The 144179-nt window shown below is 42.5% G+C and overlaps 2 protein-coding genes across 2 annotated transcripts; one reads left to right on the top strand and one right to left on the bottom strand.

The window, feature by feature from the left end:
• Positions 1-28379: 28379 nt before the first annotated feature.
• Positions 28380-125478, top strand: igfbp1a (insulin-like growth factor binding protein 1a). Its single transcript, XM_080209205.1, has 4 exons — positions 28380-28874; positions 105300-105487; positions 114152-114280; positions 122817-125478. The coding sequence occupies exons 1-4, from the start codon at positions 28526-28528 to the stop codon at positions 122967-122969; spliced, it is 819 nt and encodes a 272-aa protein (XP_080065331.1). The 5' UTR covers positions 28380-28525; the 3' UTR covers positions 122970-125478.
• Positions 125479-125483: 5 nt separating this feature from the next.
• On the bottom strand, positions 125484-130590 carry igfbp3 (insulin-like growth factor binding protein 3). Its single transcript, XM_080209212.1, has 4 exons — positions 129898-130590; positions 128580-128797; positions 128014-128133; positions 125484-126197 (listed from the first exon to the last, which is right to left on the bottom strand). Exons 1-4 carry the CDS (start codon positions 130235-130237, stop codon positions 126078-126080), a joined length of 798 nt encoding a protein of 265 aa, XP_080065338.1. The 5' UTR covers positions 130238-130590; the 3' UTR covers positions 125484-126077.
• Positions 130591-144179: the final 13589 nt, after the last annotated feature.

Here is a 144179-nt window from a genome sequence, read left to right as displayed (position 1 = left end):
TTTCTCTCAGTCAATTCCCCACAAGTTTTAACTAGCAGACTGCAGCCCTCACTTAATTATATTGATAGGGAAAGAGCGGAAGTGTTAACTTGCCCTCAGTTATATTCTAACTCTCACAGTTAACATTTCTTATTGCTAGCATGTCAATCAATACCTATGTTTAAGAAGCTTGAAGATGTCTTTTTTTGCAAGATGTAGTCTAGCAACTGATTAATGATCTTGTAAATTGATTTATATAGCAGTGAAGATTGTTAACTTCAAAGTGGAATTGCCATATCCTGTGAGCTGCAAGCCGAATGGTGGTAAAATATTAGAAACTGAAGTACAGCCAAAACATATTGAAGACGTCTCTGGGAGTCTGGAAGATTTACCAGTTAATTAACTACAGAAATGCTTGGGTGTCATGGAGCCAAAATACACAGGGTCACATGCCTTAAAGGTTAGCCAAGTAACTTGCACATGTATGTTAAAACTTCAGAGAGGGAAAATGTAGCATAAGAACAAGTGTTCTGGCGTGGACCAACAGAGCGCTAGGATCTGGTGGAAGCCTGGTGAGTAAAATGGAGCATCTGTAGGGATATTGACCCTCCAAGGTCATGTGACAACCTCTGCTTCCTCTGGATCTCGATTTTCCATGCAACAAAAACAAATATAACGGCAATGTAAACATATAAAGTTTGCAGTTAAATGGGTGGCTATAAATACCTGTCAATTTATAACTAAATAGTGCATTGGTGCCAGTTTCAATCGTACATCTGGATTGAACTTGTTCTTTATTAGCTCAGGAGATTGCAGATAGTTTATGTTTAACATATGAACTGATTACCCTGAGGGACACTGGTTATTTTAACTCTTTCTTCAGCAGAATTTGAACAAGTCTTCCATTAGATTGAAAGACAGTTAGAGATCATGTAAACCTTTCTGTTACAATCTGTGGTGATAGCAGTTAACTTTGAGAATTGCAAGCCTTATTCAATGTAGAAATGTTAGCAAATAAGGAACTGAATTTACCAGTGTTCTAAGGATAGGCTGAGTGGTCAGGGCTGCTGTTAAATGGCAAGATGGTGGGAATCTTCTGCTGACATGCTATCTTGCCATCAGGGGGATTTACCCAGAAGTGACTGAACCACTCAAGGGGCCAATGAAGGGTCGCTTCCTACCAACATTGTCATTTTACCACTGCAATGACAAAGTCCAGCCAATGGAATCAGGAAAGACCATTTTGATTTGATTTGATTTGATTTATTATTGTCACATGTATTTTATACAGTGAAAAGTATTGTTTCTTGCGCGCTGTACTGACATAGAGAAGGAAAGAAGAGGGTACAGAATGTAGTGTGACAGTTATAGCTTGGGCATTGAGAAAGATCAACTTAATAGAATTAGATCTGTTTAGAAGTCAAATGGCAGTAGGGAAAATGCTATTCTTGAGACAGTTGGTGCATGATCTCAAACTTTTGTATCTTTTTCCCAACGGAGTAAGATGGAAGAGAGTATGTCCGAGGTGCATAGGGTCCTTGATTATGCTGGCTGCTTTTCTGAGGCAGTGGGAAATGTAGACAGTTAATGGATGGGATGCTGATTTGCATGTTGGACTGGGATTTGTTCAGAACTCTTTGTAATTTCTTGCAGTCTTAGAGGAAGGACCTTCTCAAGCTGTGATACAACCAGAAAGAATGCTTTCTATGGTGCATCTGGAAAAGTTGGTGAGAGTCATAGTGAACATGCCAAATTTCCTTAGCCTTCTGAGAAAGTAAAGGTGTTGGTGGGCTTTCTTAACAATAGCATCAGCGTGAGGGAACCAGGACAGGTTGTTGGTGATCTGGATACCTAGAAACTTGAAGCTCTCAACCACTTCCACTTCATTCCTGTTGATGTAGACAGGGACATGTCCTCCACTATGCTTCCTGAAGTTGATGACTATCTCCTTCATTTTGTTGACATTGAGGGAGAGATTATTATCATCGTAGCAGTTCACCAGATTCTCTATCTCTTTCCTATACTCTGTCTCATCAGTGATTGAGATCCAACAGACTACGGTAGGGTCATCAGCAATACTGAAAATTGAGTTGGAAGAGAATTTGGCCACACAGTCATAGGTGTATAAGGGGAATAGTAAGGGGCTGAGGACACAGCCTTGTGGGGCATCAGTGTTGAGGATGATCATGGAAGGGGTGTTGTTGCCTATTTTTACTGATTGCTATCTGTGGGTTAGGACGTCTAGGCTCCAATTACACAGGGAGGAGCTGAGCCCCAGGCCACATAGTTTAGAGATGAGTTTTAGAGATGAGTTTTAGAGGAAGGCTCAGCTGTAGTAAATAAATAGCAGCCTGACATATGTGTCTTTGTTATACAGATGTTCCAGGGTTGAGTGTAGGGCCAGGGAGGTCGCGTCTGATGTGGACTTGTTGTGGCGATAGGTGAACTGTAGTGGATCCAGGCAATCTGCGAGACCAGGATTGATTCGTGCCATGACTACCTTTTAAAACACTTCATAATGATGGTTGTCAGAGCCACCGGATGATTATCATTAAGGCACATTGTCTTGCTTTTCTTTGGTACCAGGACTTGGGCTACAGCAAAACCTATTCTTTGCAAAGCATTTCTCAGGTATCTATTTAGTTTTACATCCTACGAGATTGATCTTTGCTTATTTTTTGGCATCATGTTTGTACACACTGGTATGCTGAGGATTCATTATGTTTACTGAACATTTAGTCATCTCTACCTGTTCATTATAGCCCCAATCATCATCGCTAATAGGTATTTATTCAGGTATTTTGCAACATACTAGTTAATATGTTTGCCGTTCTTTACCTTCAAACTTCTGAAAACATTTTACAAATTAAGTAGCGAGCCCCTTTTAGGGATGAAGTTTTGGGGGATTATGTGACTCAGCGCGTACATCCTGGGGCTGAGGACAGACTTTTCAAACCAGTCTGAGACTGGAGCCGAAATAGTGAGTAGCACATTTCTTGCACAATGTACATAAGTAAGAACATAAGAAATAGGAGCAGGAGTAGGCCATCTAGCCCTTTGAGCCTGCCCCACCATTCAATAAGATCATGGCTGATCTGAAGTGGATCAGTTCCACTTTCCCATTTTCTCCCCATAATCCTTAATTCCCCTGTCTATCAAAAACCTATCTACCCGTGACTTAAATATATTTAGCGAGGTAGCCTCCACCACTTCAACGGGCAGAGAATTCCATAGATTCACCACCCTTTGAGTGAAGAAGTTCCTCTTCAACTCTGATCTAAGCTGCCCCCCCCCCTTATCTTGGGGATGTGTCCTCTAGTCCTGCTATCCTTTCTAAGCAGGAAGAATCTCTCTACCTCTACTCTCTATCTCTACCCTATTCATCCCCTTCATTATCTTATATGTCTCTATAAGATCTCCCCTCATCCTTCTAAACTCCAACAAGTACAGACCCAGTCTATTTAGTCTCTCCAACCCCCTCATCTCCGGTATCAGCCTAGTGAACCTCCTCTGCACTCCCTCCAAGGCCAATATATCCTTCCGCAAGTGCGGCAACCAGAACTGCACAAATACTCCAGCTGCGGCCTCACCAGTACCCTGTACAGTTGCAGCAAGACCTCACTACTTTTATATTCTATCCCCCTCACTATAAAAGCCAACATTGTTTGTTTGTTCCAATAAATAGGCTGTTTAGTTCCTACACTTGGCGGTCACTAATCCTTTGAGATGTCATCATGACAAATATCAGAAGTCCTACAAGAATATAAAAATTGGAGGAGAAAACAAAACAAAATAACAGCAGAAAACACCTTCCAAAACTCAAATGTACAGTGTTTGTTATTACAAGGAAATGCTTGGGGGGCCTTGGCTGTAGTCTTAGTCCCAAGCTATTTGAACATGATAGTATCAGATACAAAGCATAGTGCAGTGACTGACCAAAATATAGGAATATAAAATAGTAAATTCAAAATAGCACCAATTCAACAATCTTTCAATAAATTTGTTAAGCACTCCTCTTTATTCCTAGTCACATACATCAGAGCCTATCCACAAAAGCAAATTATGCCCTTAACAGTAAAGTGGAGTAGATGGAACAAAACTCTGTTGATTATAACTTGTACCAAGTGCAAGCCATCACCCCTGTGTTCGCTGTCCTGCATTGGCTTCCATCTTGGCAAAGCTTCTAATTTTAAATTATTATCCTGATTTTTGAATCCCCCTGCTGTCTTAGGGAGAGCTTTAGACCAGCTCCCTGTGTTCTTTAAATTCCGTCTTCCTTACGAGGTATTTTTGCTCCTCTCTTTCAGGATATAATCTCCAATTTTTCTCGACAGCTGTTTTAATTCAGCCTGGAAGCCTCTTGTTCTTCTTCCTCCAATGAGTTGTCAAACAACTGGATTCCAGCTCAGACTGCTCTGAGGGCTATTTTTAAAAAGCATTCAGAAAATTACATGGGTACAATGGGTATAGAGGATATGGGCCAAATGCGGGCAATTGGGATTAGCTTAGGTGTTTTAAAAAAAAGGGTGGCATGGGACAAGTTGGGCCAAAGGGCCTGTTTCCATGCTGTAAACCTCTATGACTCTGTGACTGCTCACCTCTTCAATATTCAATCACCTCATCCGAGACGGTGTCCTATGCTATTTTCCAGTCTGCAGCACACAATCTATACTCAGACACAATTCTAGCTCCCCAGCTGTGCTGCAGCCAATGAGCACTGCCCTCCTTCTTCAGCTTCACAGAGCTGACATTGCCCCTGACTGCACCAAGCTAATGACAGCCACTGCTCTTGGGCTTTACTGAGCCCCAGCTCCAAATGGCACTGATCCGATACTGTTCTTCAGCCTCACGCTCATGCATCTGCTCTGAGACTCCTGCTGCTACACTCCCAAGAATTCTTGAGCCAGACTTATCTTGTTGCACGTGCTCATTTTCACACCCTGATTACTGTTATGAAATTGGGTATCAATGTGAAAATGTGACACATGCAGCGCTTCCAGTTACTTCAATGCTGCCCTATGGCATCCCATGCTGGGAATGGTGTTAGTGTGGATGTGCTATGTGCACGTCAGTGGCTCCAGCAGGTATCTAATACTGATGGAAACCAGCCACTCTGGCTAATTGGTACAGGTTTTCTTAACTTTGACCATGCATGTGGTTAATTAGTCCCTATTTAACAACCGTGGTCTACATGAAGAAACTTGTGGTAACTTTACATCAAAAGACATCCAGTCACTAACTTGCTTTTAATTTACTTCTGCTTAGGGGGGTATTCCTGGAAGTATTGTGGCTTGTTTTTGGAGGTCTGTTGATGAGCTAATACAATTATTCAGGGGCTCAGAGGAATTAGTCACCAAATCTGCAAGAAATCTGGGGGTTAAAGCTGCCATGCCTTTGTGTCTGCAATAACAATCAAGAAATGGTTGTTATTGCAGCCACAAAGGTTGTAGAGAGAGGAAGTTCTGTGAACAGGGAGGGGGAGAAAGCTCTCCATATTAGAACCCACCTACTTTTCATGAGCATTTCTGTGTCTCCATCTCAACACAGAACAGTGTCTGAGCTAACTCAGATTCAACAAGGAAGTGACCACTGAACTGTTTCACCTCTTTCAAAAGAACTTGCAGCCTCACCCCAGGATGCAAATGGTGCTGCCGGCCAGCAGAAAGTTCACAATCACATTAAACTTCTACATGACTGAATTATTCCAAGTCAACTTGGACAATTTTTCCAACATCTCCCAGTACATCATCCATTTCTGTATCTAGTAGGTAACAGAGGCCATTTATGCAAAGGAGAGACAATTATACTGTATTCTTTTTGTGCACAGAGAAGCTGGAGGACAGGTTACATGGATTTACCAGGGTGGCAGGATTCCAAATCTTGAAGAGAACCATCAATGGCACACACATTAAAAATAAGTACAGGAACAGCAAAGGGTTTCCACTCTATTAGCAGGTAGTTGATGTGTGACCATGCATAAACCATGATGCTGCTGAATGCCCTCTATCCTGCTAACAGCCACAATGCTTTCACCTCAGGCAATCTGCTGTCTCTACCAGCTTTGGGCCTCTAAGGAGATCCAATGGTGGCTATGAGACAGAGGCTACTCCCTCTACACCTGACTAATGAATCCCCCTTTGTCATCTGACCATGTGAGGACAACTAGTGTAAACAATAGTGCCACAATAAACGTCATAGAGCAGAGTATCAGCATGCTAAAATACTACTTCCAGTGCTTGAACCATTTGAGTGAACTGTCCATTACATGCTGGATCATTTCTCCAAATTAGGGGTGTTTTGCTGCATCCTTCACAACATTGCCATTATGAAGCTGTAGCTAATGACACTAAACATTCTGAGGCCACTTCAGAAGGAAGACAACGCAGAAACAGGCTCTGGAACTGCTGCCTGAGAAAATCTCTTCATCACCATGGTTTCCCCATTTCCCACATTACCATCCATATGGATGGTCCATCGCAAAGTGTCTTTGGCCAGAATCCCGCAATAAAGGCCACTTTCTGTAGCATCTTTATCCAATGAAAAATGATTTATTCAAAACAAAAATAAGCAATCACCCTTGGGATTCTCTTCTTGCCTGTCTTGCTTCACTATGCTAGTAATCGCCTAGAGTCCTACCCCAAAGGTTGCAGCATAACTATTGAAAAGTTATTGGCTTTCAGTGGAGGTGACTGCGGATGGATTTGGAGGACAACTTCGAGAAGGCCTGGCTTCATCCAACCCATCTGCATGGGCTGCAATATTTTGACTAGGCTAGCTGAAATGTAACAGCAATGACATTGTCAGAGTGGCAGCAGTGGGACTATCCATGCTGCCATTCTGAGAAAGGACTGCAGGTATGTGCCCCACTGGACCACTGCTGCTTCCATAGGGCAGCACTTCAACAATCCTAGTAATCTGTTGGAGGGGAGATTGCTGAACTGCTGTGAGGGACTGCAAATCTCTTTGAACATTGGGATCCACAATCATGATTGCAGCGGTAGAGCCTTCAGGGCAGTAAGCCTGAATTGTATGATCTGTCTGAACTTCCACTGCAACGCTGAGTCATTAGGTGGGTTTTCACTCATAGAGCAGTAAAAGCTGAGACAGCAGCCACCAGACTTGATTCTACAAGTGTTGCCATGGAGTCAGCCCACCATCTCCATAGTGGAAAGTATAAACTCCAAGCTTTGATCATTGCTCCCTACCCCAATGAAACTGGGCTCCTCCATGCTGCTTGATTGTTTGAAAGAATATCTGACAGGTCTGTCAAGGCTCCAACTCTTCCAGAAGCCTTGGTCTGATCACATATTTTTCAAGGAATGCGTGGAAATTTATCAATAATTGTGTGTTTTAGAGAGGCTATCAGCATATATCAGCAGTATTCTGCTGAAGCAAACTGGTGACTCCCCTTATCCTCTGAGGATTTGTAAGGTTTTATCTCTGCTTTTCTCAAAAGACTTTTTGATGAATTGGAGATTGGATTTCCAAAGATATATTTCAGGAAAGCTTCACGTTTAAAAACATTAACGACTTTCTTTTAATAATGAATCTCTCTCAGTTTGTGACGGTTAATTGAACTCCGATTACCGAGTCTGCGGTTTCTTTGATCCACATTTAGCCCTGTACTTTATTTATCAAAAATCTTGGTTTTCGGGTGGTCTTCTAGTTAATCTGCAATATCTTTCATATCCTCTCTATGAGTGGATAATTGGCAACATGAATCACCATACAAGTGAAGTAACAAGACTTCTCCCTGAAAAAAAAAGATGCACCAAATTACCAGAAATGTACATTTATTACTATCTTCATTGTGCCCTCCTACCATTAGTTCATAACACAATGATGACCCATTGTGCCGAGACCTATTTTAGTCATAAATTCAACCATCTATTCCGATGTAATGTTATTTCAATGTTAAATGTTGATGAGTTGTGTAGCTGGGAGTATATTCATGGATCCTAGAGAACTGAAGTGACTAAGTTCGCTGATAACAGTATTCTTGAAGGACCAGCTTTTAATCACATCACTCGTACATCTAATGCTTACATAGATAAGACTAGAAACTCTCTCTTGTGCTGGTTTGGGAAACGATTACATTGTTGTTGGTGTGTCAAGATAAGTAATAACATTTGCATCAACTCCCTCCAATCCATTGATCATCTGTATGACAGCAGGTTAGAAAGTGCTAATTATTGTCTGAAAGCATTGCTCCTTAGGCCATATTATGAAAGTTATTGTTACTGTGACTCTGGAATTAACAACAATTACAGTCAACCGCGTCTTCCTCACATTTTGCCATACCTCCTGTACTGTATTGCAGATAAAAATTTTGCATTCCTTCAATGCTTCCGCCAACTGCACCACATGACTGATACCATCTTCACTGTTGTATATGTGATCTATGCTACTGCGTCATAGATCTTTAGAAGGCTTGGCCAAGAAATCTTGGCACTAAGCTCCTCAATCTAAAACAGCCATTCCTGCTCTTTCTAGGATAGATTTGACGCCTTCTTTATCTAGTTGCTGCTGTTAATTTGTGCTCAGTGATTCATTTAATGAAAGTTCCTTGGTTTCAATATTTTTTCTGAATATCTGGGCTGCTGCTGGAGTAAATGAGGTACCATATTAGAGAGTGGACCAGGTGAAGTGTTTCATTGCATTCAGTAGGTTGCCCATCAGATGCTTTTTGTTCAGTACAAGTGAAAGACGCAAAATTTTCAGAAGGTGCACTCTGACACATGAATTCAATGATACAACTAACCAAAAGGCTGAGTTTGATGTAAAATGTTGGACATGGGTCTTATTAAGGTATTTATCGCCTTAGGTAGTTCAACTTAGGTAGAAAGCAATGACTGGGGGGTAAATGGGGTGTTTTTCTGGCTGACGATCAGTGACTAATGGTGTGCCTCAGGGATCAGTGTTGGGACCGCAATTGCTTACGATTTACCTAGATGATTTGGCGTTGAGGACCAAATGTAGCGTGTCAAAATTCGCATTTGACACTAAGATGGGTGGAAAAGCAAACTATGCAGAGGACGTTGAAAGTCTGCAAAGGGATATAGGTAATCTAAGTGAGCGAGCGAGGGTCTAGCAGATGGAGTACAGTGTTGGTAAATGTGAGGTCATCCATTTTGGTAGGAATAACAGCAAAATGGACTATTATTTAAATGGTAAAAAATTACAGCACACTGCTGTGCAGAGGGACCTGGGTACCCTTGTGTAGGAATCTTAAGGGGTTGGTTTGCAGGTGCAGCAGGTAATTAAGAAGGCAAAGGGAATTTTGTCCTTCATTGCTAGAGGGATGGAGTTTAAAGGCAGCAAGGTTATGTTGCAACTATGTAAGGTGCTGGTGAGCCACACCTGGAGTACTGTTTTGGTGTCCTTGCTTGAGAAAGGATATACTGGCACTAAAGGGGGTACAGAGGAGATTCACTAGGTTGATTCCGGAGTTGAGACGGTTGACTTATGAGGAGAGATTGAGTAGACTGGGGCTATACTCATTGGAATTCAGAACAAAGAGGGGAGATCTTATAGAAACATATAAGACTATGAAGGGATCAGATAAGATAGAAGCAGGGAAGTTGTTTCCACTGGCAGGTAAAACTAGAACTAGGGGGCATAGCCTCAGAAAAAGGGGAAGCAGATTTAGGACTGAGTTGAGGAGCAACTTCTTCACACAAAGGGTTGTGAATCTGTGGAATTCCCTGCCCAGTGAAGCAGTTGACACTACTTCATTGAATGTTTTTAAGGCAAGGATAGATACATTTTTAAACAATAAAGGAATTAAGGGTTATGGTGAGCGAGCGGGTAAGTAGACCTGAATGCTCAAAAAGATCAGCCATGATCTTATTGAATGGCAGAGCAGCTCCGGGGCCAGATGGCCTACTCCTGTTCCTAGTTCTTATGTTCTTATGTTATATACCTGAGTAAAATAAAGGTCCAAGCTAGGAGTTTGCTCCTACACATGGTTTTGTCCAACAGTGCGACTCTGAGGTGCAAGCCATGTGTTCTCTTATATTTACTGAGTGGGAGGTTTTGTACCCAATCCCACTTTAACCCTTTATGAGCCAGACCCTTGTACTCTCCCTCCCTCAAATCTTTATTCCAATCTATGTACCAATTGCCCCCACTTTACTCCATGTATTTACAATATTACCAGTACACCTTCTCTCCCCTCACTCACTGAGTTTATATGTTCAGGCCACCTGAAGGCCTTATTATCCTTCCATATCTTGACTCTGTCAGAGGAGTGGTAGGTTTGTTGCCGCAGGTAAACTTTGTTGAATCGGAAATTGTTCTGCGTGTCTTTTCATCCTCTTTTACCATTCCACGACATTGAATTTCTCTTTGTTGATTCTCCATTTGTAGTGATGGATAGTGGTTGGCTTATATGGTCTTTATGGAATGGACGTACTCTGGACTAATCTCTATAGTGCTTTTTTCTCTTCTTCCTTTGTGAGATTGCCATGACCCATGCTGGGATGGAAGCTGGCCCTTCCTGTTGTGAGGCTGTGACTTGGTAGTAAGTTCACCTTTGCGTTTAGCTATATGGTGGGCTTTGTCAATAGATGGTTGCTACTCAGTTCCTGCATTGTTTATGGCACTATCATACTGGATGGGGATTGCTTCAAACAGATTGGGATTTTAGGATCGGCGTAAAGCAAGTGAGAAAATCCCCCAGGATATTTTAACTGCCCATCTGTCCTATTCTGACTTTCAAGGAACATTAATCTCAATATTCCACACTGTTAGAGTCATTGAGCATTGTTTTATGGGCTTCAAAGTTATGAGGTGAATCTGCACACGGATTGCCATTTCTTTTTCGCATTTGGACATGAACGGCAATGCACCTGAACTCCAAAACCTGACATAGCTGAAATTTTACCGTCCCACTCCCCACAAGAATTGGAGCAGGCGAAGGGCGGAGCACAGGAAGGTTCATCGACCTCAAGTGGGATTTTAAGGTTTTGGGACCAAATAAGGCCATAAATTCCCACCCAATGTCTGTGTTTAGTCAATGTGGTTTTTAAAAAGCTGAATTTTAAAGCAAAGTACCCCAGATGCAGAAAATTTGAAACAAAAACTGAAAATGCTGGAATTACCCAGCAAGTCTGGCAGCATCTGTGGAGAATGAATTGAAATTACTGGGCTGGAATTTACCGATAAGTCTGAAGTCACTTACAGATTGCAGGACAACACAGGCAGGACTCGCATGTTATGTGCCCAAATAGAGTCCAGTTTGGATGTGCTCAGCCAAGAGCTGTCCAGATTTGTGATGATTTGCTTCATGCTCCACAATCTGGTGATTGCCATTACTGCCAGCGACAGTACCAGAGGGTCAAATTCAGGGTCCACAAGAGGAGGGAGAACGGGAAGAGGACGAGGAGAAAGTAAAAGAGGGGCGGAGGAGGAGATGGCAAAGAAAGAGAGTGGGAGGGGAGGAGAAGGCAGAGGAGGAAGCAGAGGAGGGAGATGAGGGGGATAGGCAGAAGTTTCCAGATAGACTGGCTGCTCCTGGGAGAGATGCCCCACACCATCTCATTGAAGAGAAGTTTAGAGAGACATTCACTACTATCAGACTCTACAGTACCATTGCCACAATGTCCCATCTATGAACTGGGATCCATCAACCAGTCTATCAACTGCACTCCATCTTTTCAACTCATCCCTTATGAAGATCGCAATTAAAAGAAACACTGATTCCACCACTACCCAAGTATTATCATCACTCATTATCTACATCAAAAACAAACAGGAGTAGAATTATACAACAGATAGCATTTACAAATATTAAACTATTCACCCTGCTGCTTAACCCTTAGTGGCTATCTATAAGTGCCCTTGTGTAATCTTGTACTTATATGAAGTGCAAGCCCATTGATAGCAGTATTGGAGATGGATAGCTGCTGACAATCTAAAGGTGCAATTCAATTATCTTCCTGGGTTCCATTGTTAGGTACTGACAAGAACTGGCCTCCCTAATCACTTGTTCTCAACCTCTCCTAAGGGTGGTCCATGAGGCCCTTCTATGGAACCACGGTGTCTCTCCTGCTGTCCAACTTCATCATGACAGCCTTCAACATTACATTCATGACTCCTGAGCCCTCCCTCATGCTCTTGTCTTCTGTTTTCCTTGTTTAGAATTGCAGCAGCAATAGTATTCGGCGAGAACTTGTTGTCATTTAATTTCCCTTTAGGGGCAACAGACTACCTTTAAGAACATAAAACTGCCTGCATCATGTGTTATCAGCACAGCTACTCATAGAATCCTACAGTGCAGAAGGAGGCCATTCAGCCCATTGAGTCTGCATCACAATCCCACCCAGGCCCTATCCCCATAACCCCAGGCATTTATCCTAGCTACTTCCCTTGACACTAAGGGGCAATTTAGCATGACTGATCCACCTAACCTGCTCTCAGTCCCCTTTTGAACATAGAGCTTGCTGGCAGCACAAGGTCATTCAGTCTGATGTTACTATCAGATAAATGAGATGACAGCACCAAATTTACATGCTACCTTCCTCAACAGGAAATGAAACGGGCAAGTTATACATCATACCCCCACTCCTGAGAGATCGGGCAAGCTAATGTTTAGTCCTAGCAGCTTGAGAATTGAGGTGCGGATTCAGCATGTTTCCATGAAGCAGAATATGTGTGCTCCTTGCTGCCACTTCCTCTAAAGATGTTAAATTCTCTGGTTGCCACACAGCATGTGATTTGCGATCTCTTAGGGGTCAAGAGAGAGGAAGCACAGGTTTTTAGGTGCTGCTTTGGGGATCCTTGTGGAAGATGCCTGGGGGAGAGAGATGTCCCATACCCTCACTGTGGAAGGACGACAAGTCATATTCCTGCCACTTTCTCCTGCAACAGCTGTTGTTGCTTTACCTGGCCTCATATCCTCCTCCCAATCCTAGCTCAGATCAAACCGGACCCCTAGCAAGTTTCCCATGAACAAGCACTTCCTTCCCCATGTTGAGTTCTATAAAGTATCCGATGATGTGGAGTACCACAGTACTCACTCTTTTAGGTCAAATCCTCAGAGAACTTGCAGAACATGTTGCTCGATTGTTGGTGAAATTTTGATAAGGTGTCCCAAAAAGTCTTTGAATATGAATTAGTGCTCTTCACAGCTCCCACAACAATGATCAAGAAGTGGTAAATGTGTCAACAAAGAAAGAACAAAGAACAGTACAGCACAGGAACAGGCCTTTCGGCCCAGCAAGTTTGCACTGATCACGTTTTCCTATCTAGACTGCCCATCTGTATCCCTTTAAGCCCTGCCTGTTCATGTGTCTCTCCAGATAAATCTTAAATGTTGCTAATGCCTCAACCACCTTATTTGGCAGTGCATTCCAGGCCCTCACAATCCTTTGTGTAAAAAACTTGCCCCGCACATCTCTAAAAGTGTCCCTTTAAATAATGTTTAAAGTTGACAGCAGCACTATCTTTGTTCCAAAACAGTTTTAGGTGAGGACATTAGGTCAAGTGCTCACCATCAAAATGCCATATAGCCTGTTTAATGAGCAGTAACGTGCAACTTAAGTGGAAATCAGCCGTTTAATGAGTTTAAGTGTGGCTGTTCCTGGTATAGGTTTCAGCTACTTTGCCAAGATAGGATCTTGTGCTAAGTTTAGGTGAAGCAGCATTCAACATAAGGTTTCATTTTGACCACCTCAAAGGCTTTGGGTGAGATTCTCTGGCCTCCCAGCCTTGTGTTGCCCGCCAGTGGGAGGTGACACGTAGTTTGCTTGCGGTGGGATTTTCTGGTGCCGCCGCTATCAATGGGAATTCCCAGTGATGTCATCCCATACCGCAGGAAACCCACGGGCGGAAGTACGCTGCCAGTGGGATCAGAAAATCCCACTGGCTTGAACGGTCAGAAAATTCCAGCCTATTCATTTAGTGCCTAATGTGTTTGGCAGAAGTCACCCCCAGGGCCCCCCTTCATGTTAGCTAAACTGTTTACGTGCTCAGTTGATTTCACTGTTCCCATAGAACCCCTACTTTGCAGAATGTGAGGTTATGAAAGTTAAAGCAAGCCTGCACCGACTCTGCAGTAGAGCATCTTATCCAGGCCTTGGTGCTGCCTTACAGATTCGTCTAGTCAAGTCCTAAGTACGTGCTGGGTAGGTGCATTGGCCGTGCTAAATTCTCCCTCAGTGTACCTGAACGCATGCCAGAGTGTGGTGATGAGGGGATTTTTCACTGTAACTTCATTGCAGTTTAATGTAAGCCTACTTGTGACACTAATAAATAAACTTTAAACTCATTCGGGCTGATTTTCCTGGCCTCCCCTTGTCCGGTGTGGGACAGGTAGAGAAGTACAGATAGTCTTCAACTTGTTAGGAGACTGCAGGAACAAAGCAGCACTTACCTCATGTCTGTTCTTGCCTTGCAGACAGGCTCTTTCAAACCTAGACACACCACTGCCTGGGCCTGTGGCTATACAGGAATTAAGCAAGAGTCAGCATATGTTACATTCAATGTGCTGTACACAAAATTGCTATAAATGGAGTATAGGGAGCATCCACACATCCAAATTAGTATTCGGGTGAAATGCCCACCTGTTTGATGTCAATGTAAAAGATCCCATGGCACTGTTTGAGGAAGAGCAGTGGAGTTCATCTCTTGTCTGTACCAATGTTTATCATTCACATCATTTAAAAAATTATCTGGCTGTTTATTTCATTGTTGTTTGTAGGACATTGCTGTGATTAAATTGACTATTACATTTCCTACAAAACAGCGATTACTTCATTTCTGAAGTATTTCATCGGTTGTGAAACGCTTTGGAACAAGCTGAGATCATGTAAGGCACTACATAAATGCAATTCCTTTTATTCCTCTTAAAGGTGCAAACTAAGATCTGACAATGTCATCAGGAACAAATCACAACTTTAAAACTGGCACGAGCAGGGAAACCACTTTGATAAAAGACAGCTTGAAGGGATTACTGGACTTTCAATAGCTGCAATCAAAGATAAAGAAATGCAGATGATTTCAAGTGTCCTTTCAGTGTTCTACTGACAACACTTTAAAAACACTTAAAGGGTTTTGGCACATCCTGAGGTTATGAAAGGTGCTATATGAATGAAAGTCTGTTTTTCTTTAAACAATCATAGAATCATAGATTCAATGCGATATATTTGAATGTTAAGTATATAGGATCCCTTACAGATGAGGTAGACCAGAGGACTTTAAAAGAGCATTTGTATTTTAATCTGTGTACAGTTACAGAGTTTAAGATACTTGATTGGTATAGAGTCTCTTTTGAGTGTGAATTATTTATTTTTCTTTTGTGAGAAAAATGAATGATTTTGCAGTGTTTCTCTTGGACAGTTGGAGGATGTGCTGTTTTGTTCATTGTAATGCACAATCTAGTATTTTGTTGCCACAGTGGAACAGCGTGTAATTGATGTGTCGTTTTCATATCCTGAAATTCATTAAAAGTACATTGTTTTTAAATAGACCCTGAAGTCAATTAGAAGATATTTGTCTGTGCTCAGCAGTAATTCTTCAGGTTGACAGACACTATTATCTTCCTGACTTACTCCTGAAGTCTGAGGAAACAACCACAAATGTTGGGGGCGATCTTACCAGAGTTTGGCAGAGTGTTGGTTCTGGCGAGTAAAACGAAATGAATTGCACAGATGGTTCCAGTATAATTTCTGACCATGTTTTGAGCCTCATTGACGAAGCTTTTTACGGTCACGAAAGCCATGCTGCACCCATGGTGCCCTCCCTATGATTCACCCGTTATGGCTCGTCTTAATCACTCCAATCACTGCGGAGCTCCATACAAACAATTCCCCAGCACTTGTTCCACAGTGACTATGGGTGATGGCAGCCAGGAAGCCTGTACTGCACTTCTCAGAGGCAGCCCTGACCAGATTTCTCAATGCAATGCAGCAGAGGCAAGATGCACTCTACCCCCAATCCAGGAGAAGGCCTTCCAACAAGGTTACCACCCCCACCTGGAATTCAGTGGGAGCCCTGGTAAGTGAAATCTTGCTGCAAAAGAGAACGGGCCAGCAGTGCCGCAAGAAAATGAGTGGTCTTCTGCCTTCAGCCAGGGGATGTGAGCTTCAAGCAGTCTTACTGGACCCCCTTACATAGTCCTCACACTTCTACCATCACCTCTGACCCAGACGCTTCAGCCTTTGCCAACAACTGTAAGGAGGCCCTCCTCCCCCTCTCCCAATCACCATTTTCCAACCACTCACTGCCATGTTCTTCACACTCCAGCTCCCACACAAGACACATGCCTGCCACACCTCATCACCATCTTAAATGTCAATACTGCCTCCTGAACTCTCCCTATCTGTGTCATTGCAGGATAACTCAATCACAACAAGCATGAACAAGCACATTCAGCAGGACTAATGCTGGAGACCAGAGCCGTCAGGCCAATTGAGGAGAGAGCTGGCCGGGGTGGAGGAAGACCATGCCTGCGCTGATGGAGAAGTAGGAGCAGCAGACAAACGTGAGAATTGCCAAGACATGCTGTCATTCCTCAAGTCTCAAGTGAGTAATTGATGTTTGCTCCTTTATCCCCCTTAATGCATTAATGGCATCTCCTTCTCTCACAGGCAAAGTAGCTGAACAGGTCAGATCATCCTTGCAGTCTCTGGATCCATTGGACACAAGCAATTCTGAGGGTGACTTCTCGGACCCCATTGTTGAAGGTGTATCAGCTGTGATCCGCACCCGGCACCTCGGTAGGATCACTAAGCAGACAGGCTCATGATTCACTCACTGATGAGCATCTTACAGCTAAAGATCCAGAGACAGGGATGTTCCAGGGAACTGGCACTCAGAGGAATGCCAGAGACCAGGACTCTGCTGAGCCCCTTGCCAATGCTGTGCCTGTGGGTACGGTCATCCAGAACTGATGGAGCTGAAAAGGCAGAGTCGCGAACATTAGCAGTGGATGATAGCATCCTTATCAAATGCAAAACTGATGGAGGGCTCCCATCATCTGGTGCCTAAGAAGATGGTGCCATCACATCTAATGAAGTGAGGGTGGGGTCCACAGTGGATGCACGACCTGCAGTCTGTGTTGGGTGTTGGGAGATGTCTGCACCATCATTCAGCTCATGACCTCCCTGTCTAAGGGCGTCAACTGCATGTTGCAGACACTGTTGGGAATCCATGAATGGTTGTGCCAGTGGACAGTGGGGCTTTTAGGCCTCATTCCAGATGTCCCCTATTCCCTGGAGGACCACTGGGTCCATCGGGAACCTGAAGGATGAGGATTGTCTGGCGCACAGCCCAGGGCCTCCACTCAGGAGACCCTGGAGGTGTCCAGCCTATCTGAGTCCTCCCTTCCTGTGAGCAACACATCTCCAGCCTCACACACCATTGAGGGCAACACTGTAATATCTGTGCTGCCTGAAAACAGGCCAGAGTCCTCAAGGTCCAGGCCCCACAAGGGAAGCCCGCCAAAATCATCTCAGGCAGGGTGTGGAAATCAGCAGGCATCCTTGACCTCAGCTGCAGATTCCGGGGAAGCAATGGGAGAGTGAGGAAGAGTAAGAAGTGATAGGAACCTAGTTGGGACAGGTGAAAGTAAGCACAAGTGTACAGAGGTCATCACTGTATATAGTAACAAATAATAAATCACTCCATTCACTCACAGAGCCTCCACCTGTCATTTCATGCCACCAAGCTCAGCAGACTCACACATGTACCCAGCCCTTCATTCCTGTGGAGTGTGAGAATGGCTGTGCCATGTCTCTCCCACACTGAGGACAGAGCGAAGAAGCCCTGTCGCAGGCCACCCCATACTCTCCGCACCCCACAACCCCTTTCAAAACTATAATCAATCCAGTTCTATGTGTGGATCAGTACCCATTACCTTTGATTGAGTATTGATTGCCCTGCTGGCAAAATCTACTTATCGCAGACCTATCTACAAATAAATGTTGCAGCTGAATCTTAATACCTACTCACCATTGTAATACATAAAGGCCAATTCTGCTGTAAGAGATTACTTTTTGGGATAACATTAGCAACCATTTTATTCCAATGGTCAATGAATCAGATTGTAAGCGGTATACAGGGGGTACAATGTTGCCGGGACAACATATTGCTTCATGGTGCCAACAAGCAGGAACACTTATGTGACCTAGAAGCCACATTGAAGCACCTTCAGTCGCATCAGAAAGATAAGTGTGACTTCTTTCAAACATCAATACTGTAGTTAGGCCATGTGATCGCTAGAGTTCATTGACAGACTGGAAATTATCCCATGACAGGAAAGTTACTGGAAATGGTGTTAAAAGGGAAGATAGTGAGAAAGAATCCCAAATTAAAGCCATATGTCACCAGAAAATTCAATTTGTCAGTACAGGGTGGACGTCTGTTGTGAGGGACAAGGGTAATAATTCCTCTAAATCTGTGACAAGAAGTGTTGGAACAATTTCATGAAGAACAACCAGATATAGTTTGAATGAAATAAATTGCGAGGAGGTCTTTGTGGTGACCTGGATTAGATGGCTAGATCGAGGAAAAAGCAGAACTGTGCCAATCAGGTATGCAGTTAAGTAATGCACTGCTGTTGTCCCCATTGCATGATGTGTTGTCAGACTTCTTACTGTGTCTCCATTGCATCCATGGGAGTGGCCTTAAATGTCTTGGCAACATCCACGCGTTGACTTTGTAGGTGCATACATTTGGCGCATTTTCATATTTGTCATAGAGGCACACTCAAAATGGCCAGAAGTTGTTCTAATATACTCAACAACTGCAGAACAAACCATTTAAAAGCTCAATGAGCGTTTTGCCAAATTTGGGAAACCAGAACAAATTGTGAGTGTGAATGAATCATATTTCACGGCTCAGGAGTTTGAAGACTCTCTAAAGATGAGTGGAATCCAATACATAACATCAGCACCATACCAACCATCTACAAATGGATTATCTGAAAGGTTTGTCTAGCCTTTGAACTATTCACTGAAAGCCTCCAAGGACCAAAGTTCATTAAATCTTCAGCTTTACTATTACTCAAGAAAATGTTGAGAATACTCTTACCACAGGAGATGTCAACAATAGTAGATCACAATCAGCAATCATAAATCTTAAAAAGAGAAGGTAATTCCAAAAGACGCTTGTTTCGATAAGGGGGGTTAAGTTTCGGCATGCAGTTACTCCACCAGCAAAAAGTAGGTTCCTGTAATTGTATTGTTTCAAACTGGTCCTATCTCCTATACAGTATAAACTTAAGATGAATTAGTGTGGAAACGGCATGCAGATCAGTTCTTGGCTACATGTGTCAATGTGCCAGTAGTGAGTATGCCAGAACTGCCTTAGGATGAACCACCATGCATACCATCAGATACTGTGATTGATTTTGGTTCAATTATCAGAAACCGAGATTGTCAAAGTATCCCTTGCTGCTACTAGGCTTCCTTCTACAAAAGAGACTGTTACTCCTTCCAGGGTAGAGACATCTCTTTCCACTGCCAGGGAACTTTCCTAGGGGAAGGCTTGGAAGTGGATAGGCTGCCCGCTCCACGGACCGATAGTTAAGGCCAAAATTAGGGAAAATTTTGCTAGCGGTGGAAACGTGTGTGAGAGAATTAGTGATGTTGTCCCTTGTGTTGCTAATGTGTAATACCCTTGTGGACTGGTATCCTTTGAATGTCTGATGACCTTCTGAGAGTGTGAGTAGAGAGCGAAGAGCAAGTTGACTTACCCTGGTGGAGTGGCTGAGATGATTGGTTCTCTTCTTGCACTGGAGAGTAGTCTACTTCTGTGGCCTGCAGAGGCTGACCACACTAATGGCTTTTGCCCAAGTCTGGGTGGTAAGTTTGGTGAATCTTCGAATCCCATCACAGGGTAAAGGTCTGGTCCTCAAATGCCAGGAGAAGTGTCACCAGTACATTGTAGCTGAACTTTGGGGCATAGGACATGTTTCTCCTCAGAGCCATCACTCCCACAACAAGTCCTTAGTTGCAGATAGTGAATGTGTGCGCTGGTAGCTTTGAAATATGGTACCCAGAACGATGATCCAATAAGCTAACAGCAGGATGGATGAATTCCAGCCCGTCCCACCACAGGGTACAATGTGTTACTTATTTTTGCATACATAATTAGGTGAAAAGTGGATGATCTGGTGCAGCAACTTGCCATGCCAGCCAGCATGAATCATGTCAACTTTACCACCAGCCACCACACTTAGTCACTAGAGTGGAAAGTTCCATCCATGTTAGTTTCCAGCCTGGAGGAATTAACCCTATTACTCGGCAGATATACACAGTGTTCAGAACTTTCGCTGCAGTTTTACAGTAACTCCCTCCCTCCCATACTATAATGTCCCCTCCTACTACTACATTTCTTCCCAACTTAAATGAGTGCATCATGTGCCAGGGTCAGTTTGTTTATCTTCCCTACAGTCCTGGAGTTCACCCATCTGAGCTGCAGGAACATTGAACTTATTGGATAGGTACAAGAGCTGAAACTCCTTCATTGCTAACTTGTGGGTTTCCATGCCTGTCTCACTTAGTTATACTCACCTTCCCAGTCCATGGATAAAATCTGAAGTACCTAGCCTAAGTGGTATGACTGCCTCCTGGAAAAATGTGCCAGGTAATTTATCCTCTCTCTGATGCGTCTACAGCTCTGACTGCAGCTCTGAGCTGAAGAAGTTGCTAGAGTTACTGTGAAGAGATTCAGGGCCATGCTCAGCTCCACAACATCTGTCAGTTGTGTCTTTGCACTCTCCTGAGGTTGCAGATGTGGAAGAGTTCTGTGAGCCCATGCCTCTGCGCTTGCCTTGGAGAGGGATGAGAAATGTTCCTAGAATACCCTAGTGAAGAATCCTACTGTGGATACCAGGAAGCAGACTCCATAGCCGTCAGTATACAGCCTGTTCTTTGTTTCCACAGCTCCATCCCCATCTCATGCTGTAGCATAAGAGAAACTGTAATTATCACACTCTTAAAAAGTGGTCTGATGAGAAATCTCACAATCACACCCATTGCCTTCTCTAAACGCAGCAGGAGATCCTTCAGACTTCATCATTTCAAATAACCCAGCACTTCAACAAAATCAAACAGAACTTGCAAAAAATAATCAGCAACTCAGCGAGTCATTGATAAATAGCATTGTAAGTAGGTGCTTTCTGTTACTGAATATATTTTCAACTGTGTTAGGATGACGAGAGGGCTGTATTTGAAGAGGTGAAGTTAAAAATGGCAGCATCACATACTGGCTGACATAAAGATCTGCCACTCTACATACTTCCATTACACACTCCAAACGACATGAACGTCTTTGTCAAGATAACAATTAGTTCAGGCCAGAAGTGTGTCATGACTGCCCCATTGTGCTGAAACTTTGAGCACAAGGAGCACTTTTTTTTCTATTTGAAAGCTAAAAGTCTCAAACTTGACTCCAACCTGCCTCCCATCTGCCTATTTTCAGATTTAACAGGCACTCAACCTGCTCCCAGAACAAATGTTTTTCATGTAAATATTGCAATAAGGCTGCAGCCTCAGATTTCACTTGCTTTGTCATTTTAACCCTGGTCAGGCGGATTTGCAAGAGTATTGGTAAACCCACCAGCTAAAGGAGAGTTGGTGGGGGGGGGAAATTGTGGGCAAGGACAGCTTTGGGGAGAAGGTAAATGCTTCCCTCCAATCCTGTGTCCCCAAGATTTCCACTCCCTACAGACCTCCCACCCACATTCACCACTTTACCCCATGGGGACGTAAATTGGATACTGATTCCCTACCACTTCCCATATTATCATTAATTCCCACAAACAGATTATCAGTTGCTGCATCTCTTGCAAGTGCGCCCATCCAATTGGAATCAGACTGGCTTACAGTTAGGTATCCTGTCAAAGAAAATCTAGTAAGAAGTCTCACAACACCAGGTTAAAATCCAACAGGCTTATTTGGTAGCAAAAGCCACTAGTTTTAGGGGTGTTGCTCCTTCGTCAGGTGAGTGGAATTTCAGTTCACAAATGGGGCATATAAAGACACAAACTCAATTTACAAAATAATGGTTGGAATGTGAGTCTTTACAGGTGATCAAGTCTTAAAGGTACAGACAATGTGAGTGGAGAGAGGGTTAACTCAGGTGAAAGAGATGGGATACATCCTAGGATACTTTGGGAGGCAAGGGATGAGATTACAGAGCCTGTAGCTTTGATCTTTGGGTCCTCACTGTCCATGGGAATTATGCCAGAGGGACTGGAGAGTGACAAAAGTTGTTCCTCTCTTCAAGAAAGGAAATAGGAATGACCCTGGTAATTATAGGCCAGTTAGTCTTCCTTCGGTAGTCGGTAAGTTAATAGAAAAGGTCCTGAGGGATAGGATTTATGACAATTTGTAAAGATGCAGCTTCATCTGGGATAGTCAGCACAAATTTGAATGAATTCTTTGAGAAGGTAACTAAGTGCATGGGTGAAGGTAGAGCAGTTGATGTCGTATACATGGATTTTGGTAAAGCGTTTAATAAGGTTCCCCATGGTAGGCTCATGAAGAGAGTAAGGAGGTGTGGGATAGAAGGAAATTTGGCTGATTGGATAAGTAACTGGTTATCTCATAGAAGATAGAGGGTGGTGGTGGACGGAAAATTTTCAGACTGGAGGCTAGTCACCAGCGGTGTACTGCAGGGGTCAGTGCTGGGTCCTCTGCTATTTGTGATTTTTATCAATGACTTGTAAAAGTGAGCTGAAGGGTAGGTTTGTAAATTTGCTGATGACACCAAGATTAGTGGAGTAGTGGATGAGGTGGAGAACTCCTGTAGGCTGCAAAGAGCTGGGCCAAAAAGTGGCAGATCGAGTTTAACCCTGATAAGTGCGAGGTGATTCATTTTGGTAGGACAAACTTGAATGTGGATTACAGGGTCAATGGCAGAGTTCTGAGGAATGTGGAGGAACTGAGAAATCTTGGGGTTCATATTCACAGTTCTCTGAAGGTTGCCAGTCAAGCGGATAGAACTGTGAAGAAGGCTTATAGTGTGTTAGTGTTTATTAACAGGGGGTTTGAGTTTAAGAGCTGTGGGGTTATGCTGCAACTATACAGGACCTTGGTGAGACCACATTTGGAATATTGTGCGCAGTTCAGATCACCTCACTATAAGAAGGACGTGAAAGCATTGCAGACAGTGCTGAGGAGATTTACCAGGATGCTGCCTGGTTTGAATGGTAGGCCTTATGAGGAAAGGTTGAGGGAGCTGGGGCTTTTCTCTTTAGCGTGGAAGAGGATGAGAGGCGACTTAATAGAAGTTTATAAGATGATGAGGGGGATAGATAGCGCGGACATTTAGATACTATTTCCTCCAGTGGATGTAGCTGTTATCAGGGGGCAAAACTATAAGGTTCATGGTGGGAGATATAGGAGGGATGTCCGAGGTAGATTCTTTACACAGAGAGTTGTTGGGGTGTGGAATGCACCGCCTGCTGTGATAGTGGAGTCAGACACTTTAGGAACCTTCAAGCGATTTATTGGATAGGCACATGGAGCATATCAGAATTATAGGAATTGGGATAGCTTGATCTTGGGTTCAGACATAGCTTGGCACAACATCAAGGGCTGAAGGGCCTGTACTGTGCTATGGTGTTCTATGTCCTATTTCTACAAGTCCCCAGGACCTGATGTAGTATATCCCAGGACGTTATGGGAGACTAGGAAGGAAATTGCAGGTCCCCTATCTGAGATATTTGAATAATCGATAATCATGGGTGAGGTGCCTGAAGATTAGAGAGTGGCAAATGTTGTGCCTTTGTTTAAAAAGTGCTGCAGGGAAAAGCCTGGGAACTACAGGCCAATGAGCCTCACATCTGTGGTGGGTAAATTGTTGGAAGGTATTTTGAGGAAAGGATCTACAATCAGCGTGGCTTTGTGAGTGGAAAATCATATCTCATAAATTTAATTGAGTTTTTTGAAGGGGTAACCAAGAAAGTAGATGAGGACAGTGTAGTTGATCTTGTCTACATTGACTTTAGCAAGGTCTTTAACAAGGTACTGCATGGCAGGTTGTTGCATAACGTTAAATCTCATAGGATCCAGGGTGAGGTATCTAAATGGATACAAAATTGGCTTCTTGACAGAAGCCAGAGGGTGGTTGTAGAGGGTTGTTTTTCAAACTGGAGGCCTGTGACCAGTGATGTGCCTCAGGAATCAGTGCTGGGCCCACTGTTATTTGTCATTTATATTAATGATTTGGATTAGAATATAGGGGGCATGGATAGTAAGTTTGCAGGTGATACCAAGATTGGTGGTGTAGTGGACTGTGAAGAAAGTTATCTCCAATTGCAATGGGATCTTGATCAATTGCGCCAGTGGGCTGATGAATGGCAGATGGAGTTTAATTTAGACAAATGCGAGGTGGTGCATTTTGGTAGATTGAACGAGGGCAGGACTTACTCAGTTAATGGTAGGGCGCTGGAGAGAGTTATAGGAAAAAGAGATCTCAGGGTACATGTTCATAGCTCCTTGAAAGTGGAGTCACAGGTAGACGGAATGGTGAAGAAGGCATTCGGCATGCTTGGTTTCATCGGACAGAATGCTGAATACAGGAGCTGGGGCGTCTTGTTGAAGTTGTACAAGACATTGGTAAAGCCAAAATTGGAATACTATGAGCAATTCTGATCTCCCTATTATAGAAAGGACATTACTAAACTAGAAAGAGTGCAGAAAAGATTTACTAGGATGCTATCGGAACTTGATGGATTGAGTTATAAGGAGACGCTGAATGGACTGGGACCTTTTATCTTGAGCGTAGGAGGCTGAGGGGTGACCTTATAGAGGTCTATAAAATAATGAGGGGCATAGACAAGGTAGATAGTCAATATCTTTTCCCAAAGGTAGGGGAGTCTAAAACTAGAGGGCATAGGTTTAACGTGAGAGGGGAGAGGTACAAAAGCACCCAGAGGGACAATTTTTTCACACAGAGAGTGGTGAGTGTCTGGAACAAGCTGCTAGAAATAGTAGTAAAGGTGAGTACAATTTTATCTTTTAAAAAGCATTTAGATAGTTACATGGGTATGATGGGTGTCGAGGGATATGGGCTAAATGTGGGCAATTGGGATTAGCTTAGAGATTTTGAAAAAAAGGGTGGCATGGACAAGTTGGGCCGAAGGGCTTGACCCTATGACTCTACAGCACAGGAACAGGCCCTTTGGCTCTCCAAGCTGCACCGACCATGATGCCCAACTTCACTAAAACCTCCTACCCTTCTAGGGACTGTATCTCTATTCCCATCCTATTCAAATATTTGTCAAGATACCCCTTAAATGTCACTATCATACCTGCTTCCATGACCTTCCCCGGCAGCGAGTTCCAGGCACCCACTATCCTTTGTGTAAAAAACTTGCTTTGTACATCTTCTTTAAAACTTGCAGCTTACACCTCAAATCTATGCCCCTAGTAATTTCCTGACAGAAATTCTTCCCTCCCTGCCCACATATCTCAGGAGAACTCCTATCAAGATTGAGGTTTCTTCTGAATGTAAACAATTATTTTTGGTAAACTAACCTTGGACATAGGCTTTATAAATCTTTCACTCTCTTGTTGTACTTACAAACCCTACAGTGCAGAAAGAAGCCCTTCGGCCCATTGAGTCTACACCGAACACAATCCCACCCAGGCCCTACCCCCATATATTATACCCACTAATCCCTCTAACCTACACATCCCCGGACACAAAGGGGCAATTTCTTAGCAAGGCCAATCAACCTAACCCGCACATCTTTGGACTGTGGGAGGAAACCGGAGCACCCGGAGGAAACACACGCAGACACAAGGAGAACATGCAAACTCCACACAGACAGTGACCCGAGCTGGGAATCGAACCCAGTACCCTGGAGCTGTGAAGCAACAGTGCTAACTGAGCTACCGTGCCGCCCGTGCGCTCACAGATTCTCCATGATGATGTATGATAAGTTCTCACTGGCAATAAAGGAGGGAATATCCTTTTCCTTAATTTGTAACCACAGAAAATAATCCAAATTGTAGTTTGCAGCACTAAACACAAGATAGCATCTGCATGATTTACAGGAAATACAGTATCAGTGATAAGAATAAATGAATGGGCAAAACAAGGGCACAATGGGGTTCAATATGGCTAAGTATGAGTCATCCACTTTGAAATAAATGGAGTTTAATTGGTTTTCTAAGTGGTGAAAAACTAGGAACAATACTGTTTTACATGAGCTACCAGTCTTCAGAAGTTAGCATCACACTACCGCTAAAATTCATATACAGTATGATATATAGTATAGGATTATGGTGAGCGGGCGAGTAAATGGAGCTGAGTCTACAAAAAGATCAACTATAATCTTATTGAATGGCAGAGCAGGTTTGAGGGGCCACATGGCCTACTCCTGCTCCTAGTTCACACATTCTTATGTTCTTATATTATTCATTTTGTGTCAGCGCATTTGCACTGGAAGCTGCACATATTAATATGCAGGGCCTTATTCTTTGCAGATAGAATGAATCTGTATGTACATCTGTTTCAACTAAACAAGCAAGTGACAGCTATTCATTGACTCATTCCTCAGAGCAATGCCTTGACTAATCAGTGCCAAAATGCCTGGTTTAAATTTAAAACAATGCTTGGCAGTTAACTGTCAGTCGCCAAGCACTTGTGCGTTGCCCATGGCAATCCTAGTCCACTTGCCAATCAATCAGTGTCCTCTTCATATACAGAATAAATCATTGTTTTCCCCTTTATGTTTGTATTCTGGCAAAGTGTCTTTATGACTGCAAGACAAAAAGCTTCAACATGTGTCTTTTTTCAGCAATACTCAAGTTCTGGATTACCAAACATGTATTTATGAGATCAGGTTGCAAAAATTGATTTGTTTTCCATTTAAAATAGAAGACTGAATGGTAATCTGATTGAGGTGTTCAAATATTAAAAGGATTTGATAGGATAATGATAGGGCAGCATGATGGCACAGTAGTTAGCACTGCTGCCTCACAGTGCAAGAGACTCGGATTCAATTCCAGTTTTGAGTGACAGTGTGGAGTTTACATGTTCTCCTGGCTTGTGTGTGGGTTTCCTCTGGGTACTCTGGTTTCCTCCCACAATCTAAAGTTGTGCAGGTCAGGTGGATTGGTCATGCTAAATTGCCCCTTAGTATCCTAGATGTTAGGTTAGGGGAATGATGGGATAAATACATAGGGTTACGGGGATAGGCCCTATGAAATGGTGGACAAATCAGGAACAAGAGGACATAATCTTACAATTAGAGCTAGGCCATGCAGGCATACAATCAGAAACAATTTTTCATGGAAGGAGTGATGGAGGCTACCTCGCTAAATATATTTAAGACGCGGGTTGATAGGTTTTTGGTAGGCAAGGGAATTAAGGGTTATGGGGAGACAGTGGGAAAGTGGAACTGAGCCACTTCAGATCAGCCATGATTTTATTGAATGGCGGGGCAGGCTCGAAGGGCTAGATGGCCTACTCCTGCTCCTATTTCTTATGTTCTTATGTTAGAACTCTCTCTGCAGGTGATAAGAAAACTGAAACTCTTAAGAGTGAGTAGATAGATATCTGTCGCATAAAGCTATCGAGGGATAAAGAGTAAAGATGACAAGATGGAGTTGAGGTGCAGAACAATATGATCCAATTAAGTGATGGAGTAGGCTAAAGGGGCTGAATGGCCTACCCTCGTCCCTTTTGAATCCATGTCAAACTATTGAAAGTGCTTACCCCATAATGACCACATTGTAAAACCTTACTGCCAAACATGAGGGGTGGAGTGACATTTGTTTAAATTCAATAAAAATATATGGACATGAAATATATAACAGCATCCAATGTGAATACAAACATGTTAATTCTGAGTGCTGTTTTATTTAGGCAGAAAGGCTGTGCCTGGTTCTGTTCAATATCAAAACTGAAAACAACAAACAAGGAGACCTTCCAGCAACACTCTTGATCCTTAAAGACCTTGATTCCAAACAAAATGTTGCCATAGTTGTCTTTTTCAAACATCAGCACAGCATTTTAATCCAGCTAAGTGATCCAATGATTTCTGTCTTGCAAAAATGTTTTGCTACACAACTGAAGTCAGCTGCCAGCAATTGGATATCTAATTGAAATTTGAAATCTATTACATCTACTTCAATGCTTTTCGATCGTTTTTATTTCAGTTTTCTTTTTCAAAAATGAAAACATTATAGAGATCAAAGGTGTGTTAGTGTTCCGTGTCACTGTTGCTGTACTGTGAAGTACAAGGAGAGTAGATTTATTGCTGGAAAAGTAATGAAGTTATCACTGTATATCCATCTGCTTCTTGGGATAAATAGAATGTCAAGTCACGACTATGTTGTTTTGGCTCCAACCCAATTCTTCAAGTTCCTACTGGTACAACTATGTATTTAAGACCCAGCGAAAGTATTTTTCCACTTCATGCTGTACGATTACACCCACATGTAAGGAATAGCTAATCAGAGTCCCGACCGGAATTTATCACTAACTAGTCTAACCATTGTATAAATAATCCTGACTGCCCTCAGTGAGACTAGGTATTGTGAGTACGCTCCTTTTCTCCATCTGGCTTACTTACTGTGTTTCGATGTGTCTTTTAATGTACTGGAGCGTTCTGCTTGCGCTGCTTTCACCAATGATGCTGAAGGCATCTGGGCCGATCCGCTGCTTGCCCTGCACCGAAGACAGATTGGCGCATTGCCCACCCGTGGATAGTACGTGCACAGAGGAGGTGGTGAGGGAGCCCGGCTGTGGCTGCTGTCGGGTGTGCGCACTGTCTCGTGGCCAGCCGTGCGGGGTGTACACGGCACGTTGTGGCGCGGGGCTCCGCTGTTTTCCCCAGCTCGAAGAATCCAAACCTTTGGAGACACTCATGCAGGGACGGGGCATTTGCATGGAGCTATCTGAGGTTGAAAGGATTCAAGCATTACAAGCAGGTAACCTAGACAAATGCATGTACAATATGGTGATGGAATGGACCAACCTAATACGAAATAATTGATTTGTTCTTAGTAATATCACAATACACTGGTAATACTGCAGTAACAATGATTATTAAAATAAATGGAGATAATGTACAGTTGCTGGTTAAATTAGACTTTAATAACACTTAAAAATGCACTGTTTGTTTGCCTATCTGAAATTCCGACAAAAGAAGAAATTGCATAGGAAGTGAATATAGCTTCATGTCCTGGCCAATATTTATCCCTAAATTAGCACCTCAAAAGCATATTAACCTGCCATTGTCACGTTGTTGTCTGTGATAGATAGCTGTGCACAAATGAGCTGCCACATTTCCTACATTACACAGAGACTATACTTCAAAAGCATTTCATTGGCCGTAAAGCACTGTGAAATGTCTGGTGATCAGCAAAGGTGCTATATAAGTACAAGTCTTTCTCTCTATAAAGCCTTTGGTAAAATGTTACAACTCTGAGATGATCATAAATCATAAAAGCTGAAAGAAGTGTTGCGAACATCCTTTAGTGTCTGAAGCTTTGATCTTGCCGATGTGTGACCGCAGGAGTGTTTAGCTTACAGATTATTTGTTCCTGATGACAATACATCTTCAAATGCACACTTCATTTGCTGAATTCAAGGGAAATGATCAGAAACACACATTTAAGAAACAGAACTATAGCAGGGGGATAGTGTACTCAATTCTGCTGCATGCAATACAGAACTTATAGAATTTTATAACTGGTTAAAAAAAAACCACAAGGAAGGAATATTTTAGTTTCATTTAAACATCATAAGTATGTTAAAGTGGAGCTAAAAAGCACATGATCTTGTTCATTGCTCACAGTAACTATATAAAGCTTGAGTGTCTCACATTTCTGAGTTATCTGATCTTTACCCCCGCAGGTAGTGAAATCAGTATCATACTTGTCATCGTTTATGTACACTTGTAGAGTTCACTCATACAGTTCTCTCTCTGTGCAGACTGTGGCACAAAGAATGTTTCATGGAACTGTGCCATAAAGTCATAAGCTGCACACTAAATAAAAGAAAGAAAAGCAGACATTTTTGTTTAATATATTTTAAAATTATGATCTCTGGGCAAGCCAAATTAGAGCCAGATGCTTTTCAAAAGTTTGTTTATAGTCAGAAAAGATTAGCACAGTGTTTCTGTTCATATTAAATCCTGTTATGGTATTATCCATTCCTCATCTCACCCCATGTACACACACATACACACACACAGCTGGAACAACATGGCATTCACCGGCATTTAATGGAACTTCAGAATTTAAGATGAAAGATGCTGATGCATACAGAGATATAAGGACCTCCCGACTCATGAGGATTTCCAAGCCCTTTTTTCACTCCTGTGAAAAATGATTAGGACTCACTTGAGTATTTAAGAGTCGTAGATCTGTCTCACTTGTGAAATAACTTGAGAGAGGACATATGATTCAAGGTTTTCAGACAGCCAGAAAATTAGACAAATGTTAAGACATGTTTGAATATATCAACTCACGTAAGTTGAGTAAGATTTTGAAATGAGCAGTCTACAATTACAGTGATGTAGAATTTGGAAATGAATTGTTTCAAAAGGGATTAAAACAGGTTTATTGCTAAACAAAGGTGCAGGCAGCTATAAGCTTCAATCTAAGGTCAGCCAATCTAAAATGAACAGGAAATGAAAGAACCGTTGGAGTCTGCCCACTGAACGGCGATAATGAACCATACAGACAGGAAAGTCCCAGTTGTCATCCCATGTTGTACTGTATTAGCTGATAATGCCAATTGAGTGAAACGGAATATAGGATGTAATTCTCCCAAAAAGTAACAAAGTGTCAGGTTCAGTCAGAAAACTGATGTTTTCTCTCCAGGGAAACAGGTAGGTCTTCCGACGAGATCTTCCCACACTTTGCCATTTTTTTTGGAGGGGCTTGTATTTTGCACCATCATTGTGAGATGTGGGCCCGAAGCACACTAGTCAGCCCGGCTTCACAGAGATCTGAGAGATTTACTGAGAATATGACCGTTTTAGCGGGTCATATTGAGATAAAGCGTATGGGATCATAAATGGAGGTATCAACCACAAAACGAGGGAAGTTATGATGAACCTTTATAAAGCTCTGGTTAGGCCATGACTAGAGTGTCTTGTTCAGTTCTGATCACTGCACCTTAGGAAGGATGCAATTATCCTTGAGAGGGTACAGAGGAGATTTACCACAGTGGTTCGAAGGATGAGGGAATTTGGCTACAAGATTAGACTGGAGAAGCTGGGTCTGTTCTCTTTGGAGCAAAGGAGATTAAGGGGACTCTTGGTAGAGACGTACAAGACTATGATAATATAAGAACATAAGAAATAGGAGCAGGAGTAGGCCAACTAGCCCTTCGAACCTGCCCCGCCATTCAATAAGATCATGGCTGATCTGTCGTGGCTCAGTTCCACATTCCTGCCCTCTCCCCATAACCCTTAATCCCCTCTCTCATCAAAAACCCATCAACCCGCGTCTTAAAAATATTTAGCGAGGCAGCCTCCACCACTTCAACGGGCAGAGAATTCCAGAGATTCACCACCCTTTGAGTGAAGAAGTTCCTCCTCAACTCTGTTTTAAACCGCCCCCCCCCCTTTATCTTGAGGCTATGCCCCCTAGTCCTACTATCCTTTCTGAGCAGGAAGAGTCTCTCCACCTCTATCCTATCCATCCCATTCATCATCTTATACGTCTCAATGAGATCTCCCCTCATTCTTCTAAACTCTAACGAGTACAAGCCTAATCTATTCAGCCTCTCCTCATAGCTCAACCCCCTCAACTCCGGCATCAGCCTAGTAAACCTCCTCTGCACTCCCTCCAAGGCTAAAATATCCTTGCGTAAGTACGGCGCCCAAAACTGCACACAGTACTCCAGCTGCGGCCTCACCAATGCCCTATACAGCTGCAGCAAGACCTCCCTACTTTTATATTCAATCCCCCTCGCTATGAAGGCCAGCATCCCATTCGCCTTCCTGACCACCTGCTGCACCTGCAAGCTGGGTTTTTGCGACTCATGCACAAGGACCCCGATGATAAAGAAAAGCTGCTCCCATTAGCTGATCCTACAAGAAGGGTGGCATGGTGGCACAGTGGTTAGCACTTCTGCCTCACAGCGCCAGGGACCCGTGTTTGAAATCCAGCCTCGGGTTTCTGTGAGGAATTTGCACGTTTTCCTCATGTCTGCGTGGGTTTCCTCCAGGTGCTCCAGTTTCCTCCCACACACCAAAGATGTGAGGGTTAGATTGATTGGCTGTGCTAAATTACCCCTTAGTGTCAGTGGGACTAAGAGGGTAAATATGTGGGGTTGTGGAGATAGGACCTGGGTGGGATTGTTGATGGTGCAGGCTCAATGGACCAAATGGCCTCCTTCTGCATTGTAGATTCTATGAGTGGATATATATTTAAGGGTTTGGGAAGGAGATATGGGTCGATGTGAAGATGAACATTTAATACAGCCAGAAGGTGTAATGACTTGTAATGACTTGGAAACTCTGTGCCAACAAAGCTTGTGATCAATCAGCTCCCACCAGTTTCAGAACATGGAAGTAACCTAGGCAATGTTGACTTTCCAGCTATTTCTGTATGTTGGACAAGAAATGTTATGGTCATCCTCATAGCCTGGAAACATCAAAGATCTACTAATACAATGAACAAACCTATTCTAGTAACAGATCCAAGTATGTCTTTTTAATTAGGTTTGTGTATAATATCTTACATTTCACTGTCCCCTTTTAACTAAGCTAGTAAGTCTGAATTCTTTTGTTTGCTATAAGTGACATGTAATTGTTAAGCAGTCATGCTATGGAATGGATTTTCATGGATCAAGAAGAGTGGGAACGGAGGTGGGTAGGTGTGTAGATTTGTCTGCTAGTCAGCATGCCAGTTTGTCACGACCATCCTACCAACAAAAGCCACTTTTTGGAAGGGGATCTGATTTATCATTGTCACATGTATTAATATAGAGTGAAAAGTATTGTTTCTTGCAAGCTATAGAGCCAAAGCATGTCGTTCATAGAGAAGGAAAGGAGAGAGTACAGACATAGCTAAGGTGTCGAGAAAGATGAATCTAGTGTGAGGTAGGTCCATTCAAAAGTCTGATGACAATGGGGAAGAAGCTGACCTTGAGTTGGTTGGTTAGTGACCTCAGACTTTTGTATCTTTTTCACGACATTGGTTCAGCTGGCTGTCCATATGCTGGTTAGCAGGCCAATTTTAGGCTGTGGATCAGAGTCCAACTGGAATTTTCTAGTTGGCCTGCAGGTTCCCCTGCACTATCAGCTGCACACTTAATGACTGGTAGCCTCCCAGTAATAGACCGTGGTAACCCAACCTGCCTGCCCCCTCCACCTACCTAGCCTCAGCTGCAGCTCAAAACACAAATCCCTGCCCCAAGTGTCAGTTATGCTATTAACAGTTCTGCAGTCATCACTGACACTCAGTTTCTTCTTGTAACACATTTGTACTGATTGTAGCTCCCTTGTGCTTGTTTAATGTTTTGATAGGTCTGTGGTTGATTTGCGTCTCTAGCTGAGCCAGATTTTGTGCAGCAGCTATGCATTATAGAAACATCCAAATCACCATGATTTGGTTGGTTCCTATCAGTTTATTAGCCTATTTTTTGTATTTTTTTTCACATTAAGGGTTCGCTTATCAGGCATTCTCTATTGCTAATTTCAGTTATGAAAGTTCATTGCGGGGTGACTCTCCCAAAAAAATTCTAAATGTCGAATTCACATAACAACTGGAGTAAATGCCATTGGTTATTCAGCTGGAGTTTAAAAATGAAGCTCCCACACTCAGTGAATTGCAGAGTTCCTTTCCATGATTCAGATTAAAATGCTGTGGCTGGGGCCTATCAGAGGCTGGCAGCATAGTGCTGAGTAGGCCACTGTGCACAGGCCAATCTGTCAATGCTGAGATCGGCACATTCCCAATGGATGCTTTCTGCCCCCCTTCCGATTGCTGCGACCCCCAATCACTGCCTCCCATCCCACCCCCATGGCCTAATCGCTTGCCCCCCAAACATGCCTGGGACAGCCCTCAACCACCCCAGCAGGCTGACCTCCCCATCCCCACGGGGCAGCACAGTGGCACAGTGGTTAGCAATTCTGCCTCACAGCGCCAGGGACCCGGTTTCAATTCCAGCCTTGGATAACTATCTGTGTGGAATCTTCCCGTGTCTACGTGGAATTCCTCCACGTGCTCCGGTTTCCTCCCACAGTCCAAAGATGTGCAGGTGAAGTAAATTTGCCATGATAAATTGCTCCTTAGTGTCAGGGAGATTAGCAGGGTAAATACATGGGCCTACAGGGATAAGGGTGGGATTGTTGTTGGTGCAGGCTCGATGTGCCAAGTGGCCGCTTTCTGCATTGTAGGGATTCTATGATTTTATAATCCACCCCCCCACAGCCATGATCTCCCAATCCATCCTTTCCACCAACAGCCCCGACTCTCCCCCCCAATATCCCAAAACTCCCCCTGCAGAAAGACGCACCCTCACAATCCCGACCTCCCCACAGCTCCGACCCAACCCCAACCACTGGCCTCCCTCCCTCTGTCACTCAGACAGTGGGGAAAGGCTAGATTTCATTCTGGGCTGCTAGTGCTATTTAAATATATCTAAATTAGAAGCTGCATACATTATGCAGCTCCACATCAGAAATCCGGTGCTGGGAGATGGGCGGATGCCGAGCACGAATCGCATAAATCAACCACTGTCAACTCTCCTGGCCCACTGCGCTAAAAATGCAGCATAACAGGATAGGAGAATCACCACCCCCATATTTCTTTAACCAAAACGTAAGATTTTCCTAATTTAACTTGAGCAGTTATTTCTTTTAACTTTTTGCATTTTAATGGGGTTTAATGCAAAAATTATAGCCAAGCACAGAATTACATATCCTAGAATTGTTATATTACAGGGAGAGACCATTTAGTCTGTCATGTCTTAGCCAGCTCGCCTTTGGAGAAATTTATGAGCGCCATTGTCCCCCAACCTTCTCACCGTAGCCCTGTACATTCTTCTTTTTCAGATAACAGTCCAATTTCCTCTTGATTGCCTACTGAATCACTCTGTTGTTAACTCAGATAGATTCAACTATGTTTATAGAACTGGTTGTGTGAGCAGGTCTACTGATATTGTACAATAAAATGCATGGTCTGCCTAAGACCTCACAGCTGCCTGGATTTGCTCTATTGCCATGTGTGAGACAATTAATCTGAGCTTTACAAAGTAGGTTGCCCAATGTTTCTAGTCAGTAAAAACAAGTTTTCCATCCTCTGCAGGATGTCAATAACCTGATCAGAGCTTGTCTTCAACAGAGTCATTTTTGATTGACTGTGCAGAAACACGCCTGGCCAGATTTGTCATGTGATATTTTCTGCTGTGGTTCATTGAAGGATTTAAGTTTGAAGTACGCATTAAAGTGACTTTCAAAATAATTCACACGTGCCTTATGACAACAATGTCGTCACAAATGCTGTGTATTTTCCAGTAAGCTGTACAATTTGTACCAAAACATGAACCCCGGAGCTCAACTCTTCTCCCTCACCTTCCAACCTAACAACATTTGGAAGTCTCGATGACTTTTTTTTAAGTGTAGTCACTTATAATGTAGAATAGTGCAGCAGCCTCTTTATGCACATTAAGTTCCCAAACACAGCTAACAAAATCATCTGTTTCTTGGTGATTTTGTTGAGGAAAGAAGTATTGATCGTGCCAACAAGTGAACCTAAATCAGCTACAACAGCAGAAAAACAGAAAACTCAAGTGCTATGATGAGATGAGACCGACAATTGACTACAGGAATTGAATTTTGTGGAAGTAGGCATAAACTTGTTTTCTTAAAAAATTGTGGATTTTAACAAAAAATAACCAAAATGGTTTAAGATACCTTTGCAGGCTTTGTTGCACATATAAAAATAGACTTACGATAATGTGGATTATAACTTTTCATTCCCACCCAACTCTGGTCTTTGTTGAACTTGTCAGTGTACTTATACCCGCTTTGGAAATCTATATTTAGTTGTGAATACTGAAATCAGTGGAATGAAATCTGATGATAATGGGTGTCAATATGCTATTGCCTAGCTTGCATTGCTTCCCAAAACTGATTTCACACCTTTCAACACAAGGCTGATTTTGCAGACTAGTCACATGTAATTAAAACATCCTCTGTACCGCCTAAGGAAGGTCTGCTAATGAAATGCAGTAGTTATGGCAATCAAATTTATTTATTCAGCATTAATGCTTTACTTATAGTTTGATTTTTGGGGCTAGTGCTGTGAATCTGGGGTCAGTTACAAATTAAAATGTGCCTACTTTTGATAAAGTACTACCACAGAGCCCCATGTGAGGTGGGTGATGTGACTGTAACGTATGAACTCTATCCTGACTGAAGGTAGCCAATGCTCAGCTCTTGTTTTTTTGACGAGTACATTAATCCATGGGATTCCATAAATTCTTCCAGCCGTAAGAGTTGTGGGTATTGTTCATAAAGAAAGCTGTTAGAGAGTTGAAGTGTGGCTGTCAGGTGTATGTTTACAAAATGCTTCCTGAGAAAGGGTTAATTGATCATTCCTTTTAGTTCAAACCCAGAAATCAACATAGTTCTGAGTTAATCATCACCCTATCTTGTCTACCTCAGTTAGCTATTTAACCAAACTTTTCCAAGTTTTGATGTCCCTCAGAATACAAAATGGCTCTTTTATTCACTCCCCGCCCACTGCCCCCACTCCACCCCCACCTCTCCAGTCTTACAGTTTCCATATTTCCTGTGGCCAAGTCGGCAGACATGAGGTCTCCTCTGAGATCGCCAGAAATATCATTAGATGTAAGCCGGTAGGAGGTACACAAAAACAATTTGCAAATATCACTGACCTGATCTTTCTTCCCTTTTCTGTGAGGAAGGTTAAACCTGCAGCCCACCCTCCCCCATTTGCTATTGGCTACAAACATCAGTAGTTCAATGGTCTGTACCTGTGTCCCAAAGGAAAGCATTCCAGGTTTCCATTTTTCTGATCCAAAATCAATCTGACTTAAAAGTATTTGGAAAGTTTAATTGTAATTTGTTCTTAGTTTTAATAGATGCTATAAGGGGAAGAACCTGAATAGGATAATAAGATTTTTAAACCATTAGATGTTAAGGCACTGACAGAACTACCAGCATTTAGTTAAATTACTTTTAAAACAAACTTATGAACTAACAAGAAAGCAGTTTACACATATGAGATGTGGTAGGAGATTTAGACAAGTGATTACGATTTTAATATACATATGCTGATATTTTGAATGTATTAATGTATTTTTAAGGTGTTTTGTTCACTTTAGTCAAGAGTAATTTTCTGCAAAGCATCATGGAAAATGGCATTAGGGCAAAATCATATTCCAAGAGAACATTTAAATCTTAAGAATATGCAAGATTTATCAATGAAGTTTCATGAATAGGATTTATTCATTGTCCAGACAAGAAGGATACATGCTCAGACATGGAAGTCATGTGTTAATCTGGCTTGGCAGTGACCCATTTGGGAACTCATGGGAACATTCATTTGAACTTTGGGCTAACATCTGAGGTTACTAGGTATCACAGGAAGTGGGGTCAATCAAGACAGGACTTAGTTTCTGGATTTTACAGATTAATAAAATGCCACTATGCTAGAGGGTAAGATGCAATTGGCTAAGGTATATGATAGGCATTATTGTTGATTTATGTATACTGAAGACGATTGATATAAAGTTAATGAAAGACAGCAGTAATTGATAAGAAAACCTATAAGTGATCTGTTTTGAATTGTATGCATTAGATTTTATTAGAATGGTCTAGCTGCACTATCTCAGAGATGCCCTGACCATTTTGATGGTCTTCTAGTGGCTGTTTGACTAAATAAAGCTACATCTTTAAACTGAGATACTGGCTTTGTGAGTTTTGTGTTGTCTGAAGATTAGGCTGTACCAGCCACCTCAGAAATCCCATCACCAGATGCATACATATCTCCGGTGTTGGTTAAGCAAGTGGGTGGTATGTAACTGGGGCAATGTGCCCTAAAACTTTGACAGAACAACATACTACTCTGCAACCAAGACATGTTTTAAGAGTAAAGGACACTTCTATATTTTCCACCTGTATAGATTTGAAATACTTACAGATAGATTTAAAGTACTTACAAACACAATTTTGAATATTCAGCAACAGAAATAGGTCAAAGATTTAAAATGGACATTATTTTGATTTTTTTTCTAAAATTTGTTAAAGAAGAGGATAGTGCGAGCATCAGAAGTAAAAGTCTGCTGTTTTGAAGTCCTTGTTCACACAGGGTTTTTGCAATATTCCATTAGATTTATTGCTGGGTTGCAGCCTATTTTTGTATTTATTTGGATTGTTGACATCTATTTAAATTACTGCAACCACAACTCAGAATGTATGCTTCATTCTATTTTTTATTCATTCTACTTTCTCATTTTGGAGAAATAAGATGAGGATCTAAGGCGACATGAAAGGGAGACATATTTATATCTGAGGGGGGATTGACACAACACACTCATCGAACCATCATTAATTAAGGGATAGAGTGTAGTCCCTGCTACCAAAATCTAGAGTGCAGGAAGATGTGTTCCTATATTGTACCAGGGAAAGGAATATTTCCAGCTGCTTGAAAGGAACTTGAAAACGAGTGGAGAAGAACAAGTGTTTCTGGTTAATGTTAGAACCTTTTTCTTCTTAGGGGATGACTTCCACTCCAGTTCAATGGGTCCTGAGGTGGTTGGTAACCTCAATGCATGATATACAGATCCTGTCACACACAAGGAAGAGGGCTTAGGTAGATTGGTTGTTTGGAGGTTTGTACATTGCCATTGTGTGCGTCCAATGCAGTTTTTCTCAAAATGTTTGGTGGCTTTCCTTTTCCACCTCTCAACTAATTGCAACAACATAATTTTTTTTAAAAAAAGCATTTTAAGTTCTCTAATTCTCAAAAATGGGCACAACAGTTTCTTGTGAATGCTAAAGAAAATACATTTTTATTTTTCAACATCCAAATGTAATTGCAACACCATCCACTCATCCTCACACACAAGACATGCACACACAGGAAAAGGTGATTACAAAAGAAGGAGTTCAGAAGTTTCTGACGATGAATTCACAATGGCTTACTTCTTGCAACAGTCAGTTTCTAGCTTTGCTTCAGGTGAAGTCATAGTCGAACCACTGCAGCAAATATCTGGCTAGATTTTGCAAATCAGTAAGTTCCCTTCTCTGTCTGCTGATGAATTCAAGGCAGGATTCTTTCTTTGTCTGGTGGGATCCCTCCCATCTGTGGCCTATTTGTCCCACAAGTTGACTGACATTTGGCTGCTGTCAACATTTTTGTTAATAAATGTTTCTTATCAAAGCTGGTTTCCATCAAATGACCATGGTATTGGTGTTCCCCTTGTCACATAAATAGTTTCTGACAACATTATCTTTGACACAAAATGGGTTTGAATCTCAGCCATTCGTTTCACCTTGTGATAGAATGGGTTTTCCTTGTACACATTCTGTGGAATTTCATTCTGCAGCCATTAAGTGTGTGTGGTTACAATGCATCAGTTTCTGAAGGCAATGTGAAATCCACAGGGTGGTATTTTTAATGTTTTCTCAAATGAACATCCCAAAAGATTATTTACATTTGAATGTCTTTACCAGACAAGCAAGTTACTTCCAGTACATTTGCAGACAAGGAGTTTAAAGTTTATTTATTAGTGTCACAAGTAGGCTTACGTTAACGCTGTAATGAAGTTACTGTGAAAATCCCCTAGGAAGGAGCCCTTTTGATTCAATTTCGTTATAATGATGTACCATGATGTATCATGAAAGTCCATTCTCCATATTGTTCTTTTTAATTAAATGTTCATCTTACATGTATCTGTGGGTAGACCAATGTGGATGTTATAGGAAGCAACATTAAACCAACTGACAACAAATCACGAGTAATGAAAAATAAGACCATTATAATAAACTGCGGCAACGTACAGAGCATCAGAAACAATACATAGAATGTGAGGAATACAATCTGAGGAATACAATGCATTAAATTTGAGGAATAGGAATAATCTAAATATGGTACAGACAGGAGAAGATAGTTAAATATTACAGGCTCTAAAGTATTTAAAAAAGATGGAAAGGAAAAAGAAGAATGTTTTAGCTGTTATTTCGGAAAGAGGATAATGGCACTATCAAGGAAAACAAACATTATGAATAATGAGACCATTATTCATATGGATTCAGATAAAGGATAAGAAGGGTTGGTTATCTGATTTGAAGATATTCCGTCGGCTACCAAATAGTGAAAAGGAAGTGAAATGAGAAGTATGCAGTGAGAATTGCGTAAAATAGAAATAAACTGATCCCATCACTGCTAGTATGAATTCGGGTTTTGGTCTTTGCAGCTGAAGTCTAACAGTTCAGATTGAATGCAGAAGTGTGTGTGGTGTCATTTTTGGGGAAGCACAGTGGTTCGCACTGCTGCCTCACAGCTCCAGGTCCTGGATTCATTTCCCACCTTGGGTTACTGTCTGATTGGAGTTTGCACGTTCTCCCCGTGTCTGCATGGGTTTCCTCTGAGTGCTCCGGTTTCCTCCCATACTCAAAGATGTGTTGGTTATGTTGATTGGCCATGTTAAATTGACCCTTAGTGCCCTGGCATGTGTAGGTTAGAGGGATTAGTGGGATAAATATGTGGGATGATGGAATAGGGCCTCGGTGGGATAGTTGTCGGCGCAGATGGCCTCTTCCTGCAATGTGGGGTTTCTATGATTTCTATTTCTATGAAAGAGAACATAAGAACATAAGAACATAAGAAATAGGAGCAGGAGTAGGCCATCCAGCCTATACATGAAAGGTATTGGAGCTGTTACAATTTTTCCAAGACTAAATCTAGCAATAGGAAGTGCACCACAACAGCAAAGAAAAATAATATTGGAGCTCATCTAGGGAGCAAGTGTGGAAGGGTATCTAATGAGTAGTATTCACAAGGACATCTAAGGAGCAGTAATCACAATATAATAAGATTTAAGATAATATTGATGATTGACAGAGACACAGATAGCACGTGCAATGAGAATAAAATTGAATGTGAAGGAAAAGGCAGGTGCATTCACATAGACAATAAAGGAGAATGACTAAAGGGAATGTTGATATAGAAAAGAAGTTAAAAAAAGAGGAAGGCAAAGCGTTAATATGACAAGAAAATATCAATGAATATAAAAAAGTTTCTTATTCTATGAGCATATATGTAACAAAAGGAGAATTGTGATACCATCAATGAGCGATGAGCAAGAAAGCCTTACAAAAGATATTATGAAAATGGTGGTGATATTGACTTGATACTTTAATTTTAACTGATAAAGCCAGCAAACTTAACATAGAAAGTAGAAGTCAGGAAGAATATTTGAACAATTGAGGTAGATAGGAAGGAGATGCCAGACAAACTAACCACCTTACTGAGGATACAACTCTATATCCGCAAGGATTGTCAAAGAGCTAGGCTAGAGGCAATAACTTAGTTTCAATAAAAAAGGAGGAATAGTGCTAAAATGCTGGAAATCAGCAAAACGTAACTCTTACCTTCAAAAAGGGAGGATTATGCAGGAATGACTGATTACAAAGAACAATACAGCACAGGAATAGGCCCTTCAGCCCTCCAAGCCTGCACCAATCATGTGTTCCTAACTAGAACATCCGTTCGTATCCTTCTATTTCCAGTCTGTTCGTGTGGCTATCTAAATAAATCTTAAATGATCCTAGCATGTCTGCTTCAACCACCTTGCTTGGTAGTGCACCCCAGGCCCCCAACACCCTCTGTGTAAAGTACATCCCCAGCACATCTGTATTGATCCTTGCCCGCCTTACCTTGAACTTGTAACCCCTTGTGTTTGTCATTTCTGTCCTGGGAAAAAGCTTCCAACTGTTCAAACTATCTGTGCCCTTCATAATTTTATAAACTTCTATTAGGTTGCCCCTCAACCTCCGTCTTTCCAGGGAGAACAAACCTAATTTACTCAATCTCACCTCATAGCTAATACCCTCCATACCAGGCAACATCCTGGTAAACCTTGTCTGCGCTCTCTCCAAAGCCTCTATGTCCTTCTGGTAGTTAAGTTAATATCAGTAATTGGAAAGATGTTAGATTCTTTATCAAAAGATCAGATAACAAGTCACCTCAAGACAGAGAAATAATAAATAATCAGCATGGATTTCGAAAAGGAAGGTTATGTTTAAGCAACCCTATTGAATTCATAAAAGTAATAAGAAAAAATAAAGTAAGATAAATTCCTTGTACTGACAGAAAGTGGCCAATGGTGTTCTGGGTGGATTAATGCTGGGACCATTGGTGTTCACCATACACATCAATATTTCACTCTAAAATTGAAGCCATGGTGTTAATATTTTCAGATGATGTCAAAGTGCAAGTGTAGCTACTGATGTAGAGGAACACCAAAAAATTTAGGAATGCATTAACAGGGTTTCAGAGTAGGTTGGTTGATACTGAATTAAAATTAACATAGCAAAGTTTGGGGTTGTTTATTTGTTAGGCTTAATCAGGAAGATAATTGATATTTCAAGATAACAAACTATATGGATTAGAAAGACAAAGAGATTTGTGAATACAAGGACATAAACAAGATTCAACACCAGTTGATATGGACAGAATCCTGCAGCTCTATAAAGATCTTGGGCATTGTGAACATTTGGGTGATCTCAGCTTTATTTTGCCAGTTTTATGCCCTCTGGCAAGATCATAAGGAGGCAGCCAATTAACAGGCTACCTCTGCACTCTTCATCCAATTGGGGATAGAGTTAAGAGGCGGTCTACCAGGATTACAAGGGGCAGTTGGGCCTTGACAACCTAGCCAAGGGAGAGTGGCAACCTTGTCCCCAGTCCGAGCCACCCAACATCCAGGACCCTTGAGGGATTCTTCTTCAGTCTGGCAGCAGCAAAGGGGCAAATGGCCACTGGACCCACCTCTTTGGCCCCTTGGAGTCCAAGACACCCGGAGACGGAGTCGGTACCAGGGTGCCGGGGCAGTGGTGGTTATGAAGAGGGAGGAGTCCTGAGTGGGGGCATGAGGGAAGAGGGGGGCTGAGTGAGGTGTCTGAATAGGGAGTTAGATTGGGTTGCCCTCATGCCTGAACGGTATGGGCAGAGAGGTGGGGAGGTGATCCATGATTTGAGTTGTGGGGGGCACGGTTGATGGTGCTGCCCTGGACCTTCGGGATCCAGTACCTCATGTCCCCACTTGTGCTTAACAACATGAAAGCCCACCTGGTTCTGTTCCCACTGGAGAGGGAAGGGGCGGGGGGGTGAATGGTAGGAGGCTGGTGAGAGAGCTGTTAAATCTGCTAATGAATGATAATTAGAAAATTTAAATAATTATCAGGTTAACATTCACTATGAGGAGGAGGATTGGGTAAATCCCGATGGCCCTCACATCCGCCTAGAATCCTGATTTTTGGCCAATGCCCAAGTAAGCAGAGCATCCAGATTCCCAACAGTTGTCTGAGGAGGTCAGTGAATCTCTTCATAATCTTTACAGGTCCTTCTTTGACTTTGTTCATCCATTCACTACGGGTGGAATTTTCCCAAATATTGGCAATAACCCAGAACAGGTACGCAGAGTCAGGAGAATTTATTGCTCTGTGAACCTGAGCTTTAAAAATGGAACGAGGTCAGCAGCTGCAAGATGCAAGACTGGGCAAAAGGTCTGCATTTATGCTCCATCACTTTGTTGAAATAAAAAAAATTAAAACAAAAAAAGATCCTCCAGCTCTCACCCCTCACCCACCTCCCACACAAATGCTCCCTATGCCGCATCCTTGTCAACATGTGCTAACCCATGCCTACAGCTACCCCATGGCCTTCATACCCTCTATGCCAACCCATGCCCTTCTAAACACACATGGTGCCTCATATCCTCTAGAGTGCCCACATTCCCATGGCCCCTTATAGCCCCTATGCCAACTCATGACAATCCATACCCTCCTCCCACCACCCTTTTCCCTTTCCTCTCTCAAGTGTGTCCTGGTACTCCTCTCCAAAGGAGTACGCTGGCTATCCAAAAGCAAATTCAGACCTGCTCTTACTTGGTCTAATCTGCACACTCCAGGTTTCATACTTCTGGCCTACCAAAGACACATTTCAGTAGAGGCAGCTGATTATTTAAATGTCCACCTGCTTCCAACAACCACCGATGTATGTACCACAGCCACATTTCAGTCCCACCCACTGGAAAATAGAAAACAGCATGTTCCAAGGCAAGACTTAGAGTTCCTCAGCTTATCCGCCATGTTTGGCATGGTGAAGAGGTTCTCTAACATGGCAAAACTCCGGATCAAAGAATGGGAAATTATAGGCCAGTTGCATGACATTGTTATTGGAAAATCTCTGGTATCCATTATTAAGAAAGTCATAGTGCGGCTTTTAGAAAATCTAAAATAATAAGCAGAGTCAAAATGCTTTAATGTGGGAGAAATCATGTTTTGCAGATATGTTAGAATTCATTGCAGATGTCTCAAGTAGGGTGAATAAGGGAACTGGTAGATGTAGTGTATTTGGATTTCTAAAAGGCATTCAGTAAGCTCCCTCTTAAACTGTTCTGCATAAGCTCATGCCGTTGGGGATAATGTATATCTATTCCATATAGTTCACTGGGTGTGGGCTAGGTTTCAATATGGCCCTGTATTTGATCTGAAGAGCAAAGAACTGGACAGAGATTCTAAATTACTGTAGCTCACAACTGTAGTTTTCGTTTGCTAACTATCTATGGTATTAATCCTTCAGTCTGTGAGTCCGTTCCAGACTCTCAATTAAGCCATTCAAGTGGTTTGCAGACTGAACTTGCCATGAAACCTCAATCAGAAGCATCACACCCTCAATCCTTCCTTGGCACTTCATCCTGTTCAAGTTTAGCTGCCCACTTTCATATGCTACTTTTGTTCATGACATCAATACAGAGTTGATTTCATTAAACATACGTCTTGCATTCTCATGACTAAGAACATTCTCTGGCCTAAGTGAAACTTGCAATCACTTAACATCTCACCACAACCTCAGAAACATCTAAATTTTCCACATACAATCAATTACTTTGAAATTCAGAAATTGTTGTTACGTAGGTAAAAATGTCAGCAGTTTTGTGCACCGTAGTGAATGACTGGAGGGGTGAAAAAGAAAAGTTGGCCAGGCACTGGGAGAATATTATGCTTTTCTTCAGATACTGTTCTGGAACTTTCAACATTCACAGAACATAGAACATAGAACAGTACAGGACAAACAGGCCCTTCGGCCCACAAGTTGCGCCGATCACATCTATACCTACCAAGCCATAGAACTATCTGTAACTTCCAATGCCATTAGATCCCATATACTCATCCAGAAGTCTTTTAAAAGACCCCAGCAAGTTCACCTCTGCCACCACCGATGGCAGCCGATTCCACTCACTCATCACCCTCTGAGTGAAAAACTTACCCCTAACATCTCCTCTGTACTTGCTCCCCAGCACCTTAAACCTGTGTCCTCTCGTAGCGACCATTTCAGCCCTGGGAAGTAGCCTCCGAGAATCCACCCTATCTATTCCTCTCAACATTTTATAAACCTCTATCAGGTCGCCTTTCAACCTTCGTCTCTCCAGGGAGAAGAGACCTAGCTCCCTCAACCTATCTAATCCAGGCAACATCCTTGTAAATCTCCTCTGCACCCTCTCAATAGCTTCCACATCCTTCCTGTAGTGAGGCGACCAGAACTGCGCACAGTACTCCAAGTGGGGTCTGACAAGGGTCTTATAAAGTTGCAGCATTACCTTCCGACTCCTAAACTCAATCCCTCAATTAATGAAGGCCAGTACACCATACGCCTTCTTGACCACATCCTCCACCTGCGAGGCCGATTTAAGAGTCCTATGGATCTGGACCCCAAGATCCTTCTGCTCTTCAACACAGCTAAGACTCCTACCCTTGATATTGTACTCCTGCATCCCGTTGGTCCTGCCAAAATGGACCACATTTATCCGCATTGAAGTCCATCTGCCACTTCTCCACCCAGTCTTGCATCCTATCTATGTCACGCTGCAACTTCTGACATCCCTCATCACAGCTAGAAAATTGGAATAATATCTCATCTGAAGAGCAGCACTTCTGACAACCTAACAATTCATCATTAATGCTTAAATTTCATGTCTAGATGATGTGCTGAAATCTTGTAAAGAGGCTTCAGCTCATAATCTCTGCCTTTGACCCACCTTACCAGAGTACGGTGAGTGTTAGTTTGCACTGTTGTTTCTAGCAAATTTTGTGCAAAGGTGCAGAATTTCAACTTATGCTCGCACAATTAAAATTTCTGCAATTGTGCTTTAAAAAAACATTATGCCTGAAACTGACTCTGTCCACACATTTGATCACATGTTTGTATTAAATAAATCATCAAGGCAAGTTTTTGCTAATTGTGTCTGTTTGCGGTCCTTCAAAGTGACTCTTAAAATTAAATTGGAATATGACCAGAGGCCTTTTCAAAGCTTTTAAATATTGAATAATATTAATATTTTGACTGGAATTCTCTGGCCATTCATGCCCTGCTGCTGCTGCCAGAGAATTTGGTTCTCAGCCAAATCTCTGTTCACTGCAGCAGGGTGGGAGAATCTGGCTGGTGTGAACAGCTGGAGAATCTCTCTCTTTGTGTTTGGTTTGTAATTGCACCCAAAGGCAAAATTTTAATTTGATTAATTAACCAGCATTTAGGTCAGCATGTAGGCCAAAAGGTTTGAATTAGATTTCAGCACCTTCTCAATCGTCAATCGCATGACAGAACCAAAGCACTATATTTTACCATTTAGAAGTTCCCATTTCAAGTCAAATAATTTAAACAAACAGCTGACCATGTTATATGCATGTCAAATATTCATGTTATTCTGCGGATAGTAAATTGCTTGTGCAGGTTGTCCATGCACTGGTATTAAGCAGTTAAAATTAGTAGGGATTTAAAATTTCCCCATGAGTCACCAAGAGTTCCCACCCATTTTTGATGTCATGGAATGGATTTTCCTACAGGCTGAAAGAAAGGACGAAATTGACTGAAATCTCTACATTAAATTATAGGAGGATTTATGGACACCATTGGTTATACGGATGGGCTATTTCCTCATTCCATTAATTTTTGCATAAGTTTATCATTCCCATAGTTTATATTTCCATCAGAATATGGGATGCATTGAATTTTTAAATATTTCAGTGGGAAAAAAAATAAATGAGTGAAGAGCAAAATCACTAATGATTTTCTGTCATCCATTTTGCATTATTTTGTGAGATAAATTTATACCCAATTGTGCTAGAAACTTGTCCCAAATATATTCTAGAGTGGTTCTACATCTTCCTCTCTATGTGAAAATTTAAATCTTCCATTATAACTATATTGCTTTTACGATTCGCTTCCCTGGTTATCATATTTGTACTTTATGACTAACAGGAGGCCTGTAGACCAGATAGAACCTTGCATTCCTTGCTGCGGCATTGGATCAACACGTGAAGGAAAACGACTTCTCAATTATGTAACTTATATTTCAAGTCATGTTTTCACTGTGCCAGATCTTGTCACAGTTTACACATAGTAACTCAGAAGAGGAAACAAATTTGTACTTTGAAATCAGAATAATTGGATGCAAGCAAGTTCTGAGAATTCCCGTCCTTGTGCATGAGTCGCAAAAACCCAGCTTGCAGGTGCAGCAGGTGGTCAGGAAGGCGAATGGGATGCTGGCCTTCATAACCAAGGGGATTGAATATAAAAGTAGGGAGGTCTTGCTGCAGCTGTATAGGGCATTGGTGAGGCCGCAGCTGGAGTACTGTGTGCAGTTTTGGGCGCCGCACCTGCGCAAGGATATTTTGGCCCTGGAGGGAGTGCAGAGGAGGTTTACTAGGCTGATACCGGAGTTGAGGGGATTGAGCTATGAGGAGAGGCTGAATAAACTAGGCTTGTACTCGTTAGAGTTTAGAAGAATGAGGGGAGATCTCATTGAGACGTATAAGATGATGAATGGGATGGATAGGATAGAGGTGGAGAGACTCTTCCCGCTCAAAAAAGACAGTAGGACTAGGGGGCACAGCCTCAAGATAAAGGGGAGGCGGTTTAGAACGGAGTTGAGGAGGAACTTCTTCACTCAAAGGGTGGTGAATCTCTGGAATTCTCTGCCCGTTGAAGTGGTGGAGGCTGCCTCGCTAAATATTTTTAAGAAGCGGGTTGATGGGTTCTTGATAAGAGAGGGGATTAAGGGTTATGGGGAGAGGGCGGGAAAGTGGAACTGAGCCACAACAGATCAGCCATGATCTTATTGAATGGCGGGGCAGGCTCGAAGGGCTAGATGGCCTACTCCTGCTCCTATTTCTTATGTTCTTATGTTCTTAAATAGTTTACATAGGAACATGTGAATGTTCAGGACAAGAAAAGGTGTCCTCTATAATTAAAAAAACAACTTTAGTCCATTTTGATAGTGTTGAATTTCAAACCACACCTGTACAGAGAAAATGTCATGATTTAGCATTCCTGGAGCGAGAGCATTGCATGCTGGTTTTGCATGTAGATGCAAATATGCTGAATCCACAAACTGCACATTTTTTCCGTTCATTAAATTTAACACAGCATTCAAAGGCATTGTCAGCCATTTAACAAGGTTAATCATGTACTGGATGCACCTCAAGGGCATTTGACTAAGATGTGGAAAACAAGTTATTCTAACCTTGTGGAAACTACCAATAAGAACATCTTTGGGATATTAACCTTACCATTACAGGGCTCCACTAATTATACATAGCTCAGTGGATATAAATAATAAATCCCAATTTGCATTTATTGGAAGAGATTAGAGAAAAGATGTATGAAGCATCGACAATCATTGATAGAGAATTCATGGACATTGTAGAGTTACCAGAAAATTGGAAACAAATCAATTTGGTGCAACATTCAAAATACATTGGTAACTACAAGCCCATTCATGTTACTTCCATGTGATGTCCAAATAATGGAATTGATTATCTGAACACTAATTATTTATACAATGATAATCTAGTTGTCAAGGATCTGAAGGGAATGATGCTGCCAAATTTCCTCACACCTTTTTGGAAGTTACAAACCAATGAGACTGTGGTAAGTCTCATGCCGAGATTTACCTAGACTTACAATTGACAAAGTTGCACATGTACACCTCATAACTAAACTTGAAGTTAAAAAAATTCAGAATTCACCCTTAGAATTGAATGCAGGAACAGACTGTTCAGCCTGTTCCTCTGTGCAATTTGATCATGGATGATCTCTAATGTTCATTCCATTTACAAAGTAACTCAATTAAAGAAAGATTGAAGGGAAAAATGCACTCAGAGTACTTTGGTCAGAGTGAGTAGAAGCACTGACTGAGAAGCCTCCAGACCCAAACCTGGGATCGTGATTGTTCCTGATTTAGAGAAACAATTGGATTCAGAAGTACAAGACAAAATGGTCAAATTTGCTAATGTTACAAAAATAGAAGCAGAAGAGGGAGTTCAGAAATGATCTGGTAGAAGTAAGTTAGAGGGAAGAAAAGGGACAACCGTAACCTAATAAAGTGCAACATGAAGAAAATAATAACTGACATTTCTATCCATAGACAGTGTTGAAATGATTAAAATCTGTCGATTAGAAATTTACCACATATCATGCGGCTGGGATGCATGACCCTAACTTTATGCATATAGGTCTTAGAAGATATGAATGCAGCAGCTCTAATCAATACTTATTGTATGTTAAATAAGTGCCCAGCCGAAGTATACAACGCATGAGATGCAGTAGAATAAGAGCATGTATGTGTTCGCCATGGGAAAATACTAAACATAGAATAAATTACATTCAACAATAAGGTTATTTTCAACTTGGCCATCCAGGTAGTAATCTGTTGCTGAACCTGTCTAATTTTCCTCTTGGTAATATATCAGGCTAGAAAGGTAAGAATTACCTCCAATTTATGAGGCATTCTTGGGCTTTTGGCCAAATAGCATCTCAAGACATGGCATCCATGAGATAGTATGCGCTATCAGCAGCAGCAGAATTATACTCTACCGCAATCTGTAACCTCATGGCTTAGCTTATTCCACATTCTACATTACCACCTAGCCAGGGGATCAATCCTGGTTGAATGAAGAGTGTAAAGGGCATATTAGGAGCAAACCGGCATACCTGAGGTGTCAACCTGCCTCAGCTAAACACAGGACTACTAGCGTGCCAAACAACATAAGTACCAAGAAATAGACAAGAGCTAAGCAATGAGGGGGTCAAATCTAAACTCTGCAGTCCTGCCAGATCCAGTAGTGAATGGTGGTGGAAAATTAAACAACTCACTAAAGGAGGAGGCTGCACAAAAGTCCCATCCTCAATGATGGATGAATCCAGCACATCAGTGCAAAAGATAAGGCTGAAGCATTCGCAACAATCTTCAGCCAAAGGTGCTGAGTACATGATCCACCTTGTCCTTCTCTCAAGTTCCCCAGAATTACAGATGTGCACCAGAATTTTACTGTCCTGCCGCCACAGGAATTGGAGCAGATGAGTGGCAGAACATAGAACCATCCATTGATCTTGGGTGGGATTTTATGGTTTTGGGATGAGGGAGGCTGTAAAATCCCACCCGTGAATCTTCAGCAAATCCGATTTACTCCATGTGATATCAAGAAATGGCTGAAGGCATTGAATACTGCAAAGGCAAGGAGCCCTGACAATATTCCACAATAGTACAGAAGAATTGTTCTCCAGAACTTGCCAGGTTCTCAGCCAAACAATCTCAGTGCAGCGAGACTAATAACATTTAATGGCAATGTGGAAAATTTCCCAGGTATGTCCTGTACACAAGAATCGGGATAAATCCAACCCAGCCACATTAGTCTACACTTGATCATCAGTGAAGTGATTGTCACGGTCATTACCAGTGCTATCAAGCAGCACTTGCTTAGCAATAACCTGCTCAGTTATGCACAGCTTGGGTTCTGCCAGGTCACTCAGCTCCTGCTCTCATTATAGCCATTGTTTAAACATAAACAAAAGAGTTGCACTCTTCTAGTGAGAGTGACTGCCTTGGACATCAAGCACATTTCATCAAATGTGGCATCAAGAAACCCAAGCAAAACTAGAGTCAATGGGAATCAGGGGGAAAACCATCCATTGGTTGTAGTCACATCTGGCACAAAGGAAGATGGTTGTGGTGGCTGGAGATCAATCATCTCAGCTTTAGGACATTACTGCAGGAGTTAAGAACATAAGAACATAAGAAATAGGAGCAGGAGTAGGCCATCTAGCCCCTCGAGCCCGCCCCGCCACTCAATAAGAACATGGCTGATCTGTCGCTGCTCAGTTCCACTTTCCCGCTTTCTCCCCATAACCCTTAATCCCCTCTCTTATCAAAAACCCATCAACCCGCGTCTTAAAAATATTTAGCGAGGCAGCCTCCACCACTTCAACGGGCAGAGAATTCCAGAGATTCACCACCCTTTGAGTGAAGAAGTTCCTCCTCAACTCCGTTCTAAACCGCCCCCCTTTTATCTTGAGGCTGTGCCCCCTTGTCCTACTGTCTTTTTTGAGCGGGAAGAGTCTCTCCACCTCTATCCTATCCATCCCAATCATCATCTTATACATCTCAGTGAGATCTCCCCTCATTCTTCTAAACTCTAACGAGTACAAGCCCAGTTTATTCAGCCTCTCCTCATAGCTCAACCCCCTCAACTCCAGTATCAGCCTAGTAAACCTCCTCTGCACTCCCTCCAAGGCCAAAATATCTTTGCGCAGGTGCAGCGCCCAAAACTGCACACAGTACTCCAGCTGCGGCCTCACCAATGCCCTATACAGCTGCAGCAAGACCTCCCTACTTTTATATTCAATCCCCCTCGCTATGAAGGCCAGCATCCCATTCGCCTTCCTGACCACCTGCTGCACCTGCAAGCTGGGTTTTTGCGACTCATGCACAAGGACCCCGAGGTCCCTCTGCACCGTCGCCTGCTGCTGTTTTTCGCCCCGTAAGTAATAGTCCTTCCTACCATTCTTCCTACCAAAGTGGACCACCTCACACTTGCCAACATTAAATTCCATTTGCCATTTCCTGGCCCATTCGCCCAGCCTATCTAGATCCTTCTGCAGACTCTCCACACCCTCCGCACAATTTGCCGTTCCCCCAATCTTGGTGTCATCAGCAAATTTCGACACCCTACACTTGGTTCCCTCCTCCAGATCATCTATATAAATGGTAAAAAGCTGAGGCCCCAGCACCAACCCCTGGGGCACTCCACCAGGCACCAACCACCAATCCGAATAGCACCCGTTGACCCCCACTCTCTGCCTCCTATTTGACAACCAATCCTCTATCCACGCTAACACCCTACCCCCAACTCCATGTCCCTCGACCTTCTGCAATAACCTCTTGTGAGGTACTTTGTCAAACGCCTTCTGAAAATCTAGAAAGACCACATCCACCGGCTCTCCTCTATCCACTGCCCTAGACACATCCTCATAGAACTCCAGTAAATTTGTCAGACACGACTTCCCTTTAATGAAACCGTGCTGCGTCTGCTCTATCAAGCAATTCCCTTCAAGATGCCTCGCAATTTCCTCCTTAATGACAGATTCTAACATTTTACCTACCACAAACGTTAAACTAACCGGCCTATAATTCCCCGCCTTTTGCCTGGCACCCTTCTTAAACAACGGCGTAACATTAGCTGTTTTCCAATCATCCGGCACTTCCCCGGAATCCAGTGACGTCTGGAAAATAACCACCAAGGCATCCACTATCACCTCCGCCATTTCTTTCAGAACACTCGGATGCATTCCATCCGGTCCTGGGGACTTGTCCACAATCAGCCCCTTCAGTCTGTCGAGCACCGCCTCTCTAGTAACTTAGGAGTTCCTAAGGGTAGTGTCCGAGCCCAACAATCTTCAGCTGTTTCATCAATGACCTTGTGGGGACGTTCACTGATGGCTGCACAATGTTCAGTATCATTAATGGCTTCTCAGATACTGAAGTAGTTCATGTCCAAATGCAGCAAGACTTGGACAATATCCAGTTTAGACTGATAAGTGGAAAGTAATATTCACTTCACACAAGTGCCAGGCAATGACCATCCACAACAAGCGAGAATCTAATCATTGACCCTTGACATTCAATGACATTTCCATTGCTGAATCCCCTACTATCAACATCATGGGGGTTACCATTGACCAGGAACTGAAATGTATGAGCCACACAAAAATAGTGACTATAAGAGCAAGTCAGAGACTCATGGTGGAATTTTCCTGTCCCTTCCACCACAGGAATCGTGGCAGTGGGACATGGACAGTGCGAAGGTCCATTGACCTCGGGTGGATTTTTCTGGTCTTTGGGGTGAGTGTAACTGGAAAATGCCACCCTAGGAATCCTGTTTCATCAATGATCTTGATGAAAGGAATCCTGTGCTTCATCAATGGCTCACCTCCTGACTGCAAAAGTCTGTCCATCTTCTACAAGGCACAAGTCAGGAGTGTGATAGGATACTCTCCTTGCCTAGATGGGTGCAGTTTCAACAACATTCAAAAAGCTTGACACCATCCAGGACAAACAACTCACTTGATTAGTACGCCTTCTACAAAGATTTACTCCCTCCACCACTGACGAACAGTGGCAGCAGTGTGTACCATCCACACGATGTACTACAGGAACTTACTTTCCAAACCCACTACCAACTAAAAGGACAAGAGCAGCTGATACCTGGGAACACCACCACCTGAAAGTTCTCCTCCAAGTCAGCCCAGTAGACCCATCCTGGTGTTAATGTTCCACACATGCCTTGTCCAAGTCTTCTCATCCAACGCCATTAACCTATGCCTCTATTTCTTTCCCCCTCATGCAGTTATCTAATGTCTGCTTAAATGCATCAATGCTAGTCACTTCACCAGCCTACCTGGTAGAGAATTCCGCACTCTAACCACTCACTGGATTTACCCTGAATTCTCTACTGGATTTATTAGTGTCTGGTTCATCAGACAGCAGTGATACCCATGCTTCGACATACTTTGGAGGTTTAAACAACCTACAGCAGACACTTGAAAGCACTAGAGAAGCACCACCAGTGCTGGCTTCACAAGTTCCTCGAAATCTGATGGTCAGAATAGCAGTCCAACAGAGCATCCTCTGCAAAGCCAATTTGCCCAGCATTGAGGTGCTAAATGTGCAAACCTGTGTCATTTGTATGCCTGACACCAGACACCCACTGCAATTACTCTACTTGGAACATAGTCACAGCAGGGGACTCCCAGGAGTACAGCAGAAATGCTTTTGGAATGTAGTCAAAGTACCCCTGAAGGGGCCAAATATACATGCTGACTCATTGGCAATTCATTGTCTGTGTGAAGTTTGCACGTTCTCCTATGTCTGCGTGGGTTTTCTCTGGGTGTTCTGATTTCCTCCCACAATCCAAAGATGTGCGGGTTAGGTGTATTGGCCATGGTAAATTGCCCCTTAGTGTCCTAGGTGCATAGGTTAGAGGGATTAGCGAGGTAAATATGTGGGGTTATGGGGATAGGGCCTAGATGGAATTGTTGTTGGTGCAGACTTGATGGGCCGAATGGCCTCCTTCTGAACTGCAGGGTTTTTATGATTCTATGATTTTATGATTCTAAGTCTGGCTTGTGTTTGACTAAAATGGAGAAAGCCCATTCAAGAAGGTACTGAATACACTGAGAGACTTCCGTGCAGACGCAAAGTCAAGGCATTGGCACAAACTCAAAACAACCCATTTACCCAGTCCTTCAGCAGTATTTATACTGCATGTGCATTGTGTTCACCAACCATCTCAGAATTCACTGAGCCAGAGTGAAGGCACGTCATCTTCAATCTTACAAGATTGCCTAAGAGAGAGACTTTACGTTATACTTATGCACCTCTGCCTCTTTTGCCAGTTTTTCCGAGAATAATTCAAATCTCTCTTCAATTTTATTCTGTTCTCTATGTATTTCATTTATTTGTTTTATTATTTATTCTTCCAACTCCTTCAGAATGCCTGATGGGTGCAGTATACATCTATTAACATGATCACAATCCCTTCTTAACTTTTCTGTCAATCTGCATAGGAAAGTATAGGAAAGAGATAGTGAATCTAATGAACTGGTGTGACAATAAAAGTCTCTCCCTCAATGTCAACAAAATGAAAGAGATTGTCATCTATTTCAGGAAACATAGTGGGGGACATGCCCTTGTTTACATCAATGGAGATGAAGTGGAAATGGTTAAGAGCTTTAGGTTTCTCGGTGTCCAGATCACCAACAACCTGTCCTGGTCATCCATACCAATACTATAGTTAAGAAAGCCCACCAATGCCCCTACTTTCTCAGGAGGCTAAGGAAATTTGGCATGTCCACTACAACTCTCACCAATTTTTACAGACACAGCTTATAAAGCATTCTTTCTGGTTGTATCATAGCTTGGTATGGCTCCTGCTATGCCCAATATCACAAAAAACTACAAAGGGTCATGAACAAAGCCCGGTCCATCATGAAAACCAGCCCCCCCATCCATTTACACTGTCTACACTTCCTGCTGCATCAGAAGTTGGACAGTTAGCCATGAGCGTGACAAATGGCGGAACAGGCTCGAAGGGCCAATTGGTCTCCTCCTGCTTGTAACTTCTACGTTTCTAAAAGTAGCTGCATAATCAAGGATCCCATGCATCCTGGACATACTTTCTTTCACTTTTTTCAGGAAAAAGATACAGAAGTCTGAGGTCATGTACCAACAGAGCCAGGAACAACTTCTTCCCTGCTGCCATCAGATTTTTGAATGGATCTGCCTTGTATTAAATTGATCATTTTCTACACTCTAGCTATGACTATAACATTACATTCTGTAGTCTCTCCTTTGCTTCTCTATGTACAGTATGCTTTGTCTGTATAGCATGCAAGAAACAACACTTTTCACTGTATACTAATACATATCACAAAATTATATGAAATCAAATCAAAGTATGATTCAGTTTCTAATCTTCTGTTATTTATGTTCCTTTTCTCTTCTGCCATTATCTCATCTTTAATTAGTACAGCAGCCCCAACCCCAATTCTTCCTTCCCTATCCTTTTGGATTATAATATAACTTGCAATATTCTGTTGCTAGTCTTGTTCTTTATATAACCATATTTCAATTGATTTTATAACATCCAGCTCTTCCCAACGGAATATTATCCCATTTCCCCTGTTTTAGTTTGGATGTCATGTTATTGCTGCACAGGCCTTTTAATTTGGCCTCATTTTGTTTTTACTTTCTTCTATTCTACTTCACCCTTAACATTTCTTATGCACTTTTGTTTTATGTTGTTCTCTGTTCTCTGCTCCTTAGTCCCTCAACTTGATTTGACCTTTATTCCCATTTCCCAGTTCTTTCATCTTCAGACTTTTGTTATTGTCATAATTTCTGTCCCTCTACCTGCCTGGTTTAAAATCTTATTGGCAGTCTTATTGATCCTTTATGTCAGGGCATTGGTCCCATTCTGGTCTGGTGGAGCCTGCCTTAGCAGTACACTACCTACTTGTCCCAGTGCTCAAACTAGAAATCAGATTTCAGGGTAAGGAGTCAACCATCCAGTACAAAGATGAGAAGAAAATCCATCACTCAGAAGATCGGAGATCTTAGAGTTCTGTACCCAGAAGGTTATGCATATTCAGTTGTACATCCAAGACTGGTGTCCATAGATTTTTGGGCACTGGGGTATCAAAGGAAACTCAAGATGGTGTCGAAGTTCATTCATGATTTTGGTGAATGATGGCACAGGCTCAAGGAGCAGTGTAGTCTACTCCCCTTCTTATTTCTTATGTTATGATACCATCACTAAATTCTACCCGCTTGTTTTTTATAGGTGGGAACATGTTTTCTGACTGGCAATCAGGTACAAACACTGAACATTTTTGTGCTATGTTCCCCTATACATTATTTTTTGGCAGTCTTCAAACTGTTTATTTTCATTGCGTTAATGTGCATCTAAGAATACCACTCAGAAAGCTGTGCCATGAACACATTTAGACCTGGATTTTCACCACAACAGACAACCTCTCTGTCATGGTGGAAATGGTGGAAGACACCCCACCCCTGAACGCAGCAGCCACTACTTTTGCTGAATGGGTTAGGAGCAGGATTTGCACGTTAGCATTTTGTAAAGGCAGCTGCCCATGGAAATCAACAGCTGCCTCCACTCATGAGTGACTGTGGTGTGAGAGGCGTCTGGAACCTGGTGGGCAGGATTTTCCAGCCTTGCTCATCCCAAAACTAGAAAATCCCATCCGAGGTCAACAGACCTTCCCATCATCTGTCCCTTGCCCTGCTCCAATTCCCGTGCGAGGCGGGACAGTAAAATGCACCCTGACGTGTACACATTAGACCTAATGGGAGCAGGTCTGAAGTTTGTGGTTTTGTTTGAAACTGGGATATCCAAAAGGATGGTATGGTACTTTGGGTATGGTACTAGAAAACCTTTGGGGGAGGCCATGTAATCTTAGAGGGAGGTCTGGTGCCCTTTTGGTTATGTAAAATGCTCTTTGGAATTGCTAAAAGTCATTGTTAATATGCTTCAAAAACGAATAAACTCAATGGAAGTGTGAAACTCAGAACAGCTATCAAAAGTGTTAAGATGAACTGTCAAATGGAGCTGTCAAGCTGTCAAGGCGTTTAAAACTACTATCCTTTCACTCTGAAGAAAACTGTCTGGAGTGTTAATAAATGATTGCTTGCTATTTCACCTTGTCTGTTTGCTTAGGCCTTAGGCTTACCATTGCTGGATTAGTACTGCATGACTGATTTTAACCATTCATTAGCACAGTATGGTGCTTGCCATTTCACAGTTGGATTAACAGCTCCAAATGGTTATGGACTCTTTGAAGTGAAACTATGAATTCCAAAGCTTATTTTCGTTATCAGAGGTTACACAGTTGAATAAAATGTTTGTTGTTATTAGGGATAATATAGTTGAAGCAATATAAATGCTATTATATGAATTAGATTGCTTTTTGGATAAAATCTGTAACATACATTTATAACTTTTTTTAAAATCTCACCATGGGGTCATGGGTCCTGGGTGAGTTGACATGTTCAGTTTAAAGACAAAGGGGAGGGCATAGGCTGACATAAATTGGCTCTAAATTGATATAGAGGTTGTGAAAGGCCATGGGGGTTGATGGGGGGAATAGCTTAGCATTGAGAGTATGAGAGGGAAGGGTGTGCAGAGAGGAATATGTTGAGTTGAGTGTAGGAGATGCTTTGGGGACTGGGGGGCAACAAGAGGCAGCATAGTTTAACATCGGTGGGGCAGGGGGAGCATGAGGACTGGAAGCCTGTTTCATGTTTTTCTTGTTTCTTTAAAACTTTGATATAGTGCTGGTACTACAAGGAAGACCTGCCAATCTTGGCTCCGCACCCAGCATTGTATGCAGTCTTTCCAGGGTTTCATGCATTGAATTCCGTGGAACCCAATCAGCCCAGAATAAAAGTGTGGACGGGATTTTCTCCTCGATGGATTAAATGCAGTGACGGGCACAAAAGTGGTGCTTTTTCTGTTGGCTGTAATGGTGGATTTCCATGCCAGATCATCTGTGTTTCACCTCATCATAGATGCATCAGCAGGCTGAGCATTGAAACTCGTGGCAGAATGGGCTAAAAACGAAAGTCACCAAAGTCCCAGAGGCTGCTCTCCCCATTTTTGAGAGGGAGCACTAATTGGTGGTGATTTAACCTGAGGGTCACCAAACCTCAGCTGAGAGACAAGGTCAAAAGCTGGAGCCTTCATGAATAACCTCAGCCGTTATGCAAATTGAGCCCGGGTCTTGATTTTGTTCTACAACAGCGTCCAACACTGAGACTTAATGCCAGCATATAACGCTACTTGGGCTTCTCCTGAGATATTGTGCTCCACACCCAATGCGAACGGGAGAACCATTTTTGGCTTGGTCTCAGATCTTTTAATCTGTAGAATGTTTGATCATCCTCATTTATACCTATCCCTAACCCTTGAATACAACTCATTGCCAGACATGTATCGAATGATTTTGGAAGGAGTTAAAAGACTCATGGTAAAATGCTTTTGCTGAAAGTGGAAAATAAATAATTGCAACTGAACTGTAAACGTGCTTGTAGATTATTAACCATGTACTTGTATTTAGATCTGAGTTCATAATCCCATGCTAATTAAAGTACATTACCGCTGTCTCTAGCATTTTAAATATTTGAAGCAATTTTCCTTTGGCTAATGAAAGCAATTCTGAAAAGCTCTTGTCCATATGTTAGATCCACATGTCTTCAGATCACCTTGCGATCACCGGTCTATCTACTTATTTGAATGTTATCAGCTTCAATCTTACTTGCCACCTGATCACTTGGTCTAGCTGGTGTGAAAGAAAGGTTGCGATCTGTCCAAATCTTTCATTGTGCCCTATATATTGCTTTAACTGTTAGAAAAACTTGATTGGGTTCTACTGTGTCCCTGCTTTGCAGACATTTGATAAGATTCGTAAAACATTCTTATGGTGATTTAATAACATTATTCTTGTGGTTTTTCAGCTACATAGCATTTCATTTCACCTGTGTTAGTTAGTTAGTTAAATGACTACCAAAGCTTCAGACCTTTCAGTTTCCCCAGAACCTTCCCCTTAGTGATAGTCACCACACTCACCTGTGCCCCCAACCCTCCTGGGGCTCTGGCATCCTACTGGTGTCTTCCAGTATGAAGACAGGTGCAAAGTAACATTCAGTTCCTCTGCCATTGCTTTGTTTCCTATTATTACTTTGCCAGCCTCATTTTTCAGTGGCCCAATAGCTATTTTTGTCTCTCTCTTACCTTTCATATATTGAAGAAAACTTCCTATCTTCTTTTATATTACTAACTAGCTTAGACGCATATTTCATCTTCGCCCCTCTTTATTGATTTTTTAGTTGTCCTCTGCTCACTTTTCAAGGCTTCGCAATCCTCTGGCTTCCCATTAATCCTTGTTACTTTGTATGCTTTTTTCTTTTGTTTTTATGCTGTCCTTGACTTCCCTTGTCAGCCATGGATACCTTGTCCTCCACTTAGCTTGCTTCCTCCTCCTTGGAATGAATTTCTGTTGTGCCTCCTGAATAACTCTCAGAAACTCCTGCCATTGCTGTTCCATTGTCTTCCTTGCTAGGCTCCCTTTCCAATCAACTCTGGCCAGTCTCTCCCTCGTATTGGCTACAGGTATAGTGCCAGAAGACTGGAGGATAGCAAACGTTGTCCCCTTGTTCAAAAAGGGGAGCAGGGACCATCCTGGGAATTATAGACCAGTGAGCCTTACTTCTGTTGTTGGCAAAGTTTTGGAAAGATTTATAAGGGATAGGATTTATAATCATCTAGAGAGAAATAAATTGATTAGGGATAGTGAACATGGTTTTGTGAAGGGTAAGTCGTGCCTCACAAACCTTATCGAGTTTTTTGAAAAGGTGACCAAAGAGGTGCATAAGGGTAAGGCAGTTGATGTGGTGTATATGGATTTTAGCAAAGCATTTGATAAGGTTCCCCATGGTAGGCTACTGCAGAAAATGCGGATGCATGGGATTGAGGGTGATTTAGCAGTTTGGATCAGGAATTGGCTAGCTGATAGAAGACAGAGGGTGGTGGTTGATGGGAAATATTCAACTTGGAGTTCAGTTACTAGTGGTGTACCGCAGGGATCTGTTCTGGGGCCACTGCTGTTTGTCATTTCTATAAATGACCTAGATGAGGGTGTAGAAGGATGGGTTAGTAAATTTGCTGACGACACCAAAGTCGGAGGAGTTGTAGACAGTGAGGATGGATGTTATAGTTTGCAGAGGGACATAGATAAGCTGCAGAGCTGGGCTGAGAGGTGGCAAATGAAGTTTAATGCGGAAAAGTGTGAGGTGATTCACTTTGGTAAGAGTAACAGGAGTACAGAATATAGGGCTAATGGAAGGACTCTTGGTAGTGCCGATGAGCAGAGAGATCTTTGTGTACATTTGCATAGATCCCTGAAAGTTGGCACCCAAGTTGACAAGGTTGTTAAGAAGGCGTATGGTGTGTAGCTTTTATTAGTAGAGGGATTGAATTTCGGAGCCCTGAGGTCATGTTGCAACTGTACAAAACTCTGGTGCGGTCGCACTTGGAGTATTGCGTACAGTTCTGGTCACCGCATTATAAGAAAGATGTGGAGGCATTGGAAAGGGTGCAGAGGAGGTTTACCAGAATGTTGCCTGGTATGGTGGGAAGGTCTTATGAGGAAAGGCTGAGGGACTTGAGGTTATTTTCGATAGAGAGAAGAAGGTTAAGAGGTGACCTAATTGAGGTATACAAGATGAACAGAGGGTTAGATAGGGTGGACAGTGAGAGCTTTTTTCCTCGGATGGTGATGGCTAACACGAGGGTAATAGCTTTAAATTAAGGGGTGGTAATTATAGGACGGCTGTCAGAGGTAGGTTCTTCACTCAGAGGGTAGTAAGGGCGTGGAATGCCCTGCCTGCAGCAGTTGTGGACTCGCCAACTCTAAGGGCGTTCAAATGGTCAGTGGATAGGCATATGGATAACATTGGAATAGTTTAGGTTAGAGGGTCCACTGGTCGGCGCAATATCGAGGGCCGAAGGGCCTGTACTGCGCTGTAATGTTCTATGTTCTCGTGTCTTTGTGGTTACCTTTATTTAATTGTAATACTATTATATCTGATTCCACCTTCTCCCTCTCAAACTGCAGGGTAAATTTTATCATATTGTGGTCATTATTCCCTAAGGGCTCCTTCACCTTAGTTCCCTAATCAAGTCTGCCTCCTTACACATCACCAAATCCAGAATTGCCTGTACCCTAGTAAGTTCTGTCACAAGCTGCTGCAAAAAACCATCTCTTAAACATTCCACAAATTCCTTTTCTTGCGATCCACAACCTACTTGTTTTTCCCAGTCCACCTGCATATTGAAGTCCCCCATGATTATTGTAACATTGCCTTTTTTTATATGCCTTTCCTATCTCCTGAATTATTTTCTGCCCCACATTCTGACTACTGCTCGAAGGCCTGCACATAACTCCCATCAGGGTCTTTTTACCTTTGCAATTCCTCAACTCTACCCACAGAGATTCTATGCCTTCTAATCCTATATCACTTCTTGCTATTGATTTAACTTCATTCCCTACTAACAATGCAACCCTGCCCCCTTTGCCCATCTGCCTTCTGGAAGGACACAAGTCCTTAGATATTTAGATCCCAGCCCTTGCAGCCACACCTGTCTGATGCCCACAACATCATACCGGCCGATTTCAACGTGCACAACAAGCTCATTTACCTTGTTCCGTATACTGTGCACATTTAGATACAACACCCTCAGTCCTGCATTGACCACCTCCCTTCTCATATTTCTCACCTTTTTTGCTCTGCCTGAGGTTAGACTTCCACCACCTCCTAGATTCTCTGTTCTATTACATGGTCTGGGAACTTTACTAACCTCTCCTGAGCCCCTACCTCCATTAATCTATACTTCTACTCTCTCGTTTAACATTGATTTTCTAATTCTCCATACAATTGAACCCCCCCCCCCCCACAATTTTAGTTTAAAGCCCTATCTACAGCCTTAGTTACACGATTTGCCAGGAGTCTGGTCTCAAAACAATTCAGATGAAGACTAGGGGAGAGGCTGGCAGCATAGCACTGAATGGCCACTGTGCATGCATTGATCTGTCATAATGAGATCAGTGCATGCGCATCAGCCCGCACTGCTGGCCTCCCAATCACTGGCCAGCTCAGTGACCCCGTATTGCTGCCTGTCCCACCCACTTTCAGCTCCGATCGCTGACCTCCCTCCCTCTGTCACTCAGTCGAAGTACAGAGGGCTGTAGGAACTCTCCATTCCAAATGATCATTCCCAGAGGCCCCATCCCTTTGTCACTGCCTGATGCCTGGTGGGCAGCACTAAGGATCCCCCTGGGTATTGGCACTTTGGGCAGTGCCAGGGGATGAGGCTGGCACTGCTAAGCTGGCAATGCCGAGAGAGCGCCCTCCTTTTCCCTGACATCCTGAGGTGCCACGGTAGCCTCCCCCTTTACTCCAGCAGGGTTGGGCTCCAAGTGGGGGAGCTCTAATAAACACCACCGGAGTGGAACACTGCTGGCAGATGGCGGGGGGGGAAAACTCTTGCAGGTCTGGAGATTTCAGTCCCAGGCCCACTAATGATATTCAAAATACGTTCAAATGACCATTTAAATAAATAATGCAACTCCACGCCAATTTCTGGAAGAGAGTTGATAGTGCCAGAAATCTAGCTGCTGCAGACTCATGGAGGCCAAGGTGGACATTGGGGGGGCCTGTTAAATGGCTTCCGCTTGAGTCTTCTGGTCCTCTGAGAGTGGGCTGGGTAAATCGCCCCCATTATTTTGGTAACAGTACTGTATAATTGAAAGAGGTATGTTCAGTGTGCTATGCTTAGTATTACTACATGACAGTAATTATCTCACAGCATTACTACAGCAGGTTATTTTTTTTGTAAACCTCTCTACCATCCAAACTTGGGCTTGGGCATTAAACCAGGAAGACAATAACTGCTAGGAAAGTAGCAGTTGTTCATGAACATTCATGATTTTCCTGCTAATCTTTTACAAGCTTTAACAGTCATTCATGCTATATTACTAAACTAGGAACTATATGATTTCTACTTATCCAGAGTAGCAGTTTCTCATTGGTAAAACAATACAGTTACCCTTATTGTAAACTTTGGTTGGTAATCTACTGAAGGCACAATTTGGACTAATAGTTCATCAAAATTCTCAGGACAAAGGCCTTTTCCAAGGAGAGCAGGACCCTTTTGCAACAAAGCCATTATGTGAAGCCAAAACATAAAATAGACAATATCTATCCCTCATGTCGGTGATGCCAACAGTCTCCAGATGATTAATCTGACATGCCCCATTAGCAGAATTGTATTACCTCCCTTTCAGTGCTCCATTCTTTGAGGATTGGTTAGAAAGAAAATAATTACAATGCGGCACGACTGTATTCCACTTGCAACAATTCATAATGAATTCAATTTGCTGGTTCATTCTCCAACAGGAAGCAATGCCTAACTTAATTTATTAATGATTACCTCCCTCAACATCTAGGTCTCTTAGCAAAACAATAGCTGGCATATTCAGTCATCCTGTCTGTCGACAAACATCCTTTCATTGTTTTCTTGAAAAGATACAAAACATGATATTTGGTGGTGTAAAACTAAACTACATCTGTGTTATATTGGTTTTAACATCTCAGGCCCAGAATTTCGGAGGGCATGTGCTGTTGGCCCAAATGTAGTGAAACTGGACCATCCATCTGTCCTTCCCAGAGACCTTGGCTGGAATTCTCCTGCTGTTCGTGCCACCACTGCCAGTGAAAATGGACAATCTGGCACTCGGTCAGATTTCAGTTCACTGCAGAGGAACTAAAGAATACTAGCTGCAGACAAGCTCAGAGAATCCAATCCCTCATTTCAAATTGCATAGATGGGGCCCATCCAGCTTTCAAGGACACTTCAGGAGTGCCTACCACAGACCACCAATTGAAAGAGTAAGGGTGGCACAGTGGCAGAGTGATTAGCACTGCTGCCTCACGGTGCCAGGAACCCAGGTTCAATTCCAGCCTCAGGTGACAATCTGTGTGGAGTTTACACATTCTCCCCATGTCTGCGTGGGTTTCCACCGGGTGGTCTGGTTTTCTCCCACACTCCAAAGATGTGCGGGTTAGATTGATTGGCCATGCTAAATTGCCCCTTAGTCTCATGGGGATTAGCAGGGTAAATTTCTAAAATGGAGTTACGGGTTAGAGCCTAGGTGAGACTGTTGTTGGTGCAGGCTTGATAGGCTGAATGGCCTCCTTCTGCACTGTTGGGATTCTATGATTTTATGAAGCTACTGTTTCTGCATAATGGTCCTGAAAGGATCCAAACAAGAACATTCTTTCTTACCTTTCCATTCTCAATGGTGCAAAAAGACTTATTTGAAAAGGATCATTTCGTGTTTCTGAAAAATTCCTACTAAAGTTACAGCAGGAGATTGGAAGAAGCCCGCACAGAAATTATTGGTGTTATCACCTACAGTGCTCAGATAATATATTGAAAATGTTGGCAAAATGTTGTCTGCAATATTAAATCATATGTATATTTGTTAATCTTAGCTCACCTGGTAGTTTTTTAAAAACTTTTATATTGTAATTACCCTCAAGTTTAGACTTCAGTATATTTGAAATATCTTGCACGATTTAGTTGTGCCATTCTAGGCTTAATATCTTAATTGTATTGATTGTCTCTACTTCTATTATCTCACTGTCATGAAGTTGCCCTGTCAGTTTTCACCTGTGGGACTTGCAGGATTTTAATTTTACCTATTGATAACATTGGTGTAGGCATCTATTCTATGTATCCTAGGTTTACTTCGACCAAAATGTTCAAATCACAATTTCTAAATGCATTTGTCAATGCCAAATGAACAGTGTTACAACCAGCAAGAACATTTGTCAGGACTTGCCCTTTCTTTCCCATTCTTCAATTGATTGTAACAGGCTTTTTAAAATTTATATGGATGAATATGTTAATTCAATATCTATGTTTAAACATTTGCATGATGATTGCAAATAAACTGTTTAGAAATCATTTGCTGGCATCCATGACAGAGGGAGAATCTTCCCATGATGATCTTGAAACTTTCTCTGTAGTTGAGGTTGATGTAAACTGCACTTTTTGGAGACAGTCTCATTTAAACTGTAATCTGTTTTCTACAAAAGTCAATGCAACTGTACTTGAGGTTCTTTTCCATGGAATTTCTCTATCCCTATACTGGTTTCCCAAAATGTATCAGATATAGGGGTAAAATTTTTGGTCCTACCCACCACAGGAATCATTGCAGGCACCGCAGGCAATTTGACAGACCACTTAAAGACCTATTGACCTCAGATGGGAATTTCAGGTCTTGGGACAAGCGACCAAGAAGTTCTACCCACACTGTCTTGCACTTGGGAGAGAGGAGAGAAAGATGCAGTTACTGCTTCATTGGCAAATTTCTTCCCGATTCCTTTTTAGCAGCTTCCATGTTATATCAAAAGACATTTCCTAATGGTTCTTCCAGTTATATGACCTCTCTCCCCACAGTGATTTCAGAAGCCAATTGATTATTTCATGTCTGAACAGACCTTGGTTATTGCACTGGCCTAGGTGATTAGTTTCTTTAATGTTCGAGCCACTGCCTCCGGGATGATTCATCCTCCATCTTCAAAATAGCCACTGTCCCATTGACATTTTGTCTCCACTTGAAAGGTATTGCTATAGCAATGCAAATAATGAAGGCCAGTGCAGTTTTGGTAATTTTTTGTCGTGACATCAGCCGGTGTGAAATATGAGATGACCTTGGTGTGCCTTTATTGTAATCCACATTGGATCCTTCCAGAGACTGGCTGACATGCAATCTGTAACATTTCTAACTTCTTCCAGTTTTGGCAATAGGTCCGCAACCTTTAATGTTAACTGTTTCTCATCTCACAGATGCTGACAGACCTGCTGAGCATTTTCTGTTTTATTTCAGATTCCAGCATTCCCAGTAATTGGGTTTTGTTTTAGGTTTTTTATGATATAATGCTGTGCTGAAATGTCCTGCGTGTGTTTTGTGTATCACCTCTGATCCCAGAGACAGTAATAAGCATCTTGTCTGCATTTGTGCACAATATTGTTGTTTACAACAGGTTCAAATTGGAATTGTTTATAGTCCTAGAAACTAATAGGTGCATCTGGTATGGTCTATTGGCTGTCCTAACTTGATTATGACAACTATTTCTTGCAGCATAGAATGTTCTGCTGTCTTACTTTTTTCAGCAATCTGTTGCTTTTTTTATGGATAAAGCAGTCCAAATGTTCAGCCATATCTTTGTCTTTTAGATCATTCTGTGTTTAACAATATTTTCGGAGTGAATCTGCAGTTATTTCTGATGCTTATGGTGGACATTTGAATTGTAATTTGAAAATTCATTGATCATACTCTGCTCATGCAGTAAAACTATCCATAATGATTTTCAGAGTGCTCTCCTGTGATTCAAGATCAGTTTCCATGTTGGATTTATCCCATGAATGTCCTTATGACATTTCCACAGTAATTTCAAAAGGACAATGTTCATTCATCAAGGGGTGAATGATTGTAAAGGTTTCTCTGAACATCCCTTGAATCTTGGCCATAAAATTCCTTAATTTCTTTTGCCCCACCAGTAGTATTTGGAATTTATGACTGTGTCAACTTTGCAGGCATCCACACCTCTTTACACCTGCCTAGTGTATTACAATTCTTCCCATTCTTAAGAGTTTATCCGTTACTTGTGTGTGTTTTTCATTATGGCTGGAATTCTCCAGTCCTGCGTGTCCCACTACCGCTGTCAACAGGAATAGGAGAATTTGGCGCTCAGCTAAATTTCCATTCACAGCAGAGGGATCGGGTAATTCCAGCCACGGGCGAGTTCAGAGAATTTCGACCTATATCTTTGATCCTGCAAAGTATGTTCACATTCTAGTAATGACAAATACCTGATGATGAAATATCCAATGAACTTTTCAAGTATTGTGCCACGTTATTTAATGTTGTCATTGTCAACTTGAATAATCTAAGAATATCCTATGTTTTATCACCCATTCAGTATATCAATGGGCCTGATTTTATCATCGAGTTGCGTCCACTTTCAGGCATGAAAATTTGCTAAAGTTGGGCATGAGGCGAGTAGCATGATCTGCACCCGCCTCCGCGACAGTTCCCCCTCTACCAAGGCCTGAAAATGGCTGCGATCAGGACTGCGCCCGAAACGGGTGCGACAGCCATTTAAATGTATTCACATGCATTTAAATTGACTTAATGGGCTGCACGCCCAACTTTACTGGCACTTCCCCCTTTACCACTGCATTCGCCCATCCAGATTTGGCGCGAGTTGGTGGGGCGGGGGAGATCGGTCGAAGGCTTTCTGCTTGAGATCGATGGGGGTTTGGGAAGGGGTGTCTGCTGCCATTCTGCCTGTGATCAGTGAGGGGGAAGGGGGGATCCACTGCCACGCTGCCTCTGATCAGTGCGAGGTGAGGGGGAAGCAACCCACGATCGTTCTGGGTCATGGAGGGGTGGGGGGATAAGGAGATAGTAATGTTGTGGGGGTGGGGCAATGTCTATGAGGGCCAGGGGGAGGCATTATCCAGTTTGGGAGGGATGTGGCAGGGAAGCAGTATTCTATCATTTTCTTTCTGCACATGTACAGCTGGAGACGCTGATTGGAGCTGCAGGATTTTGGGTGCATTAAGCCCCGCCCGTAGGCTTTTGCAGCGTGATTCGGAATTGCTGATATTTTTCCAGGTAGAGTGCATATGGGGGCACCTGATAACGGATCTAAAAGTCGGATCTGAGATACTCCCAGTTTTAAATCCGCCCAGAACTTAGAATCAAAATGATAAAATAGTGCTCAATGTATTTATTTGTCTGATTGTAGTCCTATAAGTTCCTTCCAATACTATGCAATAGCATTCCTAATGCTTTGCTGTGCTTCACTTCCTTGAGCTGGGTATAATTCTTTCTTCATGAAGCAGACATATTGGCTTCTATCATATTTAGTTGAAACATAATTTGTGCTTTAGTTGGATCTAACTGATTTTAATCCACAACACTCTCTACTTCCCCTGAGTTTTTTCATGGACTTCTGTGTTTTCTTCATCTTGCTTACCAACAACACTCCAGCAGCTTAATTTTAAAAAATTACTTTGGTTTTTAGACCTTTGCATGAATAGCATTTGAAGAACAGGCACCTTTCCCCCACCCATTCAATGTCATCCCCTGCAACTTTGGCTCCAGGACAGGATATTTTCCTGGCTGAGTTTCCAGTGAACGCCTACTAACACTAAAGTTCAAGTTCACTGGATGAACCATGTGTTTTTGGACTGTGGTCTCTCAGCTGAAATGAATTATCATGCTCGTACTGGTCATACTCATCCTCAGTAAATTAAGTATGTCTTTCTCTTGAAAACAAAACTTTCATTTTCCTCTCTCTTTCTCCATTCTACAAACCAGTAAACAGAATTCAATAAAACTCAACATGCCAACTTTCTTTTTTTATTCCCCAGAATATTTGCCTAACAACTGTAACTACATGAGCACTGAACAGCAACAGATTAATTTCTCTGAATCTGTCAGGGCTGTTTGACCTCAAACTAAATTCAAATATTTTTGACATTGAATTTGGGTTCAGTTCCAACATTTCTTTCTCAGCTGCCTCCTGTCCTTTCCTGCAGTGCATTCTGCTGAGTCAAGGTGCTCCCAAGCATCCCTGTTACTTTACAATGTTTCTATTTTTCAACCATATGTGTGCTATAGAATTCAGAGGGAGATTGAGGAACAAGGAAACAAAGAAAGGGATATAAAGATTGGCAAACACACTAGATCAAAGAGTTTTAAGCACCTTCTTAAAGAGGAAGAAGGAGAAAAGGCAAAGGGGCTTTCCAAATGCCCAGTGGCCGCGTGTATGCTGTCAGTGGGAAACCCTGGCATTCCAGAAACTGCAAGATGGGTAGGGACTTATCAAAGCAAAATTTTCCATCATTTTGGCTCAACATTTTTGCTTTGGGAAAAAGACAGGAAATTTAGTTGTTTAATCTTCCAAAGTCAGTTGGTCATTGCTAGATGACTTTTTAAAAAATCTAATCTCAGGATGTAAGCAATACATAGAAACATAGAAGATAGGAACAGAAGGAAGCCATTTGGCCCTTCGAGCCTTCTCTGCCATTCATCACGATCATGGCTGATTGTCCAACTCAATAGACTCATCCTGCTTTTCCACATAACATTTAATCCCATTTTGCCCCAAGTGCTATATCTACTCTTTTTGAATGTATTCAATGTTTTGGCATCAACTACTTCCTGTGGTAATGAATTCCACAGACTCATCATTCGTTAGATGAAGGAATGTCTCCTCGTTTCCATCCAAAATGGTCTACTCTGAATCTTCAGACTGTGACTCCTGGTTCTGGACACACGGAAGACCCAAGACAGTATTTGTTGTTCATCCGTACTTACACCAAGGAGATTAAGGATCAACCATATTGGAGCTGGAAGATGGTATAGATCAGCCATGATCGTATCGAATGGCAGGGCAGGCTTGAAGGGCCTGATGGCCAATTCTTGATTCTATTTCTTGTGTTTCTTCTGGAACTACATACAAACCAGGTTGATTTGGAATGGCAAATTCCTTTCCCTGACCAACATTAATAAGCTATTTTAAAAAAAAGGTTTTTTTTGGTGTTTGCCCACAAATAAAGAGATTTTTAAATTCAATTTTGAAATTTATTTTTGATATGCAATGATCCCACCTACTTTTCTGGAGAGCAGAGAGAAGACCAGCCATGATGTAGCTTTATTCATAGAATAACAGAATAATACATCATGGCAAAATGCCATTCTGCCTATCATTCCTGTGCCAGCTCTGTGGTAGAACTATCCAATTATTCTCACACTGCTGTTTATTCCCCTTCAAGAATTTCAATTGACTGGACCTTGGGTCCGAATGATTAAAAAGTGTCTCCCTTGTCAATTCTTGGTTGCTCAACTCTCAAACAGCCAATGTTCCTGGGAAGAACAAAGAAATATTTCAAAGGCATCCTGAATTTCTTCTTGATGATTTGATTTATTATTGTCGCACGTATTATCAGACAGTGAAAACTATTGTTTCTTGCGTGCTATACAGACAAAATATATCATTCATAGAGAAGGAAATGAGAGAGTGCAGAATGTAGTGTTACAGTAATAGTTAGGGTGTAGTGAAAGATCAACTTAATGAAAGTAAGTCCATTCAAAAATCTGACAGCAGCACAGAAGAAGCTACTCTTGAGTCAGTTGGTACGTGACCTCAGACTTTGTATCTTTTTTCCGAAGGAAGAAGGCAGAAGAGAGAATGTCCAGGATATGTGGGGTCGTTAATTATGCTGGCTGCTCTGCCGAGGCAATGGGAAGTGTAGACAGAATCAATGGATGGAGGTTGGTTTGCATCTTGGATTGGGCTACATTCATGTCATTTTGTAGTTCCTTGAGGTCTTGGGCAGAGCAGGAGCCATACCAAGATGTGATACAACCAGAAAGAATGCTTTCTATGGTGCATCTGTAAAAGTTGGTGAGAGTCGTAGCTGACATGCCAAATTTCCTTGGTCTTCTGAGAAAGTAGAGGTCTTGGTGAGCTTTCTTAACTATAATGTTGGAATGGGGGAACAGGACAGGTTGTTGGTGATCTGTACACCTAAAAACTTGAAGCTCTCGACCCTTTCTACTTTGTCCCCATTGATGAAGATAGGGGCATGTTCTCCTTTACGCTTCTTGAAGTCAATGACAATCTCCTTCACTTTGTTGACATTGAGGGAGAGATTATTGTTGCTACACCTGTTTACCAGATTCTCTATCTCATTCCTGTACTCTGTCTCATCATTATTTGAGATCTGAGCCTCAGCAAGCTTGAAAATTGAATTGGAGGGGAATTTGGCCACACAGTCACAGGTGTATAAGGAGTATAGTAGGGGGCTGAGAACACAGCCTTTGTGGGGCACTGGTGTTGATAATAATCATGGAGGAGGTGTTGTTGCCTATCCTTACTGATTGTGTCCTGTGAATTAGGAAGTTCAGGAAGGATTGACATTAATGACTGGGAGGAGCTTGCTATCAATCAGTAAAAATGATTTCTAGTCCCAAGAACTTCACAGATACTATGAGGGGAGAGTTTAAGTAAATTGGCTGCAGGGTGGTCACAAGGATGAAATGTTGGAGAAGAGAATCAAGGTGTATAGAGATCTAGAAGAGTGACAACTTGTCCATCAAGCTGCATCATGCTGAGTCACGATGTCCTAATGATGAGACAGAGCTGTGGCAGAGAAGGAAACAGAAGGAAGCAAATCCTGCATTCCTCATCTTACTACCTCATGGAACATCTTGCCCTATATAAGCAAAGATCTGAAGGTTGAGAATCAACCTGTTCAGTCACTTGAAGTTTCTTGGCAGAAATTGGTGATCCTGACTGGATGCCATCCTGGAATTGAGGGACAGCCACCATGACTTTAATATCCCAATAGATTTCACAATAATGCCCCCACTAACAATGCTGTCTTTTTCAAAAACTTTTTGTAACATACTGGTAAATTTGCTCCTCAATCACCTTCCCATTATTTCTTGGTCTACAGTGTACGCTCAGTAACTGTTCTTTCATTCTAACCATTTTCATTCCCTCCTTGAGCTTTCAATTTGCCCATCCACCTCCTGTGTTTTCACAATTTATTCAATCAATTTGAAAAAGAAATACCTGGAATTAAGAATCTCCTGATGGCCATTGTCAATTGTCAGAAAAACCCACCTGATTCACTAATGTCCCTTAGAGAAGGAAATCTGCCTTCTTATCTGATCTGGCCTACATTTGACTCCAGAACCAAAGTAATGTGGTTGACTCTCAACTGTTCTTGGGCAATTAGGGATGTGCAATGAATGCTGGCCAACCAGCAATGCCCATTTCCAATAAATGACTTTTTTTTAAAAAATGCCACCGAAACTCCCCACTCTAATTTTCTTTTCAATATTTGGTGAACAACTTTTAGCTAGGAATATTAAATTACCAATTTACTTTCATTCCCCTCTCACTTAAGATACTCTCTATTAATGTAACTATATTTGTAATTCCATGTGGTGATTTGTGCATTTACAAATATCCAAATCCATGTTATACTGCTTTACATTTGTTCTGTCTCTGATTCCTCCTATTTCTGAACACTCCTTCACCTTAGTGCTATTTCTTTTGTCTAGTTCTCCATGCACTTTGATTCTCCTTTCTAACATTTTATCCCAGTGACCATCATCCAGCCAAATTATCTGAACTCTCCTCCTCCAGTACTTGTGATGTCTTAGGACTAGTAACAGTCAAAGACAGAGCAGAATTAAAACTGCATAAATAACATGTCTCCTTTATTAAAACTGTTTCTTCCTTCTGCTTGCAGACTCCCTCTGCTGATACAAGTATGCATGGATCTGCAAGTGAATAATAGGCACATGTTGCATTTTTCAAAAAAGTAATGTGCTGTAGTATGTTTTAACTTTCCTACAAAGAATTTGGTCCCAACTCCATTGAGGTACACCAGTTCATCTAGAATAGGTCCCTCCTTCCCCAGAGTTAGTCTCAATGCCCCAAGAATCTAAACGTCTTTCTCCGACACCAATTCTCCAGTCACACATTAACCCCTGCTATACTCACTTGTTAATGACACTGGTAGTAAGCCAGTAATTACACATTGGGGATCCTGCTTTTAACTTCCTGCCTTATTTCTAAAATTCTGACTGCAGGATCTCAGAGGTTTTATTTCCCGTGTTGGTAATTGCCATATGAAACATAATTTGTTACTGTTCCTCTTTCTCTCCCATCAACCTATTCTACATCTTATCAGGTAACCCTTACCCTGACATTAGGGACGTAATAGATCATGCAGGACATAGGTCAATGGCTACAAAAATGTCCTTCTCTCCTTCTGATTACTGAACACCCATGATTACTGCATTTCTCAACTTGACTGTATACCCCTATGCAGTCATTTGCCCTTCAATGCTGTGAACATGCTTTGGACTGAATTTCTCCAAGATGTGATCATTCTTGGCGGTATTCAGCATTGAAAACTGATCTGAGAATTCCTCACTCCTGGAAGATTATGCAGAGCAAATGTCTAAATGTAGACGTTTTTGCAGTTTGCTCCTGAGTTTAGCCTACAGGTGATGATATTCCTGCCCTGTGAAAAGGATCAGTGGAAATTTAAACCTAGCATTCAACTCTATGACAAAGGCTGTACAGAAGCAAAATAAATCATTTAGTCTACCTCACATTTCATATTAGTTTTAGTTTTCATTTATCTTGACAATTGATGCAAAAAAATTTTTAATATAAATTATGTTTAAAAAATCAATACCAAATCTGTCACCTTGCTCAGTGAGTCTGAAGAGTATTATATCCTTTCTATTCTAAAATTCCTATTATTAAGCCTTTCTGAATTTGGAGTTTGCCGTGTAGAATTGATTATTTTGTGTGATTGGGGTTTTTGATAATAGATTCCATACATAGAATCGTAGAATCCCTACATGGCAAATGGAAGATATATAGCCTATTGAATCTGCACCGACAACAATCCCATCCAGGCCCTATACCTGTAGCCCCATATATTTACCATGCTAATCCCTCTGACACAAAAGGGCAATTTAGCAAGGCTAATCAACCTAACCCACACATCTTTGGACTGTGATCTTTATTGTTAAGCTTCCAGGGAAATGCCTCTACAAGTGAGTTCTAAATATAATCAGGAATGTAGTTTCAGTGGAGAACAGGGTCACGGAATGAACCATTTTGCTTAAAAATAATCTAAACATGGGGCAACTGGATGGGATAGACACCAAGCCTTTCAATTTTGGAATCTGATTCAAATCCATTCCAAACTGATGATTGAAATTTACCTTGGAAAGGTTCTGACTGAAACGGGACTGAGCTGTCTCATTCAAATTCACAGAGTGATTGGGCCAGGGCATAAAATCATCCTTAATTTGACCAGCTCCCTCTGAAGTGCCACAGGATGATTGGGAAATAGGAAAAGTGCCATATGGATTAGAGTAAGAGAATCTCAGCCGATTTTGAGCTGAAGTACGAGTGGTGGGAGATTTGGTCTGTGCCTGGCTGTGCTACACTGAATCTCGGAGTGTTTGTTGCTGATATTCGATGTGCAAAAAGTAAAGTGTGCCATTCCATAGCCCTGACTTACCTCCTTGATAAATATTACTATTTTTAAAAGTTAACTCTAAACATTTCATCATCCAATTTCCAAGACTAGGATTTAGACTAATTTGGCAGGGGGTGGTACCCAAAGCAGTAAGGAGGCAGAAGAGAAGATTGAGGACAGCACAGAAGTTAAAGAGAGCATGTTGAATAGTGAAGGCAATGTCAGTAATCCTGGTATGAGATAGATCAGGCAAAAGCAGGGCAGAGAGCAAGGGAAGTTTAGATTAAACTGCATTTATTTCAATGCAAGAGGTCTGATGGGCATGGCAGATGAACTCAGGGCATGGATGGGTACATGGGAATGGGATATTATAGCTATTACTGAAACATGGCTAAGGGAGGGATAGGACTGGCAACTCACTGTTCCAAGATACAGATGCTATAGGAAGAATAGAACAGGAGGTAAGAGAGTTGTGCTTTTGATTAGAGAGAACATCACGGCTGTACTGAGAGGGGTTAATTCTGAGGGTTTGCCCACTGAGTCTATATGATAGAACTGAGAAATAATAAAGGGGAGTTCACTTTGATAGATAGTGCTATAGGCCCTCAAATAGTCAGCGGGAAATTGAGAAGCAAGTATGTGAGGAGATTACAGATAATACCAAGAAAAATAGGGTGATAATAGTAAGGGACTTTAATTTTTCCAACATTGACTGGGACAGCCAAAGTATTAGGGGCTTGGATGGAGAAAAATTTTGTTGAGTGTATTCAGGAGGAATTTCTCATTCAGTATGTGGATGGCCCGACTAGAGAGGGGACAAAACTTGACCTCTGCTTGGGAAATAAGGACAGGCGGGATAGGCCGAAGTGTTTAGTGAGGGATCACTTTGGGACCAGTGACCATATTCCACTAGTTTTAAGATACCAATGGAGAATGATAGGTCTGGCCCGAAAGTTAAATTCTAAATTTGGGCAAGGCCAATTTTGATGGTATCAGGCAGGAACTAGCAGGAAGAGCTTCTACGAATATATAAATGGCAGAAGAGTCATTAGGGAAAGAATGGAACCTCTTAAGGATCAACAAGGTTATCTATGTTTGGACCCACAAGAGATGGATGAGATCCTAAATGAATATTTCTCATCAGTATTTACTGTTGAGAAAAACATGGATGCTAGGGAACTTGTGGAGAAATAAATAATGATATCTTGAGGCGTGTCCTGGAAATCTTAAAGCGGATCGAGGTGGATAAATCTCCAGGATCTAATGAAGTATATTCCAGGGTGTTGTGGGATGCTAGGGAGGAAATTGCAGGTCCTCAACTAGAGATACTTAAATCACCAATAGCCACAGGTGAGGTGCCTGAAGATTGAAGGGTGGCAAATGTTGAGCCTTTGTTTAAAAAGGGCTGCAGGGAAAAGCCTGGGAACTACAGACCGGTGAACCTAATGTCTGTAGTGGGTAAGTTTTTAGAAGGTATTCTGAGAGAAAGGATCTACAGGCATTTATAGAGGTAAAGATTTATTAGGGACAGTCATCATGGCTTTTTTGAGTAGAAGATCATGTCTCACAAATTTGACTGAGTTTTTTGAAGGGGTAACCAAGAAGGTAGTTGAGTGCAATCGACGTTGTCTACATGGATTTTAGCAAGGCCTTTGACAAGGTACCGCATGGTAGGTTGCTGCATAAGGTTAAATCTCACAGGATCCAGGGTGAGGTTGCCAATTGGAGACAAAATTGGCTTATGACAGAAGACAGAGGGTGGTTGTAAAGGGTTGTTTTTCAAACTGGAGGCCTGCGACCAGCGGTGTGCCTCAGTGATCGGTGTTGGGTTCACTGTTATTTGTTATTTGTATTAATGATTTGGATGTGAATTTAGGAGGCATGGTGAGTAAGTTTGCAGATGACACTAAGATTGGTGGCATAGTGGACAATAAAGAAGGTTAGTTAGGATTGAAAGGGATCTTGATCAATTGATCCAGTGGACTGATGAATGGCAATGGAGTTTAAGTTTATATAAATGAGCAGTGATGCATCTTGGTAGATCGAACCAGGGCAGGACTTACTCAGTTAATGGTAGGGCATTGGGGAGAATTGTAAAACAAAGAGGTCTAGGGGTACAGATTCATTGCTCCTTGAAAGTGAAGTCACATGTGGACAGGGTAGTGAAGAAGGCATTTAGCATGCTTGGTTTAATTGGTCAAAACATTAAATATAAGAGTTGGGATGTCTTGTTGAAGTTGTACAAGACATTAGTAAGGCCACACTTGGAATATTGTGTACAGTTCTGTACAGTATTATAGAAAGGATATTACTAAATTAGAAAGAGTGCAGAAAAGATTTACTTGGATTCTACCAGAACTTCACAGACTCTCATAATACTACAGTGCAGAAGAGGCTTTTCGGCCCATCAAGTCCACACCAACATAAGAAAGGCCCTGGCCTATCCATCTAATCCCACTTGCTAGCAGTTGGCCCATAGCCTTGAATGTTATGGCATGCCAAGTACTCATCCAGGTGCCTTTTAAAGGATGTGAGGCATCCTGTCTCCACCACCCTCTCCAAACTTAATGGTTTGAGGTATATGGAGAGGCTGGATAGACTGGGACTTTTATTCTTGGAGCGTAGAAGACTTAGGGGTGATTTTATAGAGGTCTATAGAATAATGAGCAGTACAGGTAAGGTTAATAGTCAACATTTTTTCCCAACAGTACAGGAGTCCAAAACTAGAGGGCATAGGTTTAAGGTGAGAGGGGAGGGATACAAAAGGATCCAGATGGGCAATTTTTTCACACAGAGGGTTGTGAGTGTCAGGAATGAGTTGCCAGAAGTAGTAGTGGAGGCGGGTAAAATTTTCTCTTTTAAAAAGCATTTAGACAATTACATGGGTACGATTAGTATGCAGGGATATGGGCCAACCGCAGGCAATTGGGTCTTGCTTAATAGTAAAAACTGGCCAGCATGAACAAGTTGGGCCAAAGGGCAGGTTCCCATGCAGTGAACCTCTATGACTGATTTATGTACCAGTTTGGTTCAATGATAGGCCTCTTTTCTTGATGTTGTCTTGCTTCCTAGGTTATTATTTCAAGACATTCTCCAGATACTTTGAAAACACAAACTAAGCTAAGATGCTGTTTTTCAGACTTTAAAGATTCATGTTGGTGTAAAAAATACCATGGCACTGTTCAAAGAAGAGTTAGGTTGTTTACACAGTCTCCCAGGCAATATAGATAAAGAGAAATTGTTTCCAGTGTATGAAGGGTCGATACATAGAGGGGACACATTGAAGGTGATTTGCAAAAGAACCAGGGATGACATGAGGAAAACTATTTTGATACAACAAGTAGTTAGGATTTGAAATGTACTGTCAGTTATGGTAGTTACAGCTTTAGTAATAGCATTTAAATAGGAATTGGATAAATACTTAAAGGAGAAAAATTGTAGGGATACAGAGAAAGAGTGGTGAAGTGGATTGTTCTTTGGAAGAGAAAGTGCAGGCTTGATAGGCCAAATGGCCATGTCCTATGTTTTAATTCTATGTTTCTCGGACCTGCCCCTCTCTAATTTATCACTCAGTTTTTATTTTAGTTTCTGAAATCTATCACTTTCCTCTGAAATCATTGTCAATCACATCTTTGTCTTGTGAGTCTGTGCCATTATCCTTGGCCACAACACTGCAGGCTACAACCTTGCAAGGTTTCCCTTCTCTGTCTATTTTGCACAGGCCTATCCATTCACCAATTTCTTGTTGTCATTAACCTTAATAAGGTTGATCTGATGCTCAGCACAAAGGCAACAGTTTTCAGGTGACAAGTTCCCACCTCGACCAACTTAACACATTTTGCCTCATCACAAATGCCTGCCAGGACACACAATTAATGTTATCAAAGCAGATCAACTGGCAATTTATTTAATTGTTACTAGTGGTTTGGAGGGAACTTGTCACCTGAAAACTGTTGCCTTTGTCTAGTGGCTGTATTATAAATTAATTGATTGCCTATGAAGTACTTTGAAATGTCCTGAGGACATAAAAAGTACCAGATGTCAACTGATTCTTCCTTAAAGCACAACCTACATTCATATGGTGCTTTTAAAATTGAAAAATATCCCACTGTGCCTCAGAGAGATTGACTGGAAATGACTATTGAACTGAACAAGGGGAGATCAGGAGGAGGATGTTTATCAGAGTACTCCTACTCTGCTGCCAGAACTTTGCAAAAATGCAGCAGGAACAACATTTATCACACCTGCATTAAGGTTATAGTGGTGGATCAGCAGCAGCTCTAAAGATGCTCTCAAAGGCTGAGTAACAAAAAACTGGCTGAGTTTCAAGGATGGTTTTAAAGAGGGAGGTGTTGAGCTGCAAGCATTTAGGGAGTAAATTCTGGGATCACTGTTCCCAGTGATGGAAGGAAAGCTTAACAAGAGGCTGGAGTCAGAAAAATGGGAACATAGGTGTGTGATCATTATCATGGAGAGAGGAGAGAATGCTTCAACTAACGGGAAGTGGAAGAAAAGCTGCTCAAGGGCTATCCTCCACAAAAATCAATTTCTTTAACCCCTTTTCTACTTTGCAAGGTAGACACCAGTGCCTGTTCAATATGTGCTGTATTTTTTAGATCCAGCACCTCTTGTTAAACTGGACCATTCATCCTAAGACCTGCTTCAGCAGGAGCATGTGCATTGTGTATGGAAAAAGGACATGAAACCTTTGCACTGATGAACACTTCTAGTACAGTCTACCATATTATCTGCATACACAATAGAATACCAAAAGATGTTCTGACTGACAATTTAACAAGTACTGTTGGGGAGGGTTTAACCTGATTTGGCGGGGGGAGAAGTTCCAAACAAATGGCAGAAAGGAGCAGACGGGTGCGCAGTGGTAATGTTTCTGGACCAGTAACCCAGAGACATGGTTGGGAAGCATCCTGAAATTATGATGTACAAGTTGACCTTTGAAACTTCAAAAAGTCCTCCCACAAATGGGAGTTGCCTCATGTGCTGAGTATAACATGTGAAGTACTGGTATAGGTGGTTGTTGTTTCAAATGTGAAAAAAAACTGATACTTCACATTAAAACAAATGCGTCATGTTTTACTTTATTAAATAATTCTATAAGGATAGCTTGAACCACAATCAAACATTCTGCATTTCAAATTCTTTAGCATCTGATGAGTTAATTGAATTCACCCTGAATTTCTTTGCTGAAGGCATTTATTGTTTGGATCCCATTCAGGATCACTAGAATTGTTTTTGAACCTTTCCACTTCACGGTTTTGTTGCTAGGCACATCAAAATTCATGGCTGTTTCATCTATGTTGCCAGTTGGACAATATTGACATTCATGTTTAAATGTTGAATCACTGGAAACTGGTAGTTTTGGCATTGAGGGCTTATGGTACTCTAGATGATTTTGATCTTCTGTTGCAACATTTTCATTCCATGAAGTGGTTGCACGAAGTAGCTGTTGCTCTGAAATCCTCGCTTTAATTTAGCCCACTTCAGTAGATGATGGTGTAACCATTCTGCTGATTTTCATGGACCCATTCCGATACATGCTTCTCAAGACCAGACAAGTGGATGGTGCCCTGCTCTCATGGCAAACTTATCTTGGGTATCATCTTCAGGAGAGATTCTTTCTTTTTTCACACCAATTTTCACAAACTTCATTGCAGTGTTAATGTAAATCTCCCTAATAAAATAAACTTTTCACAAACACCAAATGTCCTTGCTGCAGCTCAGTTATTTGATATAGCAAATATTGCCTTGCCAGCAATGCCCATATCCCAGAATGGATCAGGACAATGTTAGTGACTGGTCCCTGTTCTCATGTTGTATTTGATCTTGTTATATATTTGAAGTTTAAAAATGCTGAACAGAGAAAGCGCTAATTTCAGTGATCTTGGGAAAAAAGTTGGTGTAGATAGATTGGCAAATGTAACTGCAGGACAAAGCAGCAGTGGAGCACCTCAGAGAAGAGAGAGTCCAAGAACACCTTGAAGCGAAAATGCAGTATACCCAGAACTAATGTGACTTGAATGAAAAAGAAATAAAAACTAATGTGACCTGAATGATAAAGGAATAAGAAGTAAAATAAAATAGAAAATGAAGACATAACAAATGTCAGGAGCAAGATTCAGCTCGTAAATTTTAATAGCAGGATAATACAAAGGAGTAGCGGGAATTGGAAAAGTTCAAAAGGGAAGCAAATAGAGAATTTGGAAAACAACTAGCAGGAAATATTAAATTGACCTTTAAAACTTTTTATAAATCTATAAGGTGTAAGTGGTTAGGGAAAATGTTGGATCTTTTAAGGACCCAGAAGGAGATTATCACAAAGGTCTGAGAACATGATAACAGGGTGAAATGAGTATTTAGCTGTTGTCTTCACAAAGTAGTTAGTTGATGTGAGGGTTAGCCTAATAATAGGGAGGGAAATTATCAATGGAATAGTAATAGATAGTGAAGGCTTACCATTACAAAAAAGCTGGTAAGTTAATTGGCCCAAAGGGAATGCATCCTAGGTTGCTGTTAGAAGCAAAGGTAGATATTGCAGAGGTATTGACCATAGTCTTTAAGCTCTATGAGATACAGGTGCAATGCCAGAGAACAGGAGACTTAACTGCTCTGTGATAATTTTTAAGGATAGAGAGAGAGATAAACAAGGAAACTACAGGGTAATAGACATAACATCAAGTTTGGGGAACCTATTAAAAACATCAGGCATCAATGTGTCAGCATGAATTTGTTAGGGTAAATTATGTCTGACAAATGAGGTTGAATTATTTGAAGATGTCAGAAAAAGTTGATCAAAGTAGTGCAATAGATGTACATACTTTTTCAAAAGACATTTGACAATGTGCGTCACAGGAGACAAGTGGTGTTATAGAACATAGAACATTATAGCGCAGTACAGGCCCTTTGGCCCTCGATGGTTTCACAGATCAGTGCAACGATCTAAAACCCATCTAACCTACATGGAAACAAAATTGGCCCAGTGATAGGAGATAAATGTCAGTTGGAGCTGGAAGATATTCAGACGGGAAAATGGGTTGCAATGGCCTTCGTCAAGGATCAATTTTGGATTCATTATTCTCAGCAATTTTTACAAGTGACAAGAATCAGATTTTGGAGAAGCATTGACAAGTGTGTTGATGATTCAAAATAGAATATCATGAAAAACAGTAATACTACAAAGGCACTATTATGAAAAATGTAGGTGAACAAAGAAATCTTGGTGTCAATACATACAAATCCTTGCACGAGGACAAGTTAACAAGGTGGTTAAAAAAGCAAATGAATCACTTGGATTTAGAAATAGAGACTTAGAATTTAAAAACAAAGAGATTATGTTAGAACTTTGAGTCATGGTTACACTGGAGGATTGTGGACTGTTTTGTTCTCCACACTTAAGAAAATGTGTAAACAGCTTATTCATTATAAGGAGAGAATGCTAAACTTTGGGTCATACTTCTTGGATCAGAAAAGATTATAAAGTGATCTAGTACAGGTTTTCAAGATGATGAGAGCTTTTGATTGTGCAAACAAGGAAAAATTAATTTCTTTAGTGTTTAGATCAATAAATAAAGGTCATGGATTTATAGGCCAGAGTTCTTTGACCTTGCTCAGGGCTGGCATTATCACGTCCCACTGCCATGAATGGAGATTTGGCTGAGTGCCAAATTTTCCATTCTTGCTGGCAGGAGTAATGGGGCGTGCAAGATTGGAGAGTTTTCTGTGCGAACAATCCAAAAGAGAGACCAAAGTCAGAATTTTCCAGCCACTCCTGCTAGCAGGCTCTTCTGGTCCCACTGAAGTCAATGGATGTTTGAATGGCATGCCACATCTATCATGGGAGGAACCCACAATGGTGGAACTATATAATTCTATCCAATTTCATTCAGATGTGTCAGGTATGGAATGTTCTACTTGAATAGGTGATGGAAGCTAGTTGCACAATTAACTTGAAAAGGGAGTTGGGCTTGAAGTTGAGGAACATTTTTGGAGCTAAGTGCTCTTCCAAAGAGTCAGTATGGACATGACAGACTGAATGGCCTTCTTCCCTGCTGTATGTTTCCATGATTCTACAACAGAAGTCATTTTGAATCTGTCACCATTGAGATAATCATAGTAGATTGTTGGATACTGGAATGTTCAGCCAAGAAATGATAGCTAGATTTTGCCTTGGACATACCTTCGGTGCAGGCTTTGAGGATGACCAATGTTTTACTGAAGCCAACAATTGTGCCACAATTTATCAGTGACAATATCAGAAGTGGGGTTCACTGATCATAAAGTGTTGGGTACCATTTGCAACTCCTCTGAATCTGAATCATTCAGTGTCCACATGTAGCAAGACATAGACAATATTCATGTTTGGGCTGATAACAAGAAAGTAAAAATTCACATAAATGCCATGCAATGATCATAACAGAGAATCTAACAACCTACCCTTGACAATCAAATACGTTAGCATTGCTGAAACCCCACAATTAACATCCTTGAGTTACTATTGACCAGAAACTTAACTGCATCAGTCAAGTAAACACTGAGGCAGCAGAAACTGGTCAGAGGCTTAGAATCTTGCAGTGAGTAACTGGCCCCTGACTCCCCAAAACCTGTTCACTCTACAAGGCATAAGCCAAAAGTGTGATGAAATATTCCACACTTACGTCGATGAGCAGCTCCAACAACACTTGAGAAACAGAACACCAGTAGAATGTACCATCTATAAGATGCACAGCAGAAACTCAGTAAGGTCCTTCTATCTTTCAAAACTTTGACCTTTTTATCCAGAAGGACAAGGGCAGCAGACACTTGGGAACATCACCACCTGCAGACTTCTCAAGTCACACGCCATCTCGGTTTGGAAATATATCACCGTTCCTTCACTGTTGCTGGGCCACAAATCTGCAATTCCATTTCTAATAGCACTGTAATTAAGAGAAAAAATGCTTGAAAATCTCAACAGGTCTGGCAACATCTGTAATCTGGTTTCGATTTTCCAGCATTTTTTCTCTTTGGGTTTCATGCTGCCAGGCCTGCTGAGATTTTCCAGCATTCTTCCTCTTTCAGTTTCAAATTCCAGCACCTGCAGTCATTTGCTTTTATTTTTAAGCGCTGTAAATAAACCTGTTTCAACAAGATTTTTCTTATTTGATGACTAATTTGAGATTGTCAGAATGTGGATTTTTCTTGAAACTGTTTATTTACGCTATTAACAAAGACTTCATAGTGAGTACATGTTTCAACATACACAGTTTGTTTTCAAAGAATCATAGAACCCTACAGTGCAGAAGGAGGCCCTTCAGCCCACCTAGTCTGCACTGACCACAATCCCACCTAGGTCCTATCCCCATAACCCCATGCATTTACCCTAGCAAGTCTCCCTGACACTAAGCAGCAATTTACTCCCTTGGAGCGTATTGGATATCTGAACTTGATATCATGCTTATATCATCATTAATACCATTGTCTCATTAGTATAACAAATAAACACTTTACATCCCCCCAATATAATCTCAAAATTGTTTAACTATTTTGTCATACTATTTGCCAAACTATTTACATTTCCACCATCACCCCACCAAAGCCTCACAGGTTAAGCTTATTTGGTGTTTTGAGTACTCTCTGATCTTGTCCTGAGTATTGTCCATTAAGGTTGCTAGTCTATGCCCAGTTCTTGGACTTGAGGTCTTCTTGAAGTATCAGAGCCTTTTTATTCCTTCGGAGAATCTCAAGTAGTGTTTTTACAAGCATGATTGTGAATGTTGGGTTTGGTCTATTACTGTACCTTCCACTTGATGGCCTATTGTCTACTCCGTTAGCCCAGGTTTTAACGTGGGTAATGTTCTTCTACTACGCTGGCCATTGTACCAGCTGACCTGTTTCTCTGTGCATGTTTGCTCATGAGCCCTTACTTGATCACAGATTTGTAAGGTAATGTTGGGTATGAGTTGGTGTTACAAAGAAGGAAGTTGGATCTCTAGCCTTTTCCTGCTCAATTTGGGTGAGGAAAAGCCATTCCATAATGACATCACTTTGTAATTGAATAAGATCAGCTCAAGTTCACGGTTCTTTCTCAGCAACATTTTGATGGTTTTTACTCTTCTTCCCATTTTTCCATTCGCCTGTGGGTGGTGTGGCAAAATGCTCACATGTTCCATTGTGAGTTGTTTGAAATGTTCAAACTGTGGACAACCTCATCTGGAATGACTAGAATAAATGTCCGGAATTTTACCGTCCCACCCGTCACGGGAATCAGAGCAAATGAGCGGCAGAGCTTGGGAAGGTCCAATGACCTCAGGCAGGATTTTACTATTTTGGGATAAACAAGGCCGTAAAATCCCACTCAATGTATTTTAAAGTTGTTACTACAGTTTCTGCGGTTAGAATCTGCTGATTTCCAACCAGTGAGAGTAAGAGTCTATGACTATCAGATTTTTTCTCTGAAGGCAACCTGATCCATTCTTAAGTTTTTCACAGGTCTGGATGGGAATGTTAAGGGTAGTAATGATTCTGTTGATTCGTGGTGTAAGTACGGCACATTTGAAACACATGCCTCAATAGATTTCAAAATTCACAACAATCATACCAAACGTTGTGTTTGGGTTCTGCATTTGCTAATGCTCAATTTACTGCTGTGGAGTTTCTGGAGAATGTGACTTTGCAGCGCTCTTGGAATTACTAGCCTGTCATTGAAAACTAGGAGGTAATCAACAATCATGAGATGTTTTTGTTGTTCATGCTATCGTCTGAACATTTGATTGCTTGGGTCATATTCTAGGTAACCATCTTGATCGTAAATTCTGACCTTATTGCAATCTATGCCCTTCATCTGAGCTTGTCTGATCTCAGTAAGAAGTCTCACAACACCAGGTTAAAGTCCTACAGTTTTATTTGGTAGCACAAGCCACAAACTTTCAGAGCACTGGCCCTTCATCAAACTCATCTGATGAAGGTGTAGTGCTCTGAAAGCTTGTGGCTTGTGCTACTAGATAAGCTTGTTGGACTTTAACTTGGTGTTGTGAGACTTCTTACTGTGCTTACCCCAGTCCAACACCAGCATCTCCAAATCTTGTCCGATCTCCGAGAGTTTGTTTGCAGAGACCAGTAGGGAACTTGTTATTGATGAAGAACACACTTCCACCTCTGGTTGACTGTTGCTGTCAACAGTATGTCTGTAGTTGTCAGACTTTTCCCTGAAACATATTCTGTCATAGAGTCATAGTGCATGAATCTTAATAGGATATGTTGCATCCTTGGTGATATCTTGGCAATACCCTTTGAGTTCAGGAGAGTGACCAAATGCTTCTGGTCCATCTCAATCTAAATTGTATGACCATTAAGTAATCTGAAAATATTTGCAGGCCCATGTTGTTGCTAATGCTTCTCCTTTTTCAATCATTGCATAATGTTTTTCAGTCTCTCTCAATGATTGTGAGGCAAAGTAAACTGTGTTAAAGTCCAGGACCAGAACACCAAGTTATACTGTGAAGCAGACTAGACCCAAACAATTTTTCTACTTTGGTATAAATGTGAGGAGAAGCCGCTTCCTTCGGTAATGTTTCCACTGAAACATTTGGGATCTTTCACAGTAAAACAAACTTTATTTAATAACACAGCTTAACCATGACAAATGAAGCAGCTTAGCCATTAACAGTTTAAAAATATTTAAAAATGAAAGGAAGCAACTTTAATTTCTAACTCATCATTTTTCAAATAAGTAACATTCCACCTCCAGTCTTAAATGCCACTCCAAATACAGTTAGAAACCAAAACATACTTGCTATAATGAGAGTCTTAAAGCTTTCAGACAGGAAATGAGTTCCAGAAGCCTGCAAAATCCTACTAACTTCAACCAGGCTTCAGCTGCAAACTAAACCGCTTTCTGTAAAAGCTGTTTTCTCTCTGTACATAAACCACATCATTATATGACCCTGTCAATCACTGTAACCTGAAATCCCACTGGGATTTAAATAAATAAAAGTCTACTTAACATAACAACTTGCAAGGTTGAAATAAGTAATTATCATACTTTCCCAAAATCTGAACCGCATTCCCACCAGACATACTGACTGCCAGTAGCATAAAGCTGATCTCCCTGAACATTCCCCTTAAACATAAATATTTATATTTATATCAGTTGTACTACTATAATCATAATTTTTTTTGTTACCTTCCTGGATCTGCAGCAGAATGGCTCAAAGACACTAGTGAATCAGCTGCCACTATTGTTAGCCATTTGAGGCCATAATATGCAAATACTTGTCCAAGGCATTCTTCTACTCAAATCCTCAATGCTACTGCTAATCTTTTTTCAGCAAGTCTAATTAAAATTTGCTGATGGAAGACAGACTTAGGATGAATTTCCCCACCTGACTGACAAAGTGAAAAGATTGTTTTATGTCAGCAATACTCGTGGCCACGGGACCTCTTTATCTCCTTGGTTTTTTGAGGATCTACTGTTGTTCTTTTTTGGTGTATGATTTAGTCTTCCAAATCTTACACTTTTCATTTAAATTGAGGCCTATTTATTTAAAACCTCCCAGATTCTGTTTTTAAAAAACTATTTCTGGGAAGTGGGTGTTGCTAGCTTGACAAGCATTTATTGCAAATCCCTAATTTCCCTTGAGAAGGTGGTGGTGAGCTACTTTCTTGAATCACTGCAGTTCATGAGGTGTAGTTACACCCATGGTGCGTTAGGGAGTGAATTCCAGACTTTGACCCAGCAACAGTGAAGGAGCGGCAATATATTTCCAAGACAGGATGGTGAATGACTTGGGTGGGAACCTCCAGGTGGTGGTGTTCCCAGGTATCTGCTGCCCATGCCCCTCTAAATGGTAATGGTTGTGGGTTTGGAAGGTGAACCTTTGATTATGTTCTTTGATAGCACCACAGATCAGCTGATTGTCCGTACGGCAAATAATACATTCTTTGCCTTTGAGAACATTTGACATTGTGTTGAAAGATTTCTGCGGCAAAGGATATGCCAAAAGGAAGCCGCATGAAATGAAAGCAACCAAAGGAGTGATAAATGCTGTCAACAACTTATACTCCTGTTCCAGGGGAATATGCAAAAAAAACCCATTGTCAGCATTCAGCTTCATAAAAGAATACTTGTAGACAACTTTGTCAGACTGTCATCAACAGAGGACATTAGATTTTTCCTTTTAACCAGTTTTATTTAATCATGTCAGGTCAATACAAAGTCTGATTTCACCATTCGGCTTAGGGACTGTCACTGGGCCTGAATAACATTTTGTGGGCTCTGTAACAGGAGAGATCTCTCCTTCATGCAGCATCCCATCAATTTGCACTTTGATTTTTATTTAGTTGGTGGATGTGGTACCCTCCTCTGGGATAAATAAGCAGGTAGGTCTGTCATTGGGGACAAGAGTAATGTGATATTCAATTTCAAACTTTCCTAGTCCCTGTGACAAGCTAGGAAATTAATCCCTAAATAGGGATCCATTGTCACCTTGTGTTACCTCATTGACCTTTTGTCAAAGACCAAGTCCTGACCACACTGATATGCTGAGCAGAGAAGGTTAATGATTCCATAGAGTATAAAGAGTTGTATTAATTTCTTTGCCTTTCTATTTAAGGGTTATAGTGAAGTGGCCCCTCACTTTGAGGTCTGTGCTCCCTGGCCTTCGTAGCTTTATTTTTATTGGCTCAATCTCAATATTGTTAAACCAGCCCAATTTGTCTGATAGGACTGTGACCCCAGCCCATGTCCAATTTAAATTCTGTTCCGAAATCAGCTTTGACATCCAGCTCCACAGACCAGAACTGCTAATTGGGATCTTCTATTTTCCCCAGAAAATCTTTACCCTGAATCCCTTTACTTCCAACTGGTTGTACTTTAGAATGGTAAGAAGCTTGTTTCAAGTCTCTTCTGTACAATTGAGTTGTAGAATCATTTAAAACATCTTGCCACAGGTAAAGCAGTCAGCTCCCCCCGGTGGGCATTCTCTGTGACTGCTTTTTGGCGCCACATTTTAAAGTAGATGGAAAGGCTCTTCCTCCAACAGCAATTTTGCTGGGCTTTCTTCTGGACATTTTTTATGGGCGGGGCATCCAAACTTTGGGCTCACGTTCTAGACTGACCCTTTCTGAGCCGCTCTATCTCCCTAATGTCCACTCTGATACTGCAATTGCAGCAGCTTCTGATTGCAAACTTTCAGCTCTCTTTGCTTTGTAAAAAACCTGTTAATGTATTGTTGAGCACATGCAATATGTTTTAACACACATGTTTTAAAGCTCTGTAGCCACAAATGTTGGTCAATCAATACAAATCATTACAATAATGCAAATCATTAACTCAACCAGCTTTTAGTTCCTTTGTCAAATCTCATCTGTTCAATGATTAGATTCTTTTAGGGCTAAAGTAATTGTAGCAAACCCTCATAACCTCCTCCTCAGATGCTAAGGTTCCCTCAATTCCTTATGTTATTAAGATACCATCAGCTCTGGCCCCAATCATGAAGAAAAGCACATTGACCTGGTGTTTTTTCTGTCTTTTTTGTGAAACTGAAGCTGTTCAGTACCTTTTCAAACTGTTTGTTGTTCTCCTTGCTGCAGAACTTTGATCTGGTGGAGGGGTTATGAAAGGGGTAGTGGCTGTTCAATGGTTGCCAACATTGTGTGTGGTTTATTGTCCCCTGCCAAGGTATAATTCAGATTTGATTTGATTTATTTTTGTCACATGTACTAACATACAGTGAAAAGTATTATTTCTTGTGCGCTGGTTTGCGTGATGGATTGGGCTACATTCTCAACCTTGTGTCATTCCTTGCAGTGTTGGGCAGAGCAGGACCCATACCAAGATGTAATCCAACCAGAAAGAATGGCTTTCTATGGTGCATCTGAAAAAGCTGATGACATGCCAAATTTCCTTAGTCTCCTGAGAAAGTAGAGGCATTGTTGGACTTTCTTAATTATAGTGTTGGCATAGGGGGAACCAGGACAGGTTGTTGGTGACCTGGACACCTAAAGACTCGAAACTCTCAACCATTTCTATTTTGTTCCCGTTTATGTAGACAGGGACATGTTCTCCTTTACACTTCCTGAAGTCAACGGCAATCTCCTTCGTTTTATTGACATTCAGGGAGAGATTATTGTTGCCGTACCAGTTCACCAGTTTTGTTCTTCTTCATTGCAAAGTCAAACTGTTCCAAAGTGTTAATGTGCAGATTACCAATCTGTGGTCTCAGTCTCTTAAACTGCTGCCTCCACCACTGCCATTATGTTTCAATGAGGTATTGCTTACTCTGAATGGCCTGAGATGGCATATAGTTTATCTTGAAACTTTTAATATTTTCACTAAATTACAAAGACTTATAAGCATATGGTACTATGGTCACAGACCATTCTGTGTTTTGAGAGCCTTTGGGTCATCTAATCCTGATACTATGCTTACATCATAATTAACATTTTTATCTCACTAATATAAATATTAGCACTTTACGCCATATGACCGCAGCATTTCAAGAATTCTCAATGGCAATTAGTGATGGGCAACAAATGCTGGCTTTGCCAGCAATGCTCACACCCCATAAAGATAATATAAATAAATAATTGGCTTCAGTAGGATACAACACGTCCCTGTACTTGAGGACAAATCAGTTCAAGGTTAACCCTGGCTTTTATTCAAAAAAATTCTTAGGCAAATTGACTTGTTTCCAAGAAATTCCAGCACTTGGGTTCACACATTTAATGGTTGATTTTTCAAACATGGACTCTCAAAATTAATATGAATCAAAGTGAATATGAAAATCTACAGCATGAGTGAAAATGATTTCAACTTGAAAGTATCAGATTAATTTAGTGAGATATACTGTCCACTACATAGTTACATTTTTAAAAAATGATCTGTGTAAGAACATTACATTTTAGTAAAATAACTTGCCTCTACTTTCTCTACATGGTCAAAGATACGTCCATATTCTCCTGTATTCAAAATTTGCTGATATGAAACACCTTATTTTAATCCTGGACACTTTTTTCATATCTTGTCTTTGAAACTGGAGCAATTAAACACCGGTTTTGAAATGTTAGAAAGGTCAAAAGCTTGTTTTACTGTCATGCTTACAGTTTCCCTTTTAAGCAAACAAGCCTTATCTGCTTGAAGCAAAGTAAATTTGCACATTAAGCTCCTTTCAAATTTATGATAGAGAGAGGATGATTAACAAGAGAGGTTTTCCCAAGGAGTGAGTTTATTTTACACATCCATCAAACATAGTGATTAACTTGTTTGATGTGGTAGAGTTAAAAAGTACAAAGCATTTTCAATGTTATCAGATTGTCTTGATTTGGAAAACAACGATTTAACACCACAGCTAATCTCACTTGTGATTAGTTCAGTTTACTATCCAGTGCCCTTGTTTTGGCCAACGTGAAGTTTTTTTTAACTGGTATGTGAGATGAAGGCTGATAATTGAAGAGTTTATCTTAACTGGTCTGGAACTGAGTGATGGTGAGACCACACTATGAAGCATGTATTGGTGCTCAAGGACAAAATGGGAGAGTGGTTTGTTGTATAACCTTGCCTGTTCTGGTCAGATTGTTGAACTTTTTTGTGGTACCAGCCTCTGGTCCTGTGCATTAGAGTCGGTTTTCATCACCAGTGTTACATCTTTCCATATTAAACATGTTTGGCAGGTTTCCTGCTATGGATACGTGCACTCCATCCCTCCTGTGTGCTACTTCATTCAGCAGTGTTTGTTACATAGCTGGAAGTATGCAGCCTTTGTGATGGATTCAAACACAGAATTACAGGAAAGATGGGCATGAGTTTCAGAGGCATTAACACATTCAAGAACTTTGGAGAAGACTGGTAATTTGGAAATGGGGCTGTATATTTCAAGGGTGGTGGGGCCAAGGGTTTTGACACAGAAGTCCATAAACTCCTTGTTGGCAATGAGGGTAGAGGAAATGGGAAAAAAAAGTTTAAGAGAACAGTTTGCAGTAAAGAAGAGAAACGGGGACCTTCATATTTCAAGATTATCCCAGAATGATGAACAGCTTTAGCAGAAGAGAAAAGAACCCAGTACTTTGTGATCCACCAAACCTAGCAGTAAATGGCTAAACCGGTTGTCCGCCTTATCCATTCAAGCATCCCCTGGACCTATGGAAGTGGAAATGAGGGTCATGCTGGGGAATGGACAAGCTATGAGGTAGTAATTGTTTTAATGGAGACTGGGCCATCAAAGGTATTGGTGAGGATGTGGTTGAACAGATGAACACTGTAGAAATGTTGTGGTAAATAGAGAAGCAATGTTTAGACAATTTATTGTGGCATGCGGGTGGAGAGCAATACAAAGACGTGAACAGAGACATTATCTGTGATTGGTACGATGGGAGTAGGGACGACGTGTGAAATTGACTTGCTCAAGAGCATGGCCATGAATTTGAGTTGGGGAGTTTACATGGAGGTAAGATTAAGGGAGGACAAGATGACAGTAAATTCAGAGCATGATGAATTGAGATGGAAATTGAAATTACCAGAAATGAGAAGTTGCTGGTGCAAAGCGTGAAAGCGCAGTGAAGATGTCACAGTGAAAAAAGCATTATTACACTTTTAAAAAATTCTTTCATGAAGTGTGGGTGTTGCTGGCTATGCCAAATTTTATTGCCCGTCCCTAATAGCCCTTGAGAAGATGCTGGTGAGCTACCTTCTTGAACCATGGCAGTCCTGTGATGTAAGTATATCTACAGCGCTAATAGGAAGGGAGTTACAGATGTGGACCCAGCAGCAAAGAAGGAACAGCGATACAGTTCCAAGTCTGCATGCTTTGTGGCCTGGAATGGAATTTCCATGGTGTTCCCATGGTCATCTTGTTCTTTGAAGTGTGTGTTTGGAAGGTATTGTCAAAAGAGCCTGGATGAGTTACTTCAGTGAATCTTGTAGATGTGCATACTGCGATCACTGTGAGTCGGCGATGGAAGGAGTGAATTTTGGAGGTGGTGGATGGGGTGCGAGCCAAGTGGGCAGCTTTGTCCTGGACGTTGTCAAAGTTCTTCAGTGTTGATTGGGCCGCAATTATCCATGGAGAGTATACTATCACAATCCTGACTTGTGCCTTGTAGATGGGGGCAGGCTTTGAGGAGACAGGAGGCGAGTTAGTCACTGCAGAATTCCCAGCCTCTGACTTGTTCTTTTAGCCATGGCTGAGTGGGCAAGACAGAAAAAGAATTTTAAATCATAGAACCCTACAGTGCAGAAAGAGGCCCATCGAGTCTGCACTGACCACAGTCCCACCCAGGCCCTACCCCCACATCCCTATACATTTACCCACTAATCCCTCTAACCTACGTATACTAGGACACTAAGGGGCAATTTTAGCACGGCCAATCAACCTAACCCACACATCTTTAGACTGTGGGAGGAAACCAGAGCACCTGAAGGAAACCCACACAGACACAGGGAGAATGTGCAAACTTCACACAGTTACCCAAGCCAGGAATTGAACCCAGGTCCCTAGAGCTGTGAAGCAGCAGTGCTAACCACTATGCTACTGTGCCACCCTTTCCATCAGTAAAATGAGAAGTGAAACAGGGACAATAAGGTGAAGTGTCCAAAGCAGGTACACAAACCAGGAATGTCAGTGAGAAAGTGGGATAGCACAGTTGGCTCAGTCTTTGTCAATAGGTAGCATAAAGTACCTTTTGGAAGATGCCAACAAAGGCACAAATTGAGCTGTACCCTTGTCTGAGAGGGTCTAAATCTGAAGACTAGGCAGTGCAACGAGTGCTGAAAAGCTGAGGTAGGATTTTGGGAAGGCAGAGTACCAGAGGGAGGAGAAATTCATGATGGCAGTGGAGAAAGACCGAGGAAAGGTACAGAAAAAAGTTTTTAAAAATGGGAGAAAGGATATAGAAGTGTTAAGCTCAGGTCTGAAGGGGCAGCCAAAATGCTCACACAAAGTGGACATGGGGAAAAAGTCAAGGTACATACGCCTGCTTGGCAACTCTTAGTAGGAAACTGAAAATCTGGTGCTAATTGGGACTGTCATGAGAATCTCATCAAACTCACTGTCAGTCAACTCATAAAACCAAGCATTTATTCTTACCTGTTGCCCCCTACAGGTTGCAGTGGGGAACTCTAGTCAGGGCTGTTAAAAGTTTTTAAAGTTGTATCCTTTCAACTTGAGCAATTAGGGAAAAAATAGGAACTGTTACGTATTTATAAATCTATATATTGTAATATTCACTGCAGACCGCTGACAAACCCATGGAAATTCTGCTGTCTCCTAACAACACAATATTCTCGTATTAAAAGCATCAGGTTAAATGCGTTAGTGCTGGGACCTGTGAAGCAATATTTAAGTATAAAATAATAAGAAGAACATAACATAAGAAATAGGAGTAGGAGTAGGCCATCTAGCCCCTTGAGCCTGCCCTGCCATTCAATAAAGATCATGGCTGATCTGAAGTGGATCAGTTCCACTTTCCTGCTTTTTCCTCATAACCCTTAATTCCCTTGTCTGTCAAAAACCTATCTACCCACGTCTTAAATATATTTAGCGAGGTAGCCTCCACCATTTCAACGGGCAGAGAATTCCAGAGATTCACCACCCTTTGAGTGAAGAAGTTCCTCCTCAATTCTGTTCTAAACTGCACCCCCCCCTTATCTTGAGGCTGTGCCCTCTAGTCCTGCTGTCCTTTCTGAGCAGGAAGAATCTCTCTACCTCTACCCTATCCATCCCTTTCATTATCTTATACATCTCTATAAGATAATCATCCTTCTAAACTCCAACGAGTACAGACCCAGTCTATTTAGTCCCTCTTCATAGTCTAACCCCCTCATCTCTGGTATCAGCCTAGTGCACTCCTACTCCCTCCAAGGCCAAAATATCCTTGCGCAAGTGCGGCGACCAAAACTGCACACAGTACTCCAGCTGCGGCCTCACCAGTGCCTTGTACAGTTGCAGCAAGACCTCCCTGCTTTTATATTCTATCCCCCTCGCTATAATGGCCAGCATTCCATTCACCTTCTTGATCACCTGCTGCACCTGCAGACTGGGTTTTTGCGACTCATGCACAAGGACCCCCAGGTCCCTCTGCACCGTAGCATGCTGCAGCTTTTCGCCCTGTAAGTAGTAGTCCTTCCTACTATTATTCCTGCCAAAGTGAATAACCTCACACTTGCTAACATTATACTCCATCTGCCAGGTCCTTGCCCACTTGCTCAGCCTATCCAGATGCCTCTGCAGACTTTCCACACCCTCCGCACAATTTGCTTTTCCATTCACCTTTGTGTCATCAGCAAATTTCGTCACCCTACACTCAGCCCCCTCCTCCAGATCATCTATATAAATGGTAAATAGCTGAGGCCCCAGCACTGATCCCTGCAGCACTCCACTAGTCACCAATCGCCAATCAGAATAGCACCCATTGATACCAACTCTCTGCCTCCTATTAGACAACCAATCCTCTATCCACGCTAACACCTTACCCCCAACTCCATGCCCCCTAACCTTCTGAAGCAACCTTTTGTGCGGCACCTTGTCAAACGCCTTTTGAAAATCGAGAAACACTACATCCACCAGTTCCCCTCTATCTACCGCACTAGTCACATCCTCATAGAAATCCAATAAATTCGTCAAACATGACTTCCCCTTAACGAATCCGTGCTGCGTCTGCTCTATCAAACCATTCCTTTCTAGGTGCCGCGCTATTTCTTCTTTGATGATGGATTCTAGCATTTTTCCAACAACAGACGTAAAACTAACCGGCCTATAATTCCCTGCCTTTTGCCGGCTACCTTTTTTAAACAGCGGCGTAACATTAGCCGTTTTCCAATCTTCCGGCACTTTCCCGGAATCCAGCGAAGTTTGGTAAATAATCACTAAGGCATCTACTATCACCTCTGCCATTTCCTTCAGAACCCTGGGATGCATTCCATCCGGTCCTGGGGACTTGTCCACCATCAGTCCCGCTAGTCGATCAAGCACTACCTCTCTAGTGACAGTAATCACATTCAGGCCCTCAACTCCTACCATCCTTCTATCTTTAATATCCGGCAAACTATTCGCGTCCTCCTCCGTGAAGACCGAGGCAAAAAACTTATTTAAGGCCTCAGCCATTTCCTCATCTCCCACCACTAAATCCCCCTTCTCATCCTCTAAGGGTTCAACATTCACTCTAGCCAGCCTCCTCCTCTTTATATATTTGTAAAAACTCTTATTGTCCTTTATTATATTTAGTGCTAGTTTAGCTTCATAGTCTATCCTTCCTTTCTTTATCAACTTCTTAGTCATTCTTTGTTGATTTTTAAACCTGTCCCAATCTTCTACTTGCCCACTACTTTTAGCCACTCTAAACGCATCAGCTTTTAATTTAATGCTCTCCTTTATTTCCTTCGATAACCATGGCTGATTATCCCTTCTCCTGCATTCCTTCTTTACCATTGGAATATATTTCTGCTGAGCACTGAAAAAGATCTCCTTAAAGATCCTCCACTGTTCCCCAGCCGTCCTACCGACCAATCTGCGCCCCCAATCTACATTTGCCAATTCCTCTCTCATTCTATCATACTCCCCTCTGTTCAAACAGGGGACACAGGTCCGGGACCCTACTTTCTCATCCTCCATCTGCATCAAAAACTCAACCATACAATGGTCGCTCGTCCCAAGAGGATCCCTCACAACAAGATCCCTAATTCTTCCTGCCTCGTTACACAACACCAGATCTAAGATAGCTCACTCCCTCGTTGGTAATGTATAGAATATCATCAGATATAAAATCTCCTACATTGATTTAGAGTACAACAACTGATACATATGGAAACATAATTTTATTCAAAAGTTTGGATTTTACCATTAATAATTTTGAAATATTTTCTTAATTTCATGTGGAAGTATTACACTCCACTTCTGTTCAATGGATTTGAAGAGTACTGTGAAATGCTTATTATGCTTATACTGCTTGTATGCTTATTATGAAAGACATATCATATTATTAAATTGGGATTTTACTGTTTTTGGAGTTTTCATTATAAGTGGAGTATAAACTAATCCATGAATTTTATATTTTCCAACCCACACTTATTAAATAGAGTTGTGTAAATTGATATTAAATGGAAAAGCTTTAGAAATGACAATCGAATATAAAATGGATGGGAATTAACTGGTGCCTATAATTGCTACATAGTTACTTAAAAGTCACTTATGTTTAAACAGATGCTACAATGTTGCCTGCTGAACATCTCAATTGCTAATTTTGAGAAAGTAGCGATATGAAAAGCAAGCTGTAACATTGTAACACTCTGAAGGACGGGGTGATCTCAATCATAATAACAAAGTTTGCAGTTTTTAAAAATTTTAGAAAGCTGGTAAATGTTATTGTATATATTTATATGGAGTAGGTACGTTTCTGTAACCTTCCTGAACTGTGAAAGATTATTTATTTCCTTGTGGCCAGACGTAACCACAGCTCTGTCACACAACTGCCCAACACAAGTGCAGTGCCTAGAGATAAAGAGCGCAGCATTCAGCTCTTTAGTGCCCATACTTTCACTACTGTGATGTTGGTTTAGTCCCAAAATAGCAGTTGCACTGCATTCATTCCTTTCCAGCGTGGCCAGCACAAAGACTATGTTGGTGAGAGTCAAAGAACAAAGAACAAAGAACAACCCAGCACGGGAAACAGGCCCTTTGGCCCAACGAGCCCGCACCGCCATTTCAGCAAAGCATTTTCCTACACCTACCCTGCCCCGTGTGTATGTGAATGGTACCCCTAATGTAGCCAGATTCAGGGGAGAATAGTGTAGGGTCAATTTGGTACACCAATCAGCCTAAGAGCACATCTTTGGGGTGTGGGAGGAAATCGGAGCACCCGGAGGAAACACACACAACCACAGGGAGAATGCGCAAACTCCCACAGACACAGGCCCAAATCCATGTATCTGCACAGCTAGCAGTGCTAGTCACTGAGCTGTTGTGGTGCCTGTCTGCTGGTCCAGGATTAAGCACACACAACGACACAAAGTACTAGGCCACTCTCGAAACCTCCAAGAGCAGCCCATGCATGACCCACCGTGTGCATGCCCCTCGTTTGACAACAAGGTGGACCGACACCTGTGGATTAAAAGAGACAAAACATTAACATGTAATACTACATTTCCAGTGTCGTCCTGAGGCTCTGACCCTTTTTAATACCGTCTACTATAACCCTCCATCCCTGTTTCGCTCATGTGTCTATCCAAGTAAACCTTAAACAAGTCCAACGTGCCTGCCTCCACCACCTTACTTGGTAGCGCGTTCCATACCCCTACGACCCTCTGCATGGAAAACCTTCCTCTAGTATCCAAATCATACTTCTCCCCCATCATCCTTAGATCGTGACCTCTCGTAATTGTCCACAATCTAGGGAAAAGTGTACCACTGCTGACTCTATCTATTCCTTTCATTATTTTATACACCTCTATCAGATCCCCCCTTAATCTCCGTCTTTCTAAAGAGAAGAGCCCCAGTTTCTCCAACCTTTCCTCGTAACTCAGTCCTTCCATGCCAGGCAACATCCTGGTAAACCTCCTCTGCACCCTCTCCAGGGTCTCCACGTCCTTCCGGTAGTAAGGTGACCAGAACTGGACGCAGTACGCCAAATGCGGCCTAACCAACGTTCTGTACAACTGAAGCATTAGATGGCAACTCTTATACTCTATATCCCTTCCTATAACGGCTAGCATTCCATAAGCTTTCTTCACAACTTCTCTACCTGTGTTGACACCTTCAGAGACTTGTGCACCTGCAGTCCCAGGTCCCTCTGTATTTCTATACTCTTAATCAGTCTACCTTTTATCATGTAACTCCTCCCTGCATTATTCCTTCCAAAATGCATCACCTCGCATTTGTCAGGATTAAATTCCATCTGCCATCTATCTGCCCAATATACTAACCTATCTATATCCTGCTGTGTCACCTGACAGTCTTCCTCAGTATCCGCCAATCCTGCCATCTTGGCGTCATCTGCAAACTTGCTGATCACACCACGTACGCCCTCTTCCAAGTCGTTTATGTATACTACAAAGAGGAGAGGTCCCAGTACTGAGCCCTGCAGCACACCACTGGTGACTGACCTCCAGCCAGAAAAGGACCCTTCCACTACTACTCTCTGTCTCCTATTGCCCAGCCAGTTTTCAATCCACCTAGCTACCTGTCCTTGTATCCCATGTGCCTTAACCTTTTCTACCAGCCTACCGTGAGGGACTTTGTCAAACGCCTTACTGAAATCCATATAGACGACATCAACGGCTCGCCCATCGTCAACCGTTTTTGTCACCTCCTCAAAAAATTCTACCAGATTCGTAAGGCAAGACCTCCCCTGAACAAAGCCATGTTGCGTATCCCTAATCAGATCACAATGCTCCAAATGCTCATGCATCCTATCCCTAAGAATTTTTTCCAATAATTTTCCTACCACCGATGTCAAACTCACTGGTCTATAATTTAGCAAGGTTTTCCCTACTACCCTTTTTAAACAGCGGTACCACATTAGCTACCCTCCAGTCCTCTGGGACCTCACCTGTGTCCAACAAAGAGACAAAGATTTGTGTCAGAGGCCCAGCAATTTCATCTTTCACCTCCCTAAGCAGCCTGGGATAAATACCATCAGGCCCCGGAGCTTTATCCGTTTTTGTGCTACCTAAAAACCCTAGCACTTCCTCCCTCATAATGGATATTTCCTTCCACTGATCTACAGCTCCCTCCAAGACATTACACAACACCAAACTCCTCTCCTTCGTGAATACCGACGCAAAGTATTCATTCAGGATCTCCCCCATTCCCTCAGACTCGATGCATAGTTCCCCTCCTTTGTCCCTAAGAGGACCAATTTTCCCTCTAACTACTCTCTTGCTCCTAATATAAGAGTAAAATGCCTTTGGATTTTCCTTAATCCTATCAGCCAAAGCCATTTCATGCCCTCTTTTCGCCCTCCTAACTCCCCTTTTAAGCTCCCTCCTACTCTCTCTATATTCCTCCAGCGCACTCTCCGTTCCCAGTTGTTTCGACCTAACATATGCCTCCCTCTTCTTCCTGACCAAATCTTCGATACCCCCTGTAATCCACGGCTCTCTAATCCTGCCTTTCCCATCCTTCCTCTTTGCCAGCACATGCCTTTCCTGCAACATTATCAGTTTGCCCTTGAAAGCCTCCCACTTACCAACCGTGGACTTGCCAGCTAACAACCTCTCCCAATTAGTGTCCTTCAGCGCCTTCCTAATCCGGCTATAGCTCACCTTCCCCCAGTTCAGCACCTTCCCCTTCAGATGGCACTCATCCCTTTCCATATTTATCCTAAAGTAGACGGACTTGTGGTCACTGTTAGCCACATGTTCGCCTACTACAACCTCAACCACCTGACCCGGCTCATTACCCAACACTAAATCCAGTATAGCCCCCTCCCTAGTCGGGCTAGTTACGTACTGCTCCAGGGACCCTTCCAACACACATTTTACAAACTCCTCCCCATCTGTACCCCCAGCTCTAGGCACCTTCCAATCCACTCCAGGAAGATTAAAGTCACTCACTACAACCACCTTATTCTTTCTGCACCTATCTAAAATGCCTCTGCATATACCTTCCTCCACTGACCTCGGGCTGTTGGGTGGCCTATAGTATACCCCTAGCATCGTAATCTCTCCCTTTTTATTCCTCAACTCCACCCACAGCGACTCAATCCCTAACTCCTCCATATTATCCTCCCTCTGCACTACTGTGATGTTCTCCTTTACTAATAGCGCCACCCCACCACCTCTCTTCAACCCTCCTCTGTCACACCTAAAACACTTATACCCAGGAACATTCAGCTGCCAGTCCTGCCCTTTCCTTAACCACGTCTCCGTCACTGCCACCACATCTAACTTCCTCACAAACATCAAGGCCCTAAGTTCATCCGTTTTACCCGTCACACTCCGCTCATTGAAACAGACGCAATCCAACCCACCAGGGCCCCTCAGAACCTCCTTCTCCCTGATAATTTTCCTTTCACCCAAACCTACCCTATCACCCAATTCACTCCCAACCCCAGTGTCTAATGAGCTATCAGTCTCATCCCCACCTCCCCTCCCTATTAGTTTAAACCCTGCCTAAACACTCCAGCTAATCTCCCTACTAAGACATTTGTCCCTCTCCCATTCAAATTTTCCCCATCCCTCCTGTACAGTTGCCCTTCTCTCATAAATACTTCCCAGTGGTCTACAAAAGTAAAGCCCTCTACCTTGCACCAATCCCTCAACCATGCATTCAGCTGCATGATCTCGTTATTCCTAGCCCTGCTTGTACTAGGCAGCAACCCAGAGAATGCCACCCTGGAGGTCCTGCTCTTCAGTTTGGACCCCAACTCCCTAAATTTCCTGCGTACATCTGCCCTATTCTGCCTTCCTATGTCCCTCTCCCCTACGTGTATTATTACTTCTGCCTGGGCCCCCTCCCCTTTCAAAATTCCCTCTATCCTCTCCGATACGTCCTGTACCCCTGCTCCAGGGAGGCAGACCACCATCCTGGAGTCACGCCTCTGCCCACAGAACCTCCTGCCAATTCCTTTGACCCTCCCATCCCCCACCACTATCTCATTGCCAGCCCCCTTCTGTCCCTCTGAATCATTCTGGCCCACCTGACTATCCTTTTGTACCCCTGTCGATGTACTTTGGGGGGCCACTGGAGTGGTCTTTGGACTAGGACTATTCTTCTTCTTCCTCTTCTTAACAGTTGTCCATCCATCCTGCTCCTCAGCCCCTGGGACCTCCACTTGTTCATGGTTCATAGCCATTAACTCCTCATTCTCCCTGACCAGAAATGCATCCTCTAAACGCACCTCTAGTTGCCTGACCCGGGCCCTCAAGCACTGCAGCTCTAAACACTTGACGCAGATGTGGGCCTTCGGGAGACGTGATGCCTCCAAGAACTCCCACATGTGGCACCTAACACAGCTAACATTCCTCCCCATAGCCCCTGCCATGTCCCAACCTCACCTGGGTTTGTATGTGCCAAAATGCAACACGGGAAAGATAGAAACTGCAACTCACCTCGTCTAAGCCTTAGCATGGGTATTATGAGTGTGCACTCCTAGGATGCAGAGCAGGCAGATCATATGTTAGCCAGTGTCAAATGCTAATTTAACACCAGCACTGCCATTTTGGACCTCGGTAAAAAGTCTGACAACACCAGGTTTTAGTCCAACCTATAGGATGGACTAAAACCTGGTGTTGTCAGACTTCTTACTGTGTTTATGCCAGTCCAACGCCGGCATACCCACATTTTGGACCTCGCCAATTTAGTTAATGAGCTCTCTGAAACATGTACAGCTGACTTTGTGTATTCAACAAGAGTACATGCCCAGCCAGCACAGTCTAAATGGATCGTCAACAGCTTCCAAATTAGTTGCTAATTATTTTCTACTGATTCTGTGGAATTTGTAGAAGTTTTGGAGAAGCTGGTTACAGTTGGAGTTGCAGATAGTGGGGCAGCACAGAGGAAGTCAGTGGTTATGCCCATCATTTGCTAACAGTGATGGTCCTCCTTGGGCTGCAAAATCAGTGAGAACTGATGCAGTAGCAGCAAATTAATAGAATAGTGGCTTCCTGGAGTTTTCTAGGAGCACATTACAATGCCAACCAGTCCCCACCTACGCCTCAGAGGGAGACTCATGGGGGAAGGGGGGAAGGGGGGATTCTTTAAGATCTAGTTGTGGGTCAGGAGGAGGGGATGCCGCAGATGGCTGTGCCGGGGGGGGGTGGTGGTGGGGTGCAAATTGGGGGGTAAAACAAGAGGAAACCGGTGAGAGGCGGGTACCACTGCTACTTGTGGGAGTGGGGGAGGTGATGAAGGGGCCGATGATCAGAGAAAAGGAAAAACAAAGTGCGAGCTCCGAACAGTGTGGAGAACAGAGCCCACATGTTGGTTAGCGCGGCTGCCTTGCAGCACCAAGAACCCAGGTTCGATTCCTGGTTAGATCACTTTGTGTGGAGTCTGCACGTTCTCCCCATGTCTGTATGGATTTCCTCTGGGTGCTCCTGGTTTCCTCCCACAGTTCGAAAGACATGCTGGTTAGGTGCATTGGCCATGCTAAGTTCTCCCTCAGTGTATCCGAACAGGCGCCAGAGTGTGGTGACTTGGGGATTTTCACAGTAACTTCATTGCAATGTTAATGTAAACCTACTTGTGACAATAATAAACTTTAAACTCTGTGGTGGGATAGGGTGGGGGGAGGTTGGGGTGTCTTTCAAAGATGTCGCCCTGGTTCCCTGACTTTGCTGACATGTGCATCCCCTACCACCGCCCCCCCCCACCTCCCCCCACCTCCCCCCACCCCCCCTGCATAATGGCGTGGAACACACCCTCTTGATTTGTTTAGGCAGAGTTTCATAAGATCTGGAGAGAAAACCCGTGTTTCTCGGCAGAGAGAGACATGCCGGTTTTCTTGCCAGCAGCAACACTGCCAAGTTCTGGTAAGATTTTGCCTGGTATAAATATTTATTTCACCATGCTCTTGCTAAACTAATTTTGAACTCCACTCTTGGAATATCCCTACTTTGGAAATCATTAGTGTTTATAACAATGAAGTGTAACACTCACAGGAACTTACTTCAGGTTCTTGATGTTGGTAGAACATAGAACATAGAAAAACTACAGCACAAACAAGCCCTGCAGCCCACAAGTTGTGCTGAACATATCCCTACCTACTAGGCTTACCTATAACCCTTTATCTTACTAAGTCCCATGTACTCATCTAAAAGTCTCTTCAAAGACCCTATTGAATCCACCTCCACGACCACCGCCGGCAGCCGATTCCATGCACCCACAATCCTCTGAGTGAAAAACTTACCCCTCATATCTCCTCTGTACCTACTCCCCAGCACCTTAAACCTGTGTCCTTTTGTGGTGGCCATTTCAGCCCTGTGAAAAAGCCTCTGAGAATCCACCCGATCAATACCTCTCAACATCTTATAAACCTCTATCAGGTCACCTCTCATCCTTCATCTCTTTAAGGAGAAAAGACCAAGCTCTCCCAACCTATCCTCATAAGGTATGCCTCCCAATCCAGGCAACATCCTTGTAAATCTCCTCTGCACCCTTTCAATAGCTTCCACATCCTTCCTGTAGTGAGGCAACCAGAACGGCGCACAGTACTCCAAGTGGGGTCTGACAAGGGTCTTATAAAGTTGCAGCATTACCTCCCGACTCCTCAACTCAATCCCTCAATTAATGAAGGATGTAGAAACATTGGAGATAGTGTAATGGAGATTTACCAGGATGCTGCTGATTTGGAAGGGTAGGTCTTATGAGGAAAGGTTGAGGAAGCTGGGGCTTTTCTCTTTAGAGCAGAGAAGGATGAGAGGCGACTTAATAGAGGTTTATAACATGATGAGGAGGATTGATAGAGTGGACATGCAGAAACTATTTCCTAAGGTGGATGTAACTGTTACCAAGGGGCATAAGTATAAGGTTCATGGTGGGAGATATAGGAGGGATGTCCAAGGTAGAACCTTTGTTCAGAGTGGTTGTGGTGTGGAATGCATTGCCTGCTGTGACAGTGGAGTCGAACACTTTAGGAACTTTCGAGCGATTTATTGGATTGCCATATGGAACATACCAGAATGATAGGGAGTGGGATAGCTTGATCTTGGGTTTGGACATAGCTCGACACAACATCGAGGGACGAAGGGCCTGTACTGTGCTATACTGTTCTATGTTCTATGTACTGTGCCTGCTTCCAGACATCCACCACCCTGTGTGAGAAACTTACCGCACACATGTCCCTTAAACTTTTTGTGTAGATTTAGATCACAAGTCATCCATTATCTTATTGTATGGCAAAGCAGGACTGAGGGTTAACTAGTCAACTAATTTTCCTATGGCGTCCATATGTATCACAATAAATATATTTCAAAGCAAAGTATTGTGTGTAAAATATGTTAAACACAAATCTCAACAGAAGTCAGTTGGGCTGAATGATCTGTTTCTGAGCTTTAAATTATACAAAACATCTAAGGGTGATCACGTGACATAGTTGTTAGCACCAGGGACCCGGGTTCAATTCTGGCCTCGGGTGACTGTGTGGAGTTTGCACATTCTCCCTGTGGATGTATGGGTTTCCTCCAAGTGCTGCGGGTTTCTTTCACAATCCAGTGCAGATTAGATGATTGGCCATTGTAAATTGCCCTTTGGTTTCCCAAGATGTATAGGTTAGATGGATTAGCCATGGTAAATTTGTGGGATTATTGGGATAGTGCAGGGTCGGGGGGCTGGGTAAAATACTCTCAGAGAATTGGTGCAGACTTGAGAGGCCAAATTGCATCATTGTGCACTGTAGGGATTGTATGATTAAAGTATTCCTGCACATTTTGAGGCACTATATCATTTCTAGTTCATTCTTTCTCACATTATCGGATGTTCCATATTTTGAACGTTCTATTAAATGGGAGTCCTCTCTGCCTGTTCAGGTATAGCGATCATTTCACTCTTTGATCAGTGACTGTTTTTTCAATGAATCTTCAAGCTGCAATTCTGCTGATCCTTAAAAAAAATCATTGTCCTGTGAAAATTGTCATTTTCAGAAACTCAAGCATCTGAACTAGAAGCTGTGAATCCCAGTCCAGGTGGTACAGAGGGCACCACTTTCAGATTTATGCCAGCCCCTGGGCATGTCATAACAGACAGATTGTTCGAAACAAGAAATTCAGCTGATGCGCAGCTGGGAATGAGAGCACGAACAAACCACAAACAGAAAGCAAGAGAACCACTGGTAAAAATCAAACATTATTTTGAACTCATTTGAAAAATTTAGACTGAATTATTGGATAAAAGCAAATTACTGCAGATGCTGGAATCTGAAACCAAAAGAGAAAATGCTGGAAAATCTCAGCAGGTCTGGCAGCTCTATGGTGAGAAAAGAGCTGATATTTCAACTCCAGACGACCCTTTCTCAAAGCTTTTTTCTCTTTTGGTTTTAGATTAAATTACCGTTGAACTGATATTGATAAATCTATGTTTTGGGTTTCCTTTACCATTACTTGGTTAACATAACGTCGCCCCATCTCATTCATCCAAACACAGGATTCCTAACAATGTAAACTCTGGTTACACTTATTTTCCTTTTTCCAATATCATTATCCCCTCTATTTTCTTCTCTGTGCCATTGGCACTCGTTCATGGTTCCAATGGTACTTTACTGTGACAGGGACTACCAGGAAGGTGATGGTCTACTGGTATTATTGCTAGACTATTAATCCAAAAACTCAACTAATGTTCTGGGCACCTGGGTTCAAACCCTGTCACAACAGATGGCGGAATTTGAATTCAATAAAAAAAATCTGGAATTAAGAATCCACTGATGACCATGAAACCATTGTCAATTGTTGGAAAAGCCCATTTCATTCACTAATATCCTGTAGGGAAGGAAATTTGCTCTTTTCACATGGTCTGGCCTACAGGTGACTCTGGAGTCACGGCAATGTGGTTGATTCTCAGCTGACCCCTGAAATGGCAAGCCATTCAGTTCAAGAGCAACTAGGGATAGGCAATAAATGCTGGCCAGCCAGTGATGCCCATGTCCCACAAACGAATGAAAAAAAAAATCTATGGTTTATCTGATCACAGCACATGATGCAGCTAAACTGATCATATTCTCATTATTTAACAATCAGAAGTAGGAATCAACAACAACAAAGCCAATTCTTGCCTTCTACATCTGTTGTGACTTTGATCAATAAGTCAGAACATACCTACGGGGAGCTCTGGAACATGTTAGTCTCTATAGCCCAGTGACTAATTATTTCAAGGGCAGAATTTTATTCTTTCCCCGCTACTGACAGGCTTGTAGGTAGGGCTTGCCATAATATCTTTCAGAAGACTTAGCCCCTCTGTAATTTTATGTTAGGACATGCAAAGCTGAGCTGGTCTGCCCATCCTAATTGAGGCAATGACCACTTTAGGGTTGTTTCCCACTCAACCTCAATTTTCAGGCTGGTGAGAGGAGTTCAGGGGCAGGGGTGAAGCCTGAATTGTAGTGTCCCTGTTTAGATTTTGGGCAGTCAGGGAGCAGGTGCCTCCATCAACAGCTTTCTTTTCAACATCTGGTGCTTTCCCACAAGGTATAGCTTTTGCACATGTTCCCTGGCCCCCTTTGGCCTCTCCAATACCTCCATCCCTCCCATGCTCAGTCCACTGAATTTCACCTCCACTCCCTTCCCTGACACCCCACATTACTTGGTCCTGAACTTGGGGACCACTTGTAGTTCCAATCCTGTCCACTTCAGCCACTCCTGCGACTGGAGAGCAGCCAGTCAATCAGATTGACTGGAAACTCTGAGGCAAGACTCAAGAGTTGGAATGACCTACTTTGGTGCATTAGATATTTCTGTCTTTCCATGTTTCTTCAGTGGCACAGGACATCAGGAAACTAATTTTCCAGGTATCATTTGCATTTGTGAAGTTCATTCCTCAGCCTCTTCCACGGAACCTGCCCAAGACGGGAACAGAAATTGGCTGTGGGTGGCCATAAAGGCCTGCTCAAGTGTAATATTTCCAATAGCTTCTCTGGTCATCTTTTATAATCGCTCTGAGAATGATATAAACAAGTGGATTGCTAAACTAATGTAATCATTTTGTGATCAATTGTCTAGTCTTCTCTTGACCTTTTATGATTGAGGTGTGCCCTCTGTCACCGAGTGCAATGTTGGCTGTCAAGGAAAAACGAATGTATCTTGTACTTGGTCATTATACCCAAAATGTCACAAGTAGGTTGGTTACATAACATGTTTCTGTTATTTTGCATGAGATTGCAGTATACCCACGTATAAATCGGCACTGCCTATTACTTCTCAGATAAACCATCTGAGAAGTTATGCATGGCCCACAAGAAGGCAAGGTCAGCACTACTGACTTTCAGTTCATGGAAGAGGTGAACCTTACCAGGAGTACGTCACTTACATAGTGTCAAAAAATATTCAAAATTCCTGCTAACTTAATTCCAGCAAACTAGCCTTTTAATGAGCATGCATAAGATGCCAATCCCTGCAAATGGGGGTCCTACATTCATTGTCATGGAACTCTACCCATGTTAATCCTGCCTTGACAGTCAGGAAATGAAAGTTCAAACAGTTTATCTCGCCAGCAGGAAACAGTTTTTTTTACCTCCTGCCAAACTGAGTACCCACCACAATTCCCACTGCTAGCAAGAGTGGGAAATTCTGCTCTTGCACCTCAGCAAGCATTTAATGGTACAAAATTGAAAAAACATAGAACATAGAACGTGAAACATTACAGTGCAGTACAAGCCCTTCGGCCCTCGATGTTGCGCCGACCAGTGGAACCAATCTAATGACCCTCTAACCTAAACTATTCCAAAAGAGAATATGGAAAGGGGAAAGGCAGAAAGCAGAATAAGGGGAAGGATAAATAAGACAGAGGGAAAGAAGAAAAATCTTCAATGAATAATTTTTAAAATGATGTAGTCTGCTCAATGTGTTAGTTTGGTTAACAATGGAAGCATGGCATTTAAAAATTAGCCTGGGAAAAAAAATCTGGACATCACTCTTTGTGTAATTTCTTCAATGAACACATGGAGGCATGATTGTGTTCTTCACTAAACCCAAAGTTTTGTAAATTAAAATTTGAAAAAGCTTTGGTGCCTCATTCATATTTTGTTATCTTCTTTAACTACATGTAGCGATGTTTAAAAGAGAGGGGAACCTGATGTTTGCTTTTTTTTTCAGTGGCTTTTCTCTTCCTTTCAGTTAAATATTTAGTTGAAGAGTTCCTGTGTGAAGATCTGGAGAAAACCATTTTGGTTAAGAGACAGTCAACTAGCCTCGCTCCACTGACATCAGGCAAAAAAAATCACATTTTACCAGTTGTTTTCTTTAATCAGTAGTCGCTGTTAAACTCTTGGCATCATATTAAACTGGAAAGCGCAGCTTCTGATCCATTCTGAAACAAATATCACTGAATTAAATACCCACTAATTCATACAGGTTGTTGTCTGACATCAGTGGAGTGAGACTGTTCCTTTTACTCTTCTTCAGATGTCTATTTACTAGGGTCTGTAGGAGGGATCTGTGATTAATGAATTTGCTATTAAATAAATGGCTATTTAGACCCAGTGTTGTTATTCAAACTGTTAAAGTTTTCACTGTAGTAGACTTGGTGATCTGGTGAATTAGACTGTGTTTTCTTACTGGCATGTCATTTTGAAAACAGTCCAGTCTGATAGTCTAATAGTTGGATATCCCTTTCATCTGCTGACTGTATATGTGCTTTGGGGACATTTATAAAGCATGTCCTATTAGGTATATTGTTGCAGCGGTAGAAAATCACTATAAACTAGTATCCCCATTTAGACAGGTCAGAAGATTTGGTGTCACAAGTGTAAAATGTCACAATGGTGCAGTATTTTTTCTGAGAAAATGTTTATTGGAAGAATAACAAGATCTGTATCTAACCATATTTTAGTTGAGTTTGGAGTGCTTGATTCAGATCCTCGGTCCCTGATATCAAGAATACTTACTCAATACTTACTTTACTCCCACCACCACTGAAACCCCATTTCACATTATTGCAATACCTAAAGACTCATTGCCCAGCACTACCCCATGTCCTCCTTACATGGATGACGAGGGATATTTGTTCAACTTGTTATCCAGATCTATAACTGACACTGCTGACGTACTGGTATGAAAATCTTTTATAACAGACAGGCAATCTGCAATGCCAGCTTTACACCCAGGCAGCAAATTCAAACTCTTTTCACAGCAAAAATGCTGCCATATGTACTGTGTCTTACAAGAAGAAAATTATTCTGAATTAATATCATTCACTTTGATTTTAAAATAAGTTCACAGCTGGAAAATTGGTGGGAACACCACCACTTGCAAGTTCCCCTCGAAGCCACACATCACCGATAATCGCCATTCACTTCAGTATTTCATTATCAAATTCCTTCTATATGCATATAATATACAATGTTCATTTATAATTTCATATTCTCCCATGAACATTATTCCATCGCTAAGAGGTTGAGAAGATCATTTACACTCAGGTCACAGATCTGTCACGAACATTCTCAATTTACTCACTGGGAGGTCCAGGATGGTGGTCTGAGATAACTTGTTGCGGTTGAGTATCTGATTGCTGCTCAGTGCCTCTTGAATGACAAAGAAAGTATTGGGTTCAGAGTTAAGGGTTCAATAGCACAATTTACATTTTGGTTTTTAAGGTGTGAGACAGCAATTCACTGTGTCACCAGAAAATATATTTGTAATTCTTTTCCTTTAAACAAGTAGATTATCAGAAATATGTGAATAACATAGCAACACTATCTACATTTGTCGATGCTTCTTCCTTCCTGAGTCTTCAGAAACCGTGGGCTAATGATCAGTAGCCATTGCCTTATTGATCCCTTAGGAAAACACTTGAATTTTAAAGTGAGACTAAGTTTGCAATTTTAGATCAACATGCACAAAAGAAATTATGAAGATCTGTAGATTTTAATTAATCCTTTGTAATTTTGAAGTTTCATTTCTAAATTCCATCACAGGTTTAGTCCAGGTATGGAGGCATGTGCTGACTTCAGAAGGAAAGGTGGGAGTTGCTGCCCCTTGACATCACAGCAGCATTTGGTCAATTGTGGAAAAAGGGGTTCTAATAAAACTGATGTCAATGGAGAAAACAGGAGGACCTGGACAACATCCAGGCTTGGTTTGACAGGTAGAAGATAACATGTGACTAATAAGTGCTAGATAATGAACAGCTGCAACAAGAAAAGCCCAATCATGGCCATGAGCATCAGGCACCACCATCATCAAGAATCCCAGCAACAATGTGTTTGGGGTCAACACTGTCCAGAAGCTAAAGTAATCCAGTCATTTCAACATCAATAGTATCATAGAATCCCCACAGTGCAGAAAGAGGCCATCTAGCCCATCGAGTCTGCACCGAACACAATCCCATCCAGGCCCCATCCCTACACAATTATCTGCTAATCCCTCTAATTTACACATCTCAAGACACTAAGGGGCAATTTTAGCATGGCCAATCAACTTAACCCACACATCTTTGGACTGTGGGAGAAAACCAGAGCACCTGGAGGAAACCCATGCAGACACAAGGAGAATGTACAAACTCCACACAGACAGTGACCGAAGCTAGGAATCGAACCCAGGCCCCTAGAGCTGTGAAGCAACAGTGCTAACCACTGCGCTACCATGCCGCCCTCAAAAAGTAAAAAAAGCAAAAACTGGATATTCTGCAATGAATGGTTCATGTCTTGAGATCTCAAAGCCTTTCCATCATTTACGATGTCCATTTCAGAATAGTGGTGGAATATCCCCACTCATTTAAATGATCGCAGCTGTAAGACAACGACATTCATAAATTTTAACATCACTGGTGCCATTGAACACGATATGCATTTCAACCATCACCAGTATATCAAAAACAGAAAATGCTGGTCAATTTCAATAGGTTTGACAGCATCCGTGGAGAGAGGATAGAGCTAACGTTTGTGTCGAGATGACCCTTTGTCAGAGCCTGGCCAGTGCACTATAGCTGTTATAGAATTACAGGGTCAAGAAGGAGACCATGTTGCCCATCTATTATATAAGTAATCTACCAAATAAACTGCTGCAAATTTCAAACTTAATTTCACAGCACCTCCTAGTCTTGCATGAGCAGCAAGAGTATTGGGCCACTTTCGCCTCCATTTTTCTCTTTGAATCACAGGTTATTCTGACTCCAAGATGCATCACCATTTTTTCATTATTGCTAGGTCCAAATCTTACCAAACATTTGTAGGTCTGACCCAGGATCATAACATGTTCTAGACACTTTACTGTGTAGGTCACAATTGCAAAATTTGTAGACAACGCGAAAATTGGAAGTACTGTGAGGGGAATGGTGCTAATCTTAAAAATGACAGGACCAAGGTGGTGAAATGGTCAAAAAAAAGCAGATGAAATGCAAAGTCATCCATTTTAGTAGGAAGAAAATGGAGAGACAATATTAAGTGAAGAGCGTAGTTCCAAAGGGGGCATAGGAGCAGCGGTGATTGGGATTATATGTGCACAAGTCATTGAAGGTGGCAGGAGAGGCTGAGAGTGTGATTTGAAGCATCCAGAATCCTGGGCTTTATGTACCAAGGCATAGAGTACAAAAGCAAGGAAGTTATGATAAACCTGTATAAAATTCTGGCTTGACCTCAGCTATAGTATTATGTTCAGTTCTGGCCACCACACAATAGGAAGGGTGTGAAGGCAATAAAACAGGTGTGGAAATAATTCATAAGAATGATTTCAGGGATGAGGAACTTCAATTAGGTGGATAGATTGAAGAAATTGGGGTTGTTAACCTTGGAAAAGAAGACTTTGATAGAGGGGTCCTGTATAGAGTAAATCGAGCGAAACTGTGCCTTTGGTGGAAGAATCAAGAAGAAGAGTGCACAGATATAAGGTAATTGACAAAAGAAGCAATGTGGCATGAGGACAACCTGTGTTACACAGTGAGTGGTTGGGATCTGGGACATGCTACCTGACAGTGTGGTGGAGGAAGGGTCAATCGAAGCATTCCAACGGGAATTGGCTCATTATCTGAAAAGGGAAAATGAAGCTCCCACATACTGTGCACTGCTGAGTGCACTAACATGACTGTCTTGAGAAATCAATGGGCGGGGCTTTTCCCCACTGGAGAGGCCGGCAGTATAATGCTGAGTGGGCCACTGTTTATTCACCAATCTCAGTGCTGACTCAGACTGGTACATACACAATAGCCCACATTGCCAGCCTCCCAATCACCAGCCTCAACACCCCTACCCACTCCAGTCCATCTTGATCTCCCCAGTCACCCCCTCTTCCCAGCAATCCTAAATTCTCCCACCTCCCCCACCCCCCCCCGCCCCCAACAAATCCTGTTGTCCAGCCTGATCGCTGGCCTGCCTCCCTCTGTCACCCCTGACTGCAGAGTGGCAGCAGGACCACCGCCCCCCCCCCAACCCCCACGGTTCTCCCCTCCATTCGGTCCCAACCCCTTTTGCATGGCCGATGCCTAGTGGGCAGTGCCAATACGCCCCCTGGCCATTGCCACTTTGCCCCTTGGGCAGAGCCAGGGGACACCATCCCTTACCCCTGACGTCCTGGTGGGGGGCCTCGAAGGCACCCCGCTTCGCTCCAGTGGGGTTGGGCTGCCAGTACCCCACAAGTGGGATGCTGTTGTAAACCCCATTGGATTGAAGTACGCATGACATGGGGGGGGTGGGGGGTGGGAGGAGGGAAATGGGGAGAGAGAGATTCTAGTGGCTGGAGACTCACAGGGCCATGGCACCTTGCGGGGAGTCCCCTAAATGGTCTCCACCTGAGGGTAAAGTAGTACAGCGGGCTGGGAGAATCACCCTTGTAATTTTATTTTGTTTGCGGTCGAGCCTGTATTTTGGCAAAAGTCAGAGTAGTGCATGTTGCTGATGTATGACAAGGTGCTAATCTAAAGATTAATGATTTTGATATAACCATTGGATATTTATTCGCTGATTATCAGAAGTTCATAAATAAGAAAAAAACACCTGCAATTATTTTGCACCTTTCATGACCTCAAGTATTTCAAAGCCAGCAAAGCATTTCTGAAGTGTCCTAACGTAGGAAATGTGACAGGAAATTTGTGTACAGCAAGCTCCCACAAACAGCAATCTGACCATGACAAGATCATCTGTTTTTGTGACGATCAAAGGGTAAATATTGGCTAGGACACCAGGGATAATTCTCCTGCACTTCTTCAGAGAATCCCTACAGTGCAGAAGGAGCCCATTTGGCCCACTGAGTCTGCACCAACTCTGGGCCAGGCCTGGACAGAGTTCCTTATCCAGGCCTGTAATCCTACACCTTTACCATGGCTGACCCATTTAACCTATATATCTTTTAAAACTAATGGGAAATTTAGCATGACCAATCTGCCTAACCCGCACATCTTTGGAGTGTGGGAAGAAACTGGAGCACCTGGAGGAAACCCATGCAGACATGAGGAGAATGTGCAAACTCCACACAGACAGTCACCCAAGGCCGGAATCGAAACCGGGTCCCTGGTGCTGTGACGCAGCAGTGCTAACCACTGCCCCACCCAAAGTTATACCAAGAGATCAAAATTGTACCAAGAGATCATTGACGGTTACCTGAAAAGACAGTGTGCTTCCACATTGCAGCACTTTACCAGCATTGGACTGAATTTGCAGCCTCGATATATGTGCTCATGTCTTGAAGTGGGACTTTAACTTACAACTTCTAACTCAGAGGAGAGAATTCTTGCAACTGTGCCAGGGCTAATAGTGTGTGTATACATAAAATATATATACACATGTATATTTATTATGTTTTCTGGAGTCTAATGTACATTAGATTTATCTTGTCAATTCCATATTGATTTTATACAGGGCCCATGCCAGGAGGAAATGCAGAGAGCGATTGAGAGGATTATTCTGATTCAACAGCACACTAACGAAGAGCTTTACAGGTTTCACATCCCCAACTGTGATAAGAGAGGATTTTATAACCTGAAACAGGTACTTGGATTTTTGCTGTTCAAATGATGGCAAATGATATTGAAATTTAAAAGACAAAAGTAGACGATTCAGCCCGTAAATTCGATCACGCTTGCTTTATTGGGGTTTTGGGGATTGTCTAGTCTCTTAAGTATGCTACTCAAGTCCATAGTCCCTTTCACCATAACTGTTTACTCAACGCAAATATTGACACATTTGGACCTCCACAAGAAGTTAAAGCATTTGTTACCTGCAAAATCTCTCTTACTACTTAGTCATATGATCTGACAACAAAATAACATCAGCATCACGCATGCTTCTGATGTTAACCCTTCACTTGTTCATATGACAGTGGAGGTGAAGGACGTAACACAGCGGTAAGGTCGGGTGTAAAGCGCCTAGTGCGATCGCTGTCGGTTTTTGTGACCAGCGCCATTTTACAAACGCGGATTTCCGGCGCCATCAGCCTCCTGCCGGAAATGGGCTGAATGGAAGGTTAATGCATTCAAATTTATTGTAATATTGTTTTGCATCTGCTTAGCAAGCCCGCTAAGCCTGCTCAATCATCTGGGCCCACCCCCTTTTAGGATCTCTTTGGGAAAGATTCATACCAGCAAGGAATAGACATGTTCCCCATGAACAGGGAGCGGTCGACTTGGCCTCATCAGTGGAACTGGAGGCCATTAAGGCACCCTGGGGAGGTTGAGGTCAAAGGGGGGAGGTGCCTTTGGGCAGTACCAGACTGGCACTGCCACCCTGGCACCTGGGCATTGCTAGTCTGGCATCTGGGCCCACCAAGCAGTACCGGGGGTGGGGCCAGTGGGGGCAGGGCCAGTGTGGGAGATGCTAATTGGGGAAGGGATGAATGGGGAGAGGGAGCCACTGGCACTCTTCAGGGACCGGTAAGGGGGAAGGTGGGAGAAGGGTCCCACTGCCACTTTGCAGGGATCGGTTGGGGAGGGAGAGAGGGAAGGAAGGAAGGGGGAAGGGAGAGGGGGCCCTCTGCCACTCTGCAAGGATCATTAGGTGTGAGGGAGAGAGGGGGCTTGCTACCACTCTGCAAGGATCGATGGGGGCTGGACGGGAGGGGTCCGCGATCACTGGAGGGAGGGATGGTCTGCGATCAGACTGAGTGGTGGATAGGTCGGCGGGAGCTACATCTTGGGTCACCACCCCTGCAATTGCAGGGGCTCGGGAGCTGCTTCAGGCAGCCTGCAGTCATCTGATCTGACAACAAAATAACATCAGCAACACGTATGCTTCTGATGTTAACCCTTCACTTGCTGTGCATGTGCACTACCTCCATCTGCAGTATTTTGGGCATGTTAAGCCCTGCCCACAAGCTTCTGCAACATGCTTGCTTAGAATTTTGCAGGCATGGTATGGGGGAGGGGGGAACCTAAAACCACAGCCAAAAGACGGATCTGTAATTTTCCCAGTTTCAGGTTCGCCCCGCACTTAGAAAACAATGGTAAAATCGCCCCCATTATGGCATTTTTACTCCTTCTATACCTTCTAAAATATTAGACACCATTCATGAGAAAAATTCTGGAGTGAACACAGTTTCATAGGACAATCTATTGAAACAATAACAACCAAACAGTGCTATAAATGGGGTCAATAATCTGTTTTCTTTATTAAGAGGCAACTGTTTGCATCCAATTTAGTAAATAGATTACCCTTGACTAGTTTGTCAAGGATCTCACCCACTGAGACCATTGGGTGGATCTCTATTCCACTGATCTGTTTAATTGAGTTAAATTCACAGATTCTTATTGAGCCTTTTGGTTTTATGATTGTAACCATTCCTGAAGACCATTTTATTCATAATCTTTCTTACCTAACAAAATTCTATCAATCTCAATTTTGAAATATCCAACTCGAGTAAACTCAAAAGCTTTTTGGGAGCTCAAGGGAGGTTCAGATTTTCTCTACTACTTGTCAAAATTACTCTCTGCCTAACCTCTGAAAAGTCTAGCTTAAATGGCTATGCCTCCTTGTTCTGGACTCTCTCACCGAAGGAAATAGTTCATCCCTAGTGACTCCCTTCTGGGAGTAATTACAAGACAAAGTGTAAGGTAGAGAGACCATTCTATTGAACAATCAGCACTAACTGTTCCCTTGTTTAGAACATGCATTTGTAGATACATGCGCTGGGGCAGGCTAGTTTACAAAATGCTTAAAAAACAATCTTCAACCTCATCACCTCATTGTAGTGCACAAAATTCTTACAGGACTCAACAGGATATATGCAAAAAGGATATTTCTCCTGGTTGGGGAGGGGATGAGGGCAGTGTGGGGAATCTAAAATAATGGGACACTGTTTCATAATAAGAGGCTGGCCATTTAGGACCTATTGAGGAAGAATGTCTTCATTCAGAGGGAGGTGAACCTTTGGAATTCTCTACACCAGACTGATGTGGAGGCAGAGATTTCTAGATGCCAATAACTTCAAAGGATGTGGAGATAGTGCAGGAAGATCAGCCATGATCTAGTTAAATGGCAGAGCATGCTCAAGGGGCATATCTTGGCAGTATCAGATCCTTCCGGATATTTTGCATAATTTCAACTATTATTGTTAGCCCACTTCCATATATTGTGTAGTTAATTTTGTATCTTCTCAGTGTGCTCACAGGAACCCTTATCCTTCTAGTAGAGTGCATATTGACCCAGGATAACAGATTGCAATTGTCTGAAGAACATCCCGAAAGGAAGCTGTACTTCCATAGAGAGGCTGTCACAGATTTGTGTCATGTCCTGTAGCAAAACTGACAACATAATTCCCTAACAATGCATTGTCTGTTCAAGCCAAGCTTGCAGCTGTGATGAAATTCTTTGCTCTACTCTGTTGCGATACAGCAAGGGATTTTAGTAACATCAGTCAGTCTCTAGTTCTTGCATTCACTCCATTAATGTACAACTGGTGATCATCAGGATCTAGTCAGGAAGGTATCTACCTGTGATCCTAACAGTTGCTTTGAGGGGGAAATCCTTCATTTTTTGCACTCTTCACACAGTGGCTGGGAGGCTGGCTGCCTGGACATTGCACTGCATTCAAATTGTATTCAACCCAGATCCCTCTGAGCAATCCTCAAGCAACGCTCCCAATGGTGGACTGTTTTGGTGGCTTCCTGCAATACAGCCTATGTAAGGGTGCCAATGTATAGCTTTCACCTTCACCAACTCCCCAACTTCCCCATCACTGACCTCACAGCAGACAATCATCCAGGGTGAGGTTAAAAATGAAAAGAACAGGAAATGAAAGCCCAAACTGCTATGTGGAATTCCAGTGCTGTCTTCACAGAGGCAGGCTATTTGACATCCTCTTCACACAGTGTGGAAACAAAGAGCCCTCTATTAATAACTTGCACAGAAGCAGGAGTAGGCCATTCAACCTGTTGAGCCTGCTACTCCATTTAATAAGACCATGGCTGATCAGACACTTCAATGCCTTTTAAATCCACTATCCCCATAATCCTTTAGATTTCTGATTAACAACAACATATCAATCTCTACTTTAAGCATTCTCAATAGCGTTGCTTTCACAGCCCTCTGTGTTAAGGAATTCCAAAGATTCACACCCTTGTTGTATAAAGAAATTTCTTCTTTTCACTCCTCAGGGGCATCCCCTAACTTTGAAATTGACCCCCTGGTTTCAGACTCCCGATGAAAGGAAACATCTTACCTGCTTCCATCCTATCTATTTCTTTAGTATTTTGTAAGTTTCAACGAGGTCACCTCTCATTCTTCAAAACTCTAGCAAATATGGGTCTCGTTTACCCAATCTCCCTTCATAAGACAGCCCTGCCATCCTTGGAACAAGTCTTGCTGCACGCCCTCGGTGGCAATACTATTCTTTCTGAGATATATTTACAACAGAGTATAATTGGGAATCTGATCTAGTTGTTAGCTTCATTTGTGAACATGTGAAGTACATTTTACAAGCAGCAAAAACACCCAGCATATGTATAAAAATGTTTTCAATGCACATTTTATCAAGTTCACCGAACATGTACAAGGTATGTAGCACTGAAGAAAGTGAATACATAAATGTCTTGATACAGTGAACTGAGACTGACTTGCAATGTTTTCCTCTAGATGCTGAATATTTCACTTGGAATCTGATAATTTGTTTTTCTTTCCTCCAGTGACTGGAGACGAACGCGAAGTGTGTTGTGACAGTTAATTTGTCAATTGGCCTGAATCCCCAACATAAAATATCTGTTTCTGAATCAGTACCACTGACTCTTATGAAAGAAATCAGTGTTACTTGCTCTCCCACCTTTTTCATTTAGAACGCTGGATATAATGCAGGGGTGACCCTTCATTTTCCATCTGTAATATTTTTCAGCATGCCTTCCTGTTGGTGAAGACTCTGCATTCAGAGTGCCGAGTGGAAACTTTAACCTGTTTGATAATGACATTTCAAAAGCAGTTCATGAACTATGCATGCCCTTCTTCTTTGAGAGTATTAACATGCCATCTAGTGGAATATTGAGGGTGCAGGCCAGTAAATTGAAGACAGCCTGAGAAATTATGACACAGAAGGCATCCTTGATGGTTTGGCTCAAAGATAGTACTCGTGTTTCTGAGTCAGAAAGCTTTGAGTCCAAGATCCACTCCAGGGATTTCAGCACTTAATCTAATTTCAAGATTAAGGAGTACTGCATTATCGGAGGGGTTAGCTTTTAATTCAGACATGAGACAGATGACTGGTTACTCTGCATTTGGCTGTGTTAACCATAGACTCCCTACATTGCAGAAGGAGGCTGATCAGCCCACTGAGACTGCACCAAATCTCTGTAAAAGCATACTATCCAAGACCAGCACCTCCCATGCACCTCGTCCACCAGCTCCACAACCCCCTTCCCCACACCCCCTTAACCCTACTCATTTACCATGGCTAATCCACCTAACCTACACACCTTTGGAAACTAAGGGGCAATTTAGCAAGGCCAATCCACCTAACAAGCACAATTTTGGAGTGGGAGGAAAGATAATTGAGAGGTAAATGTTGACGAGAGCAAAAGAACTCCCTTGATCTTCAAATAATATCCTAGGGCCTTTCTAATTGTCCTCCCGCACCTAGTGGTGCACTAAGGCAGACTTTTGTCTGTTTCCATAGCTAGCAATTCCTGGAACAGGTCACTAGCCTGTTGCCAGGTGCTTGTTACTTGAGAGGTTACCACTCCACATTAGCCATGACTGACCAGGAGTGTCTCCCACACGTACCACCAATCTTTGGCATGATTGGAAGGACTTACAGATTGATATTCAACCCTTTTTGACAGCATTATCAATGCACCTTCCTTGGCCATCAAATCCTGGGGTGGGGATTGAATCAGAAGCTTCTGGCTAAAAGGCAGCAATGCTATCCACTGCACATAGGGCCATTACACTCATCTGAACAAGCAGGCATTACTTCAATTTAATATCTCATGTAAAAGATAGCAGGGACGATCTTACCATAAAAACTCTAAGTCCAGGATGGGCATGAAAATGGGAGAGTCTCAGGTCCTTTTTTTGGCCAAATTCAAATCTGCAATCTTATGCACTCAATGCATGAAAAGGTTTCTTGCCTGTAGAGGGATGGGTGGGTCTTATGTCGCCTGAAAGCTGGCTGAGAGCAGTAGAGGGCGCCATTGTGTATGTGCATGTCTCTAGCAGCAGCACAAACTACTATTCAATTTCTGCTGTGCTCAACTTGCCTCCATTGCCTCCACAAAACACACCCAGCTACTGCAGGGGCCCCTGGACTATTGCGAGCCACTCCAAATGCCCAGAACGTTCAGCCCCACAATGCCCCCTACACGGGCCAGGCCCAATCTCCTCTGCGATTGCCCACTCACCCCCCTTGGCCAGCCCCAATTGTCCGCTGCCCTCCACTGATCACAGATACAGAATGGCAGCAAGTGTCCCTCCCCCCACTGAACCCTTGGTACAGAGTGCTCAGTTGGTCCCTCTCTTCCACTGATTGGCTACCCCCAGTCTAGCCCCACACCTCTGGCACTGCCCAGTTCCTGGTTGGCAGTACCAGGGTGCTTGATGGGCACTGCCAGGGTGCCAGGTTGGCTCTAACCAAGGGAAACAGCCCTTGCCCCTGATCTCCCTGGGGGGCTTCAATGGCCTCTGTTCTACCAGAGAGATCGTTACAACTGGTCCCTGTTGCTGCGGAGCAGCAGTGATTCTCATCAGAGAGAACCCCTCCTAGCACAGTCACACAGGCATGTAAGCCTGGATGATTCCATCCTGGGCTCATTAAATCAATGCAAATTCAGTTTTAAATATTAAATTGTTCAACCTCTCACTGGAAATGGGCGTGTGGCTGAACATATTGGGTATCAGTTGCAGGTAAGATCATGAGAGGTGAGAAATGAACCTGATTTCTCAGCTCTCTCACTATCTTATCGGCTTGTCCTGCCCATCAGCTGGTGGGTGCAACTGTAAGAGCACCCTGAGCACCTCCAACTATATAAGACTCCCTCAGTTCAACATGGAAGATTCAACCTGAATTGCACCCAAAAAACTTGACTGAGTCCTGACACAGGACCTATTTATTTGCATCTCTACCCCTGTCTGTGTCTGTTAAGAATCTTACTATGAGGATATATTTTCTATGTACTTCTTAATCAAAATGTACTGTTCTATTTTCTGCTGCTATCACTTAGACAGTCTATCTCAACTATTCTTCCTCCCAGTTTATCATCCCTTCATTTGGTACTGTCATTGTAGGAAAGAGAATAGTCATAGAATTCTTACAGTACAGAATGAGGCCATTTGGCCCATTGAGCCTGCACCAATACCAATCTCATCCTATTGCCATAACCCCACACACTTACCCTGCTAATTCCCCCCAAAACTTGGGTCAATTTAGTATGGCCAGTCAATCTAACCTGCACATCTTTGGACTGCGGGAGGAAACCGGATCACCTGGACGAGACCCACACAGACATGGGGAGATTGTGCAAATTCCACACACACAGTGACCCAAGTCGGGAATCAAACCTGGGCCCCTGGCACTGAAGCAGCAGTGCTAACCAGTGTGCCACTGTGCTGCCCCATGTGGTAGAAATTGGTAACTGTTTATCAAAACTGAGCAGATACCTAAAAGAATTAAATGCCTTTTAAAGGATCCGAGTCACAAACCAAGTCACCTTTTGAGTGGGATAGGTGTTGGGCCTGCTTCACTCAACATCTCCAATGGTCCCAGTATTCACCAACTACATTTTCTTTCATTTTATTTCTCAAAACGCACTGTCCTATGGAGCCATGGGTGGATGGTGCTCTTCTCACTCCATGGGAGATGCTCCTTCCTCATTCACCTCCCATCCCAGAACTTACCTGAAGGTCACAGCTGGTCAAACTGTCAAAAGGCAGCTGACCTACCAAACAGCAAATTAAATCAATGATTCAAAAGGGTCATAAACTCCAGAGTACTGCATTAGATCCATGTTAAACATAAACAAAAGACCCATTATATGGCTTTATCAACAATAAAAAACGCATCAGCTCGGACAGCTCACTGCCAAAATGAAAAACAAAGAGGCCATTTATTAACTGCTGAGAATTTGCTTAAAATACATTTCTTAAAGGCACAGTAGCATTACAAAGTACAAAGGTCCATCAATGCAGCAGTTCAATGAGACAGATTGTAAGGAAGGCAAATGGAATGCTCTCCTTCATTGGCAGAGTTATAGGACATAAAAGTAAGGATATAATGTTGGAATTGTATAAAACTCTGGTGAGGCCACAACTGGAGGATTGGGGGCAGTTCTGGTCATCATATTACAGGAAGGACATAATTGCTCTGGAAAGAATGCAGAGGAGGTTTACAAAAATGTTACTAGGGCTAGAAAAGTGTAGCCACGAGGAAAGATCGGATAGGTTGGGGTTGTTTTTTTTAGAACAAAGAAGGCTAAGGGGTGACTTGCAAGAGGTGTAGACGTGCCTGAGGAGAAGATAGAGTGGACAGAATAAAATTGTTTCTCTTGGTGGAGAATTCTAGAACCAGGAGACATAGATTCAAGAAAAGTGGCAGTAGGGGTAGAGGGGACATGACGAAGAACATGTTTCCAAAAAGGGGGGGTGGGTGTCTGGAATTCACTGCCCAAATTGGCAATGGAGACAGAGACTCTAAACTCTTTAAAAAAACGCCTGGATTGGCATCTTATGTGCTGCAAGCTACAGGGCTATAGACTGGGTGCAGGAAGATGGCATTAGAAAGGGCACCTGGATGTCCTTGGGCTGGCATGAACTAGATGGTCTGAAGGGCCTCCTTCTGCGCTGTAACTTTTCAATGGTTCTGCTATTCTCTGCAGAATATTGCAAAAGCTATCAATCAGATATACTGATGCCCCACACATGATTGTTCAGAACATTTTCCCTTTGAATAAGGCACTACACCATCAGTGCTAACCTTGATCATACTGTTTTGTATGGGTATTTTGTGTGGTTACATTGAGGAAAGCTTATTTCTGCACATTACATAATTTTCATATACATTTCACCTATTATTTGCAAAGAGGACAATGACGCTTCTGTGCTTGTCTTTTCAAAGTGTGAATCATCACTGGATGGACAGCGTGGGAGATGTTGGTGTGTTTTTCGCTGGAATGGAAAGAGAATCCCTGGATCTCCAGAAATGAGAGGTGATCCCCAATGCCACAGGCACGACAGACGTGGTTCAGCATCAGCAGAACAAAATAACTGAAGTGTCTTAAGAAACTGATGAGGCATTAAAATCTTTGCTTTTCTTTCACATGTTACTCCACAGCATTTGAAGGTGATACCTGTAAGGTTACAGTTATCTTTCTTTTATGTAAGCTATTTATTTCCTGCTTTTTTTTAGTTTAAAGATTTCATTTTTAATAAATCACATTTAAGGTAACATCTATATAAATTGCCCAGTGAAATAATCTACTGTTGCTTGTTGCTCTTTTGGATCACTGCTAATGAGCACAAGGATAATTCTGTTGTTAAAAATGCGTGACTGGATTATTCTCAGTTGAAGTATTATCTAAACAGTTACTGGGTACACTGCAAGTCTATGTATAATCAATGGTAATAACACATTATTATTGCAATAATGGACCTCATGGTCTCATGGCATGAAAGTTATGTAAAGTTGAAGTCCTATATCACAGATACAATTGCTGCCAATGTTAATTGACTATTGCCTTCATTGGGATTAAACATCTTCAAGTCATACTTCCAATCTTCATTTTAGAAGTCAATATTTGATAGAACCAAAATATAGCAGTGTGTTTCAAGCTGTACATGGCTTCAGATTCCAGTAACTTTTGTTAACTGCTCAAACTTCATTTTTGTGTTTTGTGGCACTGCTGCCTCACAGTGCTAGGGACCCAGTTCGGTTCCTGGCTTTGGTCATTGTCTGTGTGGAGTCTGCACATTCTCCCCATGTTTGCGTGGGTTTCCTCCAGGTGCTCCGGTTTCCTCCCACAGTCCAAAAAAACGTATTGGTTAGGTGCATTGACCATGCTAAATTCTCCCTCAGTGTACCCAAACACGTGCTAGAGTGTGGTGACTAGGGGATTTTCACAGTAACTTCATTGCAGTGTTAATGTAAGTCTGCTTGTGATGCTAATAAATAAATTTAAATAGTGTTCTTTAACACACTTTTATGAGTAATACTAGGTGTTTGGTGAAGTCTGTGTTTAAATTTATCAGACATCAAATGGTGAATTTAAATGTTCATTACAAAGGAAAAAATATACTTTAATTCTTGTGGTGCAAAGTTACATCATCATCACACATTTTCCAAATAATATTTGCATTAATGAAAATATTTAATGTTGGCCCTTTGCACTCTGAGCTCTTAGATGTCCAGTTCTCCACAAAGCATGTGATCATATTGTAATTTTGTAATCACTGTAACTAAGGATTGATATGGATTTCATCCTTTGTCCTCCCAAAGTACTTTTGCTTCAACTAATGTGCAGACACTAGCCCTCAGGCAAGAAAACAGTAGACCGATCAACCTACTTAATACCTGTAGCATAGGAATGGAAAATCTGTAGTCAGAGTTTCTTCAGGGGATTTTTTATTTTAATTAAGTGGTCTGAAATAACCAGCCATTTCTTGGTCATTGCAGTGGCACAGTGGTTAACACTGCTGTCTCACAACACCAGGGACCTGGATTCAATTCCTGCCTCAGATGACTGTGTGGAATTTGTACGTTCTCCCTGTGCCTCTGTGGGTTTCCTCTGGGTGACCCAGTTTTCTCCCACAGTCCAAAGATGTCAGGGGGAATAGTGGGGTAAATGTGTGAAATTATAGGCATAGGACAGAAGGGTAAGCCTGGGTAAGATATTCTGTCAGAGAGTCAGTGCAGACTCAGTGGGCCAAATGGCCTCATTTTGCACTGTAGGGATTCTATGCTCATTGGGAATAACTGAAGCGGCAATGAAGAATTGAGCTAATCCTCTGCCAGCAGGTTTTAAAAAAAATGAATATACCCACTGATCCAAGAGTGACCAATTCTGGGTATCAATTCCAATCAATTCTAAATTTTGTTTTTGCCATTTTAACGTGAACAATTAAAGTACAACAGTAATTAAGCAGTTTTTACTTCAAACATTGTCTTACATATTGAGTAGTTTTAAAATTTTTGGTGTTTTTGCTTCCAAAAAGTGTTGACTTTTCCTGTATCAAATTTGTGAATTCACCTCACCCCAACACACAAAGTCACTACATGTTTCAAGAGTAAAGAATGCTTGCAGTGGAGTAGTTATTGGATTAAACAACAGTGCATTATTTTACTGAATGTATACAAAAAAAGTGCCTGTCAATTATAACTGTGTTGAACATATTGGCTTGACCATGAGATGGAAAGTTTTGATTTCCTGCACTTGCTGGGTTTTATATGCTGATGCTGGTTTAGTAGCCTGTAACCACTAGATGGCACTCACTACATTTGTTCACATTGATTATAAACTATTGCAGTAAAGGAGCAATCAAAATGCTATGGTAGCATGTTTCCGTTTTAATGTAACTGCATCATCTAAATTTCATGGTAGAAAATTATTACATAATTATGGTCCACAGTTAGTCAAATTAGTTTCAATGAATTTTTGATTTCTGTGATACCGTGGTACAAAGTAAGCTACTGACTTGTTGCTGTATAAGGAAAAAAAACAATGCTTTGTGTTTATTCGGTTTAAATAATGTTTATTAAAAAACATAATTATATTAAATACAGACCATATTCTAACAGAATATTCATTTCATTTAAGGAAAAATAATCATATGACTTTTTAGTAACATGAAAGCTTTTTTTTTAAAAGAACAAATGTCCTTTTTAAATTTTATAGAAAGTTTTACCCGTGAAGGCTAGGTTCCTGTTTCAGACCCGCAGAACAAGACATTTCAAAATATGTAGTCTCATACACTAATATTTTTTACATAAGAGCACAAAGTCTGTCAGGATCAAATTGGTCACAGGCAGTTTTTAAATAGTCAAGTGGAGATTCCCTGATTCCTTTCCGAAGTGCCTTTTTTCCTTGGGAACTGTAGTGCAGATTTCTTGGGAATTAAAAAAAAAACTCCCACTCTTTCAGGGAGATGGAAGAATATGTGGCAGGTTAGAGCTGCATCATCTGGGCTGAAGTAAGCCCTCTTTCCCATCCTAAGCTGGCAGCAGAACTCACAGCTCCAGAACAAGGACAGTCCACGCCTACTGCCAGTTGCTCTGAGGTCTCTGATTGATCAGTGTCTCTTGCTCATTCTCTTTCGTTTTTGCTTTCTCTCTTTCTCTCTCTCTCTCACATACATACAGAGTCCACAAGAGCTGCGGGATTCCTCACTTACTCTCAAAGCTATAACAACGCAATTCCCCATTTCTGTCATAGCTGGGCAGCTGAATGCCATATTTATCCACACACCAGCAGACACCTCGCCTTCTCCCTTTAGAAGATCGACACTGTGGTAAAGGGGAAAAATAGTTGCAACATTTAAATAAACCATAATGCCATCTTTTCTTCAAACATAATATAATCATTAATGGCCAAATCAATTGCTACATGCATTAAAAAACCCATATTGTTGACTGTGTGGTGTAGGGATGCCTGGCAGCATTCATATGTTAGCAAAGGTTTGCCTCACGTTTGTGAAGTTTGCATCTTATAAGAACTTTAGCTGTAGCATGGCAGCCATTCTTGTTGAGGTTTTGGCACCATAATATGGGGCGACGTACAATGCTTTTGAGTCAGTAGGCCTGCATCTTAAATTAGCTACCTGACACAGTGTACTGGATTGCTTTAACAGTTTGCAACCGAATTATAGGAACTTGTTCTTGAATGAATTTTTTCTTACACCCTCAGCATGTTTCATTGAGCGCCATTATCTTCGGATATCAACTAACGTGAAAGATATCCACTTCTAACTCTTAAAACAGAAAAGACTGGATATACTCAGCAGGTCTGGCAGCATCTGTGAAGACAGAAACAGAGTTAACGCTTCAGACTTGAGACCTTTCAATAGGTCACAGAACTGAAACGTTAACTCTGTTTTTCTCTCCACAGATGCTGCCAGACCAGCTGAGTACTTTCAGCATTTTCTGTTTTTATTTCAGATTTCCAGTATCCTCAGTGTTTTGCTTTTCCACTTCCTACTGAAATGTTTTGCTGGAAAAATCACAATGCAAGCCTTTGCAATGCAAACATCAAGCTGCTGTCTACAGATAGTTGTTTCATGTTGTAAAGGGTCTGTCTACCATGAATATAATAGCACTCACTACCTGACTGACTGATGCTGCAATTGAATTTTCAGAGGGAATTAGTCTAATTCTTGACATGGCAAAGAATAGAAAACTGCAAAATTTCTCTCCAGAGAGATATTAAGACTAGTCAGCACTTGCTAATCTAAAGAACTAATGTTAACAAGTTTTTTTTGAGTAGTGGCGTTAATTTACCTGCCTCGGTACTCCTTAAGTTGAAAGAAAGATCTATCATGATCCTAAATGAAGGACAGAACAGGTTCAGGAGAGGAAAGGGCCAACTCCTGTCCCAATATTCCCAAATCATTTGTTTTCAGCAACAGTTGCTATTTTAAAAGGTTTCTCCCAAGGACTAGCTATTTAGTTATTTCTGAGTTAAAAACCATTTGGGGTATAAATTATGAACTGCAAAAAGGCAAATCCTATTCTTTCAATGTTCACGGATTTTAAGATCAGCTAAGTAGCAAGTGACAGCTTGCTTAGTCATCTGAAATGGTAGCAGCTTGCATTCCACCCTCCCAGTTAGCCAAAACACTACACATTACTGATACAGGAGAGGTGTGACAGGATCATGCTACCTTGAATTCCACATTCCCAATAGTTCCCCAAAACATGCACAAATTTCAGGTTAGTCCAATGTGTAAATAATAGATGAATGTTGGGTATTATTTCACATTTGTTGGGAGTTGTGCATAAATAATGCCCAACATTCAAGGGTACTAACTATGGGTTAAATCAAATTGATTATGGCACCTTTCCATTTGTCTCCAATATTAAGCCATGAATGAAACAGGGTCCACAGACCCTCCGACTCCATAGCATAGATATTATTGGGAGTTTCTGCATTTTAGTTAGTGCATTATCTGTTTGGTAATCAATATACCTTATGTGTTTGGGATGGAACAACACATTTTTGTTGTTAGACAATTTCAGTGAGTGTGTCCAATGCACAATTAGAAAGGGAAACATCTATGAAGTGGAACAAAGGAAGGAAAGTTATTAACAATGTGACAACACAAACCTGTTTTTTCTTGTAGAAGCCTTTTTTGTCACAATTTGGAATGTATACACCTCTGGGGCTCAGAACGGATACAGCCTTCAGATTATTTAGGATGTCTTCCATTTCTCTCCGACAAGGACCCTGATAAACATATATAGGCAGAAAAGATCTCATGAGCCTTGATACAGAAGAAAAGCTAAACATTAATAAAATCACTAATTCAGAACAAAAGTGTAACTATTTCAAATAAGATTTTATGAATTGAAAATGCAACAACTCAATGCACTAGGATAAAAATCACAATGGTCGCTTCTAGTTAGCCTTATTTATTTCCTGTGTGCAGCATGTCTGCAATGCTGAACACACTGAATGAAAACAGATCAGTATTAGATTGAGTAGAAATGTTGCAGTAGGAATCTTCAGTGAATTTGTGAAGTCACTGCAGAGACCAGAGGGATTCTCACCTCATGGTGCTAAATGGTCCAAGTGCATAACTTGATCTCACAAATTTGGAGGGAATTTAACAGAAGATTAAAATATTTGGAAATGCATATATAGTTGACAAGTGCCCATTACTGCCCACTTACGTATTCGGTGTCATGTTTAATTTCTGAAGAAAAGTTGGTGGTTTCAGTGTTCTCTGCTTCATTGTTTATTTTGTAGAGCTGGGATTTTTTCGATGCCTCTTTCTGCAGTAGCTTATTGTGCTGATGAGTTTTACTCTCTTGCATTCGGTGTGTGTTGGGACTCCACTCATTCCCGGAGTTATTGGCATTCGTTTCTTCCTCGGAACGGTTGGCTTTTTCTAAAAAAAAGTCAAAATGAAAGTCGCGTCATTAAAGAGTTTGGTTCAGACAAAACAATCCTGTGGAGTAAAGGTCTTCTTCAGTGTATAAGCTTTATGATAACTACACTGAAATAGGGGGAACAGGCAAGTGTACAGAATGGTTCGACTGCTTCACCAGTTGATTCCAGCCCTCAGTCTAGCCATGTAGGGCTTTTAAAATGGACTATCGCTCAGCAACAAGCCTTGTAAATGCTCTGCTCCACCAGACGGTGGTGAGCTAACATCGCCACATTGCACACTCCACTGTACCAAATGCCTGCTAACAACTTTACTATGGCCACAGCGGCGCTGCAAACTGTACTTACTCTTATCCCCCATCCCTTTTACAGTAATGAAGAGATTGTGCACCGTCACACTAATAGTATTATGGCTGTAACCAAAGAAAGGGAGATTTTAAACCTTGAAAGCAGCATTGGGTTGTGTGCAGCAACGCTATTCCACGTGTATAAGCAAGTGATTTCTCTCAGAGCAGGCTGCGTTGAAATGCGCCCAAACTGAAAAGTTCGTGCATCGCATGGAATTTGCCTGGTGACTTAAAAGTACATATGAAGCTTTTCCAGACAGAAATTAATTTTTAGAAAGTTACCACCGTCAACTCTGCCGCAAAAGGGCCAAGGCACACCCTCTTCCCCGCCCCCATAAAACATAAAGAGGCAATGTTGCCATTTCACCCAGCAGTGAGGCGACTATTTAAACAGCTCCCAGCCCCCTCCCCCCGGCTCTTGCGAGCGGGTTAAGCCTAGAAACTGAGCATCAGGTAAGATTGAAGTGGCAGCAATGATGCAATCACTGAACCTTGACTCCAGCACACACACACACACACACATTACTGCTTTGAAAGTTCAAGAACACTAACTGATACTAACACTATTGAGAGATTTTTTTTACAAGCCAGCGAAATCTAAAGCAATTCTTTATACAGAGTAAAACAATTCTTTATACAGAGAAAATGTGGTTAACAAAAAAGCCAATGGCTTGCTGGAGATGTGAGATTAAACTATTAAGAGAGTTTACAATTCAGCTGTTTCGGAAGAATACAAAAAGCATGATTCTAGTACCTGGAGCGGTGAGGACGTGGAGTTTCGCCGTCTGGTTAGTGCACAGCCCCCTGCCCTCCAGGAGCGCCTGCAGCGGTCTGCTCTCCCCGGCCCGGGGCAGACAGGTGAAGCCGGCGGCACAGCGCTCCGTGTACACGCCGCACGGCTGCCCCTGCCGGAGGGCGCAGGTCATGCAGCAGCCGCAGCCCGGCTCCCTGACCGGCTGGCAGTCTCCCTGCAGCGGCTTGCACTGAGCCAGCGCCCGGGCGTCGCACGGCTCGCAACGGACCACAGGTCCCAGGGAGGCGGCCAACTTGACACTCGCCGCCGCCACGGCCAGCACACACAGCGCGTACACCATCGCTTGAGTGAACACAGCAGCAGCAAGAGGAGGAGGGGGAGAAGGAGTTGGGGTAGAGGTGGTGGAGGAGGAGGTCACTACTGAGCAAAGAGCTCCTCTCACACACACACAAAATACAGACACAAATCAGAAAGGCAGGGAAGACAGGAGAAAGAACACAAAACAGGTCTGCTGCTCCCACCGAATTTCAAACCGAACTTGCAGCAAAAGTTTCCTTTTTTTGGTTTTAAAAAAAGTGACTTTCTTTTTCAATAAACTTTACCCGCTCGCACTTGCTTCCACTCCGAGAAACCAGGAGCGAATGCAGGTTCTCTTATATCAAGAAAGGAGAGAGCCCGCCCCCTGGAATATGAATAATTCACTCGCCTCCCATTGGATTCTGGCACTTGGTTATTTGCTGATACAGGTTTCGGGGCGGGGCAATTTCTTTGCCCCCCTCTCCAAATCTCCCCTATGAGTGCCACCCCCGGAACACTGAGCAGCAATGCCACTGGCCCCGGGGGAGCAGCCCCACACAGGGGTGGGGGGTGGGGGAGAGGGGTGCTATTTTAATTTATAGGAGTCACATAATGTTTCACTGACTGAGAGATGGTCAGTCTGCAGCAGATTAAACTGTTGCTTTGAACAACGGCGAAAGAATAAAGTGCACACAGTACTTAAGTAAGAGTGACCTGTGCCACCCGGGCTGATGAATGTGCACAAATTGATGATTAAAGTTGACGCTTGTGCCAGTCACTGATGGATGGAGATTGTTCTCAGCCAAGCGGACAGGCTCCTTGTAACTTAGAGTCTGGTTCACCTGAGCCAAATGCAATGCTTGTGCGTCGGTGCCTTTCTATTGTTCAATGTTGAGCAGTCGGAACAGTCTCGGAACTGATGTGTCTCCCTCACAGTGAGAACCAGACCATTCCAGCGTGCTGAGATTCTAATCATGCCACGGATCTCTTACACCTTTCGCCGCACGTTCGCCTGCCTTGCTTTAGGGACATAGGCAAACCCCTTATGCTTTCCGACCACCTCCACCTCCCCCCCCCCCCCCCCACACTCCCACCCTGCTTTAGGGAGATAGGCAAAGCTCATATCCTCTCTCCGCCACCACCCCCCACCCCGCCACTCTCACACACGCACGCACACACAGTTTTCGGGAGATAGGCAAAGCCCATGTGCATTCATTCCGCGCCCCCCCCCCACCCACCCACACACACACAGAGTGAGCAGGGTCGCTGCGAAGCGATCAGCAGCTCTCTTGTTGAGAAGGGAAAACGGGAATCAAACAGTTTCAACTTAGATTCAAGTTTAGTACCACATTTTGAGACTTGTGAACTCTTGGTTTCAGGGCCAGTTTAAGGTGCACTTAGATGTCTGCAACTGAGTTTTGCACATTGTATAAAAAACCTCCCCCCTCCACGCCATTTGGCTTCGAATTCCGTTTTTAAATGTCATTTTATTTAACACGATTTTGTTTTATCCAAACCTGTTTCAGCTCCCTCTCCCAGTATTTTATGGCCAAAAATGGGAATGGGTTTGAAAGGGGGGTGAGGCGTTCGGGGGGGAAGCTCCTCCAAGTGCATTTTGGAGAGAGGGTTGGTTTGGAGTGTGTGTGCTTTAACCCGGGCAGAGCAGCCCCAACCACCGTGGCTGGGATTGTTTAAAGCGTGTCCTAGCAACTGTGCACACCCTGAACTGACTGCTGAATGCAGGGAGGGGGAAGAGGATACAAAGACACTCAGATTGCTCCTGCTTGCTGCCTCCACACTGAACTCTGACTCAGTCTCACCCCTTCCCTTAAAAAAAAGCTGCATCACAAAATAAAGCATCTAGAAAGCAGAATCCAATATTAACGATGCACCATTAAATTTTGTTTCGCTTTTGTTTAAAAAGTGGTTATTTCGGGGGCGTTTTTTTTACACATGTTCGCTCTAAGGACCCTGTACACAGACTGATGAGTAATACACACGGGTCTGGATGGATTATTAGAAATGAATCTGTGGCTTGCTGATTTTATTTTAATAGGAGATTGACTTTCCTGGATTGGTAGTAATTTGAAGTCCCTGTGGAGAGTGGGAGGCGGCTAGGGGAGGGTTTGAGACTGTTTGTTGGGCAGCCGGTGCCGGATTTGGGACATTCATTTTCTCCCTGCCGCCTTGATCCAAAATCCATTGTTCCAGGCAGAGCTCTGCTGTAAACCGGCCAGTGCCGCAATCCGCCACTGCAGCCCCCACCCTCTGCCCCCAGATGAGGGAATAGCATTAGACCGGCTTGAAGATCTCACCTCCCGGCATCTCTGCATTGGAAAGGGGGAAAAAAAACAGACAAGGTCAGAGCTAAACAACGTGCCTCCAAAATATTACCCCTCCCACCATCCCCACCACTCAGCTGTTGATACAAAGCTGAATGGCTGTAATGTGTATGTGACCGATCATTTGGTCAAATCCATCAGCCTTATTTCCACCCCCTTGTTTCACTGATCACTGATTGAAAGGGGGCAGCCTGACGAGAGACCAATGAAGATGTAATCCCCCCCAACCTCTCCCCTCCGCAGAGGCTGCCTGACCTGCCCAGTCTTCCCAGCACACACTGATTTGTATTTTAAAAACAATTCTTACTCATTGACAATTTCAATATTTCAAATATCTGCTTGATTCTCTGATCCTTTGGACGAGGGGGATTCTTGTCCAAAATTGTGTCCATTTATAATTAGAACCCCTCACTATAAATCAGATTCCATTTTCAATAAAGGAGATTGCAATGTTTTGTTAGACTTTCACCAGTGTTTTGGGGATTTGACTCGATGACTCCATCCATGTTTCCATGAAAACCAAAGCGTCTTTCCATTGAATCGCTACAATGCACATCGAGTCTGTACCGACCTCCAAAAAGGCTCAGGCTTATTACCACCCCACCCCCACTCCCCGTTCCCTATAACCCCCGCATTGATCATGCAGGAACTACATTTCCAAATAACCTCATTCCATTGAACGTTAGAGTATGCCCAGGTCAAAATAAGCATTATAACTATGAGTATTAATTTTTATGTCTCTTCCAACTTTCACTAGACATCATTTGCTTTTGTCCACTCGCAGTTCCAAATTACACATCTATCCATCTTCAGCCAGACTCGCTAATACCCTCTCCTCCAGCATCTCAACGTTATCTGGCACTAACTCTCATGTACATGGTGATGATGATAGCTAGCTTTGCCACCAGTCCTGGCTCCACAACGGTTGCTGTATTGTTCATCTGTCTTTCCAACAGCGAGCTGTGGGCAAGGGGGATTTTTGCTCAACTCCAAAGTGGAAAGAAAAAAAACACCCTTTCTCTACCATCGCCAGAAAGTTCAAGCCAGAAGGTTCTTTCCTTTCCAGACGTCGCTGGATTCCGGGGAAGTGCCGGAAGATTGGAAGGTGGCTAATGTTACGCCGTTGTTTAAGAAGGGTGCCAGGCAAAAGGCAGGGAATTATAGGCCGGTTAGTTTAACGTCTGTTGTAGGTAACATGTTAGAATCCGTCATCAAGGAGGAAATAGCGAGGCATCTTGAGGGGAATTGCTTGATAGAGCAGACGCAGCACGGTTTCGTTAAGGGGAAGTCATGTCTGACAAACTTATTGGAGTTGTATGAGGATCTGTCTAGGGCGGTGGATAGAGGAGAGCTGGTGGATGTGGTCTTTCTTGATTTTCAGAAGGCGTTTGACAAGGTACCTCACAAGAGGTTATTGCAGAAGGTAAGGGGGCATGGAGTTGGGGGTAGGTGTTAGCGTGGATAGAGGATTGGTTGTCAAATAGGAGGCAGAGAGTGGGGGTTAATGGGTGCTATTCGGATTGGCGGTTGGTGACTAGTGGAGTGCCCCAGGGGTCGGTGCTGGGGCCTCAGCTATTTACCATTTATATAGATGATCTGGAGGAGGGAACCGAGTGTATGGTGTCGAAATTTGCTGATGACACCAAGATTGGGGGAACGGCAAATTGCGCGGAGGGTGTGGAGAGTCCGCAGAAGGATCTAGATAGGCTGGGCGAATGGGCCAGGAAATGGCAGATGGAATTTAATGTTGGCAAGTGCGAGGTGGTCCACTTTGGTAGGAATAATGGTAGGAAGGACTATTACTTACGAGGCGAAAAACTGCAGCAGGCGACGGTGCAGAGGGACCTTGGGGTCCTTGTGCATGAATCACAAAAACCCAGCCTGCAGGTGCAGCAGGTGGTCAGGAAGGCTAATGGGATGCTGGCCTTCATAGCGAGGGGGATTGAATATAAAAGTAGGGAGGTCTTGCTGCAGCTGTATAGGGCATTGGTGAGGCCGCAGCTGGAGTACTGTGTGCAGTTTTGGTCGCCGTACTTACGCAAGGATATTTTGGCCTTGGAGGGAGTACAGAGGAGGTTTACTAGGCTGATACCAGAGTTGAGGGGGTTGAGCTATGAGGAGAGGCTGAATAAACTAGGCTTGTACTCGTTAGAGTTTAGAAGAATGAGGGGAGATCTCATTGAGACGTATAAGATGATGAATGGGATGGATAGGGTAGAGGTGGAGAGGCTCTTCCCGCTCAGAAAGGACAGTAGGACTAAGGGGCACAGCCTCAAGATAAAGGGGGGACGGTTTAGAACGGAGTTGAGGAGGAACTTCTTCACTCAAAGGGTGGTGAATCTCTGGAATTCTCTGCCCGTTGAGGTGGTGGAGGCTGCCTCGCTAAATATTTTTAAGACACGGGTTGATGGGTTTTTGATAAGCAAGGGGATTAAGGGTTATGGGGAGAGGGTGGGAATGTGGAACTGACAGATCAGCCATGATCTTACTGAATGGCGGGGCAGGCTCGAAGGGCTGGATGGCCTACTCCTGCTCCTATTTCTTATGTTCTTATGTTATGTTCTTATGTTTACTTGGTCAACTCGATCTTAGCAGTGCGTTAACCTGTCATCCAGTAATGATGAGATGCCAACGGCAGGGGGCTGAGGACGGGCACTTTCATTTCAATATGACTGTCCACCATCAACCCTGTCCCACTCTATGACATTGCCACAAAAACAGAAAATGCTGGAAAATCTCAACAGGTCTGACACGTCTGTGGAGAGACAACAGAGCCAACGTTTCGCGTCTAGATGACCATTCGTCAGAGCAGAGATGACATTGCTATCTCCTAGGCTTAACACCTGGACTTCCATCCTTAATGTCCTTGTAAGTTTCATTCAATGACAACCTCTCTTAGCAAAGCCGCCTACCTACCACCATTGCACTTGCTGACAGGATTGCCAGAATCTTTGCTTTCAGAATTCTCCTTCACAAATCCTCCACTGCGCCGCCCCCCACCCCACCCCTGTCTCTGATCTCTGGATTTAATTGCGGGCTAATTCACAAACCAATCGCGTGTTGAATAGGAAACAGGTTGTTGAAATGAAGAAACACACTGACAGCTTGCTCCTGGCAGTCATTTTGTTGCCATGTGTAAGTCGAAGCGATGCTGCGACACTTTGAGGTGCAAAAAAAATCCTCACTTCCAATTGATATTTTGGATGCTATTCCGGGCGTGGACAGAATAGTAACGTTTTAAAAAGTTGAATCAATTACCTTAAGGTTAAAACAGAAATGGCATGACGATCAAAAAGGGGAAACCCATAGATCCTTAGTTCATGGAATTTCTTGTTACGTATTATGTATATGTATCTTTGGTGCATGCCCAATACAAGGTCACACGACTACTGTGTTCCTCGATTTGTTTGAATTCCTCCCACATATAAGAACATAAGAAATAAGAAATAGGAGCAGAAGTAGGCCATCTGGCCCTTCGAGCCTGCCCCGCCATTCAATAAGATCATGGCTGATCTGTCGTGGCTCAGTTCCACTTTCCCGCCCTCTCCCCATAACCCTTAATCCCTTCTCTTATCAAAAACCCATCAACCCGCTTCTTAAAAATATTTAGCGAGGCAGCCTCCACCACTTCAACGGGCAGAGAATTCCAGAGATTCACCAACGAGATATAAAAATACTCAAGGACACGTCTGACCCCCAGTTTTCCCTCCACTTGTAGATCCAACGCTGTTTTTTCAAATAAATAATTATACAAACATACTTGATAAATTCGATGTTATATTGCATTAATTAATCACCCTTACTCTCGCTTAGAGCAAAGCACCCTTATGACTATCATCTACTTACTATTAATTACTATCAAGGTCCGGATATCTACTATAGATGGAATTAGTATCAACTAGGAATCGGGCAGATGGTATCGATCGTGAATTTTGTAATCCGAATTTGATATGGATTTTGAAGTTTTGCACTATTCATTCAGTAAAACCGGAGCTCGAATCTAAATTGTAATCTATACTGTCTGTAACAATACAGAAAAGACAGGTCTTGCTAACTGTTCTGTTACAAATAGATAATGTACCCCTTCCACTTAGTTACAGTGGTACCTGTCTCAGATAAAGTTACAAAAGCAATTTCATTACAGCGCTGGAACCGCACTCGGGTGACCAGCAGAGTGCTCTGTACATAAGTGCTTGATCAGAGCATGTGGAGAATGTTGCTGCAGTGAAGTATACTTTTCAAGCAAAAGTGGGAGAACTCACTGTCTCAATTTTTATTAATATTTTGAACACTTCATATCTCTTGGGAGTTATACTTCATCAGATGTGTTGCGGCAAACAGAGCGGTCTCTTGACGAGTGTCTTACCACCACTGCAACTGAGTCAAATGGGGCCTGTCTGTCACTTCCGCATCACCCTTAATGAAGAGAAAGAGGAAAAAGCTTTGGGACAACAGGCAAATGCTACCTTAAATAGCGGTGCCGTGAGTTAGCTCAGTCTTACAACTGACCCATGTGCTTGGCTTCTTCAAAAGGTCAAATCAAGCCAGACTTTGGAGTTTCAAGGACAATGTCTGCCTTATCCGGGATTTGAATGTGTTTGGCTCTTATATGGTTTAGTATTGCCCATCGTGGTTTTTGTAGCAGTCATCAAATAGTATTACCAAATTTCAAAGTAGTTTATTTTGCAAGAAAGCATTTATGTCCAATGATCTGCAGCTAAAATATTAACCTATACTTTCCACGTATAGATCCTAGCAAATCTGCCACGCACTTTAAATAATGCATTTGCGAGAAAGATTTATTTATGAGACTGTTGAATCAGATGGAGTAAAGTTGCATTCTGATTCGAGCCTGATTTTGTCTTTCAAAAACTAACTTTTTGATTCAATTTGAACATTTTCTACAGAGTAACCCAAAATTCATATTAAAAACTGCGACCCTTCATTTGTTTACGAGTAAATCCGGTTCACTAAATCGGTCTGCTCTGGCCAACCTGTGGCGCCAGATCGACAGCAATGCGAGTGACTGTCCTCCGAAAGTAATGGCCTAACAAGGGCAGTTAGGGATGGGTAATGAATGCTGCAGTGACGCCCACACCCCATGAATTAAAAAGAACACAAACTGCGTTTGTGATATATAAATATTATTTAACTTAAATGTCAGTTTCCCTCCAACACATGAACTTGGCAATGCATGTTAAAAGGCGAACGGGGGTTAGAACTCAAGGGGTAGTTGAGACAACTAGCATGGAGCGAGCTATCTTGGATCTGGTGCTATGTAATGAGGCGGGTAGAATTAGGGACCTTGAGGTGAAGGATCCTCTTGGAGAGAGTGATCATTGTATGGTGGAGTTTCTGGTGCAGATGGAGGAGGAGAAAGTGGGTTCCCGGACACGCGTCCTTTGTTTGAATAGAGGGGAGTATGGTAGGATGAGAGAAGAATTGGCGAATGTGGACTGGGGGAGCGCGTTGGAAGGTAGGTCTGCTGAGGAGCAGTGGAGGATCTTTAAGGAGATCTTTCTTGGTGCTCAGCAGAAATTTATTCCGATGGTTAAAAAGGACAGTAGGAAGAGAGGTAATAAGCCGTGGATAACGAAGGAGGTGAAGGAAAGTGTTAAATTAAAAGCGGAGGAATTTAGAGTAGCTAAGAGCAGTGGGCGAGAAGAGGATTGGGAAAGGTTTAAATGTCAACAAAGATTGACAAAAAAGTTGATAAAGGAGGGTAGAAGAAGCTATGAAGCTGGGCTAGCGCTTAATATAAAAAAGGATAGCAAGAGTTTTTATAAATATATAAAAAGGAAGAGGCTGGCTAGGGTGAACGTTGGTCCCTTAGCGGATGAGAAAGGGGACCTAGTGGTAGGGGATGGGGATATGGCTAAGGTCTTGAATAACTTTTTTGTTTCTGTCTTCACGGAGGAGGACGTGAATAATTTGCCGGGTGTTAGCGATGGAAAGGTGGTAGGACTGGAGGGTCTTAATGACATTACTGTTACTAGAGAGGTGGTGCGCGACAGACTGGAGGGGCTGATTGTGGACAAGTCCCCAGGACCGGATGGAATGCATCCGAGGGTTCTGAAAGAAATGGCGGAGGTGATAGTGGATGCCTTGGTGGTTATTTTCCAGACGTCGCTGGATTCCGGGGAAGTGCCGGAGGATTGGAAAACGGCTAATGTTACGCCGTTGTTTAAGAAGGGTGCCAGGCAAAAGGCGGGGAATTACAGGCCGGTTAGTTTAACGTCTGTGGTAGGTAAAATGTTAGAATCCGTCATTAAGGAGGAAATTGCAAGGCATCTTGAAGGGAATTGCTTGATAGGGCAGACGCAACACGGTTTCATTAAAGGGAAGTCGTGTCTGACAAATTTACTGGAGTTCTATGAGGATGTGTCTAGGGCGGTGGATAGAGGAGAGCCGGTGGATGTGGTCTTTCTGGATTTTCAGAAGGCGTTTGATAAGGTACCTCACAAGAGGTTACTGCAGAAGGTCAGAGGACATGGAGTTGGGGGTAGGGTGTTAGCGTGGATAGAGGATTGGTTGTCAAATAGGAGGCAGAGAGTGGGGGTCAATGGGTGCTATTCGGATTGGCGGTTGGTGACTAGTGGGGTGCCCCAGGGGTCGGTGCTGGGGCCTCAGCTATTTACCATTTATATAGATGATCTGGAGGAGGGAACCGAGTGTAGGGTGTCGAAATTTGCTGATGACACCAAGATTGGGGGAAAGGCAAATTGTGCGGAGGGTGTGGAGAGTCTGCAGAAGGATCTAGATAGGCTGGGCGAATGGGCCAGGAAATGGCAAATGGAATTTAATGTTGGCAAGTGTGAGGTGGTCCACTTTGGTAGGAAGAATGGTAGGAAGGACTATTACTTACGTGGCGAAAAACTGCAGCAGGCGACGGTGCAGAGGGACCTCGGGGTCCTTGTGCATGAGTCGCAAAAACCCAGCCTGCAGGTGCAGCAGGTGGTCAGGAAGGCGAATGGGATGCTGGCCTTCATAGCGAGGGGGATTGAATATAAAAGTAGGGAGGTCTTGCTGCAGCTGTATAGGGCATTGGTGAGGCCGCAGCTGGAGTACTGTGTGCAGTTTTGGGCGCCGCACCTGCGCAAGGATATTTTGGCCTTGGAGGGAGTGCAGAGGAGGTTTACTAGGCTGATACCGGAGTTGAGGGGGTTGAGCTATGAGGAGAGGCTGAATAAACTAGGCTTGTACTCGTTAGAGTTTAGAAGAATGAGGGGAGATCTCATTGAGGCGTATAAGATGATGAATGGGATGGATAGGATAGAGGTGGAAAGACTCTTCCCGCTCAAAAAAGACAGTAGGACTAGGGGGCACAGCCTCAAGATAGAGGGGGGGCGGTTCAGAACGGAGTTGAGGAGGAACTTCTTCACTCAAAGGGTGGTGAATCTCTGGAATTCTCTGCCCGTTGAAGTGGTGGAGGCTGCCTCGCTAAATATTTTTAAGAAGCGGGTTGATGGGTTTTTGATAAGAGAGGGGATTAAGGGTTATGGGGAGAGGGCGGGAAAGTGGAACTGAGCCACGACAGATCAGCCATGATCTTATTGAATGGCGGGGCAGGCTCGAAGGGCCAGATGGCCTACTCCTGCTCCTATTTCTTATGTTCTTATGTTCTTATGTTCTTATTTAAAGGGGTGCAACTGGGGAGAAAATAATAGGATATGTTGACAAGATTAATTGAAGGGTACGAGGAGACTTGTATGGAGTATAAAGGCTAGCAAAGACTCAATGGGCCGAATGGTTGCTTCTGTGCTATAATGTCATGCAATTCTATGAAATCAGACCGGAGTCGCTATTATGGATCAGCATCAAATATTCAACATGGCTATTCCTTTTGAAGTAGAACATGTGCGAATACCATATAATTCATTGTAAAATTTTGAAAGCTTAGCTCCTGTTAAATTAATCGTGGACGTAAAAAGTTTGTCCTTTTTAAAAGGCAGTTATAAATTTAGGAAGCTTACATCGTCACACGCTACACATATAACCAAGATAGCAACTTCATACAATAAAGAAACCCATTCTGGCAATCCTCAGTTATTTTAAAACATGCCACACTAATGTCAATTCTTTGTTAACCGAGTGAGATTTAATCTGTTTGATATTCAATAGTTTGACTCTTCACTATTTTATAAAATAGTAACTCTTGTTAAAACCGGCCGATCTTCGAAGCAACTGGCCGCTTTTCTGCATTGTTTGGAGCATATTGCATTTGTTAACATTCCCGGTAATGTTGCTGTTTCCTTCTTCAGCCAGTGGCTCACTCTTAACTGCTGTTGCGGTTGAGGCACAGTTTGTGATGACTCAGCCGAAGGTCAAACGAGGATGAGAAGCAGTTCATGTTCATTTTGTGTAACCTCAGGGCAAAGTGGTTTGCTGTTAAATGACACGTCTCCCCATTTCCTCTATCACTTGGACTACATGCATTTTTTTTCATAGAGTGCTATTGACGTGGACGGCAGTGGTGTTTTCCGATACAAAGTCATTTTTTACTCGAACTGAACGAAAAGCAGGATGCATCAGGCCACGGTTAGGCCATAAAAAGACGTAATTAGAAATCACGTGGCCGACGAGGACTTTCTTCCCACTGCTTTGTTTGTTAGGCTTGGATTAAATCAAACAGTGGGGAGTTATGACATAACGCTGGTCCGCGTTAAGTATACAGACATGTTCTTCCCGTGTCATTCAATATTGTGAAATGTTCCTGCAGTTTTGACGGAGTAAGGACAATAAAAAACGCCCATCAAAAACACCATGATTTCCGTGTCACATATTTCCCAGGGAGAAATGTTTTACTCGGGAGTAAATATCACCACAGGATGGGATTGAGATAACAAGGACGACCCTAAGCATTGACCTGGGGGGCATGAAGCTACCTGTGTGTGTGTGATAAACGTGACGCTATGGTTATTGATTTAGAAATATATTTAAATGAACAAAATATCGGTTAGCTTTAATTTCATTTATCTCAGAGGTTATCATCCACTGACGTGACCTCTATGGGCAGCTGATAAAATGTCTCAGAATGGCATTTGTATGTAACACCTGTAGAGACGAATTAATCTGTAAAATGTTGTATTTTATGAAGTCTTCGGTTTGATTTGGAGTGCATCTAAACTTTGACATAGCCGATATCCCCCCTCCCCCCTCCCCATACTCTTCTCAACTGTCTTTCACCTAGATAATTTAGCAAGGGCCTCCCATGAAGTTTCATTGTGTGAATGGGGTTTATGGGTTTCAGTCAGTCATAAATGTAAATGTTATTGTTACTGTCATATGTAGTCTCTGTATCCCACAAATCAATCGGCTTTGCTTCGAGCAAGGTTAGACAACTGGTAAAGCTTTTCAAATTAACGCAACCTCAATCAGCCTTTAAATTAATCCTGCGGAGGAGTCTGTTTGAATTCTTTTAAGAAACCAGCAATTTAATTTCCCACTGATGTTGCCACAATGATTTCTTGACCTAAATAAGGGATAGAAAGTTTGAAATGCTGCTGAGAGGATAGTACAGACACTAAAACTTCTAGAGGTTTGGTTTATCACCAAGCTTCAGGGTTAGGGCTTCAAAAGGATAGCTAACTTTCAATATCAGCCTTGAAGAAGGTCATTTTATTCTGAGCCAATGCCATCAAAAAAGAACGTACCAGTTCAATTTCCAAATTACACTTGATGTCCGTTGTAAAACGCAAGTCCCTAGTGCTGCCATGTCCTAAAAATTAGTTGCACAATCTGGAAATAGGTAAATGGTACTTTGAATAGGTATGGTCAATGCAAATTATTTCCACAAAATTATTTTTAAGTAGGATATAAAGGAGTCAATAATCTGGGTCAAAATGAATTTATATTTGGGAAAGTATGCTCTAATAAATGAGTGTCAGCCTTGTTAAAGACAAATAGCGTTTGCCTGACCTGATTGAAACATTAGAAATGTTGATTACCACATTGCAGTTGATGTTATGAATATGAATTTCCAAATGTTTGTTAAGGTGCCACATAATAGATTTGATAGCAAACTAAATTTGCTATCAAAACTGAATTTAATCCTGACAAATTTTGGAAGGAATAATGCAGGGAGGAGTTACATGATAAAAGGTAGACCAACTAAGAGTATAGAAATGCAGATGGACCTGGGAGTGCAAGTGCACAAGTCTCTGAAGGTGGCAATCCAGGTGGAGAAGGTTGTGAAGAAAGCTTATGGAATGCTAGCCTTTATAGGAAGGGGTATAGAGTATAAGAGCTGGCGTCTAATGCTTCAGTAGTACAGAACGTTGGTTAGACCACATTTGGAGTACTGCGTCCAGTTCTGGTCACCTTACTACCGGAAGGATGTGGAGACCCTGGAGAGAGTGCTGAAGAGGTTTACCAGGATGCTGCCTGGTATGGAAGGACTGGGTTATGAGGAAAGATTGGGTAAACAGGGGCTCTTCTTAGAAAGACGGAGACTAAGGGGGGATCTAATAGAGGTGTATAAAATAATGAAAGGTATAGATAGAGTCAACAGTGGCAGGCTTTTTCCTAGATTGGAGACAAATATCACAATGGGTCAAGAGCTAAGGGTGAGGGGGGAGAAATATAATTTGGATACTAGAGGGAGGTTTTTCACACAGAGGGTCATGGGGGTATGGAATGCACTACCAAGTAAGGTGGTGGAGGCAGGCACGCTGGACTTGTTTAAAGTTTACTTAGATAGGCACATGAATGAAACAGGAATGGAGGGTTATAGGAGATGGTTTTAAAAAGGATCAGAGCCTCGGGACGATACTGGAAATGTAATGCTACATGTTAATGTCTTGTCTCTTATAATCCGCAGGTGTGTCAGTCTACCTTGTTGTCTAACGAGGGGCATGCACATGGTGGGTCATGCGTGGGCTGCTCTTGGATGTTTCGAGAGTGACCTAGTACTTCGCGTCGTTGTGTGTGCTTAAAACTGGATCAGCAGATGGGCACCACAACAGCTCAGTGACTATCACTGCTAGCTGTGCAGACACATGGATTTGGGCCAGTGTCTGTGGGAGTTTGCGCATTCTCCCTGTGGTTGCGTGGGTTTCCTCCGGATGCTCTGGTTTCCTTCCACACCCCAAAGATGTGCTCTTAGGCTGATTGGTGTAACAAATTGTCCCTAAACTATTCTCCCCTGAATCTGGTTACAATATGGGTACCATACGCATACACATGGGTCAAGGTAGGTGTAGGAAAATGCTTTGTTAAGATGGCAGCGCGGGCTCGTTGGGCCAAAGGACCTGTTTCCTGTGCTGGGTTGTTCTTTGTTATTGTTGTTAAATCCCAAGGCATACAAGGAATAGTGGCAGCTTCTTGGAGATTATCTTCCTGTGGTAGCTTGGGGTATGGGAGGCTCTTGGCCCTAGGAGGGGACTGTGGACACAAAGTTAGCCCCTGTGCCCCGTCAATTCTCTGAGTTATTTCCACTCCATGCCACTGGGCCTCCTGCTCTTGGGCCCCAGAATTTTAATTTTGACTTCCCTGTTCAAGAATGCTTCCACTTAGAGGCATCCCAGAGGCCTCCTGGCTGCCTCAACAGTGCTCAATACTTCCAGAGATGCTGCTGGTTTTCTGATTAGACTAGAAACCCTGATTAGGCCAGCAGCATAGAGAGCCTGCCTGGAATCTTAAATG

This window comes from Carcharhinus amblyrhynchos, chromosome 2 (genome assembly GCF_965287045.1).
Source record: "Carcharhinus amblyrhynchos chromosome 2, sCarAmb.v2.hapA, whole genome shotgun sequence".
Taxonomy (NCBI): Eukaryota; Metazoa; Chordata; class Chondrichthyes; order Carcharhiniformes; family Carcharhinidae; genus Carcharhinus; species Carcharhinus amblyrhynchos.
Note: the sequence above shows the minus strand (reverse complement) of the source record. Positions and strands in the feature narration are given on the sequence as shown.

Bases quoted from the DNA above. Each gene is read 5' to 3' on its own strand.
- igfbp1a (XM_080209205.1), top strand. From the start codon at position 28,526: ATGTGTCTTTTAATGTACTGGAGCGTTCTGCTTGCGCTGCTTTCACCA. The intron at 105,488-114,151 runs GTAAAAATCAAA...GATTTTATACAG, and splicing joins AGAAAGCAAGAGAACCACTG to GGCCCATGCCAGGAGGAAAT. The intron at 114,281-122,816 runs GTACTTGGATTT...GTCTTTTCAAAG, and splicing joins GATTTTATAACCTGAAACAG to TGTGAATCATCACTGGATGG.
- igfbp3 (XM_080209212.1), bottom strand. From the start codon at position 130,237: ATGGTGTACGCGCTGTGTGTGCTGGCCGTGGCGGCGGCGAGTGTCAAG. The intron at 128,798-129,897 runs GTACTAGAATCA...ACTTTTTTTTAG, and splicing joins CCACGTCCTCACCGCTCCAG to AAAAAGCCAACCGTTCCGAG. The intron at 126,198-128,013 runs GTTTGTGTTGTC...CCTTTACCACAG, and splicing joins GCTTCTACAAGAAAAAACAG to TGTCGATCTTCTAAAGGGAG.